Source organism: Diadema setosum, chromosome 17 (genome assembly GCF_964275005.1).
Source record: "Diadema setosum chromosome 17, eeDiaSeto1, whole genome shotgun sequence".
Lineage (NCBI taxonomy): Eukaryota > Metazoa > Echinodermata > Echinoidea > Diadematoida > Diadematidae > Diadema > Diadema setosum.
In genome coordinates this window covers 28276883-28421061 of record NC_092701.1, presented here as the reverse complement: position 1 = coordinate 28421061, position 144179 = coordinate 28276883, and the positions used below count along the sequence as shown (strand labels likewise).

General features: G+C 39.8%; 7 protein-coding genes across 9 annotated transcripts in view; 4 read left to right on the top strand and 3 right to left on the bottom strand.

Annotated features, from left to right (window-relative positions):
* Positions 1–51953: 51953 nt before the first annotated feature.
* LOC140240413 (outer dynein arm-docking complex subunit 3-like) lies at positions 51954–63179 on the bottom strand. Its single transcript, XM_072320179.1, has 11 exons — positions 62925–63179; positions 61248–61447; positions 60138–60317; positions 59263–59490; positions 58697–58819; positions 57565–57708; positions 56713–56873; positions 55809–55965; positions 54753–54908; positions 53758–53842; positions 51954–52665 (listed from the first exon to the last, which is right to left on the bottom strand). Exons 1-11 carry the CDS (start codon positions 63004–63006, stop codon positions 52538–52540), a joined length of 1644 nt encoding a protein of 547 aa, XP_072176280.1. The 5' UTR covers positions 63007–63179; the 3' UTR covers positions 51954–52537.
* Positions 63180–65770: 2591 nt separating this feature from the next.
* Positions 65771–79083, top strand: LOC140240382 (uncharacterized). The gene is made up of 7 exons (XM_072320152.1): positions 65771–66113; positions 70542–70638; positions 74290–74496; positions 75428–75489; positions 76503–76680; positions 77207–77360; positions 78249–79083. Exons 1-7 carry the CDS (start codon positions 65886–65888, stop codon positions 78478–78480), a joined length of 1158 nt encoding a protein of 385 aa, XP_072176253.1. The 5' UTR covers positions 65771–65885; the 3' UTR covers positions 78481–79083.
* On the bottom strand, positions 74082–86888 carry LOC140240383 (DNA repair protein SWI5 homolog). The gene is made up of 6 exons (XM_072320153.1): positions 86536–86888; positions 85952–86018; positions 84473–84591; positions 83525–83619; positions 82508–82602; positions 74082–74490 (listed from the first exon to the last, which is right to left on the bottom strand). The coding sequence occupies exons 1-5, from the start codon at positions 86880–86882 to the stop codon at positions 82538–82540; spliced, it is 693 nt and encodes a 230-aa protein (XP_072176254.1). The 5' UTR covers positions 86883–86888; the 3' UTR covers positions 74082–74490; positions 82508–82537.
* Positions 86889–92536: 5648 nt separating this feature from the next.
* Positions 92537–94129, top strand: LOC140240575 (N-acetyllactosaminide beta-1,6-N-acetylglucosaminyl-transferase-like). The gene has a single exon (XM_072320336.1). The coding sequence runs from the start codon at positions 92537–92539 to the stop codon at positions 94127–94129; it is 1593 nt and encodes a 530-aa protein (XP_072176437.1).
* Positions 94130–97939: 3810 nt separating this feature from the next.
* Positions 97940–103578, top strand: LOC140240714 (uncharacterized). The gene is made up of 2 exons (XM_072320478.1): positions 97940–98046; positions 100369–103578. The coding sequence occupies exons 1-2, from the start codon at positions 97942–97944 to the stop codon at positions 102367–102369; spliced, it is 2106 nt and encodes a 701-aa protein (XP_072176579.1). The 5' UTR covers positions 97940–97941; the 3' UTR covers positions 102370–103578.
* Positions 103579–114834: 11256 nt separating this feature from the next.
* Positions 114835–121155, top strand: LOC140240884 (N-glycosylase/DNA lyase-like). Its single transcript, XM_072320662.1, has 6 exons — positions 114835–114917; positions 115676–116237; positions 116937–117176; positions 118479–118673; positions 119533–119610; positions 120875–121155. The coding sequence occupies exons 1-6, from the start codon at positions 114835–114837 to the stop codon at positions 120941–120943; spliced, it is 1227 nt and encodes a 408-aa protein (XP_072176763.1). The 3' UTR covers positions 120944–121155.
* Positions 121156–132730: 11575 nt separating this feature from the next.
* The window catches only part of LOC140240691 (carbohydrate sulfotransferase 1-like), a 25155-nt gene continuing 13706 nt past the window's right edge, over positions 132731–144179 (bottom strand). For all 3 annotated transcript variants that reach the window (XM_072320445.1, XM_072320446.1, XM_072320447.1), the window contains exon 2: positions 132731–135978. In XM_072320445.1, the coding sequence (XP_072176546.1) occupies positions 132936–134597 (1662 nt within the window). In that variant the 5' untranslated portion in view covers positions 134598–135978 and the 3' untranslated portion in view covers positions 132731–132935. The remainder of the gene's footprint in view (positions 135979–144179) is intronic.

Here is a 144179-nt window from a genome sequence, read left to right as displayed (position 1 = left end):
GCTGTGATCGGTGTCTGTCGCCTCTGTCGCTCTTACTCCGTTTCTGCAGGAAAAAATATAATCTGACCTAGATATGGACTCATTTTGTCGATGCAGTAGAACAAGCAGTAGGGCGGAACAACAGAGAGAAAAAGCATAGAGGAAAAAGAAAGAGAGAGAAAGAATGAGAGATAGCTAACCACAGTGTGTGTGCGTGTGTGCGTGTGCGTGCGTGTGTGTTTGTGTGTGTGTGTGTGTGTGAAAGAGAAATAGAAAGAAATAGCTGAAGTGTTTGTGTTTTGTGTGTGTGTGTGTGTATGTGAGAGAGAAAGAGAAAGAGAGAAATATCCATAGAGGGAGTGAGAGATAAATATATAGAGGGAAAGAGAGAGAGAGATAGGGAGATATAGGAGAGAGATATATAGGGAGAGATATAGGGAGAGATGAAGTAAAAAGAGCAGTGATATCGCAGGTCTGGAGGGGCAGTGAGAAACGAAAGAACAGGTACATCAAATCGATGTCTCTGGGTATCTATTTCCTACCAAATTTTTTTCTGACATCTTCGGGGTATGACGTTTGATACCCCGCCTGTTCTCGGCTTTGAATGAAGTTGGAAGAGAAAGAGGGGTGGGGTGGGGGTGTGGGGTGGGTGAGTAAGAAGCAGTAGGGCGTGGCGGCAACTTACTTTGATTTGCTGAAAAGGTATGGTTAACAAAACGAGAGAGGGATAAATGGGGGGGGGAGATGGAGAGACAATAGGAAGACATATATGTCACAATTTGAGATGATTTGACTTGATTTGAGATGATACGGACTTCTCTTGTGGGGGATAAACGGGATGGGGAAATTATGAACGCTTATTTTCATGTTGTGCAGATGAGCGACGTGTGGTCCTTATTCATCATACATTGCAGGAGATCTCTGGGAATCGAAAGAAAGTGATGGTAGATCGTTACCTTCAACCTAGGAATGAACTGAGTTACCTAATTTCATTAAAGTATCAGATTGCGTGGCGTGGTGCCATTACAAATGATTTTTTATTTATTTTTCTCTTTTTTCAGCAAAAGCAATTTCGGTTTGTCTTCGGGATATGAAAAAAAAACTATGGAAGGCAAAACGCGATAGTAATGCTTTCCATTAATAACAATGGGGATATAAAAATACAAAACTAAAATATGAATAGCAACACGGTTGATTTCAAGGCATCCTAGTAAACAGCGAGCAATATGATAACATAAATTATCCCTTACTATATTAACATGGAACCCCATGATTTATGCCAAAGCAAAAGAGAAAAAAAAAAACATACTGCGAAAGCATTAACCTAATTGATTAGATCATTCAAAAAAGAGAAAACAGCGGAAAAAATATGGATGGTCGTCTCCAGAGCTTTCAGGAGAATGATGATAAGGGGCTATTAACCCATCGAAGCCTGGGAAGATTTTGCTGCACAAATTACAATCTCTTCCTCATCAAATTGGCAACACTGAATTTTACTGCGCATCTGAATTCAATATGCAACGGTATCTGGAATAGGATTAGATGAAATAGACTCAAATTGAATGTTGCACACAATCAGAAAAAACACAGAAGTTGCCAATTTGAGTGTTAGATAGGATCTTTTAAATGTAGATTTTAAGAGACTTTCAAACAAAGACTGCGACGGAAACAAAATAATTCGAATAATTCAACTGAAATGTATTACTATACTTGAGGAAACGATATTAATGAATAGAAGAAAAAAAATAATGATAAAAATATCGGCATTAGACAATGTCACAATAATGTGATATCTGGGATTTTATGGGTTAAATCATGAATCTGAGTATCTTTACTCTCATCCGTTATTAGCGGGTAATGAGCAGTCCAACGATGGAAATGTGGAAAATGGAATATTTAATGTGCTCATTATCATCCACGTCCTTGAAGGGTTATGAGTGTGTGCAAAATTCGTTTCCATGTTGATGTCAGCCGAGGGAAAACAAAAAAACTGTGTGTGTGTAGAGAGAGAGAGAGAGAGAGACGGCGATAAAATGATGAGAAAAGAGAGAGGGATAAGGGAGAGAATAAGAGAAGGAGAGAGAGAGAGAAGGAGAAAAGAGACTGCTAGGATGTGTTGTTTGCATGTTTAGGAAGGGTTGGAAAGGTTAGCAAAATCAAACAGAGATGATTGTATAGATGTGTTAGAAAAACACAAACAGATTCTGCAAGTACATAATATACAGGAGTTGGTGTATATTCTATGAGCTAACTTCATCTGCTAAATTTACGATGATAGTAATGATAATAATGATAATAGTAATAGTAGTAGTAGTTGGAGTAGTAGTAGTAGTAGTAGTAGTAGTAGTAGTAGTAGTAGTAGTAGTAGTAGTAGTGATAATAATAATAATAATGATAATAATAAAAATAATAACAATAATAATAACAATGAAAGCACTTATATAGCGCTTGATACTGAAATTTCTAAACGCATTTATACAGAAAATATATCAAATTAGATACAACATGTTGCAATAGATATCATACTAGCATGATTGGGCGCACGCTAGTCTTATTTGACTCTCTGTTATGTGGACAGATGAAGGCGAAAAGGTGGAAGGACTTTTTGCAAGCACAAGAAGAAAGAAAAACGAAATCCTGGATGTTCCATAGCATCTTCGCCTTCTCGGCATTAAGGGAGACAGGCTAGGCCGAGAACTAATTGGGTAGCACTCCCATAGGCTATCAACGTGCGACACCGCCGCTCCATTATGTCTGTTTCGTAATGCGATATCCCGCTAAACCAAATCTTTAATGAAATTCCCCCTTTTCACCGTAATCCAACCCGACGAAGCAATAATAAAACGACCATTCCATTTCCGGATGTCTTTCGAAAATTGCCAGCATTTATGAAAAAGAAAGAAGTTTTTTTCCCCCTGTCTGTGGAAAGATTAAAAAGAGAGGGAATTATATGGCGAAAGGAGAAGGGGAAAAAGAGAATTTTTTTTAATAATGGACCCTGTCGTGAATGGTCCCCCAAAAGAGAGCGATGTGGAAGAAATAACATTTTCTTAATTTTCACGTGGAAGCGCCTACGTGTGGACATGCCGAGTTGTGTGCCGAGAGGAGAGTAGATAGTGGACGGGACAGAGACGGGGCGAGGTGGGGTGGGGTGGGGGTGCAGTCCATCTTAGTGAAAGTCTGTGAAAATATTACTCCTCGAAAGTGAGAACAGTGGAAATTGATAGGGTGACGTATTTACGAGATACACGGACGGATATTATGAAATGAGTGAGGTTTGAGGGAGGGGGTGGGGTGGGGTTGGGGGTGGTGAGAGAGGATGGGATCGGGGGAACAGGACGCTGAAAAGCAGAGAGGCAATCCGATGACAAGTTTGAAATATTATCCCTCTGTATCGTGTATCATTGCGATGAGAAATTAATTGCTGCGCGTGGGACAATGCGTTATGGACACGTAATGAAAATTTTTCACGCATCTGAGCTGCAGAGAGGGAGAGAGAGATAAGAAAATGAGAGGGATAGAGAGAGAGAGAGAGATAGAGGAGAGAGAAAGGGAGGGAGGGGAGAGGGATAGAGATTTGCAGGGGAAAGAGATGGGAATTAAAAATTCAGGGAATGGTTCTAAATGGGAATGTGTTCAATTGTTGGTGAGTTTGGACGCAATTACGGTAATGTTAGTATTGATTGGCGCTTAGCAATAATTGCATCTTTTCGTTTTTGTGATTGGCAAAGCAGAGCAATGAGTTTTTCCCTTCCATAAAGGTATTACAGTAAAATATATATTTGATTGATTGAAAATAAAAAAAGGGGGGACCTCGTCTTTGCAATTTGTGAGCTCATCTGGAAAAGAGCAATCTTTTCATTCAGTCGAGCAATTATTGCGTTTGCTGTGCGTCCCAGCCATGGCTGCTTCGTCAATTAAGGATTAATTTCCAATAAGGGTTATTTTTCAGAATATGAAAGAACCTGCCTTGTCCGTGCGTTGTAGAAAACGATAATGACTCGCACATTGATTTTTGTTTTACGACCTTCAACTCTTCAAACATTATTATATCCAAGTGTGTTACTCTCCCATCCCCCACTCCCCCCCCCCCCCACACACACACAAGCAACACAACACAAACGCAGATACTCAGTGATGGATAGCTGAAGGAAATGGGAGTGACGGTCAAACAAGAATCTGTTCATTTAGATGTTTAACAGGGAAATTCCGAATTCATCCTGTTATACTCCATACATTTTAGTTTGATACCCTACGCCATCAACTCTAGTTCATTAATAACTCATTCAAAATATTTTTCCATCACATTTTGAATAAGATTATAAAATTTTAAATAGATGTTGATGTATCAATTTTTATTCCAACTGCACTTTTGTCCACTTTATGCTTGACTATCTGTCTAACTGTATACCATAACGCAATAACGCTTTTAGAGTTTCCTTTCCTTTTTGTGCTCCAGAGAAAAATGCAAAAAGAACAACGAACAAAACAAAACAAAAAAATGGATAAAACAAACGATTGAAACATTTTTGTCATTGCTAGGAACTCATCCCCTTGTTTGGAATCTCACTGATATTTGTTCGGGATGTGAAATTTATATGCACTCGCATATAAAGTGCTCGTCTACAAATTCAGGTACTACCGGTCATCCATGTTCTACAAATGTGCTTCATGGCGTCGTTCATCATCACCATTCACTTTTGCAGGTTAGATATATCAATATCGCCTACCGGTAGAGTACGCGCTTGATCTTCAAAATCTTTGCGAATTCATAATGCAGGGACCAGTATTTTTATTTTCTATCTTTTATTTTAGTGTAACAATAGGTGTCTGACTAATAGAAATTCTTTTCAAAGCACAAATATTTGGCCAGTCATAACAGCAAATCCATTTGAATGCAGTGACATTGTTAAGATCACGTAGTTTGTTTGTTCAATAAAGGCAAATGTACCAGCGTGAGTATGAAATATTCAAACAGAGCACCTGAAAAAAAAAAAAAATACAGAGAAAAAAACCAGTGCGCTCTGAACTGGGACAGGTGAGTGTATTTTCTGTATTTTGCAGTTGAGTAATATAGCAGGCGAATATTTTGCTGGCACTGGATATGAATAAATAGCAATGTGCTTTAAGTTTGTATCATTGTTTGTTAACATGGTAAGTTGTGTACGGACTGAGGACAGATTTAGATGTAATATATCATGCATTATTCTTTAATTTAATGCAGGAATTAAGGGAATACGAGGATGTGGTAGTAGAACTCTTGATTCTATTCGATTTAATGGAAACTAATCAGTGGTTTGTAACGAATATGGGGGATATTCTAAACGATTTCAGAAATTGAACTGAATTTTGTAAAATGTAACATTTAAGAATTGAAGAGTATTAATATGATGATGATCGGCATAATTACATCTTCTTATGTATGAGAAATCCATCAGTTCTTTTCCAATAACAGAAAAAGAAAATTGTGGCAAATATTTGAAAAACAAGAAAATTTATGGGTAATGTCACACATCTGGAAAGAACTGGTTTGTATAAATCGAAATTTAGTGGTATCCAGCTTTATGAATAATGTCTTCGACCAACTACATTAAATTAAAACACACACACACACACACCACCCACACATACCACACACACACACACAACACACACACACACACACACATATACACAAGACACACACGGAGTTAATCCAACGCCTTTCAATGTTTAAAATCAACTCTGGTCTACTCCCACTTCGTCTAATGGCAATTTAGTCTCAACCCACATGGTCTAATCCTGTTTCGTCTACAACAAGTTCGTCTAATGACCATTAGTCAAATTGTCACTAAGCCTCATTACCAGTCAGTCTACTTCCAGATGGGATATGTCCACTTCGTCTAATACCCACAGTTTATTAGACAAAATGGGAAAAGTTTCAGGGAGATAAAACTGCAATTAGACCATCTGGTCATTAGACGAAACGATAAGTAGACAAAGTGGGCATTAGACTAAGTGAGAAGTAGACAAAACGGGCACTTGGCGAAATTGATCTAAGTAGACCAAGTGAGTTTAGCCGTAGTGTTGTTAGACAAACTGGGAAGTAGACCATCTTATACAGTAGTAGACCAAGTGGCAATAACCAACTCAGGTGCTGGCTTGATAATTCTTTTCTGAGCAATCATATTCTACAAATTTGCTTCATTCTCAAACATGTCACGTTTTGTCAACAGCAGTGTTATGGAGATAGTTGTGCAATATGCGACCAAACGATTCATCACCGCATTGTTCAGTGTTGTTACGTCATAGAGATGTAGGTCTTCTTCAGTCTCAGAGGCAAAAGTTAGTAATATTCAGTGTAATCAACGGGTTTGAGTGGTATGAATACTGGAAACAGGGGCACTCTCTGAAAACAAATTTTATCGTATGCCTGAAAGAATCACTGTCTTGAAATGTCATGGTTACTCCACAAAATGGACGTACCTTTTCTTATGTTGAGCTCTTGAGTAAAAAGTGTAGGTGGATTCCTTCCAAGAGATTGTAGTAAATAAAAAGTACTGAAATTCTGAAGGTAGGAGTTCGTTATGAAGTTATTTACTATCGCGGCCTCTTTGCCCTTAAGGATACTTAAGTCCATAGATCATAGAGAAATGGCTTCATAGTGTCTTTATATGTTTTCTTACAAACGTTGATTGATTGAGGCCAACTTAGGCCATTTTATTCGGCAAAATAAAACACTAAAAACATATAATGGTGGTGTTGTACGACATCATTCTCAAAAAAAAAAACAAACAAAAAAAAAAAACAACCGAGAATTCATCCTTGATGGCGGCTAGTCTTCTGTCAAAGCGAAACCTATCATTTATTGCACTGTCTCTCATTCATTCACAAGACCCAGACCCAGCCACGGTCTTGCTTCCAAAACTAAACATGCTAAACGGGTCTGACGTCCGCCATCGAAAAGTAAGTCCGCAAAACTAACCCTCTTTTGTATTCTGTAATGACAAACACTTTTGACGAGAGCACATTCATGGTAATTATTTCAGAGTGTGGGCGTGTGAATTATCAAATTTGCCAAAATTAGATCCATCGATCCTATATCGAGCATAATCATGTCTATTCCAACATGTTGTTTTCACTTTATTAATGAAAGTAAACACGTCACGAGGGGGGAAAAAGTGCATCGTCCCGAGCCATTGTTTGGCGTAAAACGGTACAGAGTGAGTAGAGTTTGGGACTATTAATCAAACATAATGGAGCGACGTGATAATTGGCCGGTTTATTACAGGAATGACAGGCGTGGTAGGAGAGAGAGAGCAGATGCCGGTAAAGAGAGGCATGACAATAACTGACGCTCGCTTCTCCATCGAAAAGTTGTGTCCCCTTCCCCACTCTCATTATCTCTCTCACCAGCTGTGGAAATTGTATGCAAATAGTGACAGAGACCAAAACGGCGAAGGCAAAAGAAGACGAACAACGGGTGCAGACACGCATAAAAAAAAAAAAAAAAAAAAAAAAAAAAAATCCCGATATTGGGCAAGAAAAGCGCCAAACATTATAGATATGATATCCCATGTATGAATGAGCGACAAATTGAATTAAGAAAAAGATGACAAATATTTAGATTTATGACTAGCAGATTGGGTAGTCAGAGACAGCTGTTTTCCCGCCGTTTCTCTCAGTAGATCTAATGAAAACTGCGTCCCCTAATTTGAGAAAGCTGATAATTTAATCGTTTTCTTCGGCTTTCTTCCACTTCGTGCCATCATTCGCGGTAATTAGAGAAAATTGTGGCAAACTGCACTACTTCTCTTTTTTTTTTTGCAGGACCTTGGTATGAAGCCATACAATATATCTTAAATTAGATGGTGCTAAATTAAAGCGTAAATTTCAGTCGTCCCTGTCCTTTCGAAACAAATCTTCTTTTTTTCAGATTTTATGCTTTCGATACTTTTAAAAGCGCGGGAAGTGGTAGGTGGACATTTCGTAAAAGTACGGGTCAGCGAAGTGACGACCACGTATTCAACCGTGCCCTGCCTACACTGTTGTGTTCCATTTCATCTTAATGCCCTTCAACGTTGCTTCACTTCGTTCGTTCGACGGATACAAATGAAGAGCTTGCTTCCAAAAGACGCTAAATTCATAATTTTTCAGTGGAATTAGGGCCTTATGGAAGCAAGCTCTTCAGATACATTATAATACAAGTAACAGAAATACAAATGCAAATACAAATATAAATACAAATACAAAGTTAATAACAATACAAACATTATTACAATTACAAACACCTACACAAAAAAAAAAACAAATACTCAATATAAATATAAATGCAAATGCAAATACAAATACAAACAAACGAACATACAAATCACAACACACACACACACACACACACACACACACGCGCGCGCGCGCGCGCACACAAGTACCATAGCACAGAGAGCCCAAACACGATTTTTTTTTTTTTTTTTTTTGTCATAGGCTTGACAGAGTAGACTGCGCTATCAAAGTTGGCGCGCCGGAAGCGGCTGGCGGGAATCGTCGATACTATCACGTGACTACAGGCCTTTGTTCGTCGTCGGTATCAGGTCGAGAGCGCATCACCACTTCAATCGGTGCACAGAATTCTGACTGTATCGATCCCCAGGTGACTAAATATACCATGAACTTTGCTGTGATCAAGATAAGGTCTACAGAAAAGATTTTTAAAGATATTTTCTCGGCAAAACTAAGTACACACGTATGTTTGTAAGAGATTTTCTTGTTTAATGTAGGTTTTGTTATTTGTTGTCGTTTGTTCTTGAACTGTCGATAAAAAAAATCCGATTTTTAAAGGAGGGTTTTTCTGGCTCTTCTGTCCTGATGGTGTTTCCTCCCTGTAGTAGGGGACAGGTGGTATGCGTCCTCAGAACAAAGCTTGGCACCCCAGGCGGACCAAACCGGTCCCATGACATTTGCTCCTGCGACGATTGCTCCCACGAAATATCTACATTCTAGACCAAATACAAATTCTGCCCACAAACATGACCCTAACCCTAATCCTAATCCTCACATCATACTAAAACTAAAACTCTATCACAACCCTAACCCTTATCCCTAAGTCCTTGGAGAAAATAAGACCGGAGCAATTGTAGCAGGAGCAAATGTCGTGTCGCCGGACAGACCATGCCAAATTGGTCTGTCTGCATGGCAAAGAGACCAGGCGAAAAGGAGCACTGGGTCCCCAACGTTCGGGACCTTGGCGGTGATGCTTGGCTCAGTCGGTGGTGCGTCTGCCTCCAGATCCAAAGGACCAGGTTTCGATTCCCTAGTCAAACTAAGCAATGTTATGTGAAATCATACCGTCCCCTCTGAGTGGGAAGCAAAACACTCTGTCCCTCGGATAGCACATAAAATTGAGGTTTCGTGTGTAAGAGAGTCACAACTCATGCCACATAAGAGATCTCGTTTCATTCATTCATCGCAATGAGCAGGGTGCATCATCCTGTGAAGTTGACATCCTGGATCCCATGGAAGACCAGCTAATGCTGCTGAATGAATGGACCATCTTCTCAGATGAAAAAATGAATCAAACAAACAAAATATTTGGTGTCAGCAGTCTACATGAGGATACCTTACGCTTAGGCTAGAGACTGTAGCTTCATTTCTTAGGAAGACGACGGCGCTTTTCGTCTTCCCGTAGGCGAATGACGTCAAGCGATGAACTGCGGGTAAGCCATATGTGAGCACAGTTGATTCCCCCTTCCATTGGCAACAATTAATCAACATCTCTGAGACATGGAACGTCGGGACCATGTGCCTTACTCATTCGATCATCTAAGGAAAGAGAAAGAGAGGCTAGTCATGACACATATGGCGAAGAGACCCTTACGAGCCAGGGTTCCATGACATTTGCTCCTGCGACAATACTTGCTCCAATGAAATATCTGCACGCTATAGGCCAATCATAAATTCTACCCACAAACATAACCCAAACCCTGATCCTAATCCTCACATCAAACTAAACCTAAAACCCTATCACAACCCTAACTCTAAGTCCTCGGAGAATATAAGACAGGAGCAATTGTCGCAGGAGCAAGTATCGTGTCACCAGTGCCAACCATGCAGTGCCACGCATTAAGAGCATACGTCAGGTATCACCTGGAATAAAGGTACTTACTGTATACTAACTTACATTATTATCCTGTACACATTGCCTCACGATCCTAATGGCCCGGGTTCGAACCCGAGTCTGGACTGGGCAATGTTGTGTGTAGTCATACCGTCCCCTCTATAGCAAGAGGCAAAACACTCTGTCCCTCAGATAGGACATAAAATGGAGGTCCCGTGTATGAGAGAGTCACAACTCATGCACGTAAAAGATCCCGCTTCATTCATTCATCGCAAAGAGCAGGGTGTTTAACCCGGTGAAGTGGACCCACCTCACATCCAACTGGACCCCATGGAAGACCAGCTTAACATAGCTGAATATGGGCTATCCAGCCATCTTCACAGATGGGGAAATGAACAAACAATGTGCTTAGTGAGAGATGGTTTTGGCAAGTCCTGTTAATATCACTGTTGTGTCCATACTACTGAGTATTCGAGTTTGCGTGTTGGTTTTTGTTTGTTTGTTTTGCAGACAACAACATGGGACAAAAGTCTCTGTAGATCTCCAGATGATGGTCTTTTATACCCACGGTGAAGACGACTCGTCCTTATTTTCATTGAGGCAGTTCTCTGGTTTGTTGCCATCTCCAGGTACTAGTAGATGGAAAATGCTTGGACTGTCAGGCAAGTTTTCTCGGTCACGTGGGTTATGATGCAGTCTAGTCACATGGAAAAGACACCCCGATACAACTTCTTGAGTCAAAACAGAGAGGGCTCACCTCCCTGATCAAAACACTTCCCAACTTACTGTTGTACGTCTCGGCTGAACCCCTGTTCTATACATGTCTTCACCCTGTGTGCATGTATGTCTTTTACCTTACAGTGGACATACGGCTGCCTCGGATGTGCGAATTGTTTTTTTCTTCTTTTTTTTCACCTTAGTTTTCCGGTAATGAATATAATTATTTTTCTTTCCATCCCCTCTTTCTCTCTCTCTCTCTCTCTCTCTTTCCCTATAGATCACGTGACGCTGTGTTCAATTTTCAATAATTTCTTTGTTCTCTTCAGTGATGAGTTGAGGGCATCCACCGGGCATGAGGAAATGGGTGAATGTTTCTGTACGTGTCACTTAACAATTTGAAATGCCCAGTCACACAAAAACATGATCTGGCTGCATGTATTGCAAAATACTCCTGTCTTTAATGATCATCACAGCTACAACGCATCCGTCGTAAACAAACAAGGAATGAAAGACAAGTCAAGATATGAAAAAATCCTAAGTTTATATCAAAGTTCTCTTGTTTCAAGGTATTCTAATCTGTTTTGAAGGATCGTATTCTTTGCTATTTCTCAATTCAACATGATTAAAAAGTAATAGGATATGCCCACAGCAAGAGGACGTCTGTTTAATTTAAATTTAAAACACTTTAATGTATGGGGGGACATTCAATTCAATCTTTATTTCCGATTCAATATAGATATAAAAATACATGTGAATATGAGCAAATTGTACAAAGTGTAGTTTAAAAACAATGGAAACATCAACAAAACAAGGTGAGATTATGAAAAAGACAAAAAAAAAATGGGAAAACGGATAGCACAGGTACATAAGAACCGAAACTCATTATCATTGCATGTGTGGTTGATCGGAAAATGGTATGCGCGTAGAAAGCCAGAATTGGCTTCTTATGTTGCCTATAATCCTCGTTATGATCATAATAAAAATAATTCCAAAAAACAACAACAATATGTACTAAATTAATAATAACAAAAAAATTCTTTGAACACAATATTATAAATATAAAAACACCAGGATAAAAACATGATATAATTTACACTGAGACCTAAAAAAACATGCACTTCTGCATGCTGTAACCGACATAGTGGACTGTAAAGAAACACGCAGTGTGCTTGTTAAGAGTAATCAGACACAAAACAATAATTACACAACACACACACACACACACACACACACACGCACACACACAAACAAACACACACACACACAGACAAATAGAAATGCCGTCTATGCAGCAAGACAGGAGATAAAGATATAAAAAATATTTCACAATGCAGGAGTACAGTTCATCAAATGGGTGGAATTCAAGGATTGAGTCATTGATATGAGATATTCATACAATGATATTTGAAAACATAATTATTATGATATTTATATATAATATGAGGAATGATGTGAGAAGGATATAATTATGAAAAATGTGAAATCATCTGATCCTGATATCATCTACCGACATAGTTGGGGTCATCTTTACTGTATTTATTTATTTATTTATTTATTTATTTATTTATTTATTTATTTATTTATTTATTTATTTATTTGATATCTATCTATCTATCTATCTATCTATCTATTTATTTATCTATTTTTCATTCATTCATTATTCCATTTTTCCATTTCCACCTGAAACATCTAAATATCTTTACAGAAGTTAAATGCATACATTACATCACAATGTATAATAAAAGGTATGTTTAAGTTTGCAAAATATAAAAGGTAAACAGAAATGCTGAAAATGGAGAGGAATGCTTAAAGGCAATAATAGATGCAGGTTGCATTTCCCCCGCACATAATACAACACATCACATATCTTATATTGTTAGACATAAAAAACGCGGAATTATGAGAAAAAAAAAATAAGACACTCAGACGTTGCATAGTTTAGGAAGAATACTATCACATGAACTGAAGATAAATATTACAGTTTTCAACGCTATAATATCATGGATAAGTAAAATTACCACTCTAGCCCCCTTAAAACAAAGTAAGGTTGACTATTGGACAAGTGTAATGAAATGACACGTATCTTTGATTTTGGACCCATTTGATTGTTTTTCATACAAGCTCACACAAGATTCTGTAGGGATGAATATTGTGCAAAGTCCCAATTGGTTTTAGAAAATTTAATATCCTCCCAGCCCCACCCTTTATATCGTCACTCGTTCTGATTTTGCCCAACCATGACGGTGATTATCGTGGAAGAGTGGAGTGAAACAATCAGATATAGCCTTCTGGCCCTGGGCCCTGCCAATTAACTTTCAATGATCCCGTTGCTTAACGCCCTGTCAATATTAGCTGAGGCCGGTGTGTGTATGTGTGTGCACCGAGATGCGGTGTGGGTTCTGAGGATAATATAGCGCGAATCGGCGTCAGTCAGAATATAGGCGAGTGATAAAGCTCAATGTTTTCATCCCTGATTTAGTTAGGTAATACCGGTGATGACATATCGTTAACAATCTCATCTCAGATCTCATCTATTCTGCTCGTTCTCATTTCATCCCCCTATATGGCCACTCGACTTTCCCTCTCTCTCCCCTCTTTCTGAATTTTCAGACTTCGAAACACGGAAACTGATGGAAATAAACTTGATAAAACAGCGTAAGAAAAATGTCATCCCATAAACCGATTTGGCTAATGAAGATACATTTTTAGGGTCCATCCGTCTACCGATCTAATGGCCGGCTTCCAGCTTGTATCATTACTATCAGTCTTCAAATCGGTGTAATTGCGAGGCGAAACTGGTAGACCAAACAACAATATCGAGCTAATTAAGTCGATGGGGACGAGATATTTCATAACCTTTTCTTGCAACAATCGGCATCGCTCAGATTACCTTCTCTCTCTCCCTCCCTCTCTCTCTCTATGTTTAACCTTCTCTCTCCCTCCAATTCCTATATAATTAAATCCCCAGTGACTGATCGATTTATTAACCTTGGATCGAACGATACCAATTATGAAAATGTTCATTACGAATATTGGGTTTATCAGATTGTGCAAAAAAGGGAGCTCCGGGGAATCTCTTGCCAGCAATACCGTGAGAGCTGTGGTCGCAGCCGCAACAGTATATCCAAACGCTGATCCCTTCGTAGACTTTCTTGCAGTTAATGGGTGCGGCTGTCGCATTTATTCGTCGCTTATCACAAAAAAATCTTTGACATATATGTCATTTGTATGTTACTTCTATACATCACACAGTATGCGGGTATGATTAATATTGGTTTAAATATGTTTGGCCATTGACGACGCACTATTAATGTCAATCACTCGGTGGCGATTGTGTTACACATGAAGCACTGCATGTGATGAAAACAATCATCCGCGCCTTCTTCATCATCATCATTATCATTATCATCGTCATTTTCATCCTTTCCTCCAGGCCCACTCGTCCTCTTCATCTTCCTCCAACTCCTCCTAATCATCATCTCTTGATTCTTTCCCCTCCTGGTCTACTCCTCCTCTTTAACTCCTACCGAACTCCTCGTCATCACTTTGTTTTCTTATGTCTTCGTCCTTGATCTTATTTTTCTGATTCCTGTACATCATCATAATCATTATCATCTTCATCGTCGTCATCATCGTCATCATCATCATCATCATCATCATCATCGTCATCATCGTCATCATTATCATCATCATCATGATCATCATCATCATCATATACTCTTCTGCATGTACGCCTACTTCTACCAGTTAAGATATTGGTTCCCATTTTCTTCAAATCTCATTACTACACTATGCTGTCAACATTGCTATAATGATAACAATAATTGTTATTATAGCACTGTTAAGGGGCAGTGACTTGGCTAAGTCGGTAACACGTCTGCCTCCAGATCCAAAAGACCGGGATTCGATTCCCGAGTCTAACTGAGTAATGCTGTGTGTAATCATACCGCCCCCTATATTACTAAGAGGCAAACGCCTCGAATAGGACAGACATAATCAAAGTCCTGTGTAAGAAAGAGTCACAACTCATCCCACTTCATCTCATTCATCGCAAAGAGCAGGGTGTTTAACCCGGTGAAGTGGTCCCACCTCATATCCAACTGGACCTTATGGAAGACCAGCTAATACAGGTGAATATATGGGCTATCCAGCCATCTTCTCAGATGAAGACAGAATGAAATAAACATACTGTTAATCTGCCGGCAGCATGTGGTTTATTTATACTCCCAATCTGTGTTTAAGAATTAGCTATATCCCCGAGTATTTTTGTATTTTCTTTTTGTATTCCATATTTTGGTCCCGAGTTGTATCCGTGTTCCTTATCTTGATCTTTACACTCGATTTCAATACTGGGACTTACGCCCAACAAGCTTGCTTTTAAGTAGGTTCCATCGTATTTCTTTAGCATTTATACTTACATTCAAACTCTCATAGACTGATCACCATGCTCTACATGTTTGCAATATTGTTTTGTGCATCCTATCCGAGTATTATGTATCATTCTATTTGTTGTTTTTTGTGCTTTTCATTGAGAAATATGAATATCAGATTGATATGAAATGAAATGAAATTCTAGCCCTGAACTGTGTTGAAGACGGGGAAAACATAATGTATACACATTAAGAAGAACAAGGACACTTCGTCTGCGAAATTTGACGAACGGTCCAACTGCATACAACACCAGTTGGTATTTGAGCTATACTTCTATCAATCAACTCTGTGATGTTCGGTACTCAGTTATCTTACCCCTTTCATCTGGTATACCCTGCATCATTTCCTTTTATAGATCAACGAATCTGATTATCATGATTTCAGGATTATTATAATTTTCTTCTAAGCCTATATTCGGACATGTCACCAAAATAACTCTTTTTTAACACATCTTTCAAGATACAATGAGTTAGTACCTAAAGTATATTGATTCAAACTCATCCGTCAAAAGGACTTTGTGGGTGGACGGTATAAATCAAGTCTTGTATGTCAAACCATGCGTTTCTAGATGTTATACACATGTTAATTAATATCTTATGACGACAGAGATTATACTAATACTTAATTTATCAGAGTGGTATTATGCAGTCCACTAGTGGTACACACACCAATCATGCAATGATTGCATAGTGGTAAACGATTGTTCACGCAGTATCCGCGATTCGCGTCATGATCGCTGATTCGTATCGGAAGGATTAGATCGGGCATTTAACAAACTGCGAATCAACCCTCTGCCGCTGAAGGGTGCTTCAAAATGGCGAACGATGATTATCAAATTACAAATGTGTGTGTATTGATGTGAGCGTTTATGCCTGTCCTGCTCTCCTTCTCTCTCTCTCTTTCTCTCTGGCTTTAATTGCTACATTTCAGACCTTTCTAGTAGGCCTATGCATGTAAGAATAAACTCCAAGGTGACTCAAATTCAATGAACAGGGCCCCGTTTTATCAAAAGATAAAATCGATTTTAAGTTTCCTTAACACACAGGCTGTCATAGACTTACAGTTGAAATCAACTATATAATCAATCTTAACTCTTCATAAAACAGGGCCCAGGACTGGTTAAAAATCAATCGAGGAGAAAGTGAAACTTTAAATTTTCCACGCCTAAAAATCAGCATATCTTGCGAAGACTTTAGCAATTTGAGCATAGTACGCTGCACAACACTTAGCATTTAACGTAAATTGGGCAATGTAAAATTCTGTGTATGGCTTTTTTGCTTGTGAGGCTACTGCCTGCAAGGAGGATGACGATTTTGATGTTAATGATAATAGCAATGTCAATGTTTTTGATCATGACGATGAAAATGGTAGTAGTAGAGTTGTAAGAGTAGTAGAATATAGTGATGATAATGATATCTATGATTATCAATATGATTATTATCATGATGAGGATTATTATTATTATTATTATTATTATTATTATTATTATTATTATTATTATTATTATTATTGTTTTTTTATTCTTATTATTATTTTTTTTTATTCTTATTATTCTTATTATTATTATCATCATCATCATCATCATTATCACTATAACAACAGTCACTGTATTTATTGTACATGTACTGTTCGACGATATTCCGCCGTCAGTGCTTGTTTGGCGCGAGAGAGGGCGTACTTTTCCTTTCCACTGGGAAGTATCACTGATATCTTCGTTAACTCTTAGATCATTGAGAAGTCCTCTAGCACCGTCTGTGGCTGCCATCTCAGTGTCGGCGTCGACGTCGATGCAGGCCTCGTTGAGAATCAATCCGTACACGACCTCAGTTCGATTCGTATCTAAAAAGCTTTCATCCTTTCTCCAGTTGAAATGGAAATTTCTAGTCCGCGGCTCGACATACATCAGACTAAACTAAAGAAATTAATGTGCCGTCAAGATTCCATACAAAATTGTGACAAATTGAAATCGGTCGAACATATTTTGTATAAATTAGCGCGGTAATTGGTACGATTCAAGGCTAATAGCCTATCAATCTATGCGTAGGTCTAATAATTCCAGATATGGAGGCTTAATTCCAGTGTCGCGAGATGATTAAGCGCATTATTTTGCTTAAAATATCTCGTATGTCTTTATCCCCCTCCTCCTTGTTTTTCTACCTTCAAATTTGTTTTGCGCATCATCCCTCGCGAAATTGATGCGACGTCTTCAAGGATGCGAGCCAATCAAGCGGCCGTGCCTCCCCGCCAGGAATCAAAGTGGATGTTGCGCACCGCAGACGGGGTGGACCAGCGGGACTTAATGGGCCGGGTAATGAGGCAATCTATACGGCGCGAAGCGAATGCCTCGTGACAACCTCTTTCCCAGAGTTCCGTTGGATATAGCGCGCGTCCGTGATAGTCTTCCTCCTCTTCGAGATAGTAGATCAATGTCGACATCTTCGAATGATGCAAGACGACAAGACCACGTGAAAACAGACAGTGATTGGCCCCCAATTTTTTAACATCCAGTCTAATCTTAAAATGGGATGATTGTCACAATCGTTTGGAGGAACCTCTCTTCAAAAGCTCTACTTAAAAGTGTCCACAGTTCCTCACTTTCGTCCTGTATTGACTCAGTTTGCCTAATTCCAATTTCATGTTGATCGTCAATACTCTCCTTATGCAACTTATCAATACTATTCCTTGGCAGTGCTGTGTTAGTGTGCTAGTGTTAAAGTCGAGTTTTGTATGCCATCTTTAATCTGTTGTCAATTTCTGCAGTTTAATCGTAATGATCCCCTCCCTCACCTCTCTCTCTCCTCCCTTCCTCCGTCTCCCTCTCACAGAGAGAGGAGGGGGGGGGGGAAGGGAGGATTCATCGATATATTCATCGATATAACTGTGTATGTTTTTCTGTCACATTCGATCGTGACGACTTCAATTTTTCTGATGAATTTTTATCCATACTCGATATAGGACTGATGAATTAGAAGTTTTTATTGCAACTGAATGAAAGATGTCCCTTCTTCGACGTACATGAACACCGATCAGGTGTTTTAGAGGTAGACATGATAAAAATTAAGGGGCAACATACTCGAGTTGGACTCGAACCAACGACCTCCTGATTGCTAGACAAGCATCGTATCGATTTGACTCGCGAGCTTCCGCCCAATAGCAAGCGATGATTCGAATCACGTTTAGCAACGGCTTTACTATAACGTGTTATTTATTCAAATTAATGATTCTTGTGTCGAGTTGTTCTTATAATAACTGAACAGTGGATATGACGCATATAACACTAAAAGCACAACGCATGACAATGCACTTTGCAAACAGTGAAACAAGTTACAAGCAGGGAATACCACTTATACCGCGAGCAAGATTACACAACAAAATGTAAACCGTCTAAAGGTACGTCATCTTCAATTTACTATGGAAGTGGGATATACAGTTTTAATGAAGATTCATAGAACTTACAAACTTTTGTGGGAGAGACCTACTGAGAAGTTAAAAGCTTCTTTAGAATACAATGTAAGTTCTTCAGGAGAGAGTCATTGGGAAAAAAAGAAACGTAGGAAGGTAAAACTGAGGCGTCGAACAGTTTAGAAGTATGTCTATTATAAAGTAAACACAAGTACATAATATAAATTATATATAATTTATATTATGTGTATACACATACATATACCTTGCAGGACACACATCATTTAGACGTCATTGAAACACATTTTGATTTATCCACACACACAAAAAAAAAAGACCCACGCACACGAATAACACCTTCCTCTTCCCACCTCAACTAGTCAACTTGCCCGCGCTTGTGCACATGCTCATTTACTGTCTCATCAAAACACTGCTGCTCTGTCTTACGCGCATGTACTTGTTGGGGGTGTGAAGAAGAATAAAGAAAGGAGCCCTGTCTAGAACGGCCCACGTAGCGGGAAATGACATGTAGCTCATGTTCATAAATAGGACCGATACTGAAATTTTAGTTTTAATGTCTGCGTGAATGGTCTGTCTTTGTGTTCCTAGACACAAGACAACAACGACAAAAATGATAAATCGTGCTGTACAAGTTCCCGCATGAACTTGCAACAATGCTGGGCTGCATCGGAATGACATATTCTTGGACTGGCTGAAAGCACTTAAACGCTGTTGACCTTGCATTAGCCGGGTCACGTGGGGATAGTTTTAGCCAATCAACGTTTGTGATTGTTCCATTAGAAAGGATTAGCCGCCGATCGGAACTTGGCGATGTGAACTATTCTCGCACGTTCGCCAAATCAACGTCATATGTCCGCGGTGTTATTGCTCCTGAAATCGAGTTTTTTGCCCTGTATAGGCGATGAAACTGTATTTCCACGTAACTGTGAAAGTGTTGTAAGGAATACTCGGTGAGCGTAAGTGTTGAATATGAGCATTTTTCCTCCAGTTCGTCACTAGATAATAAGATTGTGGCAAAGTTGGGCGGATGTCGCATATACATGAAAAGTGAAAACGGAAAAAAGGCCATTATGATGTATGCATTGATCTCCAGAGAATGAACGACATAACAATTTCATTCATGTACGATGCATGCCTTAGAAATGACAAGAAAACACCCCTAGAAATATTAAGCTTAAAAGCCATCGTGAATACGTTGAGTTGTCATACGATTATGAACTCTGGCTATCGAAAACTGGACACTGATTTCCACACTATTATGACATGGAAGACTGGAGAAAGTTAGTTTATAGTAAACCTGCAATGATAGTACAACAGAAAGGTTTTCATTCCATCACATCTCACATCTCGTGCCGCTGAAACTGGTCTTGGCCAATATATCGTCTGCAATCATAATAAAATACCTGCAATATCGTAAAATAGACATAATAATATAGCAATCAACCTTTCCTTTCATCTGACAATCAACGCTGATAAAAAAAACCCCAAAATGAATAGATGAACCTCCTAAAGCTCATCGCCACGAGAGAGCCATTTCATACATTAATGATAAACGTGGAATGGAACGGGCCAGTATTTACGACCATCCAGAAATTCACCTGCGTCACAATTATACAAAATTAGGATTAGGCCAATCTATCATTGTGGGGCGAAAAGTTTGCGTCGAGCTAAGTGCCTGGCTTCTGATCTGAAGATTTTGTTGGGAGAGGGGCTAGAATGGAAAAATCCAGGCATCCACCTGCCTCGTTTGGTTAGAGAATTTCAGTTCATGACTTATAATAGTTCTATCAATGATTGACGAACTGTAATTATTCTGTCAGCGTAAAGAAAACACAAAAAAAGTGCGCTCGATGCAGGATTAGAAACCAAACCGAGATACTCGTGTGGAGTTTTGTTATATCTAGCTGCATCCTCAAACATGACGATAGAAGAAGAGAGATAGAGAGTGAGAGAGGGGAAAAAATAACCGCTCTTCAGAAAACACCTGCTGTGGTACGCTAAGAAGAAAGCGAGGGGAAACGATCCTCAATTATCGACTTAAATATTTTATTTCGCAGCTTCACTGGACTTAAAAGAATCGGCTCCGAGCAATATCCGGCGCAAAAGTGGCAATAACTTATCCACACACCGAAATCTGCAGTCAGCCGAGTATAATGGGAGACATCAACTCGCGCAAGGCAAGACAAATGCGAGTGGAAAATCTGAACCAGACGTAAGCGTTTCCTTTTCTCTGTTTTTATTTCGTCGGATCATATTTTCCCTCTTCGTTTAAATGAGATTGGAAAAGCCTCTGACTCCCAAGCGCAGACGAGCTGATATTCTTCAATCACAATAATATAATCCCGAGGATCAGATGACTACCCTTCATTGCACCTGCCGACCGAACCAAATTGCAACAAATATAGGAAATAGGTAGACAAAAATGAATATAGTATATGTTTCTATATCTTCATCTATATGTCTATCCATTATATATATATATATATATATATATATATATATATATATATATATATATATATATATATATATATGTATACATATATATATATATATATATATATGTATATATATATATATATATAATATATATATATATATATATATATATATATAGTGTGTGTGTGTGTGTGTGTTTGTGTGTGTGTATAGAGAGAAAGGAAAAGAGAAAGAGAAGAAAACAAACAGTTAAGATGTCATTTGCAAGAATGCATTCACAGACACACGGGCGCACACGCACACACGCGTATAAACATGAGTGCAGTAGTCCTATGCAAATATGAATATACATTCGTTCGTTCGTATCTATTTTGCTCCTCTAAGCAAACAAAATAAATTACGTGGGTGTAGCAAATTTAAACAAAACATAGCCAAATGACAAAGAAGCAACACAAAAGTGCCGTTTATACTACATGTATAACAAAATCATTGTAAAACATTATATGGTTACAGAAAAGGCAGTGCATTTGATTCAACAAGGAAGCAAGAGACCGTCAGCAACAAACATGGCTTGACTGGGCTGATGGCCTCATTGGGAATATAGCTCAGGTTTCCATCTCACGAAAAGTGTTTTTTTTTTAATTGCAATAGTATGTTTTAGAGGGGATAAAGATGTGATATATATATATATATATATATATATATATATATATATATATATATATATATATATATATATATATGTATATAATTATATATAAAGATTGATACATTTTTCCTTAAAAGACACGTACGTGTACGTATAGAGATGAATATATAGTATATAAACAGAGATATCTTATAGGTAAGTTAACGACCGTAGGGTCATCTTCACCGAACACGTTTGAATTGCAGACAGGAAACATGCTCTGTCGTTTACAGTCATGTTTGCACTGTTTCATTATTTTCTTAGATATAGTATGTCCTCTTTGCTATTTATTTGATGTGCATCTTTCAGAAATATCATGTTGGAGAACGTCGTGTGCGTAGTGGTGTGCGTTTCTGTAGAGAATCTCTGATCATTACAGAGTGAGAGAAATTTTTGTTGACCAAGCTAAGGCACACGAATGAATGACACATCTTTAGTGGGAAGCTTCAGTTCATATTATCGAGTGGGTCATCGATGAGTGAAACTGATACTATCTGCCTCGTCAAAGCCCCACCTTGGAAGAATGACATCATTGGTGCTTGATTATCTCAAACATATAGTGGTACTTTAATCCCCTACGAAATAATAACAACAACAATCATTTAGAATATTCTACAGAAATGTTATGTCAGATGCGTTGAGTTGTTTAGTATGGATTTTTCTAAATCGATTACATATTTCTTACACGGCTGGATGCGATTTCACTGGAATCAATTTAACTTCGGTGTAGGGCGCAGAATAGGGAGTGCGTCTGACTGTTAGGGCCTTTTCTATCATGAGGCATGAAAGTTTGAGAGCAGAACTTAAAGACAACAATAGTGAGAAAGATAGTTGGATAGTTGAATATCCTCTCTCTTGCTTTCTCTCTCTTTCCATGAGTTTAAATATTTGAATAGAGAACATAAAGAATCAACCTTAGACGAATGAGGTCCTCTTCCCATCGCAGTCGAGAGGGACTACTCAGGCGTCGCAAGGCAAAAACCACGTTGGTTTGAAAGTGAGCCTGGCTTGACAAATACGATGCAATAATTTCTTTCAAGAAAGCGATATGTAGGCCTATGATTCCACTCTGACCGTGATCAATGTGGTAAACCTGAATATAATATCATATGATACGATATGATACGATATAACCTAATATAACCTAATATGATACGATATAACCTAATGTATTATGACAATAAATTTTATATCATAATGTAACACAATATGATAATTATGATATGATATGATATGATATAATATGATAAAATATGATACAGTATAATTAAATATAATACAATATGATACAATATAATATAATATGATATAATATAATATAATATAGTATAACATAATATAATATTATGACATGATATATTGTGATATAAAATAAAGATATGATATATGAATGACGTAATGTAACATCATTAGATATCAAATACCACGTCATATCATATCATATCAAATCATATCACAGACCTACTTAGTCCAATGGTCTTCAAGCATCACACGTCTCATTTTCTCCTCATTCTCTAATCCTTTATATCTCTCTTTATCTCGGACTCTCAGTCTCCCTCCCTCTGTCTCTCATAATTCCTGCCAGATTCTTTAATTTGTTTGTCTCATCCATCAATGGTTGAGGCAGCACCTGGTCCGACAGGCGCGCTATTATGATCTCTCTGCATAACTGACGGTAATTGAGCAGCCATTATGAGCATCGTAAAATCTTCTTGTGCCATCCGTCAGCGGGGAGAAAATTATATTAAAACAGATTCGTCTCTTCTATTTCCACCCTGGTTTCTCTGCTCCACCCCCTCCCTCGCTGCCAACCTACTTAAGCAGGATGAACAGGGGAAAAAAAAAGAAGAAGCAAAAATATATAAGCAAGTCTTTATACAATTATAGCCTGACGAATATATCATTCGCCCATGCAATATACTATAACCATGGTAACGCCGTAAGAAAACATTTCGTAATACTATGTGTGGTATTAAAACTGTACCGATGGCCTACATAGTGCAAAATAGAGCAAAATTTCTGATTATTAGATAAGAAAACTAGATTTGCATACTAAAAATGTTATTTCTCCATTCATTTCACTCATGAAGTAGCCCTACATATGCAACTGAAATTATTAAATAATCATAATAAGAAAGAAGCATGGCCTGTAGCCGATACAAGACTACTGAAAATAATATACAATGATGATAAAAAGACATTACTTTGAGCAAACTAATAAGATGTCTCCCCTCTAGGGGAAACGTTGTGAATGTGACATGTCTTCTTGATATGCAATAAGGCAATATTCTGACCAAATTATGGAGATGGCGGGGGAAAATTAATTAACCCGACTCGACTTGTTCCTGACGCGCCGGAACGCCGAAACGATACCAATGGATCACGTCGGCATGGTTGACGCGGTCTCAAGTGATACAATCTGGTTCAAGGTCAAAATTTGGCGTTGTCGTTGACAGAGAAAGAGAGAGAGAAAAAAGCTGTTTAAATTTACATATATATTTATATGTAATATACAATTATATGAAAATGATATAGTGGTATATACATATATTATATCATATTACATGTATATTATATTATATTATATTATATTATATTATATTATATTATATTATATTATATTATACTATATTATATTATCTTTATATGTACTACTATATCATTTTTACGCACTTACACACACACATGAAATAATAAAATATCATGATTTTATATAATTGGTGTGCACGCGCGTGGGTGATTTGTACAAGAGGCGAGTATAGTGTGTGCCGCATTCATTCTACGACTTCTTATTCTTTGCCTGTTGTATTAAATCTATACCCATGGTGAATCAACGAGTATAAGATAAATGGCAAGTTGTAGAAGAAGAAAAATAACCTTTTAGCATCACACCGTCTAACATGATTATTCAAGACATCAATTTAAATCCAGGCATTTTTGTTGCAGTTACTGCTCATCGTTCGCTTTTCAAAGAAGTGGGAGCCGACGTTCGAATGAGAGCACTCCGCCTAAAATTTGTAATACCTCTTAATATTTTGATATCAGATATGCATGCAAGGGATGAATCCAACATCTTGCATTTCAGCAGCTCGTTGTTGGGGAGAATGCTTTTCTTTTTTTAAGGTATATTCAACACACAAACACACACACAGACACACAAACAACGACCAAGACTTAAGATACTACTCCTCAGGCTCTTCGAACGTTATGCGTTTCCTGCGCTGCAAACACTGTAAACGAGTTTATACCGCATGAATCACATCAATAATAAAATTCATTAATGCATTTTTATGCGTCTATTCAATTTCATATACGCAGAAGCTCAGGCAAACGCATAAACATATACACATATTCTCTGCTTCTCTCTCCCCCCCCCCCCTCCATCTTTATGCGCGCGGGAGTAATGACTGAAAGCTGAAAGACAAAAGCAAAACGAGAGAGGAGGAAATAAGAAAGACCCAGAGTCAAATGGAGACTAGAAGAAGGGCACAAGACGCTTTGGTTGTCACCCTAATTAAGACATATTGAATGATTGCGGATGAGAGGAACTAGCGAACATACGCCGTGTCACATCCATTTATTTAAATGGACAATTTGCGGCCATTCATCGTAATTCGATTACACTGCCCAATATTGTGCGCGCTATTAACCTGATGAAATTGGCTGTATAAAGTAATTGCATTTTATGTTCAGTTTGAAATTGAATTACGTTCATTACCACGGGCTTGATTTAGAGGGGCTTTCTATCTCCTGGCATCCTCTCCCTCCCTTTCTCCCCTCCCCTCCCCTCCCCATCCCCTTCCTCTCTTTCTCGCTTTCTAACTGGGGCTTTCTTTCACCCCTCCCCTCCCCCTCCCTTTTTCCTCTTCTCTTTCTCGTCGTTTCAATTTGCCTCTTCATTTCTCAGTTTGTCATCTCTGCCTTTTTTACCATCATAATTTTATGCATTTCTCTTCAGATTTTGTCACTGGGTTAACTGGTAGAGTCATTTCCCCCCTCTCTTCCCCTCCCTAGTTTTTTTTTTTTTTTTCTCTCTCTCAATCTCTTTCCATCTATCCATCTATCTCTCTCTTTTGTTTATATCCCTCTCGCTCTCTCTTCTTTGCTCTCTTGATCCGAATTCGTCTCATCTTTTTTTTTTTTTGTCTTTCATTCGCCTGTTTTACCCCCTCCCCATCCTAACGCCCCACATACTCACTGCCAGTGTGTAAATCCCGTTGGTTAAGCAATGTCCGGTGTTACACTCTTAACCCACTGTATGCTACATTAATTTCCCTGCCCATATTGGTATACGATGTGGGAAATTCGTGCGTATTTGACTCAATGGCACAGAAATGGTTAAATGGCTGTGTATTCAAGTTGACCAACTTGACCATCCATTATGTTGCAACAGAGTCGATGCTTAGAGAAGCTTGGTCAACTCGCTTCTCTCCAAAGAAGTAGACCTAGGCCCTGTTTAATAAAGCTGTTCGTAAAGTTACGAATAACTTACGAGCGACTGGTGATCAGTTCTTGTCCTGAATTATGGAAATTCTGATAAGTATAGCACATCAGAACTGATCACCAGTCACTCGTAAGTTGTTCGTAGCTTTACGAACATCTTTATGAAACAGGGCTCTAGTTCTTATCTTTCCTACCTTGTCATGCTTCACAATTTCGTTAACTTGCGCTAATCTGCGTACCACTTCATTTCCGACATCCTTAATCTTAAGTTTCTCAAAACATATTGCCCTTCGCCAAATAGGATCTGCCCCTTCCTCTCCTCTCTCCATCTCTCTCTCTCTCTCTCTCTCCCTCCCTCTGTCTGTCTGTCTGTCTGTCTGTTGTTCCCTCTCTCCCTATATTCCACATTATTCCCGTTCCTCATCAAAGCATTTCATTCAAGAAATTTGTGCTTCATTTCATTTTATTTCCAGCGTTTCTCATTTTTCTCTTTCTATTCTCCATTTATCTCTATTCATCTATCTATCTGTCTATCTATCTATCTATCTATCTATCTACTATATTTCTCTCTCTTTCCATTAGAATGCATTGCCATATTAACTATTAACTCTTTGTGCAGGACGTAATTGGGACGGTTGATAATCAATATCAATTTTCAAGTCTGGGAGAGATGGAAACGCGCACGGGATCGAAAGGCAGGGTTTCACGAGGAGGCGTTTGTCTCAATTAGCTCTCAACATACATTTGGCTTCTCTCGTCCCCCCAAAGCACTACTAGCCCAGCCTTTCATTCAGACTTTTTTTTTTTCATATGGGCCAACTGCAGATGGAGGAAGACAATGTCGAACCGTGACGTAGATGGCAGGATGCCCATGTCACACTTTTGAAGCAATGAAGATAAGGGAGCTAGAATAGATGTGTTGCATGCATTACGAATGTAAATAATGAATTCGGTTTGTATGTATGTATTCAAATGAAAATTTAAAGGCATTATTTACCATTTGTAGATGAAACAAAAACCCAGCTTTTGTGCTTCAAAAGAGTTCTAAAATGTGAGTTAGGGATAGAAACAACCATTGTAAAATTTTAATCATTATAATCAATGTTAAGTATTGTTAGATATGCAAAATGTGAACAATAGTTGCAATGAAATTGTTTTTATATAGACTAAACCGTCTACAGCTATGGTTTAGTAAGAAAAATAGTGATATCTCCTTACATTTTAGATTTTTGTGAAGTTTTTATTCTGATAGGATGTTTTGTGATATAACTGACCTACACATACATGTACGCATCAAATGTGATAACATTTTTGACATCAGTGCTCCCAGTGATAAACAATACCTTTAAAATATGAAATGAGATGAGATGATCTTATTATTATTATTATGATGATGATGATGATGATGATGATGATGATGATGATGATGATAGATTTATATATCATATGTTTGTATCGTTTCATCAATATCACTCTTTGAACAAGAATTATTGCGTTGATACTGCGGAAGATGATTATATCACCGTTGTCATTTGTAATGCAGTGATATTATTGATATTTGATTTATTGATTCATATTTGACAGTTTGTGTGTGATATGGTATAATATATGTATTTTGTGTTGTGGCAATGTTAACTTCAACCGTTATTTTGTATCTCATGTACGTGTTTTAATCTGCTATTCGTTTTGAATGAAACGGTAATCCTGTTTTTTTTTTTGTTTATATTATGTTCTACTCACATTGCCTTGAACTTGAATAAAGTCAAGATTAAACAACTTTTTTTTATAGTTTTCATAAATGTTCATCAACGCAAAAGCGAGCTTGCATGAAAACGATGCCAATTAATTATATGGAACAATGCTAAAAATTCATCGGGGTAGCAAGAAGCTAGTACATCATTACTGTAATTCAATCAGCGTTACTGGGTCCCCGTTTTCGCAAAAATTTTGGAGTGACAGCGTGTATTGCCAATGATTCAGGACAGATTAATGACGGCGGATATAATGTGATGATTGTGATGAAAGCTGACTTCATAATTTTCCCCGCAAAAAACAAAAACAAAAACAAAACACAACACAGTAACACTAAAACAACTGATGTGATGCAAACGGGAACGCCTGACTCACGACAAATTAATGTGTTCATGAGAATAACGTAGGGGTCTATACTTGATAGCTTTCTGAACGGAGAAGCAGTCATTGTGTAATTTCACAACGTTTCGGGTGATCGTAAACGTCTTCAGAATTCAGTTTGTCTCACGGTCCTCTCGATTTATTGCAAGCAGGTTCTGCGTGGTGGAAAATTATTTCTGAGCTCTTCTAACAACTACAATTAGCCTTTAATCTACAAAATGTATTTGTGTGTATTATTTTGTATTCAGTTTGTAATTATGTATTATCATTATCACTTACCTGTACTGTTGTACTTAACTTTTGTATTGTTCTTGAGCAGGGTCCCTTTGTAAATCAGCTCTTTAACTGAACGGGCTACCCTTTGAAAATAAAACGGAATGAATGAATACATGAATATTAAAGTAAATAAGCAGATATAGTAATAGATACAAATGTAGATAGATAGATAGATAGATAGATAGATAGATAGATAGACAGACAGATAGATAGATAGATAGATAGATAGATAGATAGATAGACAGATAGATAGATAGATAAAAGATACATTGATAAATAAATAATTAAACAAATACTATTAAACCTTTACAGGGGATTAGTGGTCGCTATCACCCAGGTGGTAACAATGATCAGATGATAGTGACTAAATATGTCAGAAATAGAAGTTATGACATCGAAATCATTAAAAGACAATGATTGAACACACACCCCCCCCCCCCGAAAATTCGTAAGATTTCGAAGACAGAGAAATCCTGTCTCCGTGTCCGTAGGAAAAATAAGCATTTTCTAGTTGATCCTGTACGTGCTATATGAGTCCACATTGTACACACTGTTCAAAGTTCCTGGGAGAGAAAGGGTTAAAATGCTTATAACAACTACAAACGAATATATTGGCATTTGTCGAATTTATATAAATGGACGTTTTAAGCCAAAAGAGGAGATAAACTGTCAGACTGGACAAAGTCTTTAATCTAAGGGGGGGGGGGGAATTGGATGCAGCAATTTCCAAAAATACCCGGACTGAAATAACATTACTGAGGCAAAAGTGTTACGGTACCTAAAATGGTTTGAGAGGTTTTATATTCCATTCTTTTCTTAGCACAGTAACTATATAGCAGACGCGATGAAACGGATACTACACCTTCCGGCTGGATAGCGCTTTAGCACGATAATTTATCCATTTTTTTTTTTTTAAGTAAAGATCGATTACAAACAGAATATAAACTTTTTCAATAATTAAAGGAATAAAGATTGCCATGCTTTGCTCTGTGGTTTGATGATAGTTTCACGAAAGAAAAAGTCAAGGTGTTACAGATAAGGTATAAGGTATGGTGAAGCTCAGAATTAAAAGAAAACTCAAATTTTACCCCTCCCCTTTTACCTTTCCTCTTTATTTAAATTGATTCAAATCCACTCAAATTTTGATACTCAAAATTGGTACGAAATATATCTTTTGAAGAGGACACATTTCAATTCCACAGATGCGTATTCCTGCGTTGGTTTTTGTTATTTACCCTCTACAAATGTTATTTTCATGATCTTCTCCAAAAATTTTGGAGGAAGAGTTTATTTGTGACTTTATATGGGTAATCATTCAACGCATTTATTCGAGAGTTTATCTCAAAATAATTTTCGTCACCTTCTATATCTATGATACGGCATTGACGATGATATCAGAGTCGTTGATTATGTTTTCAATGAATAATAAATATTTTCCATGATTTTGGCTTCCTTTAGTAAAAATAAAAACCAAACACCAAACAAGTCAAACTCAATCTTATATATAATCTAGAGAATGGAATATATATATATATATATATATATATATATATATATATATATATATATATATATATATATAGGTCTAGCTATGTCTAGCTAGGTCTATTTAGGTCTAGCTATGGATATTCTGTGTAAGAAAAGGAATATCGTTCCTCAGAATTGCTTGAAAATTGATGTCGTAACATAACTTGTCTACATTGGAGTACACGGTTGCTTCGGCTGAAATTGTTTTAGACAAAAAAAAACCCAACAACAACAGCAAAAAGTAATTCAAATTTTCAATCCTTATTTTTAACGCGGAAGAACGGCCACTTCTCCTTGTGTGAAGAGACTGCGCAAGTATATTAGTATCTGAATATATTCAATTTGAATTATTGATGCCTCCGGCGAATTGGATTAAAAAGAAAACTGCAAAAGATATAAAACATGATTTTGTGACAAACCTTTCTAGCTTTATGCATAAAAACGGTCAATTTGTTTTGATTACACATTCGAGTAGGAAGTGGGGAGTTAATACTCTTTTGTGTCTTTTTTTCTTGCGTGGTTCAATTGTTGATTCATTGAACTTCGTTTCTCTATCAAATTCTTTTTCGTTGCCTCCCGAGTGTTAAAGTAAACCAAAACCCAATAAAAATTGTGATTGAGTAAAAGTAGCATTCCTTGTAGCATATATCATTTGAAGTTTGAGGAAAATCGGACAGTCGATCCAAAGTTATACATTTTTAAAGCTTCAGTGCAGTCACTGCTGGATAAAGAGACTACTACAGTTCATGACGTCATCGTGGACAACAAAATCAAGAAAATATATGGAGAATTCCACAAAATTTAGTTTTTCATGGAAAGTACGCATTCCATCGACATGCTACTGATACATGTTAAGGGTAATATCATTCCATCTGCATTCTGAAAGAGGTAAGCAAAATGGTCTTTCATAACGCTAGAAAAGTGAAAACACGTTGAACTTCCTATATATTTTCAATACATATTGTTGTCCACAATGACGTCATGACCTAGTAGTATTCTCCTGCATGGTCTGGCGATGACGGCGCGGAAACTCTAAAAATTCATAACTCAATTCAATTCAATTTTTATTTTCCATTCATGGGTTGGAACACTCGTCAGCCAAAGGCTGGTTTTCAGAGGGGTGCACACATAATACGGGTCAAAAATACAAACATTATACATACAGTATTACAAATGTATATATAACATATGCAAAACGCAGAAAAAAATGTTTAAGCACCATGACAAGCTTGTTTTATAGACACAAAGAAAAAGAAGGGGAAAGAGCCTTAGATTACGATTATGAAGAGAAAACAAGGGCAAGTGAGAATGAATTTCAAATATGGAAGAGAATCGGCATTGCTGATTTATTTTGACTGTGGGTTGATGAGTGAAAAAAAAAAATGGTTAGTATACACTATCCGGTTACGCATCATACATTCAACATTATTTTATAAAATATCATTCATGTAGTTGTTTTTTTTAATGTATCAAGGGAAATATCAAAAGAAACATGTCGAACTACATCGTTCCATAGAGAAGCACCTTTATATACACAAACATCTTTTACCATAATCTGTTTTAGGGCGCATAATGTTTAATTGCATGTCGCCCGATCTTGTGACGTGGCATAATGTGATTGACGTATACAGTAAAGAGATCATTCAAATAATATGGCGGGGCAGTATGAACACATCGATACATAACTTGAGCTAAATGCTTTGATCGGCGAATTTGCAGTCGATCTAATTTCAATGAGGAGTACAATAATCTACTTGGGAATAACTGGTTCACTTTTAACACTGCCCTCAAAGATCGGTTTTTTGTAGAGATTGCAACTTATCTAAATTTGTTTTGTTGGTGTTTCCCACACCACAGAACAATAATCAAAATAAGCTTGAATAACAGATTTGTAGAATAATGCAGCTGTTCTCTGAGTAATAAAATATCGTATTATTCTTAATAAATACAAATATTTCACTACTTACGATTTCAGATATTCAATGTGTCTATTTCATGATAAGTTCTCATCAATATAAATTCCCAAATATTTACAAACCATTACTTTTTTAATAGGTGTGTAATAAAAATCACCATTTCACACTTTATATCATTCCATTTCTTCAATCATTGTTTACAGCCAATTAACATATTTTCACACTTTGTAACATTTACAACCAACTTACTAACGTTCACCCATTTTGATATAATCTTCAAATCATAATTCATCTTGTCATATATTACTTTTGGGCCCTCATTTGAATAAAACGAACACGTATCATCTGCATATAAACTTTTGAAAGGAATGTCCAATTTTCCTAAAACTTTCACCGACGAGTTCAACTAACGTTGCTGCTTTCACTCAATACACATTTATATTTGAGTTTTGGTTTCCTTCAAGCAAAAAGCGTTCAAGCTTGTCGTGACATGCCCCACTTTAATCAGCGTGCGTAGGCAACAGACAGATTATACAAAGGTAAGAATAAGCAGATCAAGCATCTTCTTGGGTGATATATTATGTTCGTGTTTCTTATATCTTCTACAGATGAGCCCTAGATACATCTCGGTTGGATTTATTAATAATCTCTTTAAAATGATTCTTAATTCTCTAACTTTTTTTTCTCCCCTGAAATCTGTATTCACTCTATTTCATCTAAATGCTAAGTAGAGTGGGAGTCATCAGGCTGTTATTGTATGAACCCGATGTGATAAATCTTTAAAGTCACGCATTTCCATAATCATAGCAATGGCAACCGAAGAGGAATATGAGTATCAGCATCGAAAAAAAAAATTCAACATGATACAGTCTTACCAGGTAACAAGGCTCATATTGGTTGATGTGATTTGAAACGTTGCTTGTTATTCCTTTTTTCTTTTATGATCAAATCAAAACTGCTCACTAAAGTTTCGAAGTATGGGTTTACGGTGTACCAGAGAAATACCTATTTTCTTTTTTTTTGTGTGTTTTTATTTCAAATACAACAACAGATGAACAAAACAGCCTCTTTAGGTCTCTGTAGATGATAATCTAGATCTATAGATCTTGAAGATCAACTGCAGTTATGATTTGGGAAGTATACATGAATCATGGGGGGGGGGTTGTGGTTCTTCTTCCAAAATGAATTACTGATTTGCGCGTTCTCGATATATTTGGCGTTGGTCATGGTGCGAGTTTTGTGATTTTTGAAAAATTTAATGTGTAGCTCACTCTATAATGATTTATGTTGTTGTACTTTCTTATTATCTATCGAAGTCGGTGGTTGTTGTTTTTTTTTTATATCTTTGAATATTTAGATAACCCACACAGATGATATACAAACGCATTTGGTAAACATCTTGTACAAGCGTGATGATGACGAACAAAAGAAGAAATCCAGTAAACTTAAAAGTTTTAATCATATCGCTCGCCATTTAGGATAGCTTGGAATCTGGCGACGCCGATCTGTAAACTATTGAGCAAAGTTTAGTTTTGTTTGCATTACTTTCTCAGATGAATGTGGCACACGTCACGCTATGTGACACACTGAGATATCATAAGTAATCGTTTGGTAATCTTCAATTAAAGATTGGCGTGTTTTTTTTTAATACATCATGACGGAGAGTCATAGGATATTTTGATGTGTTGATGTGTGTGTGTGTGTGTGTGTGCCTTGAAGTAATAGGTGACAGCCGGACATGCCTGCGGATCATCCTCGCACACTTCGTTCGGGTTTCTGGAGCTTTCCACCGGATAAACGTGCGACGACCTACCAGCATCCATGTGCGTGTGTCGACCAGACGTGTGGCAGCCTTTGGACTGAAATATGTTTTATTTAAAATATAGAGCGTGAAAATGGTTCTGGAAAGGCCTTCATGCAGTCTTCATGGACCCAGTTGTATCTCCTGTCGACGGCCAATATGCCTGTCCGAGATTTCGATCCAAGTAGGCCGACCTTATACTCCATTCTCCAAAGAATGAGAAAATCAGAATATACAGTCCTCATCACAACTTGCAGGCCTGGTGCTACCGATAAAACAACAACATCAACAACACCACCACCAACAACAACAACAACAACAACAGAAGATATGAGACATTGAATTTTCCTATGAGTTAGATTTAGAAAATAAGATACGAACACACAAATTAGCGAGTAATAAAACACAATTTAGAAAATGAGATACGAACACACAAAATAGAGTAATAAAACACGATTTTCCGACTCGTCTTTCCAGCCTTAAACATGACAATAGTTCATTCTTATCGATTGCATATTCGTGCAGGAAGTTGGCCGGGGTAGATACACGTTCGTTCTCCACAGTCTTTAATTAAAAACAATTAAAAAAAACAATAAAAGAAATAGAGTACTCGTCAGTAGGCTACATGCTGATCTTGTGCTTCCGGGGAAAATTCAAAAACACAAAGGAAACCATGTCAACACAAGTAATCAACAATGTCTGACTTTGGAATATTATAGATTGTCCACGACTGTTTCTTGCTACTTTCATCTTTGCCCTTTTCTTGAAAACACTCATCAGCTGAGAGAAGATAATATACAGGAAAACAATATCAGCAATCAGTCAGACTGGTACAGGAGTGATGAGATTCCACACAACATTTCAGAATTCCTAAATCTTACAAGTTGATAACGTCAAGAGGAAATCAACAACCAACAGAAAGTCACGATCTCCTCGGAGGAGAAACCCTAAACAAGTTCTCTTCTCACAAACATGTCGGGATGCACTGGTGGGTTGTTTGTGTGGACCAAAGGGTGCTCCTCTTGGTTCCCTAGATGTAAATTCTCTGAGACTACCAGTTAGCCTATATTCTTTTTTGTTTCCTTAATGTGCAGTATAACGCTTCTTCACGTAAGCTCCTGGGTAGATTCCGTTCAATACGACATGCAAAAAAAAAAAAAAAAAAGTTCGACACCCACAAATCATACAGCCCATCAGTCATACAGCCCATGAGTCCGACACTCGGCAAACAAAGCCCACGAGTTCGACGCTAAGCAAACAAGGCTCACGAGACCGACACATACAGAGAAGAAATGTCGAACTGGTGGGTCGTTTTACCTTGGTGTCAAGCTCGTGGGCCTTTTGTGCTTTGTCGAACCCAGTGGCCTTGTTAGTCTGGTGTCAGACTGATGATTCTTAAATTGCATAGTGTCGAACCCCGTGGGCCTTGTTAGCCTAGTGTCAGACTGATGGTCCGTATTTGCGTCTAACTTATGGGCTGTGCGATTGGTGGGTTGTTTGAATCATAGACCTTTATTCAGTGTCGAACTCGTGGGCCGTATAGTATGACTCGTGAGTGTCGGTCTCGTGGGATAACCCCGATCTCGTCCGATCTACCTCTCGGCGTCCGACAGTCCGAGATTGCGAGAAGGCGATTTGTCGTCTTCTCGAAAATTTGAAAAAGGCGAGGAGTGATATCTCCTCTTCTCGCCTTTTCGGGTCCGAGAAGGCAATAAGGCAAGTTTTGAGTTCCGTCTTGGTCACGTTCCGAAGGCGCCCTGTTAGATCTTATCTTCTCGATTTTTGGGGTCCGAGATCATAAAAAAAAATGAGATTGCATAGTCATATCTCCCATTTTGGCCTCCTTGGACCAGAGAAGTCAAGTGTAGACAGATTCTCATATCGCACCTTCCGACCTCCTCGGAAGCTATATAGAAGTTCTCACCTGAAACTCCATAGTTGTTGGCCACTTCTGATTGTCATTGAATCTGATTTTATTTCGCGAGCATTAAACAAAGAATGAAATTTGCATTGCATATTATTAGGGATGTCCTAACCTTTGAAATTACAGGGACGTGTATCCGAACTGTTGATCACAACAGTCTACAAACAAAAACCAATAACATTTCATTACAAGTTGGTCCAGGTGATGTGATTGTTTTGTATTTGCAATCAGGTAAATTCATTTTTCAATATTTGTTCAATTTAATTGGAATTTGGATTTAACTCTATTCTATTTTCCACCAAGAATATCGTATAGAAGTGCCACTCATGTTCTGAGGGATACACAGGCGAAATCTACTAGCTTTTCCAAAGTTCCTGGGAGTTGTATAAACTCAAGTAATGAAAAAAAAAATCAATAACAAAGAAATCTTACGAGTTTTTTTTTTTTTTTCTAGGTTAAGATCGCTAAGTCACGTAGTCTATCACTACCACAACCTGGGATATCAAATGGCACTCCTGACGTCAATATGTATGCTCGTTCCCCAATTTATAAGAATGTACCAATCTACCATTTACGTGTTTCCTTTAATAAAGACAAATTACTGTATTCTTTGTCCATGCAACAGTGTTCACAAAGTAAAGTAAGATTCAATGGTTTGGACGTAAACAATAACCAAAAACGCTTGAAGACGATTATCAATGAAATACTCCCATGTATGATACACAGTCATGAAAGTGAACGACACGTCCCAGAACACGGTATCAACCGTCGTTCCGTTTCGATTGTTATGTCACGAAATGGAGCGTACTAAATTTGAATAAATGAAATATTGCGCTCGCATCATTCGGACAGGAAGAAGTTCATAGAATGCCGCCAAAATCAGCAAAGCGGGAACGGATTCTGTTGCCAATTTGACAAACATGAAGGATGGCCATCTGCTAAGCTCTGTGTCTTCATTTGAAAGTTGTTTACGCGTCTGCGTCAATCTTCGCAGCTCTGTTAGCTCCGTGCAGATTAAAATAGAGAAACTTCATTGCCCCCCCCCCCTCCTCCTCCTGAAATCTGAAGTGGCCAATTAAGGTGGTCTTGAGATGAATGAGATGAATCGTTCTATCTCTCAAAGGGAGACATATACGTGTTTTCTAGAGAATAGGGACTCATTTTTGTTGTTGCTGTTGTTGTTGTGGACTGATAACTTTCTTTTGCTTACTTCCTTGTTACTACTGACAACCAACTTACATTTGTCTTCGATGGTATGACTTCCATTTCGCCGATTACATGCAAAGAAGTCTTATTAAATGCGGAAATCGTACTGCCAAAGTCATTGGAAGTGTATTTGTGGAAACAATTATACTTATAAGGTTTGTTTTTGTCCGTTATTTCTTACTGATGAAGGGTAAAAGGTTTGTTTTTCTCCTTCTTCTTATCAAAATTGCAATAATAGCCATCTTCATCGCTGAAGTTGACGTCTTATCAGAAATAAAGATTAATATCTTTTTTTTTTCTTTGCCAGATTATAATTACAATATGACGTCGCCTTTGCTCTTACTTCCTCTCACAGATCCTCGCTCTCTCTCACACTGTCTATCTATATATCTATCTCTCCCACACAAGCACTCTCTTCCTCTCTGTATTTGTCCATCTGTCTCTCTATCTATCTATCCTCTCTCTATTAATATCTTTCTGTCACACACATTCTGTCCATCTAACATCGCTCTAGTACACACACAAATACACACACACACACTGCATCTGTTAATCCCCTCTATATTATCATAAATCCTATCTCTCTCTCTCTCTCTCACACACACACACACACACACTCTCTCTCTCTCTGTGTATCTATCTACTTATATATCATTCTCTCTCTAATCCTATTTTTTTCCTCTCTCTCTCTTTGCATCGATCTCTCCGAGTCAGTGTTTCTATTACACTAAGCGTTGCTAAGAAGCTGAGGAGACACCGTTTATTCACCAACCCTGCCATCTATCTTCATGTAATCACCTTTGTGAAATATCATTCATTCACTCATTCATTCATTCATTCATTCATTCATTCATTCATTCATTCATTCATTTTTCCATTTCCAGTAGAAACTAATATGCTACCTGCCGGGATTGGTGAAAATTAGTCATGGAGTCTTCGAGAAGAAGCTAACACTTTGTTATCATTAATTTGTTTTCAAAACGCACAACGCACGACGCACGACGGACGCCAGACGATATGATCGCAATTGCTCATTGATAGTGAGCTTTTGGCTCAGGTGAGCTAATAAAAATTAGAATGGTGTATACACCATGAAATTCAAAGAAAACACACGCACACACACACATAACACAAAAGCACAGCAATGTTCATGCAAGCACCAAAATTGAGCGTTAGATTAGCAACGGCGTCTTTTCTCCTTTTTTGTGACTTTTTTATTTTTTGCATGAAATGATTACGCTGCACAAGTTCTATACAGAAAATAAGAAATAATGACAAACAAACCACAATTAAATTTATAGTAAACGCAAGACATTAATTTTGCGTGCACTTACTTATGACTGGTAAACATACACTAGGACGTTATATCTTATGAGGAAGTGATAATGACTTTATGTGAAAATGATAATTTGCCGCGCTGTTAATGATCATAGTCACTCGCTGAATGAAAACTTAAACCGAGACCTGGGAAGAAGGCGACAGAGCGCTGCAGAGACACGCAGGCGAAAATATAGCGGCAAACATCCCGGGAATTACAAGCGAATTGCGCCATCGTGTCCTGAAGGTATCAGACAGACAGTCAACGACTTAAGTACTGAGAGATAGAGAGAGAGAGAGAGAGAGAGGGGGGTGGAGATAAGAAGATGGGCTGATGAAGTTTACAACTGTGTATTCAGAGGTTACGGGTAGCCGAAAATTGGGCAGGTGAACAATTTACGTCAACTCCACTCGGACTCTTCGAGTGGTCGCCTGTCCAATTACCGCAACCAATCGACGAGGAGGCGAGTCGTGAGAATGCGCGACAAGCGGGCTCGTTACTTTATTTCACGCGCTCCTTCACCCGAAATAGAGCGCGGTATATTATTAAAGGCGCGCTGGTCTCGCTTCCGAGCGCCAGTATGCCGTTTTTCCCTTCACTAAAAAAACTGCTGTCCCGCAACAAACCAATGCCACTTTAAAATATATAAAAATGCAGCGCAAGTTCTTCACTCTCGTCTTTGACTAATTCGTCATAATAAAATCGAAATGTACAGAGGGCGCCCTTCCCTTCAATAAGCAGATTAATCAAAATGCCTTGTTAAGTAGTAGACGCTGTCTCCTATTTTTGTCAGTTTTTTTTTTTTCTCCGAAAGCGCGGAAAGAGACTAGCTAAAGGAGGCAGGCAGTGCCAATCTTTCTCTTTCCAATTAAGCCGAGGTTTTGATACGCCTCTATTTCCTTCATGCGCCGTGCCATTAATTTGAGACCATCTGAAAGAAAGGCAGAAGAAAATGTGTGATGGACGGACAGCAAGACGTGCCGACCTTCTTCGGCCCGTGCAGGGCGAAATTAAGCGGAACGTTTCGGGCTCCGCCGGGTGTCACTCTCTCACCATATTACACCGGCAAATGAAGCGCGCCGCCTATACGTAGAGCATCAGCGATGTATTAAAGGCGCAGTGTCGTCCTCTTATAGTAGACACGATTTTGTGACAAATTTCGGAGTGATAATTTAATGACTTTCTCGTTCCTTCCAAAGGAAGATGACAATGTGGAGGCGGGGGGGGGGGGGGAGGTGAAGACAGCTTATATGAACGAGTATTCTGACACCGTTTTGTCATCATGATGAGATAATTATCATCACACCTCTTTTTTGTCGTCGAATATCTTCCTTTCCTTCGTCTTCGCCGCTGTTGTCGTAGTTGTAGCAGGGTTGCTCAACTGCAGTGATTTTCATCGTCATTGTTACCATCATTACAGTACTTATATCTGTATCTATGAAACGTTACGTATTAAGACCTGTACATGGAATAGGTTATCGTAGAGAGAAATAGACACTTCATTACTTTTTTTTTTTAATTCAATTCACTTATTTTCATTCTTTTTTTTCCAACAAAAGATAACACAGAATATATCAGGAATGTTATCATAGACATACATTCGACTGTGCAAAGGATAAATGATAGATAACAAATAAATACATACATGCATATCGGCAAAATACAAAGTTATGTTGGTAAATTGAGAGGTCCATTGCACTGCAGCGAACATTGTATGGATTTGACCATCACGCCCCCCCCCCCCACACACACACACACCTCATTGTCGACAACAGGACCCATTGGTGTCTGTCATAATCATTATTTCGGTAAGTCTTTCATGATACAACGAATTAGATATTCACTTAAATCACTTTTGAGAATTTATATGACCCCGCAGTGTTAAAGGGGATCTTTAGTCTATCAAGGACAACAACTTTAATAAGTTTCAGAATCACATTAGGAATTGTATCAAATAATAAGACTTCCTAAAGGAGATGTAACACCAAGCAGGGAGGTGAGACAAACCCACCTCCCTGCACCAAGCTATGGTTGGCAACAACAACAAGAACAAGAAACAGAAGAAAGCAATATCTAAAATCCTTACAGAAACAAATCAACCAAAAAGCATAACACAACAAAAGAAAGAACGATTGCAAAACAAACAGCAAAAACGATTTCATCTTCTGGTGCTTACGGTTTCAGCACAGGCGGGTCGATGGAAGTGACGGCAACTGACTTATAAGATTTGAAATGATAAAAGTGCGTGATAATAATAACAATGATGGAGACCCAAAAGTTATTAATATATCAATTTATAACTCCCACAGGGACAGCAGCGTGAAGTGGTTACGCCAAGGTAATTGACCTCACGCGGATCTGAGGGGGGATCAAAAAGTTCTGAAAGAATCTACAATCCGGCACGAACATGAAACTCGCAGAGCAGGAAACGGCCCAAAACAAAGAAACCCATTACCTCCCTCCCGTCGCGATTGTATCATCTGTAAGGAGGTAAAAAACATGATCTAATCTCGACAGAAATGCGCATCGCATCGCACGTTCCCTTGTAACAAAACAAGCGGGAGAAATTAAAGGTGCATTACCACTTCTGCGCTTGTGAAATGTCCCTTCCCTCCACTGTTCGCCTGCTCAATGGACCTACTACATCTCTCTAACGGTTCATTTGCCCCATTTAATGAATGCAGAAATATAAGTACATTGATTGTAAATCAGTGAAGTTTATGGAAAAACAGACGGTCAGTTCAAAAGTTGTGAATTTTCAAAGTTTCGGCGAATCCATAACATATTGTGTCGTCATCACTGGATGAGAAGACTGCAACAACTTGTGATGTTGCAACGATAAAGAGAGAGAATTCGATAGATTCCATTTTTTTTTCTAGCTTAGGGGGAATGATATCTACCCTGAACATAATTCGTCGGCTGAGAATCATAAGGGCGTTATAGTTGCCACTAAAGCCATAGTGTTCGAGGCACCTTAATGCCCTTCTCATTCTCATTCTCAGCCGACGATACAAAAAGTCGAAGGATATACTTTACATGAAAAGTGAAGTTTTGAAGAAATTTCGTTATGTCTGTAACATATACGTTGCGTTTCTAGAATACGTTTTAATTACTACTGATCGTTGATTATGTCAACCCTGAGAGAACCCCAACTTCCAATGGCAGTGTAATCTTCACAAAGTTACTATTGCCCATCTACATGATAGTATTACATAACCCCTCTCACAGATCAACAACAACTGTCATTGATGTTGTATAATATAAGCAAGTCGCCTGTGGTGATAACAGAGTTGAGCTAGAAAAAAAAAATAGAAGGAAAATGCTGTCAATAAAAGCAAAGTATAACAGCTAGATAGCTCCCTCTATGTCCGAGAAAGAAGCAGGTTGGCACAAAAAGTGTCGTCAGACCGGGGAGACGGGCGAAGTTTTCCACCAGACTCCGCATCAGTTTTTGAAAGATGTTTAAAGATGCTTCGAAGAAGATAACATTACGAAGACAATTATTTATGGTTGATGATCCAATGTGAACAATGAGTTATTCCAAACATATATACTATGTACGTTTCACTGATTGGCAAGATAATGGTAATGACAAAATGTATTGTTATCAATATCTTCGCCGTCACCTGTTTGTTTGTTTTTCTTTATGTGTGTGTGCGTGAGAGAAAGCTTGTGTGGATGGATAAGAAAATCCATCCATTTTCCATTTCATTTTTTAACCGTTCATGTGATTCGTATCTTTATTTGCATGTCTATGGTATGTATTATGTTGTTTGTATTACTACCTCTTTTACCATGGAAGCTGAAAATAAATTAAACTCTATCAAATTCAGTTCAATATCTGGTAGTTATGATGGCGCCTTTTCGCCTGATGTGAGGATTAAAAAAGAATCAGGTGAACCAGGAGTCAATTTCTTTACGAGTTCCGTGTATTCAGAGGAAAATCTCGAGATGCCATACGATACCACCATTCTACAACATTGCAAATCATGAAGGCGGTCCTATGTATATTCCATATCACGCATTTCATATCACTCATTGATCCGCAAAGTATGCGCTTGAGCGGCAAGTGTATGGCACGTATTAATGCAACTCTTTGTCATCTCAAGTTAATGATTACAAACAGAGTGATATCTAACTTGAAGTCGTTGTTTCATTCATTTCATGTTATTTATTTCCACATTAAAAACGAAAATCATTATAGTTTGAAGTCATAATGTAATCATATTCATTGTGGGGGACCAATAAAAGTACATTAGGCTTGATGGGAAAAGGGTCCAAAGAAGTAACTGCAAGTCTTTCACAACTTAAAAATAAGGGTACGTAAAACGCATGCAGTACAAATGTTACACACAGATTAAGGCTGTAGAAAAGGCACAGGGGGAAGTACGAGAAGAACATACAAAACTGAGTTGCTGTTTTCAGAACGTACGTCTGAAGTTATTTCTGCACTGCTGCAATGACTTGGAGTTTTTCAGTTCATTTAGTAAGTGAACATTCCATAAGATAAGACCTTGATAGAAAATTGTTGATTTTAACTAATGTGTCTCCAGAAGAAATGAAATAAAATGGAGATTATTTATCTATGTGGTTTTTGACAGTGGATGTAAGTAACTTGTGACGCTGGTGAAAAGTACAAGTCCGAAGTCGTGCTTTAACCGCGATTTGTAAGGTGTATACCTAACAGGACGCCGTCGGCGGCCTGGGTCTCCGTGATGTGGAGTGCGAAGCGCCGTAATTGCTAATTCTACTATCACTGCTGCATTAATAACAATTGGCCCTTCGGTTTCGGCAGCTGACGCGCTCAGGTTAATGGAAATCGAATCCCTCCCTGTAGAGACACCAAATGAACGCAGATTTCATAGAGCGCGGGAAAAAAAAGAAAAGAAACGGAGTCAGAGACCGAGAAAGGGAGATAGAAAGAGAGGGAAAATCACACACACGATTGATCCCACTATTATGCGTTTGCGGGTAATTCTCACTCCGAATCACGCCCCGTGTTCAGCTCTAATCAAAATGTTGAGACAGCAGAATGTTTTTTCCCCAAGTAATTGAGAGGACGGAACGGCGTGATAGAAACAGCGAGAGAGAAATGATACTCGGGTCAAAGGTCAGTGCTCACGCCTCTACACCTGTCTTGAATAAAATTAGTGTATGAGGTTGAACATTCGCACAATCTTAAAGCTAAACTGCACGGCTACGAGGTTTTGATGTGAGTACAAACATACTCATCAGGGAGGTGTGAGTACATCATCCTGCATACATTATGTATGCATGTACCACACACAAACGATAATGCATATAATGCAATAATGGGATACATCGAATATAGCAGAAGTATTCTACTTTACAGACCCTCGTTCTCCTTTATCAAATCCCAAAACTTAAAATGCAAATTCTACAGCAGTTTTTTTTTTTTTTTTTTTTAGGTTTTCGTTAATACGAGGAAAGTTGATAAAAACAAAATACAAATTTCAATCCTTCGAATGAATTATACCGTGTGTGTGTGTGTGTTTGTGTGTGTTTGCTTGTGAGCATTTGTGTGTTGCGATAACCAATTAAAAAACACTTTCAGGATAAGAGGTTTGCACTCGGTAAATCATTGACCAAAATGATTTCTATGATTTATTGAAAAATCGAAAGGAGATTTGGGCTTTGCTAAAATCATCTCAAATGATTTCCATGATGTAGTTGCCATCAACATCATTTTTTTGTGAGAGTACGTTCATTTTGATATTCCATAATATCTCCTTTTTGCAATATTTTAGTAGACCTCTAGCAGTCTGTTTATTTTGATTATTCTGTATCTCCTAAAGAAAATTTTGAAAACGGTGGCAGACGCGTATCAAATACTTCATTCGTGATCAAGCCAACTGAAACTTCAAAACACCCGTGTTTTCTGTTTCTTTTTTATTTCTATAAAATAATAATGGTGATATCACGTGATCTGACACCAACAAATGACTCGGTATGGTTGTCATAACTATTTAAAACATTATATCATATTTACCGGTGACATGATTTTCCAACTCAAATTGACATACGGCGTGATTGAGTATTGGATCATTGAAATTGGTCAAACAATAACAGACAACGTTTATATCAACGAGAATCTAAGGTTTATGTCCTATCAGCTGCCTGAAGCAACTGTTTAAACAGTGAAGTATGTATTCGGGCATTCAAATCTTAAATACATGTATATGAAATGTGCTTCGAAAGATCACCCCCCCCCCCCCACCCCCCCCCCCCAAAAAAAAAAAAAAAAATATATATATATATATATATACATACATATATGACAAAAAAGTAAAAAGTATCTCTTTTTTTTTCTGGTTGAACTCTCTTAAAGGCCCGGTCCCACTGCACTTACGGATGCAAAGAGGATGTAAAGCGTACAAAAAATCTTGCCATCCGTTGGAAAACGCTACGAATCCGCTGTGTACCCATCGCATACGTGTTTCATCCGCTCTATCCATCGAGCATCCGTCCACTGTGATTTCATCCGCGCAAAAAGTTTTAAGCTGCTTAAAACTTTTAGAACGGATGAACTTTCCGCTGTGTACGATGTAAATCCGCGACATACGAACAACAAACGTTGTATGTCCGTGCGGCATCCCTTAAACGTCCGCTGCATCCTCTCTACATCCTCTGGGCATCCTCGCAACTCACATCCGCTGCAGCCAAAAACGGAAAGAGGGAGGAAAGATATGGTACGTAGAACGTCTTTACATCGTTAATAGCACGTTAATAGAAAGGATGTAAGCGTATGCATCTCGTATATAAAGCATTTCGAAAGCATCCCCCTGCATCCGCTCTGCATCCGCTCTGCATCCACTCTGCATCCGCTTTTTCTGCTATGCGTCCGTTTCGCAATTATCTCCGGTAACCCCTTCGGAGCTGTCATCCCCTTCCATCCGCTTTCATCCGCTAGGCTTCCGATGAACATCCGTTTAACATCCCCGCTACATACTACCCACGTCCGTTCTATTTCCGTTCTGTTACCGCCAATTTTCGCCAATTTTGTCAATTTCTGGAGCGGATGAAAGCGGATGAAGCCATCCCCGAAATTTTGCTCGTCCACTGTGTCCTTTCTGCATACGCTTTGTGTCCGTCGGCCAGTGGGACCGGGCCTTTACCTTTAATCACACCTACGTTCGTGTCCCACTCATCCAGTCCCCACGGCCAAGTCTGCGCGATGTCCATTCGCTGAATGAACCGAACCGACAGCTAAGTCAGAGGTAGACCTACCTTGCCTTTTTATTTTCCCTTCTTTTTCATCTTACTCAAAAAGGTGCCTAGATCTTTATCTCTCGTGATCTTGATGGAGCGCATTTCAAACCGGGAGCAGGTGATCGCTTTCGCGCGATTAAGCGGGACGCTTCGAGGGCCAATTGCAAACTGCAGAGCGCAAGTAAACGCCGTGCCGATTCCGCGCCATTAGCTCAACAACTACAGCTTTCGCTGCCAAAGCTTCATTAATTCGCGGACACTGTTTCCACGGGACTCCCGGCGCAAAACACTCCGGAAAAAAAGTCCGTCCGCATGACGTGTGTTCACGCGATTACTTTTCAAGCACTGTTAGCTTCTTCAATTTGTCCTCGTTCACACCCTTCCTTGCATGGATTTAATGGGCAACTCATATGAGAGCGTTCACTGTGGTCAAGTTGTCCTGTCCCTTATAAAGTGATGACGATTTTGGGCAGTCGACTGCAATGATGTTAATAATACGCAGTCCTTCGCTCCTGTCATTTAAAAATTTTTCTGAACACTGACTGATAAACACCTTCGGAAGTTACTATCGCTCCGGCAGAGACTCGTAATTTGCGCTAATAGTTGTGCCGACAACACATCGGCCACTGTTTCTTTAGTCAGCGAAGATGGTAAATATTATCCGTCTCCGACAGCTGCTTCGCACGACAGACTTCATGGACATTGATAATGAGACACTCTTTTTGACTTGAACAAAAAAAAAACACAAACAAACAACGAATCAAAATGTCGTATTTGCAAACTTATTCTAGAGAAAAGCCAGCAACATAAAGCATTTGTGTGATCATAGACCTACAACGAGTAAAAAGATGTTTAAAGACTGTCACCAAAGATAACCACCAGCAAATCTGAATTCACAAACCTAGAATACTCGGACAGAGATGAGCTTCGCATGATACCAAAAAAAAAAAAAAAAATGATCACACAACAGGTTAAGCGCCGTTTTTTGACAATTTAAAATAAGTCCATCATCAGATAGAGGAAAATAAAACCTTTCCAGTGATACCTCACCTGTTTCAAAACAAGGAATATTTTGAAGTTATGCTTGAATATCCACACGTTTCTATCGTTTTCTCCCTTTTTTTTTTAAAGAAGTTTTAATCGCAAATACCTCGTAATATATACTTTACTCTATTTTTTTTTTTTTTGGAAGAATTCATATTCATGGATTGTTGTGTTTTTGTGACTTTCGAGCTACGAAATATCAGACTGATTTCAATTTGCAAGTGTTAATTGTTTCTTAATAAAGACTGTTTTGCAAACTGCCTTGCCCAGTTCAGCTAAGGCTTACCCTTTCCCAATATCACTCCATACAAAATAGCTTGCTTATTTTCCCTTGATCTCATTCTGTTATTCTTTATCGCAAGAGACGAGAGGGTGTGGGTAGGGGTATCTCCCTGCCACATGAGGGAGCTCTTGCATTTTATAAGTGAAATCAAACATTCTTGGTGCACATCTTTGTAAATTTTCCAGTCGGAAAAAGTCACATATATAAACATTCAGAGAAAATACGAACGGCTATAGTGGCATCTGTCACCCCTTGATCCGCGCGTGCGTCTTTACTGTGTACTAAGTCTAATGGAGGTGGACTGAAGGGAAAGAATGTTTTTTGGTGGAATATTTGAGGAAAAAAAAAACACAATCAAGCCACATTTAATTACGTTTTGAACAGGCTAATAGATACAAAATGCATCACAAACACTATGCAGGAATTGAAGATTTAGCCGTCATTTCGAATATTTTTTATTCTCAAAACTCTAAAAGATACAAGAGATGAATCATTCAAATTCGGATGCAGCATTCTTGAAATAGGGTTAAACTATTTTTTCAGTATTTGTTTGTTTGTTTGTTTTTAACTTTGATATTTTTGGCGGCCATTGCGATAGCCAACTTGAATATTTGTCTCTCAAAATCCTCACGGATGCAAGAGTTGCAAATTTCGGATTCTGATTCAGTAAAACCATTACAATCAATTACAACTTTTTCATCATTTATTGGGAAATTTACGGGATTTTCAGTGTTTGGCAGCTATCTTGAATGTCTCAAGAGTCATTTTTTTTCCTTCATTTATCGGGAAATTTAAGGGAATTTCAGTCTTGAATATTTCAAGAGTTGCATCATACAGATTCGGATTCAGTCCAGCACATTTTGGTGGACGGCAAAATAAAGTTAGGCTGGAAATCTGGCTTGGCATCCAGACTATAATGAAGTCTCACGGATGCAAGAGTTGCAAATTTCGGATTCTGATTCAGTAAAACCATTACAATCAATTACAACTTTTTCATCATTTATTGGGAAATTTACGGGATTTTCAGTGTTTGGCAGCTATCTTGAATATCTCAAGAGTCATTTTTTTTCCCTTCATTTATCGGGAAAGTTAAGGGAATTTCAGTCTTGAATATTTCAAGAGTTGCATCATACAGATTCGGATTCAGTCCACCACATTTTGGTGGACGACAAAATAAAGTTAGGCTGGAAATCTGGCTTGGCATCCAGACTATAATGAGGTGTTCTGCTGACATGGTGATTTTGGTGTATAGATAGCGGAATGCATAACACTGTTGGGAAATAATGCTCATTGAGTTTAATTATTGAGGTGGAAAAGAATGTAGAATGAATGTAAAATATTGAAAGTAAAGTATTGCGTGTCTGCTGTGTTGGGGCAGTTTCGCTGTTGGCTTTGTTCAGTGTGGTGCACGGTGGTGATGGTGTGTAGTTTGTTCCTGTGATGGGTGTGGTTGAAGTTGCGTGATGCACGTCCACTCATGGCGACTACCAGGGGGAATTCCGCCCGACCATCCGGGGGTTGCATCTCTTTTATTGACTTCTGGGTGTTCTGCATGAATGATCCCGAGTAGCGTAGTCTTTTCTTGCCAGTCGCTTTCTCTAAAATCTACAGGAGAGCGTCCATAACGGCACAACCACATCGTGTTGGGTGATGTGAAAAAAGACTTGCGCGTGGAGACCAAACCCTTTCTTGGAATCAAGTGCCTGCAATGTGGCCACAAAATAAGGAATTAACCCCCTCGAAACCACAATACCACAGATCCAGTTATTGTGTATACAACAGGTTGTGAATAATGATGGCAGTTTCAATACACCTCTTGATAGACCCGTAGCCGTCGCTGAAAAAGAACTTTGACACCGCCTATAATTCCAGTATGGTCGAGGATTGAAGTTCAATAGACTTGAGTGGACAATGGATAGCGCCAGCCGAGATTTCTATACGGAATTAAGGCGTAAGAATACCATGGGTTTAAACCCCTCTGTGCCACTGAGTCAAATGCGCACAAATTTTACACACAATATTCTATAGAGAGGAAATAAACGTGGCATACAAAGGGTTAATAGTGTCATGGAGCCAGGAAGGTGAGATGAACACCTCCCTTATAGTGTCGAGGGTTTCTGTCCGCATTCAAGGCAAGACAGGCATATACTGTAGATGCAAAGTATAAGAATGAACGAGTCACGCCCCGACTCATAAACTAAATGTATACAAAGCGAGGCTAAAATTACCTCGCTCTTAAATTCATTACTTGAAGTTTCAGATCGGGGTTTTTCTTTTAATAGTGGTTTGGCATTTATTATGTAGGCATGTTTTATCATTCAGTTGGACATGAATGTGAAGTGATACGAACATGGGTCCCATATTTTCGTTGTCGGCCTGGGTTGGTTCTGAGGATAGTGGAAGCAGTGGTTGTGGTAGTGATAGGTAGGCACGATCTACCGTCCTAGTTGGCCAAGCAGAATGTACTCCAGGTAAACAAAGCCAAGGAAATGCACACATATGATTTCAGATTTTGGCGGCCATTTTGGGGGCCATTTTGGCGTTCATTATGGTAGCAATTCAAAACATTCAAGTCCGAGTGCAAACGTTCCATCGGCCAGATTCGGATTCAGCACCCGAAATATATAGGTAAAATTCGAAATAGGGGTATTATCATCGTTTATCTTATTGAATTTTTCAATATCCATAAGAAAATATGAATTTGAGTGACATGAACGCGAGACACTATCGGCGGCTAATGGCGCTAACGAAAGACGGTGTCATGATATTAGTGTATGATCGTGGTCAGTAGAGGGAGACATTTCGAATGCGGCTCTGCGTCTCCTGGAATTCTTACCTCGAGATTTACGCCGTGACTAGGACAATACATACTAGTACCTCAACCGTCATCGAGTGATAGTTTACATCATAACTTATTGTCCAAAACAGGTATGACAGGATGCCTACAATCGGTCACAATTGGCTCCTTTTATGTATCCATTTCCATTCAAACGTGCTCAAACACCAAGACTAAGAATAGTGATTTCAATACTGCTGGCTAATTAAAAAGAAGCAAAAACAGACAAACAAAAGAAATGTCACTTCGTCAATCTGCATTACACCCTAAAGAAATTATAAACTTCAGGAGACTTCATTGTAAATATGTGTAACACCAACATGCAGTTATCATGAGTACTAAGAATAAGCCAATATCTCTCTTGAATGGTGATGTTATCATGTGCTTACATGTGCTCTCATAGAGTTCACAGAGTTGAGTGTGTGTGTGTGTGTGAGTGTGTGTGTGTGTGTGTGTGTGCGTGTGGGGGGGGGTCATCATGAGGAGATGCAACACATTTTCACTTGTGTTTGCCTTCATGTAAATCATGACAAATAATGTACACTATCTCATTATAAAGAGAAGAATTCAAGCATTATTTCTAAAAGAGGTGTGTCAATTTGATAAAAATGAAACAGAGCGAATCAGTCAGATACCTTCAATCAACATTTAAGGACAATGGTTTGACTTATCTCAGGACTCGACATTAGCAATAGCCTGGGGCTAAAAAAAACCCCAAAAGAACAAAAAAAAAAAAAAAAAAAAAAAAAAAAAAAAAAAAACCCTTATGTCAGGCCACCAAACTTCCATCAAGATGATCTTTTAGAGGCCCAATCAAGTAACTAGGATTAAAAATTTATTGTTATTCCCACTACATTTTTCTTTTTCTCTTTTTTTTTTCTTTTTTTTTTGGGGGGGGGGGGGCACCATAATTTCAAACTTAAGGATTTTAATGGGCCACCAGGGAGAAATAAGTTAGTGTCGAGCCCTGCTTATCTATTGAAGAAAATCAAGCATCGTTTCAAATCAAGGCATCCATTATCTCCAACATCAACATCTCATACAAGGCGATTAACAAAATGAAGACACAGTACCAAAACTAGTCAATTAAGCTTCAATTATATATTTCTCTCAAATACATTCCACCTTTCCATATCAGAGTCTGCACTTAAGCTTGCAAAACAAAACCTGACTGAACAATTCCTTGAAATGTAATATTTATACATCAACTAACTGTCACAATATCAATGGTGTTTTCTCTCACTAAAGCAAACGCCCTGTACACACACGTATGCTCATTTAACTCTTATATTACATGTACATCATATATCAATGAATCCATTCAAATTTGGGAAATCAAGTATGGCTTTTTACATATAAAAAAAAGAGGATATCAAATAGAAACTAAATCTTTGTCATGATGCATAGTTCTTACAAAATGGTCTGCAAGGAATTGTGTACATCTGGTTGACATAGATATCAAAGTCAATGTAAAGGTTTTGATTTTAATAAAATCCACTTGGAAAATCAGAATGAAAGTCACATGATTGAACATGTATAATTATTGAGTCAAATCATAAAATTGGCAGCATGCCAACGAGTACAATAGAACATGAATGAAATGGAAGTAATGGTTAAAGAAATGCTTCGATAAAGAATGTGACATCTCTGATAGTAGCCCATTCATTCTTGAGCAAGAATCTTTTTTGTCCAAGGCGACACAAATGGTACCATACCTCATACATCAGATAAAAAAAGATCTTCCTGTTTTGAAATGAGAGATCGACAATGTCTCCTTTTTTAAGTAAAAAAATTAAGAAAAACATAGAAAGTGATAATACATGATCAGTCTTGATTTTCATGTACAAACTGATGTAATAAATAGCATTACAGACAGCTTACTTCAAATGATTCAGTTGGAAGTAGGGGATATCAGGGAATATTTCTGAAACCAAGAAAACCAGGACAATGTTCATCTCGCTTATGAGGTAACACAAACCTTTCATAAACTATTCATGTTGTTTGGTGTGACTTTTTACTGATATGGGTGTTATCACTGTAGGTGCATACAACAGTGATTTCGATGAAAGGTGTTTTTCTTTTCTTTTCTGAAATGGACGGACAGAAGCAGTTCATTTAGCAGTGAATACATATCATAAAGATATAAAAACTTTACACAACCTGTAAATGATATACATTAAATACAATTGGGTGAAGCTCCTCTCTCTCTCTCTCTCTCTCTCTCTCTCTCTCTCTCTCTCTCTCTCTCTCACACACACAAACAAATACTATACTCTTGTGGAGAATATTTACAAGGGTATAAAACACTCTGAACTAATCCTTACATGATATGCTCTCAAATGCATGTCACAAATCATAATTCAAATGTGTGATTTCACGAACCAAATTCCACACCACCAAACACATTTCATATTTCGGGGCAGCATCCTTACCCGAACAGATGTAACAAAAGTTAGGAGGAACCAAAAAGTTTGCACCCATAGTTGGTACAGAAAATTGCCTGTAGGCTCAGTGGTATATCCTAGGGATTTGAGCAACATACATGGCCTAAAACTGCATAGGGCAACGAGCCAAGCATTGCATCTCGTATGTGCTACTGCCAGCTGATTTCAATTTCTTATGGCAGCCAGGTTAGAAGCAAAGAAATGGTGGTAGGTAGAAATGGGGAGCTGTGATAATGTGCTTGAATAGCAGCACTCATACAAGAGACAAGCCATGCACAGATATATCTATGATGGCGGTTAAGAACTTTACAGAGACCGGCACAAATCTTTTCGCTAGGTGACCCGATGGCTAATGTGAGTCCGTCTCCTCTGCCTCCTCCTCCTTACTTGGTCCCCTTCTTCTTGCGGGCTCGAACCTTGTGCTTCTTGGTCTTGGAGTCGACCAGCATCTGGGCCTGCTTCTTGAGGGTGTTCCTTGTCACGATGTCCTCATCATCACCGCTATCCTCATCTGGAAAAAAGATGGGACAAAAGATGGCATACATCACAATAGCTTGTTCACATTTTTTTTCATGTTAAAAGTACCTGTTCCGTGACACCTACCTAAATGCACCCAGGTGCTTATCCTACATACACCAGGTAAAATGTAAGAACACTGAAAGGTTGATTAGCTTTCAAGATTTCAGGGTTAAAAGAAATCATATATTGTCAAAATCACTTTATGACTTATATTCTACAGCAGTGTAGAGAGTTATATAAATCCCACTGGCAGACAATGGCTACAACATTCAATAACCTCTCTTTTAAATGCTTGGGCTAGCAGGCCAATAGACAGTGTAAATCAACATGATGGCTTGATTGATTGGGCATAATCAGGATGCAAGCATGTTGAGCAAAACAAGCTCATCTTTTTGTGGATTCCTTTCTTCACATCAGTGGATTGTATTCCTTCAAACTGAAATTCTGATCTCTCACTGAGACAAATTTCTGCCAATTATGGTACATTATGCATGCTTCTATTGCATTCTAGAAATATTGACTGCAAAATCCTCTCTCTTATGTAATAAGTAATACTTGTTGTAAAGACGAAGACGAAGCCTATAAAATCGATCTAAAGCACACCTAGGCAGATGTTCAGAGCTAGGATGAAGTTCAAGGAGGAAATTAGATTCTTTCATAGGCCCTCAAGCAGTCAATAGCACCAACAGTTGTAAGCAAAGAGCTAGTGAGTTGAAGTAGACCAAAAGACTAATTCATGCACCACTTCCACTGAATAATTCAGTCAATTCGTCCCATGAAATTATTTGATTTCCTCATTGGCTATTAATGCAAAACCTGTATACTGAGCTTTTTCAGAGGCTCTCTCTTCATTGGTTGGGATTTTTGCTACCAAACCCCCAAAGTAAAATTCAGTAATCCAAAGACATAAGTGTAATGAAATTATGATGATTCTCCTAAAGCCCTGTCAATGGGTCCAGGCTCTTGGTGGTGGCATTAACTAGTCTTCCCTACCAACCATCTGATTGCTTCTCTTGCAATCACTACAGCAGAAGGGACTTTGACAGAGACTAGGCGGAAAAGTCTGAGGGAGGTCCACACTCACCATCATACACTGTGTCCCTCTGTGTGGTTGGCAACTTGATGCGTGTGTTGTGGGACGGGAGGGAGCCCTCGATGCCAGCGTGGAACTGCAGGAGTAGGGAGGGGAGAGATAAGAGAGATATGAAAATGGTCATTTGTGCCACAAGGGCTGCTACCACCTGAAATCATTGCAAAATGATGTAAGCTACTATTATCAATATTTGAAGACACTTCAGGCTTCAAAGCTTGAGACAGACTTGGAATGTCGAGTTGTTATTGCTGTTGCAGCTGCTACAGCATGTGGACACCACTAAAAGAACTTGTTCATGTCTGAATGGACACTCACTAGGCTCTTTCTGACAGACTAAGAAAAGAAGATACAATGAATGGTTTCAGGTTCACTTGGAAACAAAATTAGCCTTGCAAACTTTGCAATATTGTATCTTTGTTTTCTGAAGAAACATAATAAAAAATCAAAGTGCTATACAAATGACCACGAGTGTGTAATAGTGGTCCCAATAATCTTCTGAAACAGATGGTACCATTGTTGAAGATACACTTCTGATGAAAATTCTCACATCCTGGCAAGATTGATCACCAACCTATTGCAGTATGCAGACTGAAGAGCTTTAGACAAGTGCCTCTGTGTTATCTTCTGTTTTATTTTTTTTTACTTTTTATCAGCAGTCAGGAGAAAAGTACTGATCTCTACATTGGAAGCATCTGGATATCTCATAGGCCAATAATTTGAAGCCACCGCGCCGCCATTTTGTCACACACATCACCCATACACTTTTATATGAAGCTTGTGACATCACATGATCCTTTAGACAGTCTCTGCTGGAAAATGTGTGCAAGTTCCTACAGAGTGTGCCCGGTAACATGGAAGCATGGCGGCTTCACTTGTTTGTATAGCGTGAATGGACCAATGAGATATCAAGATACGTCCCACACAGAGAGATCGATAGGAAAACTGGATGGTTCTGAAACTATCCCATCATGCATCATGAGCCTCACCTCTTCCTCCTCCATCTGCCTCAGCGTGTCGTTGATGTCATGGCCGTCCAGCTCCTCCATGAGTTTCAGGAGCTTCTCCTCGCAGGTGGCTAGGAGGTCCAGGACGTACTCGTCAGCCTCCACCGACAGCTGGGCCTGGGGTACATGACCCTTGTTCTGTGCGTAGGGGGTGGCAAAGGGATAGTCATAACCTTCAAACATCTGGGCAAAACGAAAAGCGTCATTTGTTGCTACATATTTTGTGGAGCTGTGATGACAAAATTTTTTCCATCTCTTTGATATCTGCAGAGACTCCCTGAGTGTTGCTTATTTCTTGCCATTCAATCAGACTTGCACCTCCAAATTTGCAACACAAATGTGCATTTGTATCAAGGGGGGGGGGGGTGGTGATCTTTGTGTTTTAGTTTATGGAGGGAACGGAAGCATTCTTCTATCTTCAATATTTCTACCTTACACATGGGGGACGCATCTTTTCTAAAAAGATTCCTCAAATGTAGCTCCTACCTATGCCCAGACAGTGTAGTCCAGTGTTGTGTTGATAAAGTCTGAGCAAATCTATCAAAGAAACTTTATCATAACTGAGAACCTGGTAAGAAAATTGCTCTTTGTACTTCATTTCACAAAGTCTGATCTAGACAGACTACTGGTAACAAAAACTGTACTCTGAAACTTCGGCCAGAGCAAGGCTCCAAAGGTGTTGACATTATCAGCATTTACGGCATCACTCTAAACCTCCAACAGCACTCAGCACTGTGAAGTGAGGACTATATTGCTCCGTGGTGATTCTTTGACCCGTAGTCATAAAGGTTGTTTACATCATAGCCATGGTCTAAATTTAGTCCATGGACTAAAACAAGCATGAAATTGGCATATATTACACACTTGGGTATCAACGCGCGGGTCATATTATTGGATGTCTTGTTGGTGTATGTGATCCATCATATACATTTACAATGAATATCAAATTTACAATTACAGAAGAAATTTGCATAAACCCTGGACTAAATCTAAAATACCATCATGAATGTGGGCCTTTGAGTCTTGACACCAACTCACCGCCTTGATGTGCTGAAGCTTGTCTGCCAGGTGGGCCACGCCCGCCTTGACCTGGACCAGGATCTTGCTGCACTTGTCCAGCTTGCTGGAGCACTCTTCCTGCCTCTCCTCCTCCTTCTTCAGGTGGGACTCAAACTCCTCCAGCATCCTCTGGCCGCTGTTGGGTGGAGCGGGCAAGAAGTCTTATTAGGAGTCAAGGACTCTTGCTAAACTCATGTATTCTACACTTTATCAAGTGCATCATGGACTACTATGTCATTATCTATTGATATTTTCATCCATAGACCATGGCCTTTCCTTAAAATATTGCATAAGCTGTATGCTTAGTATGTAGCGAGTCTAATTTTTTTTTTCAAATTGGGACTTCCCGAGAGTTTAGCAATTGTTTAAATCCGCGATCGTGGAATACATTTAAAAATGGAGAAATGTCTGTACGCGTGTTCGTCACATTCATGTCGGGGTTGGAGTAAATATTCTTGCGTGTTGTTAAAACTCAAGAGTAGCATCTGACTCATAAAATTTGCAAAAATAAAAACTTAGCAATATATATGCCGTACAAAGTAGTTTTAAAATGAAGCATGCTTGTTATAATATGAGGGAAAATGTATTGTTGTTTCTGCCTATATTAATAATGTCATAAAGTATGTAGATTTCGATAAATACATGCATGGCAGATGTTCAATGTTTCCTTGTGAATACACTATAATTGGTCTTCATACTGAGAGTGATACAATAAGAATTCCACTGAAAACAGCTGTATGGGGCATACTGCATATTATTATTAGGGAAATCCTGAAAATTGCTCGTTTGAGATATCATGATTCTTTCAAGTTTTTCGAATCTGGTGTTAGTTTGGCGTTAAATAGTTTGTTTTGTTAGATCTGATTACTTCCACACGCCGTACCTGGACAGTTTGGCCTCTCCGGAGTATTTCATCTCCTCAAAGTCTTTCTGGAGTCTCGCCTTCTCCTCCTTCAGCCTCACCACCTGCTTCTCGTTGGCATCCTTCAGCTCTATCAGGTGCTGGTAGGTGGAGTTCTGGTTCTCAAACCGATTCACCACTTCCTGCAATGTCAGGGGGGAAGGTGACACAGTGTCAAGAACATGACAAAAATCTACTTTGGATAACGACTGTCACACTTGAAAGCACAGAGCTGTTTAATTCTTTTCTGCTACATGCTTTAAACCTCTGAAATTCACTTTGGAAGTCTTGTCCTTTGCTCACACTATACATTCACAATTTTCTTTTTTTCTTTTTAATTTCATTCAAGTAATTAGAAACAATTTACACAACAATATGGAAGTTAATGCTCTCCGGATTATTTCTGTTTTTGCATCTACACATCTATTCATCTATTTATTTATTCATTCAATTCAATTCAGATTATTTCTCTTTGTATTCATTCATCTATGTATCCTTCTGTTTATTCCTTCATTCATTATCTACTTGTGTAATCATTTGGTTATTCATTCATCAAAACCTACTATATACATAGTATTGATGTGTGTGAAACAATACCGAAGTTATAAAGCTCTAAAAATAATTCTAGTTCATGTGTCTATACATCTATTCATCTATTTATTTAATCATTCAGTTTAATTCAGATTATTTCTCTATGTATTCATTCATCTATGTATCCTTCCGTTTATTCCTTCATTCATTATCTTTTGTGTAATCATATGGTTATTAATTCATCAAAACCTGATTATGTAGTATTGATGTGTGTGAAATCTACAGGAAGTGCATGAAACTTACAGCAAGGTCAGAGACGCCTGTAGCCTCCTTCATGGCCTGGAAGGCCTCCTCAAATGTCCCGATCTTCTTCTCCTCCTCCTCGCCGGTGATGAGCTGCTTCTGTTCTGGTGTGAGCTCGTCGTGCTGAATGGATGCTCTCTGCAACTGTGGGGCGAGGGAGGGGGTTGGGAATGAGAAAGATAAAGATAAGTTAGTGTCTTAGAGAAACTGGTCGTTTATTTCCCCCAAAGTAAACAATCCACATAGGAACAGACATGCATGAAGTCACAAACCCGAAGATGACACAACTTTCAGGAGCATTTTTAGTTTGATGTGGGAAGCAATGCCACTGCATCAATGGCATAGGTCAAAGGTCCTGTTTACCTTTGGGAACAGTGATTTAAAAAATTTTCAAGATATGACATTTAATGCATATGTGTAGGTCTGTTGTACCACAAAACATCCTATCATACAAAATTTTCGCAATAAAGCCTAAAATGTAAGGAGATATCTGTATATTTCTCAGCAAACCGTAACTGTAGATGGTTTAGTCTGGAAACATTTTTATTATAACTATTGTTTACATTTCGTATATTTTAACAATACTTAACATCAATTTTACGGATTCAAATCTTTACAGTGGTTGTTTGTATCCCCAACTCACATTTTAGAACTATTTTATAGCACTAATGCTGGGTTTTTGTTTCATCTGCACATGGTGAATTATGCCTTTAGGTGGAATTAGTGAGGAAAAGCTCCTCAGTACGGTGTTATGATTGCTGTTACCATCCTTGTCACTTTACCATCACAACAAAATTGTCTAATCTGTATACAAATGACACATACTGACAATAAATTCATTCATCATGATTGAAATTTGCATAGGAACATTGTCACTGATTTATTACTATTTTTCTTTTTCCTGTCAAGGACATACTGTAAAACCAGAAACACTCCCGACATGAAAGTTTCAAAAACTGGAACCAACAGCCTTTTTTCGTGGCATGAACCTTTCGCGAATTGCCACTGGCATTCAATGCACTGTGTAGACAAACACTTTCATGAATCTTAACTTCTTGTGAACTTCATGAAAGTTTCACTCAAGCGAAAAATTCTGGTTTTAAATCAAAGGGGTAACTATCATCTGACTTACCCTCCTCTCAACGCGCTCTGCGTGTGCCTTCTTCTCCTCGGCCTGTTTCTTCAGGACTGCAAGCGCCTCCTCCCGTTCCCGCCTCTCGCGGTAAACTGTTTCCTCATGCTTGCCAAGCTCAGCCTGCAAATCAAGGAGAATGAGATACAGCGTGTATACTCCATATTCACGATGCCAAAAGTTTACACGACATCAAAAGGAACTCTACAAAGACTAGGGGTTTTAATAACACTGACACATTATATAAAATACACTCTGCATTTTTCTGACAGCAGACTGCTCTTTTAAGAGGCATCAATAAAAACAGAAACAATGCTATCAGAATCCATGCTCACAATTTTGGAAATACTAAGCATTACCAATATTTGTAACTCCCGTAGACGACCATTGTAAATAACCTACCAACATTCAAATGGTAGGAGACTGCTAAACCTTTGTTTGATTTCCATTCAAGATTGTGGAGATTTGCTGCTATCTTTTATACTGGGTGTAGAGCATCTAAATGTAACAAAGAACTTCACCAGCTTTTGCTGCTAAAGATGTGGTATAATAAATTTTGCCCTGACCTTGGCTACATCACGCGCAATCTGTGCATCACGGTCCATGGCCTTCATCTCCGTCAGTTCTTCCTTGAGGCGGGCGATCTCGTTCTCTTCTCCGTCCAGGTCATTGCCGAAGGTCAGGCTGTCGCGGATCATCTGCTCCTTGATCTGTAGGTAGGTGCGGTTGATGTGCTCTGCCTCATGCAGCTTCAGGTTGGCCTTGTCAAGGCGATTCTCCAGTGACCTCAACGTCTACATTCAACAGCAAACAAGAGTTTCTAATCATTGTTCGCTGTTTCCATCTTTGATTACATCTCTGTGTGTATAAGTTTCTTCCCAACATACCTTTACTGAGCATGGCTTTAATGGGCAGTATCACATGTACATTGTATGGAGGTGTTAATGGTTAAATAAACCCCATATAATAATTCAATGCAGCAAAAATAGACCATGTCATTTTGTCTATGACACAACAAAATGTCCGAAGAATATAACTCTGGTGAGCAACCATGCAAAACAAGATGACAAACAATTCACTCAGACATCTTTGCAGGTGACTCACAGATGTCACATTTATCAAAGGATCTCTCTAATAACTGCATTCTGTTCCCAGGCTACTATCTATGTACATCCACATAGCAAAATGCTACAACAATGAGAGTACAGAACACGGTGACAAATAAGTCTGAAAATACAACTCCGCATCAGCCCATAATTTTTCAATATTAGCTATTCTTACCAATGAAACTCACAGATACTTTGCATTCTATCAAAAGCTAATTTTATGGTGATCAGCTTCACACGACAGTCCCTCTACTGCCATGAGATGTGACAGCAGCCCAATACTATACAAATGTTGGTCACAGATTTTGAGCTGTGTGAATATAACTCTCTCTCACCATAGCATCCTGAGAGGTACCAGCTGTGGTGGCCTGAGCGTCCGAGGCGTCTTTGTGCATCTGGTCCAACTGGACCTCCAGTTCATTCAGATTCTTCTCCCGCCTCTGGGTCTGGGCCGTCTCGGCGTTCAGACGCTTCTTGGCCTCGCACAGCTTCTGGTCCATGATGACGATGGCCTCCTACATGAAAGCAACAACACGACAGGGCTCAATTACTATTGCATAAAGATCTGAAATGCAGAGCAATGGATTGCACAGCGATATCCACTCAATGATGTTTGAAATGATACCAGGATGACTGTATATTATGTATATATTGCTAATTGTATCCAAATGATTGATGAACAAGATTATACGGCTTTAGCACCAATGGCACCTTCTCTAACATTATGCATCCTTCACTCTTCACTCAAAAGGCATCTTTCTGCATTCACAGACAAAAAAAAAAAAAAGATTACAGAAAAAAAATATCTAAAAGGAGGCAATACATCAAAACACACATCGTGTGATTACTAGATGAGAAAGCACTATCCTGATTATTTCCTTACATTTCTGTTCGTACTGAGTAGCCTTATTGGCAAGGCATTCCCTTTTAATGGTGAAAACTTGAAAACACAAGTTCTCATCTTTTTAAATGAAGATACAACTACTTTGCCTTCCCAATTGAACATTCTTACAGCCACACACTATGTAGTTGGGGAATCATGTACACTACTCAAACCATAACATATGTGTGATTAGCATTTCTTGGAAAGGATATCCCAAATATCTCTCAGTGCAAACAGCTCATATACCTTTAACCCTTCTAGAACTGATAAGATTAGATCAGAGAAGTGCATGATGTACATGTAGCTCACATATCACAGATTTTTTTTTAATCATCCAGATAACAAATCTTTCAGTTTTAACTGAAAATATTTAATATGATGGTATGTGCACACTATGTGTTTAGAGTCTTCTAACCTCCTTTTAAATGTAAATAAAGGTACAATCCAAGTTTGCACTCTTCTCTCACTGTATACCATATGCACTTTGCATTATGCTGTATGCTTTAAGTACACAGTGAATAAGGCTACTCACACAAGCACGCAGTTTATATAATACACATACCTTCCCAGATTTGCCACGCAGAGATGCCCGCTCGACCTCCCTCTTCTTGAAGGCAATGTCCAGCACTCTGTCATCACCAGCTTTGCTGGCCGCCAGCCGCTTGTGCAGGGTCTTGTTGTCACTGCGCAGCTTGCGGATGGCCTCCAGGTTCTGCTTGATGGTCCACTGGGAACTCTCATAGTAGGCTTTGCGATCTCCATCTGAGCACAGACATGAATACATACACCAGAGAAACTAGTAAACAACTGCATCAAGTCATTGGTTCAATCCAGTGATTCACAGTGGCACTCACAATGGCATCTCATCAAACTCAACACAAGAATCATTAATATGAAAACCTATGTAAATAGAATACTGATTAGGCCTACGAGCAGACCAATTCAGAGTTTACAATAAAGTTACAGAACCCTGTGCGTGGCAGCCAGAGAGGGTTAGACTCCACAGTGGAGTCTGGACTCATGACTACGTTACGACTTCTAGTGTGTTGACATTATGTTAATGATTTAGACTTCTTGGTTCTAACTTCTACTAGGTGGGCACATCATACATCTTGTATTGTTAAGTGGGATCTAGAATCTAGCATACGGCCAGTATTAACATAGTGTCAAATGTTTGAGCTACAAACAGTACAAGTAGTATGGTAGCCCTACTACATATCGACCACCCTTCTTGAAACCGACCGCGTATAATTCGCGCACTGAACACTTAGTACGCACTTCTCTGCGCGCAAAGCACATAAAAATGGATAGGCTTTGAATGTAGATTAGGATGGTGTGGGAAAACACGATAATTCACTGTTCATTAATGGTTTTAATCAAGGACAAAATTTCGAATGAATATTTTCACCGAATCGTAATGACAGCACAATGTAATGTCTATGGAAGTTTCTAAAAGGCTTCTAAAAAGCTTCGTACAACACGGTGTTCAATACAACTCGGTTTACGTGCATTGTCAATGCAAAATCAGCGGTCGATCCTAAAAACGCGATTTACCGCGGGGAGCTGAAACGAGGCTACGCAAGTTCGTCGGCGATATTTTTGCACTGAAACTTCGAATCGAAAAGGGAACAACGGCATTTGATAGAGCTGGATTTTCTCAATCACGTAGGTTAAGTTTTTTACGTGAATTTCAGTGTTAAATATTCTTATCAAGCAAATAAACATTAGGCGGTCGATTAGTAATAGTAGTAGGTCCAACCCTACAAATAGTACAATGCCAGAGGGTAGCAAAATCTGGGAGCAATGGTGTACTCCTGCAGAATGAGAAATGAAGTCTCTGAATAGTGAAGCTACATCTGAAAGTGAAATGAAAGAGATTAATTCATCTTGTATGATGCCACCATGACGTACAATGTACATGTAACGGTTAGGCTTCACACACACTCCATCTTGCCTTGCCCCTGCCTTGTTGACGCACTACGACGTAAACACACACTTTCCTTTATTTTATACTTAACACTGTTAGTGTTAATAACAGATGAAAAGGAAACAGAGGCCCATCCATGCCCATGCAACCCCTCCTCTTATTTTAATTTATTGTGGAGCTCCGTAGTCCTGGCACACAAAACGCACGAAAACAATCCACTGCACTACCATCACCTCTTAAATCATTCTCACTCGGTAACAAACGATCTGTCTCGACAAACTTAACGTGAATAATGCCCCACTTGACACTTACCCAATAGTGAGATTTTGCGTTGTAGTTCGCTTATTTGCTCCGTAATAGGAGTATTGCTATTCGTCTTGCCGACGCCCGGCATCCTGGACTATTCTTTCCTGCCAAACTAATATCAATTTGACGAAGTACCGATGAAAATGTAACAAAATATACGGTCCACTGTGATCATCCCCGATCCAATTCTCACCCAGTCCCACAATCAATCGGTGACAGTGTGTTTTGGATGTAGAGTCTACGTTGTCAATACAACTCGTTCAGTAAATGAACGCAGATATAGCGGCCATATGACACACGGTTCCCGTGCGACGGTACGCATCCCGCACAATCGTCCGCAAGCACAGGCTACGCGGTGTTTACCGTACGTTTCCCGTAGCAACTGACGATAATTTCGATGAGCGCCAGCTACGTCCGTAAGACATGCGAGTTCAGTACCCAACACTCGGAAACTCGATAAGTCGGCGATCGTCACAGCATTCTTCGCTCTCCTGGCCCAATCAAACTCATCACAGCCACCAACATGTCAACGAAAGCGGTTTTGCCCCTATTCTTCCTCTTTTTTCTTTTTTCTTTCCATCGAGACAGAAAATATATCATGCATCGATTAAAGGGACTGTACAGTACTGGTTGAGGTGGGGATTCATATGTTTTGAGCATTCCTAAGTGAGATAATGAAAAGCCTCTTATGAAATAATTATGAAAAAGCATGCAATTTTAAGAAGGATTAAACGTTTATTTGATGAAAATTGGTTTTCAAATGGCTGAGATATCCAAAAAAGTGCTAATAATAAAAGGCGACATGCCACAACTTTATTAGGATCGCTTTGTTTCACCTTGTTTTTGGATATCTCGGCCATTTCAAAACCGATTTTCATCGAATAAACTTTTGATACCCCTTAGAACTGCATGCTCTTTGACATCTCATAGAGTGGTTTCTGAATATCTCGCAAAACGTTAAAAGCTAAATCCTCACCTCGACCAGAACTGTACACACCCTTTAAACTTCAGACAACTCATTCTATGAAGTATTATATCCCCTATCGAGGACAGCAATATGAAATAAACTTGCGACTTTCAACTGTGACGTACTCGCTGTAGTCGTGTTATTTTAGATAACATTTATTTGCCTAGAGAAAGCTACACTGTTTCCCTAACTACATTAAAACCAAAGGATTAAAAAAATATAATATATTTTTCTGTCACGAATAATTTCTCACAGAGAACGAAGAATATCCTGATATCACGTTGGGTCCAGGACAATTACCCCCTGCATGGGCAATTACACCGGACCCTTCCCCTGACCCGAACTCCAATCCTAATCCTGAACCTAATCCTAACCCTAACCCAAACTCTAACCCTAACCCTAACCCTAATCTTTACCCTAACCTGGGGTAATTGACCTGATTATATTACATTATTGTCCTTTTATCATTACTCACCGAAAATGGCACATTATTTTACCGCAAATGATGCTCCAGATATTATTGCTTGCTTGGAGTATTTTTCTCTAAGGTTGCTGCCATCCGGCTAATTACCAGTTATATCAGAAAAAAATAGCCTTCTTACTCTGGTAGTGAATACAAAATGCTTAAAAGAAGTTAGTTGATGAAAGTTCAAGCAATTCTTTCCCTTTCGTGTGTTCCTGTCTGCCTCGTGCATGGTTTTGCGGTGTTGATAGCTGGTTGAACATTAATTTGTTTTTAACAAGCATTTAGACATCCCCGCACACTTTACGTCGATTATTATTCAGATTCCTGTTTTTATTTTATGAGTTTTTATTTTTATTTTTATATTTTTGGCAAAATGAAAGGATAAAATATTTAGAGACTTCACTGAGCATAATATATACTATATATAGCGCGTTTGCGTTTGCGAGTTGTCGTGACTATCCGGTTATTGTCGCTCTTATTGTTATTGTTGTCCCAAATCGTCTGTTGAATAATTTATTATAATAGATACATGAAAAAAAAAGGAGAAGCACGACATCAGGAAACGTCAACATGGCACGTTTTACATAGAAGAGATAATTAAGAATCCGGTGAGAGACGGTCCAGATGTTGGGAGTCGAATAAAGAGTAATCTTACTATGTACGGAAAATAGACACCGGCTCTTCACTAAATCAAAATTTTAAGCAATTAGCTTGTCAGTAATTTCCCTCCTCCAAAAAACAACAATTATACAACAATTATATTTCTCGTTGCTTAAATTAGATAAAGCTTACGGTGTCCACTGTTTTATTTATGCACATTTTGAATCATTTAATCCTATACAACTGCGTCACATGGGCCTCCGAAAGGGGGAGGGGAGAGGTGGGGGTTCGCTGGGGAAAGTCCCCCTCCCCCCCCCCCCACCACCACCACCAACAACAACAACACACACACATACGCACATACGTTAGACTATAAAAAGGAATCACTTATAATAATCAAGGCGATGATACGCATTTTAATTCAAGAATTTCAAGAAATTACTGTTGTTGACATGACAGGAAATAATGTTCATTAATTAAAACGACTTTGTAAGACTATGGTAATGAAAGCTCAATACAGACAAGAACACCCCTTTGCTATTTATTGTCATAACTGGTTGTTAAATCATTATAATATGGGTAATCAGTAAAAAAAAAAAAAAAAAAATCTACCATCTAATCGCGAAGTTTTATCGTTGAGGTCACTACATCCAAAATGGCACTGCAAAATGTAAAGACACTACGCGGGCTGCCACAATGCGCGTACATCTGTTAAGCGTCATTACTCCCATTGTTTACGTTATGCGCTTCAATGTGCTCGCTTGGACACACACGCACACACAGAGAAACGTCATCGTATAACTTGCACATCACAGCAAACATTCACAAGGGAGTAATTCAAGGAGAGACACGAATCAAACAGGGAGAGGGAACGAAAAACAAACCCAATACACTCGGAATCTCATTTTTAGAATCAACAATTATTCATAATAGAATGGCAACATGCGCAGCTACTGTAGCCATGGATCCTAAGAACGTGGCAAAGGAAATTAAGGAGCTCCACGAGCAAAGCGGAGAGATTTTTCCGAACGATCGCGCGTCAGGCTTTGACCGCTTCGGCAGCCTGTACGCCCGGGACTTCTCCCTGGACGCTATCCGACCAAAGGTCGGGGAAAATTTCCTGGTGCGGGAATCCGTCAGGAACAACCCTCATCCATCGGTGGTAAGTTTGTTTGTTTATTTTGTTCAGTTTATGCCAAGTATTCTGCTTCACAGGGAAACGAATTTCGAAACGAATCATAAACAAGCTTCCCCTATTATAGTTAGTAGTATACTCCTGGTCGAACCTGTTACCGAAAGGAAACGTGTATATAATCGTATGGGAAATACAGATTATCAGCATGTTCAAAATATTCAAAAAAGTTTACAGATAAGCACAGAATTTCGTGTGTGTGTGTGGGTATGTGTATATGTTACAATTTTAATGATATCACGTCAATGCATAAGTTTTCAGTCATTGTAAGAATTGCACCAAGAAGCGACCTTTAACGTGGTGGCACAGCTTAAAATAAGGAGTTAGCCTATTCCTGACTTTTACTGCTCAAACTTGGCAAATTAAAAAAAAAAAAAAAAAAAAAAAAAAACCAAACCAAAAACAAAGCTCATGACAGTTCACATTAACAAACAAGTGGACAAGCCCAAACATTGATGCGCAACGCGTTTGCAGTGTGTTTGTGTGTGTGTGTGTGGGGGGGGGGAGGGGGACGTAATCGTCAGTATTTTATAGTCCGCTGTAAATGGTACATGTAACATGAACGTGACTTAGCGAGTTACTGGATTGGAAAGCGCTGTTCAGGACATATCGATTGGTGTAAGCAACGAACAAGAAATCAATACGAGACATTGTTTTTGTTGTCTTTACAGTGAGGAATGATACACAAGAACTTGAGAATAACAAACTAATGGAATCAATTACATACAAGGACAGTAATGTATATTGATCGTGAAAGACATCGGACTGAACTGCCCAGAGAATGTTCTTAGCCTCTTGGAAATGCAGCCTCTTGAAATGTCTTTTATACTTGACAACCTCTGAAAACAAAAGAAGAATGGGGAATCGATAAACGAAAGAATGAGCGTACTGATATCTTGGACGATAAAAATTGTTTACGGAAACTATTCTAGTAAGGGTGCATCCTTGGACAAGAAAATGCACATGACAAAAAAAAAAATATTGTGTTTGTCATCTTACGGCGGGGTTAGATTGATGCCTAAGAACTTGAGAACAACAACAACAACAACAACAACGAAGATATTGAGGTCACTTACACGGACAGTCTGACATACCGAGAGAAAAAAAACATCTGATTGAGCACCGCGGGGTAATGTTTGGAACTTTCGAATTGATTTGATTTGATTTTTCCATAATAATCATAAATGGTATACATACATTATATACAACATGAAAAAATCAAACAAAATAAAAAACTTAAACACAAATATTTGAACAATACATATTTATTCTTCTTGAATTGGCAAAAATTATACAATAAAATGATTATTGAAGGAAACCTAGCTTGTGACGTAAAGATCACCAAAGTGTGCGAAATGTAGAAATTATAAATCACTTCGATATTTAACTCAGTTTCAGTTTCAGTTTATTTCATTTAATTACGGCAATTTGCTCCAACAAAGCTGTTTCAGTTGCCAGCGGTCACACTGCCAAAAGCTCGAGAAGTTTGGTGGGCGTGAGGGAAATATCCCCGTTTATAGTTAGAGTGGAAAGTTTCGCGAGAAGTTTTGCGGGAGGTTTCGAAGGAAGTTTGCGGTCACACTGGCAAAACTTGGAGATCTTAAAGATCGCGATCTTAAAATTTTCGATCTTTTGCCAATTTGACCGCGCCTATTGCATCACTTCATCAAATGAGATACATGAATTACTGCAAAAACGATTCTGTAGGGAAATATTTTGGTCATGAGGTCAAAGTTCAAGTGAAAAATTAAAATGTCACAATTAGCAGTCACTGACTATTTGAAGAATTGTAGGACACAAGGTCAAAGGGCAAGGGTCAAATGTCAAACGAAAATATTCAAATTGCCAGATAATTGCTCTCTTACACAATTTGGCCGTCCATCCAAATGAAAACTAGTAAAAGAAAGTAAACATTCAACACATTATTATGTGACAATATCTCGTTTCAGGTGTTTTTTTTTTTTTTTTGCCGATTATTGAAACTGTCATTTCACATTGTTAAGACATACTCTAGACCTATTGGGAAAGCCACGCGATCTGGCGGAGGCATACCAGTCGCCATATAGATAGCGACATTTCCAGTTCATTTTATTTCTATGAGTTTGTTGTTGTTATTACTCATTAACTTATACGAGACTGGATGATGTTTCATAACGCAGCATAACGGTCTGGCGAATGTTTGTTTGTTTGTTTGTTGTTTTGGGTTTTTTGGGTGAGTTTCGTTTGATTGCTTGGATGGTGTTTGGTTTTTGAGGTTTTTTTTCTGCTTGGAACAATGCAATAGATCTAAAAAGGGAGAAGTCTTTGATTGCGTTTGGGCATTTTTACAGACATAGGATTAATTTGCAAATCTAGTTGCTAAGACTTTCGGGTGATAATTAATGATAATGACAAGGGAAAATTCAGTAGATGACTTTTGCGTCCAAAGGATGCGGCTACGCGAGGATAGCAAGTAGGCCTACCATCGATCACCTGTGACCAGGATGTCACCTTACAGGTTGTCGGAGAGAAAATCATGCCGGCAGAGAGTAAAAGACTTTATTGACAAATTCCGTCGCAAAATAGGAGCTCTTTCTTGGCACAATATGTTGTTGTCCTACAGCTAATCGGGCCATTGTCATTGAACCGGGGTCGCCGAAGTGACTTCCTTTGTCCCGGACCCACGCTTCCCGCACTCAATAACATCTGCAGAGACTTAGCAGACGATACAATACATACCCGCGCCCCGGTGGGCTTGCCGCTGCCTAGCAACGTCGGCTGAGCGGACACGCTCGGCTTCATGGTGGTGTATTGTGCCGTGTGTCTAAACACATGCAAGCACCGGTTCACCTGTTGGGACAACTTCTGCGCGTGAATCGTAAAGTTTGTTTCGCTGATAAAATTCCATTTCCCGTCGCGGGAAGACGTTGGAATCTGACAGTTCTGGTGGTCGAAATGTAGAAAGCAACATCATGGCGGCCACTTCTACGGTTTGTATCAATGTTGGTAAAAATTATTATCCGCTATCATCGCCGAGATTTGTTTTTTGACGTGAACTCGAGGCCTCGAACTCATTCAGGCCACATTGACATGCCTACAATGTGTTGTTATCGCGCGTTCTTGTGCCACTCTCACTAGGTAACGCTGTGTTTCTGAGTACCAGGCCTGCACCTAACTTAAACTAGCAACCAAAAAATTTAATGCCGTCGAAATATTTTGTACCCCTTCTCGTATGTTTACAATTCAAGTTCCTCGTTGCATAAATAATAATGATAAGTCATTGTCAGTAACATAGTACATGCATGCATGTTTTTCCGTTGCAATGCTCAGCTCGAGGGCTGAAGAAGCAGTTGAGTTTCAATGATAGAAAGAAAAAACAAATCTTTGTTGACATCAAACGTGTGTGGCTTGTCATTTTACCCTGATATACACGTACATATATCTCCATCTTTTCCTTGTTCCTGTCATAACGAACATGCAATTAAGTGATAAATTTCCCGAATGAATGAAGGTATAATAATTATAACACAAACACTATGTGAAATCCTTTCATGCGATCATGATTTAAGGTTCACATCACGCGTGTAATTTGTATTCCCAATATCTTCCTCAACATTTCCATCCCCCTCCTGTCTCCGTCTCGTTAAATATTGTCTGTTTACCAGAGGAATGTTCCAAGAAAAACGTTGTGACTTTGGCATTGTAACATTCAGAAAAAAAAAAATATGTATTATGATCATGGGAGTGCCTGTTTGATCTTTCTCATTTTAAACAGGAGAGGGGCAAATAGAGAAGAATGTCATATTGTACATGTATACATATACTGCGTTTATAAAATTTGTAAAACAGATCTGTGTGTTGGGTTTCATGTGCGAACAAGGTCTGGGAATTCGAAATGGTAACTGGTCATAATATTGATATAGCAAGATATAGCACTCTTTGTTTCATTCTTTGAAAAAAAAAATGAAATGATAAAATCAACATTTTGAATATCACTCCAACCTTTTAAATGTTGAATTCAACACTGAAACTTTTAAAATTTAATACTCTAAAATAATGTCTAACTACAATTTCACATTTCAGAAATGGTAAATCAACCATTCTGACTGTTAAACTTAACATTATTTTACAAAAAGTTTGGAGGAGTGATAACATTTAAAATGTTGATTTACCATTTCAGTTTAGAGTGTTGTTGCTTTATTTTTTTTTTTTTTTTTTTTCATGACACCATACTGGTTCATGATTCAATGCATCACTAATCCCTTACTTGGAATCGTAAAAAAAAAAAAAAAAAAAAAAAAAAAAACCGCGGCATTTTCTATGAAAACCTCCTATTCATCTTTGAGGCAGTATCTGCGCAGGTGTATTTCATGTTCATACATACATGTACATGTACATGTTCATACATATACATTTCAGATGTTCATGAACTGGAAGGTTCCAACGCGTCTGTACAACAAGGATCCTACACACAATGCCACCAAACCCAAGGCACACAAGACCGGCTACAGCGAATGTAAGTAATAAATCCTGAACTTTATTACCTTTGGTTTTAAGCATTGGTATGTAAACAATGTATGAAATGGGATTTGTTTACTTCTCAAAGTACTTTGGACTAACAGCCTTGTGTATAAATTATATACCTGGTAGTTAAACACTGCCTTTTCTAGAACCTTGGTTTTCATCCCATGATGCATCCGATACCATCCCATTTAATAAAGTCCTTGCCACATACAAATTTGGACCAAACGGGCAGTACAATTTTTATAAAAAATAACATTTAAATAACACAGTTTTTTGGGGGCGTCAAAGTTCATATTTTGCCTAGGTAGCGTCATCAACTCGTATCATTACTTTCTGCACAAGCACGAAAATAAAATCAATACTGCAGAAAATACAAACGACTCCCTCTTAAAGTTATCATCGCTTGTTTATCATAACACAGGACACATTTTTTTTTTCTCAAATTTCATTTTAAAAAGGAGTGAATTTAATACAGAATTGTGCATAGATCAACATGAAACTGGTGAGGCCATGATAGACCATAACCATAGGCCTATCCAATTTGCATGAATGGCTGCCCATGATATCATTTTTTTTTTAATATGTATGTGAATTTTATCATTTCTAATTTTATGTGCTATTTCTCAAAACTTCTACTTTTCTTGAATTAACTCTTTATCTATTCAAGTAAACTTAGAATATGATGTGGACTTGCACTTTATCTTGTCAACCAAGGAACACACTTCTTAGAAGTGTAACGTTTAACAAAACAATAACTACCCAAAAGCACACTCCTGCGCAAAAGCTGTAACACCTAAATGCAGTATTCACTTTTCATCCCCATCCCGAAAACGACAAAGAAAACACAAAACACACACACACACACACACACACAAACAACACAAAAACAGCAAGAAAACAAAACAAAACAAGGGGAATAATAGCTATTAAACCAGCATTGTGCTATGTTTGATACATAGGTGTCAATAATAATCCACTGCCCGAATTTGAATGAAGCACATGACAGATTATTTTATGTATAAAGTTTTATCATGTTTGAAATACATTTCTTGCGAAATGATCATGGGCAGTTTCATTTAAACTCTATGAATAAAATTTACCCACTGGAAAAATCATACACTGTTAATCAAAGAAATGCCAGTTACATGTTCCTCCTTTATTCAACAGAAAAATCCATGAATGACATATATGGAAACAAGTACAGTTATAGAAATTCAGACAAATCTAAATCAATTCATTGCATTACCATGCACTCTCTATCCTGAGCTTAGTTTCTTATACTAATAAAAAAATGAAGGAATTTACATCCCTTTTCTGGCTAGTCCTTTTTTCACATGAAAATCAAACAATCACTACAGCATAAATTCATCAAATTATTCTGCAAGTGTATCTCTTCAAGGTTTTTCTTGAACCATCTTTTACAGAACTGATGACATAAATTTTATCACAAATCTGTGGTGTGTGTGACAGCATTGGGTGTGAAGTGTAACATTGCAGTAAAACTGGAAAGATTGTGGTGATGGGTTTTGGGGGAGCTCATCACATAATTTCATGTCACTATTGACAGGGAACATCTAAAGTAAAATAATCAATAGTTGGTATCCTACAACACTAAAAACATTGGCTTTTTCATGTCTTTTTCTTTCCAATGAGATTATTTTCATCAAATTAGACTCAATTTAGCTTGAAATGACTTGTGTACTTATGAGCTTGGATGTAACCATAGAGATGATGCATTTAACTTCTGGTATTGAAATACAATGTACAATGTACATAGTTTTTAAGCAGTAGTATAAGATGATACTGTGGGCACAAGTAAATCAGAATTAATTAACTTTTCAACTTTTCTATCGACACATGCTCTTCTAAGCTATACTAGTTGCATCTTGCACAGAATTATCAAAAGTAGCATACAGGGCTATACAAACCCAGTCTCCACTCATTGAGGAATTATGGGGAAAGTAAATGTCTGGGGTCAGATTAAATCTATATTTGGGGTCGTAATCCTACAGGTATAGTCACTGGGTTTGATGGCAGTTTGGATGAAATTGAATGTGTAGCATCTTAATTTTTATCAAGACACAATGTTCTCACAGTGGTGATGAATGCTGGAGGCAGACTTTGTATAGTGGTAACATTGCTTTTTGGTGAAGTTGGGAAATTCTATACCTACTATGAAATTACCAGAGTCTTGCTCAAGTCACATGGGATTTCTACATGTTTTTAATCTTCTTAATTGACATCCCATTTACAATCTATGTTCTATTTGGGTGACGTTATCTACACATACAACTTAACTATGAAGAATACCCAGTAAGTAATGCAGTAACAATTCACAATCTCATTCTGTGGTTTTTTTTCCCCCTAATACTTGAATTCACTTACTTCCCATTCACAGTGCACCGGTATATTCTATTTGGGTGACTTTATTTGCAACCTAACTATACAGAATATCTAGTAGGTTGGCCTGTAACAATTCATATTCTCATTGTATTATGTTTCAAATACTGGCTGATTCCAGCTTGAATCCAAATGAAGAGTGCCTTTTGCTGGATTTCATAATCAATTTTCTTGGAATCACTGCAATGATTTTGCTGTCTTGATAATCTTTTACAAAGGAGTTGCAAAAACACTGTTCAATATATGTACAATTCTACAAGATTTACTTACTAGATACAATGATGCAATGAGAGTTGTTTCCATCACTGTTCCTCACAATGAAACTTTCAGTCTCTCTTATATAGAGTCAATGCATTAACCCATTGAGGATGAGCTGACTTTGCTATAACATGCATTTCCCATCTAGACACCTGCCTGACTTTACTCATGACTAGTCTTCAATGGATTAAAGGGGATGGCTAGTAACCGATCAGTGGGAATGCTGAGGGATGATTGTTCCAATCCTTGTGGGATTATTTAAGAGTACATTATATATCTACTGTTGGGTGAAAATTATTTGCTTCAGAACGGTCTCATATTCAAGTAATGTGCAGATTAATGCCCTGTCACTGACCAGGGACGCTTACCTGGAAACATTAAACTGCACATTACTTGAATATGAGACCATTCTGAAGCAAATAATTTTCACACAAGAATAGATACTCTTAAATGAATCCCACAAGGATTGGAACAATCATCCTCCAGCATTCCCACTGATTCCCACTGATCAGTTACTAGCCATCCCCTTTAAGATCGCCACAAGTTGTTTTGTAGAAAAGCATTTTAACATTCCTAATGTGTGACAACAAAAGGGACAAACCCAATAATACAAAAAGCATTTTTTTTTTAAATATACAAAACACTGTTTTTTTTTTTTATATACAAAACATTGTTTTCAAAGTACCCACATAACTGGTCAAAAGTAGTAATGAAGGATGACAAGTAGAACATTACATGACTAGAATCAATCCATGTGATGCAATCAACTTTGGTTGTTCAAAGTCATTTGTGAAAATAATTATGTGCAACTGTTACTTGCTTTTCACACATTATGAGTGTAAAATTATGTCTTCATAAGTCCTTTTCATGTCCTCTGGAAATAGTTAAGAAAGAAACAAGAACATGTCTTCATGTAAGTCCTCTGAAGTGCACTGAAAATGGTAAATGAAGTTAAAACAATTTCTGTCCGGTGCCCCAACCACAGTTACTGACCATGAGAAGGTGGCCAAGATGGCGGAGAAGATCCCTCCGGCCTACCTGACCCGGAAGACGCATGGGGCCACGACCACCACCCACTTCACCCCGAAGCAGGGCATGCTGAGGCAGCTCCGTGAGCATGAGCTGGACGAGGAGATCATGCGAGAGATGTACTCTCGGGAGAAGAGAGGGAAGCCAAATACATCTCCTGGAGGTATTATAATCAAAACGAGAGTGATGATGTTAATACAGTATGTTCTGTTACAACGAACACAGCAATAGTAAAATTTCATTGTCGTTATAACAGAGTAAAAATTCAAGTCCCAAAATTATCATTGATATCATCTCCACGCACTGTATTTGTTCGGCTATAATGTAGAACAAAATTTTCATTTATTTTAACAAAAGAAAAATTGCCAGTCCCAAGGACTATTATAACAATTATAACAATTATGCAATTGGTTCCACAGGACTTTACATTGTACGCTGGCAGAAAAACTAATCAGATAAATAAATCTTACATTCATCACCAGTTTCATTTGAATACTACATTTGTATATCAAGAAGATATCTTGGGGAAAGCAGTGGATGTGACCATGGTACATGCACTTCCATTATACACATCTCCATTCCTCAAGCATTTGTTATGACAGATCATATCAGGGAGAAAATGGGTACCATGCACATAAATGTACACACCAGTATTAACCGAAACCATTATACAAATGCGTCAGGAGACAGGATCATAGTTTTTGTTTTTGTTTTTTGTGTTTGTTTGTTTGTTGCTTGGTTTTTTTTTTTGGGGGGGGGGGCAACATGATAACTGTTGATGCAGAAACTTATGGAAGTATTATTCTCTCATTTCTGTTCATGCTTCATAATTATAATTTTCATTTTTAACAATGGCTCAAGAAAAAAAAAGAGGAAAAAAAATCAGTGATGTGATCCATGAATTACATGTGAAGATGTAAAGTCTTTATTCAGATTCTTGACTAAAATGCCATGGTAATGCTCACAGGTGGCTGTGAAATTTACCCCATTGTTTGCGATTAGTACCAATAGGTGCCTACCCTTTTGCTTCTCATGTCTTCGGATTATGCGAAGTACTATCAAAGATCTTATTCCCGTCTTTTTCTTCCCTACAGTGACTCGGTTTCCTGCTATGCCACTCCTGTCAGCCAAGTTGAACGCTAAACCTAAAAGTGACGTAAGTACATGTACACAATCAGCTGTGCTTGTTATCTAACTGGCACCTATATCACAGTACCCTACTGTGGTATGTTGTCCACTGCGCAGAAGGGCCTCATCATGAAATTTCACCCCCAAATCAAATTTTTGTTCATGACATCACTTGACAGAGTTTTGAAAGCTCTGTCATATGATACTATCATAGATTTTTTGTTTTGTTTGTTTTTGTTTTTGTTTGTTTTGTTTTTTTAGCCTACAAAACTGAAGGCCTTTCTGCCAGGCAGGCGACAGTAGATTGATTTTTTTAAATACTTTTTTTATAAGTAATAGAGGGAGCAACAGCACATGACATTTTAACGTTTTGATCTATGTCTCTGATTTTTCAGTTTTCTTACAAGGCAACATAATACATGTATCAGCATGGAGTTTCTCTTTAAGTCTTTAGGCTTGGTCCTACTGTTAATTTTGATACCCAATTAGCTGTTGTCACTACAACATATTCGTCAAACATGCTCAGATTCACATATTCGTTACTACTAGCAATAGATCCATGTGCCAAAATAAAACTATTCCATATAGGGATACCTCTTATAAAGAACAGAGATATAGACAACAAAATCAAAATATATATGGGCCGTGACGCGAGAAAAGGGCCCTTAGCGCAGCTGCACGCAAACGCCAGAAAACGGCGCAGAAGTTTGACAAAGCGATGCGCACAAAAAAGATCAACTAGCTATAAAATGCGCGCACATGCATAGACACATCAAAAATTGACAGGATTGAACAAAACATGCTTTTTTGAATGTCATAAAGGGGTCATTTAGGATTGGAATTTCAGAAAAAGGTTTACATATCTAAATACATCAGAGTTCCTTGTACAATGTGGAGGTGAAAACTCATTTTTGGTATTTAATGCCCTAAGGGCCCTTTTCTCGCGCCACGGCCCATACGTTTATCATAATGTGTACAACTCCTGCCATTTGATAACACATAGTGTTACTCGTTTTCTTGTTCTTTCTTGCATTGTTGCAGCGGCCTATAGATGCCGGTGTCATGCCGATCCCAAACAGGGCGCTGACCATGTCGGGGAGGATCCGCCAAGACATCACCCAGGGAGACAAGAACTACATCAACAGTGCCTTCAACAAACCCACAGAGGGTGAAACGGTCAAAGTGGTCAACAACTGGCTGGAGACAGCCAGCCCAAGAGGTGTGAATACAGATATAACTATACTTTCCTCTGTTCGACGTGATATTCATAAATCCTTTTCAAACAAGGTCACTAGACCTACTGAGCTGTGCACTTCATTTACAATGACATTTGTTCTAAAGTTATAATCATACTTTTCTTTTGTATCAGAAAGTTACTTGCCAAGTCAGTAGCTCAGATATGTACTTTTATCTTTTCTAGAGCATAAAACTGTGATGTGTTTTAAGCTCTGCATGCACGCTTGTTGGTCAGAGAGGTACATGTACATGTACATACTTGTATTGAATCATTGACATCTATGGCTCAGAACAGTGTATAAGGAATCAAGCCGAGCTACTACATCCATAGAAATGCCAACCCAGACCTCCATTTACTCTCAATCAGATTCTTGACTTATACTGTGCAAATAACTTTTGCCTGTAAAAATTCAATCATATTCTCCACAAAGCTGAGTTGACAAGGCTGCTGAGCTGAAGCTGTGTGCCGATTTGTTAGTTTGTTTTCTTTTTCTCTCCCTTTTCTACAGACCGAGAGCTGGCTGTGGAGTTCTTCAGCTCTCTTGCTGGCAAGAAGCTGATGGGAGGTCAGAATGAGGTCAACCAACCCAGGGCCAAGGGGAGTGGAGTGTGTAAGGTCTGCGATGCTACTCACTTGAAGGAGGTTCTCAATGCCCTCAAAACGTGAGTGTGTACAGAGTGCCTTATGGTGAAGCAGAAATCAACATTAAAAGCAAAGATGTTCGGCAATCTGAAATGTCAAGACCACTTGCACAAGATCAAACAAATCTTTTCCATTTGACTGACAGTTAATACAATGCACTCCCATCATAACGAACATGGTTATGACAAAATTCTGGTTATACATCGAAGTAAAGTTCCAGGCTAAAACATCATCAGCTCTATATTTTTTTACTGTTTATTTGTTCAGTTATTAAAAAACAAACAAACAAACAAAACAAAACAAAAGAAAACTGCCAGTCCCAAGGACCTCATTATAATAGGAATCGACTGTACACAATCCTTCATGTTTCTGCCCGTTCCATTACAATATGGCTCTGAAGAGTAACAACTCTTGAGTACTGTAATGAAAATGTCAGTCTTTTGTTATAAACTGCTTTGGGCTGGAACCAACTGAGGGTATGGTGTGCAACAATACTGTTCACAGACTGGACCAGGTGAAGTTGCTTTGAACCAGGTTTCCATGGTGATGAATGGCTATGACATCACACTTTGGTATTCCATATTCGTGAATGTCTTATGTCGTGATCTCTTTGCACAGACTGTCCAAAGATGATGTATGACAGAACAGCACTATCTGAAGTAATACGAAGGTTATCTTTAAGTGATATAAAGGTTATTTCTAATACCAGCACATCACGTACCCCAAATTTTGTTGAATCAGAAAATAATGTCTTTACAGTCACACATGCATAGTCAGCAATTAGGGTGTTGGGATGTCACCAAATAAAATTCAGAACATTTTCACCTCTACCAACAAAAGGTAGGCTCTGACTTGGCCACATTAAAATCGGATACCCAGTACAAATTGCATATTTCTTTTCTCTGCAGAGGAAAGCCCATACATCAGAGGGAAGCGCGGAATCTGCGACCGGGCGAGTCCAACCGTCGCCGACTCCGCCTCCTGTCTCCATTCACGCGGCAACACAAGGAAGAGATGCAGACCTGGCACCACCTTCCAACCTTCAGACACACCGGTCCCGTTTCTAACACCATTGCCCTATTCACCAGACCTCATCGACCTGCTCAACGCCATTTCACGATACATCCAGAATGGGAATAAGCCCAAAACTCTCACTTTTTTTCTTCTGTGTACATAGTATAATTAGTATAAACATCTCATTTTTAAACTTATTCATGGTGCATTGAAAGACATTACTTAATATATCAAGAGACATGATTTATCTTTCACCATGACTATCTCACACACACACTCACACACACATACACACAAAGAAATCCTTTTTAGTAGTGTTCTATCATGAATTTCAAATACTACATCCACAGAACTTATATCTGTTGCTACATTGTTGCTGTGCACATATCAGCTTTAATACCTGTGAACTCTTGTGTGAAGAAAGCATGTAAAATATTGTTGTTTTTTCAAATCTATGTAGTTGCCTTGAAATTATATAAACTGCAAATGAAACCTACGCTATAACCTTAGAATGTGCAGTTTGCCTTTTCAACTTGAGCACATGATATCTCTGCAATATGTAGCATTAAAGTTAAACTTTTCGTCTTTCGAAACTGTCAGTGTGTTGCATGTGTTTGCGTGAGTAATGCTGTAAAAACTGAATTGAATCTACACTGGAAACTAATATTATAAAAGGTACAGGGGTAACATTCATATCAAAACTACATCTTAAAACATTTATGATATCATTAAACTAGGCATGGATGTGAATGACCTTCAAAATCAATACTGAAAATCTGAAATCATGGTTTGATGTACTGTTATGTGCATGCCAATCTTTTCTTTGTGCCACTAAAAACAAAACAATAAATTATAAAGTGCAGTTACTCAGAGAGTAAATAAAAGTGCATTCAAATTCATTTGACCAGCATAGTGGTTAACATACAAATATTCTATACTTTTTTTTCAGATACAGAGTGTATGTCATTCCTTTCTTACATAGACAATTGGTAAATTGTCTTCTTCTTGAGAATTACTTCATATTGTGAATATTTTATGAGTCTCTCAGAAATTCCAATCATATAAGTAACTAGAACAATATGCTGTCCACTAGGGAGAGGAGAGAACACACTGGTGCAGGTTTGATATCAAAGCATTCCCAGCTCCATGGTGGAAAGTAATATAAATCAAAACAATTATTAAAACAATCATTAAACATGGCAAAGTCCATCTACTGTGACCGAGTTTGGGCAAAGTTTTTCTTCAGTTTGTGGTTCTTTTTACCACATCCGAGTGCGTCCATGCAGTACATAATAGTTCATGGTATTCCATACACATTGAGATAGCGATGAGACCCTTGACACCATAAAGTTATTGAAATAATTTGCAAAAAATTTGCAAACTATTTTTTTTTTTTGAGAAAGTGACAGGCCTTTTTTTTTTTTTACTTTTAATCTTGAACTACACGTCAAGGAAATTTCAAAATCTGATGGTAGATTTAGATTAGAAGTTTTTTTTTTGTTTTTGTTTTTGTTTTTTTGTTTTTTTTTTTAAAGGAACCATGTTACTATGTGATTTTGAATTGACTTACTGCATTTCAATGTCTAATCTCCCATTTGCTTTGCTGTGTATAAATCTCATGATCACTTTTCTCAATATTGTGTTTACCTCTTAAGTGGATTTCTTATTTCTGATAGGTTCAAGGACTTAAAATGGAGAATATCATTAATACCGATGGAAAGCTTAAAGGGATGGTACAGGTTTGGTTGAGATGGGGCTTCAGGTTTCCAACATATTTTGATGATTTTTTCATCTTCCTAATAAAAGGTGGGACCCACCTTTTATTAGGATCACTTTGTTTTGCTTTGTTTTTGGATATCTCAGCCATTTCAAATAAACTTTCAATTTTGCTAGAATTGTATGCTCTTTAACATTTCATACGATATCTAGTTATCTTGCAAAAAGTTAAAAGTTGAACCCTCACCTCAACCAATACAATCTCTTTAAGAATGAAAAAAAAAATGACCAAATTAGAAAATTGATGTTTGGCCAATATATCAGTTTTTCTCTGTGACAAGTCACAAATGGCGCAAGAGCAGTGATATTTAGAAAGCACTGCCACAATTTTTTCTCCTTCTTAAGGAATGCCTTTAGAGGGAAATAGAGTCAAAGCAGAATAGTGATTCGAATGGCAATGATGATAATCTAAGCAAAACATAGTTATTCACTACAGGTATTCAAGTGGTCACAATGGTCTTAATGTGAAAGTGACACCTATAATATGGTATTGTATGTGGACATTTAGATGGTCATGCTTGTCTTATTGTTATTTTGATATTTCTTGCATTGAATGCAATCACTTATTGTGTACTCAAAGAGGAGTTGGACATTGCTTCTTTCTACCACTCTGCCCTTTGAAAATCACAAAATCTTGTGATTTTTTTTTTTTTTGACTTGTGTGTTGCTTCATTTATTATTTTTTTTTTTCACAGTATGAAGAGAATCAATTGGGATCTTCTACAGGAGGACTCGCATTATTTAGCAAAGTCCTCAGAACTGGCAGTTTTCTTTCATCACATCAAAATCTTTATATTGTAGCCAACCAATGACGTTATATATAAACAGATATATTGTATAAATGATATCTTGGAACTCAATTTTCCCTTCATTGTCACAAGAGTTTTGGTATATATGTATTCATTATAACAGGAGTACACTGCACAGCCCTTTCCTAAAAAATGACATCCTTTTCACTGGACAAGCACACTATGACCACGAATTTAAGATGATAGTTGCACTACATCTGTCACAGAAATTCAACTCATTCCTGTTTGAACCCCACGCAAATGGAGGCTGATAATTTTTAAAAAGTGTGCTGTATGTGTAGAAGGCAATTTCGCTGCTGATTCATTCTAAAAACTCTATGTTCTTGTGATGATTTTAAGGTGTGATATGGCTGACTTGCCTCAAAAGATTGAATATCCCTCATCAGTCTTCCATGATAAAAAAAAATTCCTGGAAGAAATATGAGCATTGCTCTGAACATGGAATACTGAGAAAATAGAAATTAAAATACAAGCAAAAGTTCTTATCTACTATACTGCAATGGATGCCAGTGGCAATTCACGAAAATTTCATGCCACGAAGATTTCGTGATTTACAGTATCTGGATACTGCAAGGGCATAAATGCCAATATCTTGAAGTGGTACATTCTGTATACAAATCAAATACTTTCACGTACAAGATGAAGAATGAAATGACAATGCAAGTTACTAAGAAAAATTTGTAAAATTCTACAAAACAAAATATTGATGTAGTCATCATTAGATACATCTGACAATTAATAAATTAACCAAGAGGCTGATTAAACTATTTCTCATTATCTAGCTTGTTCGTATGTGTGTGTTTGCTTGCTTGTTTGTTTGTTTTTCCAGTTGGGTGACAAAGTTGACCATGGATTTTTCTATACTTTTTACAAGTATGTATTTTCAATGAGTATTGTGTCAAATTAAAAAATCTACATATTTCATTGTTGATCAGACTTTTTCATCACACAACATCATGCTGATAAGGCTATCTTTGCATAGTGTGTATTGACAGTATTACCGAAGCCACAAATGTTTAAAATTTGCGAATAACATATGCAAATTGGTAATCTTATTGGGTCTTTGAGTTTAATGCCTCTATTTAAGAAGACTTCAAGCTCAAATGTGAGCATGTATCATAAGTATAAATATGTATGTGCATGGATATACACATATAATGTGGACCTCTGCCTCCAGGTTTTTTGTTTTTGTTTTTGTTTTGTTTTTTGTCAGAAGCAAGTATCATGGAATTGTAGGTTTTCATTTTCTCAACACATGATGTATGTCGGTGTTCACGCAGGCAAACTTCACCTCTAAACACAAAGAAGTCCCTAAGCATAGGGGTGATAAAGACTTTAACCCGTTGAGGAGGACTCCCGAGTATATTCGGGCAAATGTCTATGGGAAATGAGTGTTGTAGCAAAATCAGCCCATCCTCCATCCTCAATGGGTTAACATCAAGTTGAAATCAAAAGGAATGTTTGGTGTTCAAAAGTTAGTAACCCGCATCTGAAGAAGAACCCCACAAAAACAACAAATGAAACTTAAAAAGTTCCCTCTATGTAATTGGGTGATACTAAAGACTCACTTGTATCAAGCATTTCCACAGCCATCTTAATCAGTCCCCGTCATGTATTCCCATCTCCTCGTGAAGTTGTCGCGCTGTCACTCCTTCTAAGGAAGCTGCAACAGAGAAAAAGATGTGACAACTTAATCAAGTGCCTTGCACAAGAAGATATGACTGCACAGAGAAGTTATGTCATTCCGGAAAATTGTATGTTTTGACCACGACTTACAGGTGTGGGCATCATAACTTTAAAGTACACTTGACATCAAATTGCCTTTAAAGTGAAAAATCCAACACATGAAGTAAAATTTCCTGTGAATCAGGACATAACATAAGAAAGTTATGAAATCTCGAAAAGTGATATTTGTCGCAATCAGATGTGTAAACGAACTGAATGAGGTAATGATGTCATCACCACACAACTACCCAATCGGCTTTTACATAAAGACCTCTCTATAATTCATCATGTTTAAGTATTACAATTCACAGTAATATAATGAAAGGGATGCATGTACTATTTTCTATTTCATTTCGAAAGAGGAATTTTAGTGAAAATCTGTGTGCCAGTCATTAGGAAACATGTAAAACGCTGACATAATCACCTCATCTAATGTGTGTACAACTGTAACAACAACAACTACAAACAAAGGGGGCATACAAAAGAGCATAACCCCTACCATCTGCTTCACAATCAAAATGGCTCAAGTTTGATTTCCATTGAGCCTAGCTGAGTAATGTTATGTGTAATCATGCTGTCCCCTCTAGTAGGAGGCAAAATACTCTGTCCTTTGGATTGGAGCCTAAATAGAGGTCCTGCGTGTGATGGAATCACAACTCACACACGTAAAAGATCCAAGCTTTATGCATTCATCCCAAAGAGCAGGGTGCTAAACTGGTGACATGGTCCACCCACATACATCCACACCAGAAAACGGGTGAATGATACTGATCCCTCAAGGATCACCCCAGGCGACTAGCGCTAGTCAGCAAATGGTATCAACCAGACACACTGTGCCATGTGAAAATGAGGATTGTTACCTATCCTCCCAAGCAGCATCTGTGCCATGTCTTTCAGTTCGTTGTACTCGTGCATCTTCTTGATGTGAAGCTGGAGTTCTTCCTCCTTGCAACCCCTATGTTCAAACAATCCAATCAGTAAACTCCATTACCATAAATTACATTTACGGTTATCAATGACACGTAAGGATTATTCACTTCATTGCATTCATTTCACTCAACTCTTATATGTGGAGGATCCCTTAGAAATCATTTTGACATCAAACCCTACATTTACTGCTCCGTGAACTAATAAAAGCCCTTGCAGCTACAACAGTGTACTTAAATACTGAAAGCTATGTCCATTCTATATGTTTTAATGGGACTGCACCATAAACTAGATTTAATCAAGAAAAGTTCTTTAACCCGTTGAGGATGAGTCACGAGTATACTCGGGCAGGGGTCTATAGGAAATACGTGTGTTGTAGCAAAATCAGCCTGTCCTCAACGGGTTAAAGATATGAATTTAACTTGGCACGTCTAAAGATTGCATTCTCATTTCCAGAGGAATCAAATCACACACCAGATTGAGTATACATACATACATTGTATTTGGTTACTTTTGAAAACATTAACAACAGATATATTATTGCAATAGTACCCCATGTTATGTTTCTTTTCTTAATTTTTTATCTTTTGTGGTACATGTATCACATAGTATTTGCTCAGTCAAATGAGGTTTGCCGTATTCCTCATAAAGGCAAATTTAAGTGCTTGCTTTATCTTTAAAATCCTTACCTCTTACTTAGCAATTCATACATCAAACTTATGAATTGATTCTCTGAAAATCAGTTATGTACTTTGAAGATATAATTTCTGTTTACACAACAGTCAAGACAATTACACACACTGCCCTCTTTCATTTTTATTTCTTGTTTATTTTGCTCCCTTTGTTCCCTATTATTGAGATTTCCCCAACAGCATACTAACTCATTCTTCAGGCTTGTGATTTCTTCATCCAGCTCTGATAATCTGGCTTGCAGTGTCTCATTGTCTTTCTGGATGCTCGCTGGAGTCTCCTCTGCCTGTTTTTCCTCAGATTTCCGTAACTGATTAAACATAAAAATAAGATTAAAAGGAGAAAGAGGAAGGAGAATAAAACATGAATACAATCTTCTTGTCAGTGTTTCAGCACAGGAGTGAATGCAAAATAAAAACTCCCATTAGTCATCTCTATACACTCTATTTTGCTGTTTTGTAGTGTACCGTCCTTCACACAGTCTGCAAAGACAAACAGGCTTTTATAACATACATTGCACATGACAAAAGACGGTTTTCACATGCAAAGAAACACACATAATTGTGAGCAGAAATGCGATGCAAAATTGATGGAGTTAATCACACAAATACCACAATCACTCCAGCACCACTCGATGTGAAGTTGGAAGGAAACAAATTGAACTGCATAGATACAAACATATTCTGTTTCTCTAATTAAGATTCCCTTCTCTGTGGCACTGTGAAACATTGCCAATAGAACCAATCAATTTTGTGGTGAAAAGTCTCCAGCTTGCAGGACTTTGTAAAACAGGCAAGATCCTCTTTGCAGGAAACTGCCGAAAGCTCTGGCACATACAGCATACATGTACACACCAGCAAATCCAGAAACAAAGTCTAACATACGTAGGGATGTTAAAGGAGACTTCCGGATGATTTTCAAATTTTTACATTTGAACATTCTATAAATTAGTTATACTGGGTACAGAGTTTGAGGATTTATAATGATTGGGATGAAAAATAAGAATGTTTTCGAAGTTTATAACAAATTGCAATGAACAAGGATGATGACATGGCAGCCTCACCATAAGAATGCATGAGATGTGGCTCAAGGAAGCAGCACAAAAGAAGAAGGCATGCATAGATTACACACAGGTGAGCTTGCAAGCATGCGGTATTGTAATGGAATGACACTGCTACATTTCTGAGATATGTGAGGCTCCTATGTCATCATCTTTGTTCAGTGTAAACCTGTTTAAGGTTTTTGAAAGTACTGTTTCTCTGCTCAAGAACCACAATAAATTCTACAAATCTATACATGAAGCTGTTGATTTATGTACTACATGATGTGAAATTATGAAAATCGTCCGGAATGCCCCTTTAATATTCAATCCTCATTTCATGTAATGAGGCAGCAATCAAACACTATAACCTTTGATTTCACTTACACATTGTACTACCAAATAATTTGGAGGAGGATGCAAATTGAATTTTTTGACAAATTTTGTGTTTAGATTATGTTTTTTTTTATACTTCTGACAAACATCACCAGTTGAAAGAAATATGGCGATTCAGTCATCTTGTTTATCTTTCACCCTGGAAGGGGAACAGATGTCTCTATACATAGTAATACGGATGTAGATTGTCTTCAGTCAATAAGGACTATTATCAAGCTGCTTAACTTGCACTTACTGGTGATTTGAAATCTCCGAACCTTTTTCTTGCCGAGACTGAGCGGAACTTTCTCTGCTGGCCCAATCTGGGAAATTTTGGAGAGGAAAGAAGACATTTCAGGAATTACTACACTCGTGTTTATACATTATATGTTGTACTCAGGGCTCTAAAGAATACAACAATTGCATGTAACTTGTTAATGTCAATGGTAGAGACCAGCAAAATACTGCACTGTTTTCGTCTGTGTATTTTGTTCGTAGTGCGAAACTCAGGGCTGCCAACTCTCACGCACTGAGCGTGAGACTCGCACATTTTGGTCCTTTCTCATGCTAAAACTTTATTTCATTTGCATGCATTTCTATTGATCTCACTCATTTAGACTCCTAAATTATAGCACCCCTATGGGAGTCTCACTCTCAACTTGTTTCCAGTGTTGGCAGCCCTGGAAACTGTACTGGCGCCATGTGGGAGGCGAGTCTCACCTCCCTGCAGCTGATACCGAGTAGGACCTATTCAATCAGGCATACACATCAGCAAGAAGATCAGGGCAGGGGCCCAGTAAGGTGCCGGTGGTGGCGATACAAGTTATTTAATTTCTTTACCTTACAGTAGGAGTAGAGTTGCTTGCAACTGACACCGAACAAGATTTATCAGTGACAGTAGAAACAGAGCACCGCTTGTTAACAGGGGTTGAGTTTGGTCCCGTTTCATTTATTGTTGGCGATATCTCCGACAGAAGTCTTGAGCCCGCGCCCGAGCTCGTGCATTCTCCTTCTATCGGAGTCGTGCGTGCTCGATCCCCGGAGTTTCGGCCAGAAGGAGGAGTAGCGAAGGGGGGAATCCAGCCAGTATTTTGACCTCCCAACGAACGTCCCAAACGGCGTCGTTTCACAACTCGGATGTGGCTGTCTGACAAATGTTTGGTAGTGCCACTTTGAGCCGACTCCATACCTGCGTTAGCGTACCCGCTTTTTTTTTTTTTTACTGCATTGTGATGCAAAGAAATTATAAAAGGTCACGAGTCAAACTGACAACCAAATTCTCGCGGTATTCGACAAGGCAGCCTTGCATAATAATGTATGCATCAAACATCTATAATAAAAGTGAGGCCGGGCAATCCTAAAACGCCCTCAATAGGGCAGTGTCATACATAACACTTCGGGACAGTGCATGATGCACGTACTGCACGAAGAGCTTTTCATGAGTGTAGTCCTCCTACAGTGAGAAAATTCTTTTTTGATGCGCAAAAAGGACTACAGAATTCATTTAAAAAATAATAGCACTAAAGTATTATGACATGTATGCAATAGTATCTTTATTCATCGATGACGGCATCGAAACTTTAAAAATTCATTAAAGTGTTTGTCCGATTTTCCTCAAACTGCCACTGATGTGTTCTAAATAATTGCTGCTTTCACTGGTTTTGATCCACATTTAGGCTTTGAGTGTCAGTATGGATTTTTGTTTTCAGTTGCCAGTACTTTCCAAGACAGTAAGGTAACCAATATGCCTGTACAAAACATTTAGATTGGTAATGAAAAGTAAACTCGATCAGACTTCATTCTTTTGTTGTTGTTTTTAATTAATACAAAAACAAACGGCAAAGTCTAAATTGTAGTTCGATCGCTAAGCTGCACATGCAACCTTTAGACTTTCTTCTCTCCCCCCCCCCATAAACCCATCATACAATGGTGATTATTAAGTCTTTTCTTTTTTATGCCTCCGACGATATTTTAGAGGAGGCATAAAAAAGAAAAGATTAATCACCACTTGTATAAGAGCTAATAAGCTGTAACCTATTTTGAGGAATCCCTCTACAAAATATACAAGTCGTCATACGACTGGCCCATGGAGAAATAATGCTTTCTTCAAGTTAAAATTTGAGGGAGTACAATCATTCGTTTCGGCGGAGAGTCGTGAAAATGCGCAGTTTTCTTCTACATTACCAGCGATAACACACAGTCTTCTTTCGAGGACACACTTGCTACAATTGAAGTTGATAAGGAAATTGAATTTACATAATAGTTATGAAGAGTTTTATCGCAACACGAGCTAAATCCATTTTTGTTTAGTTTAGATTTTGTGAGGTATTACTGAAAAGGTTTAATTTTGCTCTATCGGATGATGGACTTTCTTTGAAATGTTTAAACTGGCGCTTAGCCTATCTTTGCAATAAAAATTTTCGTCTGGAGAGGAGTGTACAATGACGATAGAAAAAAAAATAAGGATGTATAGTTGTTGTCCTTTAATACTCGTAACCCCAACAATAATTGCCAACCTAGGCCCTATCAGTATTCTACCCACAACATTTACCTCCAGAGATCGAGATCACGATTATGTTTTGAAATTGAATAACACTAATTGTCTTTCATCTCCGTAAATAATCATTGATTACAAAAACTAGTGTTTTAGCGGAAGACATGATTAAAAAACAACAACAGGAGCATATGTTCTCAGGTTGGATTAAAACTAGAGATCACCGAGCAGTAGTTGGATCCACTAAACTGCCATTGGTTCGAATCAAAGACGCTCTTTACTATCTTTGGTTCGAATCCAACCCGAGTATTATGTTTATGCCCATAAAAGAATCATGATTTCTGGTTGGATTTGAACCAACGGTGGTGTGGTGGATACGACACGACGCCTGTTCGGTAATCACCAGTTAATCACTATAGGAGATCGTTGGTTTGAATCCAACCCGTGAGCACGTATACTCACGATTGTTTGTTTGTTTATTTGTTTGTTTGTTTGTTTTTTTATAAAATGGCTCAGGCTGCTAAAACTCTAATAATCGGTGCTTATCTATGGAGACGAAAGACAATTCGTCATTTAATTACAATTATCGTGGTCTCTCTAGAGGGAAGTGCTGCGGCGAAAAAAAAATATTTGTATATATACAAGTGTAATATATATATATATATATATATATATATATATATATATATATATATATATATAATATGTTGGCATTGAGGCCAGCATCGTTCTAATCGGTGTTTGTTTGTTTGTTTGTTTGTTTTTTTAAGTCGATGAAGGCCAATTTGTCAATCAGCAATGCAATGAAAAAAAAGTCGATGCAAGTATCCATTAATTTGAATAGACCAAGAATATGTCCTTGTTTTGTTCTCATTATTATGTACAATCATTACCATCGCTACACCCCAAAGGTCCAGCGCTGGGATTCATTAGCATCAGAGAATATTTGAAAAACTTTCACCCAATGCACTGGGGGTGGTGTACAGGTATGATACTATTGATACTGAATAATGTTGGCTTCAATGTGAATGCTCCAATCCGATTTGTGGTACATTGTACTACACTGACGGCGAATGCTTGACCAATGACGAACACTGCAGCTTCTCAGCGGCCTCGCATTAGATCCAAGCACCGATGTGAATACGGTGTAATAAGGTTTTATTGACACACCCGAAGACGATCAACACAGCTTATCAGCATGACAATAGACACTCGAAGAAGTGTTTCTTACGTAAATAAGTGTCTCTCCCAGCTCCCCTTCAACCATTCGAGAGCACGTCAAACACCGTAGCACGGATTCGAAAGGGAAGTTCGGCGCACGAGCGCAGAAATGTTGCTATCGTCCGACAAACAGGAAAATGTTCTGTAAGTACCCGACGTGTATAACGAGCATACATAGTCCGAGGTGGCGTGGAACTCATCAATTTCCTGTCAGGCACGTCATTCGCTAGCACTTCGTGATCCACATTGAGACTTGACAACTCGAACTCTTGAAACGAAAACTGACTGAAGGAGTAGGGGAAGACACGTTTATCGACTCTGTAGGCCCTACTGAAGACAACGTACGCTCACACTATCGCAAGTTGACCAAAGTAATGCACCCGTGACTGAGCCTGTTACTGTTAGGATGCACGACATAAACTGATTCATCTTGTGCACTCGGCTGAGTATTGAGGTAAGTTAGTAGACAATATACTGTATTATTGATTAAACTAATGGATCACCTTGGTAATTCGTGTAAGGCTTTTATTGTGAGTGTACATTGTATATAAGTCTCACGGGCCCGAGATACACTGTCTGCATATACTAATATATACCCTGCCATTCTCGATCTCCTCTTTCTCACAATGCAATCTCCAATCATTATGTAATTTTTGATATACAGAATAATCATATCGTACAGATATGCAAAGAATATGCACCCTATGATAACCGAAACCCGATGTGTGCATACCAATATATTCCTGTACGCCCGGACTCTTTATACGGGAATGTTTTTGGCGTTGAAGGAGATGGACACTGTATAGGCCCTTCCAAACATCTAGAAGAGTTATTTCAAAAGTTAGGTGAAAACTATACATATGTATTTAACTGGCATGGTACCCCTTTTAGCTATAGTCGACCAAACTCGTATAATTCTAAACGACTTCGAATGAGACTGTCGCCCCAGCTCCACGATGACGCACAGTCATAGTCTTATTAATGCAATCATCATGATATTCGATCTCCGCTGCAGTTGTGTGTATGTTTACATAATCACCCATCACAGTCATACACACACACACACACACACACACACACACACACACACAAGTGATAAAATCGACTATAACGAGAATTAAAATTTAATGCGCCATGTTTGTTTTCCTGGTCAGAGACAAGTATTATGGAAATTTAAAAAAAAAAAATCCACATACTCTATAGCATTTGAGTTTTTGTCATGGAAAAGGCTTAAGATCTACGTGCTGTACCAGACTTGTGTTCACTACAAAGTTTAGGTATATATGAGGAGAATTAAATGAAATATATATATATATATATATATATATATATATATATATATATAATAAGATGTGTCATATATACTATATAATGTATAATATATAATATATACTGATTATATAGCATGTAAATGTTCACTTTATCGTTCCTAGCTGTAATAATAAACATAACTGTATACACGTCATGTGAGGGCAATTCGAGAGCAATACAGTATTTTAACTGAATATTATGTCATCTCAAGACAATACAAAAGAGAGAAATTAGTAAATACAATATAACATCATAATAATTTTCTCTTACAAGTACATCAGCCACACGAAGGATACCGATCCATTCCATGGAGCAGATACGAGAAAAAACATTCGAGGGTTGTTGTTGTTGTTGTTTTAAAAACCCCAACATTTTAGCTGGCCCAATCAAAATAATTTTCCGCACACTCACGTTCTACCTTTGTTTATGCATAGGAATCAGCACTCATTGCTCTTAGTATAGAAATAAAGATCACATGGTGTCGTCCTTCTTTACTGGACGACACCACGACTATAGCACTATAGTTACAGTACATGTGTCTATTTTAAGTAATGGGTTCATAACCCATTGTATCTGCTCATAGTGCATTTGATATTCTATAGGACATACTGAAGTCATGTGATGTCGTTTATTCTTTCTGGGATTTTTTTTTTTTTCTCGAAACAGTTCTACTGTGATATCACGAGCTGTTGTAGCCTTCGTATCCATTGATTACAGCATGCATTTGTTTGAACCAGTACTTTCAAACATTCATAACTCGTTAATGGTTCTAGTTTCCTAAAACTTCTGTGGCGTTTCCAATTGTCTCTCCGTTCACTGATCCATATTGATATGATTATATAAATATGAGAAATTATAAACAAGTGTGTGTAATATCCACACACACCCACTCACACAATCGAGGTAAATTACATGTATACCCTTTATGCAAATGATAGGAAAATGATTTTTGCTTTGATATTTGAAAAAAAAAGGATCATTTTGGAATTAATGTTGAGAGGCACACCCTCCCTCTCTTATTGCATTAAGAATCTATGAAACATTTTTTTTTTTTAATCAGCTTTCAAAGCGTAAATCAATGAAAATCTGCCGATATACCGGTGACCAAATTCGCTGATATAACCTTGAATCGATAAAACATTGTTTTCATGTGTGAAGGTCTTGTGATGGACATAAATACTTCAAATCCTCCATTTATTCCAACAGGTATCACCGGGTACTCAAGATGGCGGGGCAGTAGTATGACTCCCAAGCACTCATGTCGAAGTATCATTGAAAGGTCATTCCTACACAAGCCCAACACACACGCATACGCACACATCACTCTGGATGACAGCGTTGTCGAGTATGAGAGAAGGCTATAAGCTTTTTACTGCTTTGCAGCTTTACTGTCGCTTCTGTATCGCCTCCGGGAATGTTCTCCATCATGCACAACATCCATGGAGATTTCAGATAACGGTCGAGAACAAGTTACATTGCAGCTTCCTGAGGCAAAGATATTCATCGACCGCCCCCGGCTGAAAATATCCGCAACTATCTCGCTCTATGTATGGCTTTGGACAAAACAAAAACAGAATTGCGTTTAGAATTGCTATCGGATGATGTGGAGAGGAAGCATTCGTGTCATGTTTTCGTCGATGAGCCTCGTTGATAAGCGTGGATTTAGATTTCATCATAATCGCTTCCATTTGCCTTCCTCGTCGAGTAAGACGGATGTCATAGTTGCCCCAGTCGTAGGGTGTTTTAGAAATTGTCACGCAAGCATTATTGCACACATGCATTAACATACTTAAATTGGTAGAACAACTATTCAAGATGGCACAATCTTCTTTCATGCGGAAAATCCTTACAGTGTGTGTCTTCTTCGGAGTCGGGCAACTCTTAATACTCTTGTATGGGACCAGACCGAAGATGGGGAATGTCTGGGAGTCTAACCGAACGGATAAGGAAATGCAGAGGTCGCACTCCGACTCGCGGAAGTACACATCCGTCGGATCATCCACACAGGAAAGGGACCAATTAGAGAAGTCCCAACTGGGGGAGCCCGCGCCGCAATTAGTTGACAGGAACGGCATCCCAAATCTCTATGGCAACTCAACTCTGAAGTCAAGGGACAGTAAGGTCGCGCTTACTAGTCGCGAAGTAAAACCTGCTCTTTCTGTGAGTCTTAATTCCGTGTCGCACGAGGCCCGGCAAGCAGCAGTGACGGAGACGTTTCGATTTGACGGAACATGGAACTCCTCCTTTGTTTCTCCTAAATATCACAAACATTACGACGTTAATTGCTCTGCAATCGTACATGGAGATCGCCGTGCTGTCGAGGTTGCCAATCGTCTGATGAAAAAATCGGCGGGAGATTTACCTGTCCCGTCCGATGATGCCGTAAGAAATTGGACCAAAGACTGCGGGGTCTTTCGCCGTGAAAGGAGGTATCCCTCTCAGCCACAATCAATGTTAGAGGAGGAATATCCGGTAGCTTACATCATTGTGACGCATAAAGACAGCGCACAGGTGGAACGTCTACTTCGCGCCATCTATCAACCCCAAAATGTGTACTGTATTCATCCAGATGCAAAGTCCTCAGCGACATTTCGCTCCGCCATAGACGGTATTGCGTCGTGCTTCGAAAACGTGTTCATCGCGTCGCAGGTCGAGGACGTCCAGTACGCGGGATTCACGCGTCTCCAAGCCGACATCAACTGCATGGCAGATCTCTTGCGCCACCCCGTACCGTGGCGTTACGTTTTAAACCTGTGCGGCCAGGACTTCCCGTTGAAGACAAACCTCGAAATCGTGCGCCAGCTCAAGGTTTACGCGGGGAAAAATGACATCTCAGGCGTTATCCCTCCGCCATACATCAAAGGCCGGACGCGGGCACACCATAAGATTATTAACGGCAAGGTCACAGCCACTCGCATTCGTAAATCGCCCCCTCCTTACAACCTCACTATCCACTTTGGAAACGCCTACTACGCTGCCGCTCGCCCCTTCGTCGACTACGTGATCAATAACGCAGTCGCCATTGATCTCTTAGAATGGTCCACTGATACCTTCAGCCCCGACGAACATTACTGGGGGACCCTGAACCGGGCGCCTGGGGTACCCGGTGGTTACGCCCACCCTACGTGGGATTCGAACGTTCGTTTCATGAAGTGGGGCGACATCAAGCGGCATCCCCCTTGTCAAGGAAAGTACGTGCGCGCCCTCTGCGTCTTTGGGGTGGGATACCTCAGTTACATGACAAAAGTGCCGCACCTCTTTGCCAACAAGTTTTACTATTCCTTCGATCCCGTCGTTCTGCAGTGCATCGAGGATTTGCTAGACTTTAGGACTGCTCGTCCAGACGTTATTGATGATTTTGTGCCCCAGTTTCCAGTTGTTGATATGGTTTGGCAGCTGAATGATTAAAAACAGCCTGATAAAATGGTATATTGTCGACTCTGTATTGAAAATAATATGACAGTACAGTGTGCTTCTCGAAAGACATAGTGGCAGAGTGAAAGAGAGAGGGGAGGCGGTGCAAGGACGTCGGGACTGGGTAATGATGAAGATAAAGAGAGAGGAGGGGGGGGGACCTAACAGGCGTTTAATTGTTTGATCTCCGACCTTCTCCGTTATTGATGTGAGGGATCCACGATAGCTGTTAAAGCCTTGTCAATGGTGACGATAATCTCATTAAAAAGTATGAGAATTCATTATTTTCATTTTATAGCACATTGACAGAACAGCTGACTTATCTCTTTGGTGGTGGAAATTACACCTTTAACCTGCAAGATAGTATCACTAAACAGTCAAAGGAATGTGTACTTTGATAAAAGTGAAATTTTGTCGTTGCCTTACATACTGTAATGACAACACACATTTTAAAGTAGGCTTCTTATCCAGCAACGACGGAACATGATTTAACCCTTATATTAAAATTTCACAACTTGTGAAAGGATTGTTTGATTTTCCTCAAACTTCACTAACGTGTACGTGTACTATACATTGTGCTAGAATATACCTACCTTCACTGAATCAACATGGCTATTTGAGGTAAATTCTCCTTAAACAGTGATCGAGATCCTCGAGAACAGACTCGATGTTTGCCCAAAGTGCAAACAGGTAGCCTGATATTGGCCAGTGTAGGACTATATTCATCCTTTGGCAACAGAACACCGCACCCCTGCTTTATTTTTTTTTCTTCCTCTTCCACCTGTTTCACTCCTAAACGTTAAATATTAAATAATTGATGTGTGTGTGTGTTTGTGTGTGTGTGTGTGCATGTATGCATGTAATACGTATAAATATTGTATGCGCGTCTCTCCCCCCCCCCCCCCCACCCCCCTCCTCATCCATATCATCATCGGGAAGGACCATCATGCCTGGCCTACTGAAGGCCACTCAATGGCCAAGAATGCTAACGTGCGCGTATTAAAAACAAAACAGAAACAAAAACAAAAACAAAACAAACAGATTAATATCAAAGTGCACTGAACAGTGACCTCAACTATATCCTTTGATTATAATTCGTCAACAATGCAACATCGTTATGTAAACAAAATCAATCCACGTTAACCATGCATCATTATCCCTATGTAGTTAAAAAAAAAAAAGAAAAAAGAAATCGGTCCCAAACCCCATCCTCTCTGTGGCCCTCTAATGAGGATAATTGACATGAAATGTTGACCCCTTTCCCAAAATAAGGGCAATGCTGCCCCCTCCTCCCATAGCACACACATTATTTTCGGATTAACCACCACCAACGAGACTTATTTCATTTTCAGAATAACGAACGTTTTTAGCTTTCATATTAGTGAACTTGATGTCATTTTCAGATCGACGAAACTTATTGCATTTTTTGGAATAACCAGCAGATTACTAATATCATTGGATTAACGGACCCTGACTCATTTTTGTTTAACGGACCTGATTAACGAATCCTATTTGTTTTTTGTTTTTTTTTGTTTTTTTTTTCAACGAAATAATGACGGAACCAACTAAATTGTGAAGCTTCGTATTTCACAAACTTCACAAACTAAATGCAACAAATATTTGGATAATTTGGCCCCATTTCCTTTTTGGATTAACCCTCGGGTACAGGAAGTTTGTGTGTTCAAAACAATCAAAACATTCAAGAAATTAGAATTATTTTTATTCACACACTGTACACTGTATATTCGAAGTATTCCTGTTACACTGAGAGAAAGTATTATATTGCAGAAGTATTTGTGTGGGTTTTTTTTTTTTCAAACATCTCAAATTCTTTGAAAGTGGAAATAACTATGTCCGTATTCCTAACGCTTATCTGACGACAAAGAACTGAACAAAACAAATTCCTTAAAACAAAATTCAATGCACACATTATCTCAGGGCTCTGGAGCAATGCAATTTTGAAAATTAAAGAATGGAGCAAGAAATGTGTATATAATTTTGTTGGAGTGAAATTGGACCACACGTTTCTATACTGTACTAGTATACCTGCTCTGGAGGTCAAGAACCCAAAATGCCTCACAAAATATGGACAGCATTTGGCTGCTAACAAGAGGGAATACAATACTTGCCCAGATAAGATTTGCACTCTATTTGTATAATTTTGGCTGTTTAAACTAGAACTGAAATTATTGATGTAACTGTATAGATCATGGGTGTTCACACTTTTCTCTATTAATATCAAAACTTAAAATATCTTACACTTTTCCTGAAATTTTACTCATTTGTGGAAAAATACTCTAAATTCTTAAAGCATAATCAAAATGCGATTTGAGGTATGGCACCACTCTTTGCTATCCTCAAAATGCCCCAGAATGTGCAGAATTTAGCCGTACAAGAGAGAACAGGATTTCATTTGCACAGACAACCAAAAAGTTTGCTGGTTTCACTCCCAATTTCTCTTAGACAGGGCCAAATCAAGTTAAGAGGTGAAGTCATATGAAACCGAAACGTTTTAATTACGACTGTTACCACACTGCAATAATTTTCGAAAAACCTCATAGCATTATTTTAAAGCATGTGATAACATTATGTCTGGGGTATTCACGTGAACAACCATCGTAACTTTTGGTGCGCAGACATGCATCCAGTACGTTTCATCCATGTAGAATACAATGTCTTGGGAAATGGTTGTCAAGTTTATTACTCTGTTTTGTACATAATGTATTCATAGGCCAGGAATAGTGGATATTCGATCCCTGGACATTTTCATTCTGATAAAAGGTTGAATATAGCTCTCTTTAGCTCTATAAGCGGGAGTGCAATCGAACGTCATGCAGTATGCTGAAATTAATACTATCACATTCTTCTTCTCCCATTTTTGTTCTCATTTTTTTTTTGGGGGGGGGGGTGGAGGATGCAGATGGAATGCACCCCATTCCCCGGAGCTCTTTATGAAGCTCTACTGCAACAATGTAGGAGTTAGATATTTTCTTATTTTAATGACATATTATTATCTCGTTTTAATGAGATAAACATTATACGTACATTGGAAATCATATCTCCGAAGTGGGCTTAAAAATATATCTTATGAAAATTAGATATGTAATTTTAATGAGACAATTATTTCATTAGAATTTAATATGATATCATTTTTAATGAGATATTATGTTATCTTAATGATATATTATGCTATCTTAATGAGATATTATCTCGTTTTAATGATATATTATCTTGTTTTAATGAGATAATTATCATTTCGTTTAAATGATATGAAAATATTTTTCACATGTCCCTTCCCGAGCCCTAGGCCCACCAGCGAGTGGATAATGTGGCCCAATGGCGTCGATGGCCAATCATCAAAGAGGTTCTAAAACCTCTTTGCCAATCATAGTGAAGCGCGCGTATGTCGTACGCACGCTGATATATACATTGTACTGCTGACGTGACTACTGTACACCACGTATAACTAGTTTGCAGGCACAAACCCTTGTTGGTCGTATAGGAGTCTGCATGCGCCAAGACTAATACACGCACCACTACACTGCAGCCTCTCCGGAGAAGCTTCAACACAGGGCCTATGGGACAGTGCCAAAGTGGTGCATGGAGTAGTCTTGGCGCAGACTCCTTTACGACCAACAAGGGTTTGTGCCTGCAAACTAACGTATAACTCGCAGTCGCACTGTCGGTACTGTGTACCAAAGAGTATAGAGCGCACGCAGCGCACTGCGTGCGCTTCTATGCTCTTTGCTGTGTACTATATTGTATAAACACGGAAACTGCGTCATTACATTCGAAATACGGAGACAATGGCCGATACTCAGGGAGACGTAATTGTGATAAGCGATGAGAGTGAAGAAGAATCTGACAAACCCAATGTTAGGGAAAGGCCGGATAAAGCCTTGTTTAACGAGGTAAGAATGAATAAGTAATGCCATATTCCTTCCAGTATCACTTTTTTACGCGTAAGTAGTAGTAGGGTAGTTTTCCTTGTACCACAACATGATTGCAAGATAACACAGAATTAGGTAGATAGGACTGAAGCATGATGCATGAATGAAGAATCAACTAACAGAATCTATCGCAGCTCGCTAGTACTAACGCTGTAACTATTAGTAGTAGTACTTCCTTGCCTTGGTCCTCCGCAATTAAAGCAAGGAGGTACTAGGCTCGCCTAGTACCTCCTTGATTAAAGCGGTCTGTACAAACGTGTAATATTGTGACGTTACAAGCCGGCATTCAGAGACAGCTGTGTAGATTTTTTCTATTTTGTTTCGTTTTTTTTTACGTGTGATTTTTACACCATGTTCAAGTTGATTTCACTGCGCTGCGCTTCTCCACAGTAGACTTCTCTAGACATAGTAGTACAAGAGTAGTGTAACTTGGGCCGCGTTCATGCGAATTTCGTAGCCAGAATCACAAACATGAATCATGATTCAAAACGGCGTTTCAAATCACGGTCTCAGCGGAAGAGCGTTCATGCGGGCTTTCGCAACGCTGATTCTGGCTCTGCTCATCCTTTGCCACTGCGCAGCGCACTGCGCAGTTTGACCTTGTCTCTGCAACTCGAGCCAGACCTCCTTATGCCAACTGCAGCTGATCAGTTAGTATAGGCCTTTACGTTTTTATTTCGGTGAATACTTTCCAGTAAGCTGTGGCATTCACGCTCTGCCCACAGAGCGAGGAATAATCTTAATTCTTCGTCTCTCCAATTGTTTCCCTTGGTAGACACAGCGCTGCAGCTATTACTATTATCAACTCAATCGGAGAGTAATTACATGTATTATTATATTAAACAGCTAGATACCAGCATAGAATCGGTGTATGGCGTTGATGTAAACAAACAAGTGCAAGTATGGTACCGAAACACACGATTTATAAGACGCACACAAGCGCGCGAACAGAACAAGAAGCTGTGGGATACCCAATAAGAAACACGCATGCGCACAGCGCACAATGATGTCATAGAATCATGATTGAAATCACGGTTGCGTTCATGCGGTTTCTGCGATCGTGATTCTGGCAGAATCATGATTCAAAACGCCCTTTTTTCCGCGATTCAGATCGGCATTTTGAAACGCGTTTAAATGGAAAAATCGCACGAACGCAACGCAACTAAACACGTTTAGCGACTAAACGTGTTTAGAAACGCAATTCTAGTTTCGCATGAACGCAGCCTTATAGACGGTCGACGGTCTAACGGTTAGTCATCAACCAACCGCAAAAAAAAAAAAAAAAGCAGTGCAGCCATCTATCTGTTTAACTTAACTGTATAGATGATCTACACAGCATGGCGTCTGGTCCGTCGGGCTACTGATGTGTTTTTAACGTCTATATTCACAATCATTGTTTTTATGTTAGGAAATCAGTGTTACGAGAAAACCGCCTTAAAAAAAAAAAGAAAAGTTTTCTTTCTGACACAATCGTGATCAAGGGGAGCCGAGGTATTCCAGTTACAGTTTTCACCTCTTGCGTCAGAAAACTTTGAAAGCAGATTTCTCGAAACACGGTCACTGATTTTCTAGACCACTCATCTTGGTCTCATAAAATCATCAATATATCCGTAACTGAGTACTTTTATGGGTCATGTAGGTATGAAATTAAAGTGGAAGAGTACCTTAAGGGAATATTAAATGTCGTGTCATTTTTAGAAAATCTTCCTCCCTTGACTTTTGGATCACTTTTGTTGAACGGGTCACATTTCTCCCCAGTACATGGATGCAAAGTGTCCTGTGAACATACAGTACTGTATTTCATTTACAAATGTATATAACTTGTAATTGCATTTCCTTTTGAAAATGATATTCAGTGTATCAAATAAAGATAAAAATCATCAATCAGTGTATCACAGTGTACAAACTATCACAGTGTACTATCTTCACACATTGTGCATCTTGTACATGTTCTAGTATGACATCATGAACTATTGTATGTACAATAGCTTTTTTGTCCAGTGATGGTGGCACATAGATTTAACCAAAAGTTTATCAATTCATAACTTCCAAGATAAACTTCACAGATGTACGTGTACATGTATTCTACTAATATTACTGCATCCACCGAGTCCCTTTTTGAACATACATGTGCATCTTTTATCTCTTGTGTATACAGGTATCTTTTATTGCTTTGCCATTCTATTTATATAACAATGGTTGACAAACTTGTTAGAATTCTTGGTATCTTTTGATGATGAATGACATTTTACTCTTTCTTATACTCATTTATGCTGTCTACAGTATGTGGTCTGTTGCCATGAGCTGATGAGTAGGATCAGAGATGAAGAGAAGGTCCACAAGATTGAGAAGCATCTCCTCAAGGTTTACAAGGCTGCTCGGCCAGATTATACATCTTCGGAAGAGTTCCGTAACACCTTGAGGCAACAACTTGTGGAGCTGAGGGAGCCCGGTGCGAAGGACATGAAGGTCTTTGCTTGCATCCGCGCTGTCATCACTCACCTGAAAGGGGCAGCAGCCTTACTGGACAGGGGAAGCAGCAACGGCAAGGTTGAAGGTAATACCAGTGAGCTGGAGAAAACAAAGAAGTCTACGGATAATGGAGAACCCATTTCAGCTGTGAATGCTGTCAATGACAGTGGTCATGAGAATGATGCAAAAGCTACCAATACTTCATACCCAAGTGAACATGAAAGTAGAGAACCTCAAGACAGTGGAGCTGGAGGAGGAGAATCTTCATCGGCGAAAGAGAGAAATCATAAAATCAGACGCCTTGAAAAGCTGATGGGGAGGCTGCATAAAGAGATTCGTAGGTACAGTGAGAAAGAACTGAGTTTCGATGATATGCTGGAAGAGCAGTCACCTCACATAACTGAGCACAAGCTGCGGAAGAGATTTGTGGAGACCTGGCAGAAATGGTGCAAGATGAAAGGTTACGAAGCCAGAACAGGCCGTCCTATGGAAAGGAAGCTGAAATTTCAAGGAACACGCTACCCTGAGATCAACAGCAAAGTGCAACGTTTGATCAGAGAAAAAGGCTTTCCAGATTTTCATGATATTCACCATCTTGTCAAGAAAGTAGACTCGAAGAATGGTCTTGGAATTGCAGACATCCACAGTCTGTCACGAGAAATTTTCGAGGACATAGGCCAGCAGTTCCGCAGACGCCGATGTGATGAATTCATATCCAACCCCGGATACGGCCCTTGGGCAGGCATTCCAGAAGATCCAGCAGAGACAAGTCCTGAATTGAAGAGGCAGCTGGAAGATAATGCCACACTTGGCAAGAAAAGGATGGATGCTGTGTTTGAGACTTTTACCAAGGTGCAGAACTCTAATATTGAATTGGGTGTGGATATGGAAGTGGATGAGAACCAGGAATCAAGTAGCGATGATGATGATGATGATGATGTGCTGGAAGCAAAAGAGGGAGATAAAGTTGATGAAGACACAACAGTTAATGAAAGTGATAGATGCAAAGATGTTCCTGAAGTTATCTCCCTAGTAGAGACGGCTGCAAAGGTTGACGATGCTCAGAAAAAGCATAAACACGACGACCTTGCTGCTGCAAGTAGCTCTGCCAAGGAAATCAAATTGGATCGTGATGGAGTGGTGAATCACAAACATGCCCATAGTATAGCAGAAACAACTTTGTCAAATGGGGAACCATGTTCCGCTGGCAAGACAAAAGCTAGTGTGTGTGAACCACAGGGTTTTTCTTCAAGGACTAGGGACACGCAAGAAGAAGGACCTTCAGTGTCCCATGGTAGTACTGTGGGCAGTGACTCAAAAGGAAGCAGCATTTGTGGAAGTGATAATCAAAGGAGGGTGCCGCTCTTGCCATCTGCGCTGCTTAAAGAGAGAGAAAGCGTCAGCAAAACACAATCTGCAGACACTTTTGCACGGGACAGTACCAAACCCCCTGCTGGGCACATGAATGGATTCATGTCTGGTACAAAGCCAGTTGGAAACAGCAGACCAGTGCCCCATGTATATGTCAAGAAATTAGCTTCTGCATCGGGTGAAGCAGGCAGTGCTGTCAGCAAGTCAAAGGAATGTGGATCAGCTCAAGCCGGTGCCAGCCATCAGACCCCTCAGGGAAGGGGGCGTGCCCTTGGAGTCACGCCAGCTCAAAGAATCAACACTGTTCCCTTGATGACAGGCACACCAATTCATGGAAGGGGGACATTGCACCCAGCACAGATTGTTAGAAGACAGACAAATGGTGTGAAGTCCATGCCCACCGCTGATGACGGAGACGATGAGGTCATCATTCTCGATTGACCAGTCCTGTTCGATTCAGTACTCTATCCAAAAATCACACTGTGTGTCAAAGAGCTCTTCTGTGAGACCTGAATTGCATTGTGCCTTCCACAACAGGTTCTTGTCATAAAATTGGGCAAATGCTCATTACCGTTTGTTTGTGCAGTTGCTGTCCAAGAATACTTTTACTTGAGCCTGTTTCACACCTGTGATATTGACATTTCTGGGAGGAGCAGGCAATTTAATGATTACTGTATTTTGTTGAGTCACTTCTGAAAAAGAAAACAAAAAAGGGAAGGAACATTTTTGTATGTGTGTGTGTGTGTGTGTGTGAGTGCGAATGTGTGTTATTTTTGATATGTCCAAATCAGTTGAAGAATCCAGAATATTGCTCAGGGCAATTTACATGTGTGCATCAAGGTTCTGCATTTGGTTCCTGTTTTACATGTATCAAAAGATATAATTGATTATAAATTTCCTTAATACACAGGTTGCCATAGACTTATCATAGAAATCAACTGTATAATCAACTATAACTCTTCATAAAAGAGGGCACTGGTCTTCTGTTTGTTTTGTTTTGTTTTGTTTTTTCCTGCACACATGTTCAATGTACAATTTTTAGTGTGTAATTATGTGTGTATTGGTTTTGAAAGATTTGGTGCTGGTGTAATTTTTGGTTGGGACGGGCATTAAGATTCTATTTTTTTTTCTTTTTTTTAGATGATTAGAAACTACTTATACAAAATATAATAGAGCATACAATTCTACGATGAAAATGGGTCTTGAAGTGGCTAACATATACAATGTATAAAAAAAAACCTAAGCAGTCCTAATGAAAGGTGCATCCCTCCGTTTATTAGATTAACTTTGTTTTACTTTGTTTTTGGATATCTCAGCCATTTCAAAACCAATTTTCATCAAATAGGTTTTGAATTCCACTTAGAATTGTGTGGTGTTCCATATTTCATAACTGGTTTCTAATTATCTAACAAAAGTTAAAATGTGAATCCCCATCCCAACCCAACTACACCATCCCTATAACCCTATGTTTTACTTTGTTGTAGCCAAGGCTGTTTTGAAGATCTCAGCCAGTGAATGACTGTTAGCAACATAGCTTGCTGTGCTTGTGTCCTCTCATTTTTACAAGAATAAAAAGCCAGTTCTGTTTTAATCTTGTTATTTGTAATCTAATCAATTATGTAAATAAATGTATTCAACTTTTTTTCTGAATTCTGAATTTTGCATATTCTTACTACCAACATCAGGGCAGAACTTTCTTTGCTACTCATAAGTTTTAACGAAGAGTGATGTTCATTGTATGTTTTGACAAGATATACATGGTTGTAAATTGAAGGTGGGAAATGATTACGTTTACAAGAGACAAAGGAATTTAGCAACAAGAAAGTTGAATGTTTCTTGTCTCTTTGTTTCCCAATTCTTGTGTAACCCTTTGTTTTTAAATCTTATGTTTTTCATTATTTCATTATCTAGAATAGTTTAAAATATCGAAAAGGGATGTCTTCTGAGGAAAAGCAAAAAAAAAAAAAATTATTCTGACAACACTGATTAAACCCAAAGATTGTATGTAACCAAAAACATTGGAAACCAACATATTTTGTAACATTGGTCACAAGTATGTGCTATATCTTTGCAAACGTACAAGATATGAAACGCAAAATCTCAGCTTGAGATCTCTCCATTAGAAAAAAAAATGATTGCAAAAAAGTTGGGTTGCCCCTTTTTTTTCAATCTTGATATTATATCTCTTTGTATGAAAGACAGAAAAATGTCAGAGATAATCAGTAAAATTTTGAGAAAAAACAGACCCCTTAAAAAAACAAAAGAAGGTGTGAACCGTAACATTTGAGAAAAGTACCTTGAAAGACAAATTGGCTACTCTGTGTGATCTGGTTCCATGACATATTTGCTCCTGCACACAATTGCTCCTGTGGAATACACCTGTATCTGCATGTTAACACCAAGCATGAACTCTACCCACAAACATAACCCTACTACCCCTTTTCCTAATACATCAACTTAAACCTAAAACCCTATCACAACCCCTACCCTAAGTCCTTTGAGAAAGTATCAAAGACAGGAGCGAACATGTTTTTGTGAAATCAAGGTGTTGATCAGCTCTCCATTCGTTTTATGAATACATAAAAGTTAACCTATTTTTAATTTTCTCCTAAGAAAAAGAATATTTTCAGCCCTGCTCTCGGTATTAAAGGACAAGTTCACCTTCATAAACATAAGGATTGAGAGAATGCAGCAATATTAGTAGAACACATCAGTAAAAGTTTGAGGAAATTGGACAATCGATGCAAAAGTTATGAATTTTTAAAATTTTTGTGTTGGAACCGCTGGATGAGGAGACTACTAAGGCTCGTGATGTCATATGAGTACAACAGTATAAAGAAAATGTAAAGAAAATTCAACATATTTTCACTTTTTTCGCATAATAAAAGAGCACTTGACTTGCTTCTTTCTAAAGGCAATGGGAATAATATTACCCACAACATACATGTATGTCAGTAATGAGTCAAGGGAATGTGTACTTTTTTCAAAAGATGAAATTTTGTGAAATTCTCTGTATATTTTCCTTATATTGTTGTACGCATGTGACATCATACACTGCAGTAGTCTTCTCATCTACCGGTGACAGCACAAAAACTTCAAAAATTCATAACTTTTGAACGGATTGTCCGATTTTCCTCAAACTTTCAATGATGTGTTCTGCTAATATTGCTACATTCTCTCAATCCTTATGTTAATGAGGGTGAACTTGTCCTTTAAGCCTACGATACGGGTAATACTGTAAAAGTGGAAATTTTCGCGGTGTTGAAATTTTCGCGCATTTCGCGCAACCAGAAACTAGCGCGAAAATAAAAACACGCGAATATTTTTGCTTGCCATATGTGCCTGTGCGTGATGTCTTGATTCCGCGGATTTAAAAGCATGCGAAATTCTTCCGACCCGGCCAAGCACGAAAAATTAGTCACACGAAAATATCCACTTTTACAGTATTCAGCACAAGCTGGGGTAATCTCGGAAAAAGCCTACTCTGAACCATTTTCCAACGGTAAGTACAATTTCAAAATCTTTGATATTTGATTTATTTCATTATTTCTTTCTCATACAAGGTATATTCACCTCGCGTTTGAAATTACTTTGCCATCTTATAAAAGGAATAACGCATTTTCCCGTCGCTGTTCAGCGATATGCAGTGCACTCGAGGTTTCTTCTTCGCATGCACACTCCACACTCGCCTCCGGCTCGTGTGGAGTGCGCATGCTCAGAAGAAGCCTCTCGTGCACTGCATACTCGCTAAACAACTCCGCGGAATGTGTTATTCCTATACTGAATTACTCTTCCCTCCATCAGATATGTGCAGCAATATGTCTAAAAGTCATACACACAAAGAAAGCCTTATTTTTCAGTCAGTGTCATTACCATGGAAACTGTTCAAAACAATCTCACACAACCCAAATACATTGTATTATGTGAACACAACGATTACTAACCATGCTCGTATACCCAATTACAATCCACTACTAATACCCGAAATGTTGCTTGAAACCGAGTGCAATGGTCTTATGTGTGGAACCAGCAATCAGCACTCATCTTTAACAAAATACTGCTGTAACATCATCGCTTTGAAACACTACAGTGCAATGATGTACACTGTATACAGAGCATGGAATTAATCATCAGCTAACTGATACAGAATTTTGAAAATATTTGAGAGGAAAACAAGTCTCGACTTTTTTTTTGTCTGTATTTCAATCTTAATTTTCAATTGCGACATTCCAGTAACCTGTTCACTGAAGCTGTACACAATGATTTGCGAAAATACATGTATTGCAGCAATACATTACCTTTGTGTTTTCTTTGTAAGTTATTCTCTTTCATAGGTCTATGGGAGAGGTAGAAGGGAGAAGCTCTCTCAACTGCTATGTTCACCTGTAGCTAACACATGAATAAGAATCAAAGCCTCCTGCCCAAGTTTCAAGCATCACACAAGTCCTGATACAATGTACATACAATGTATGCTGTTCAATGAGCATACAAGTAACTACATGTACAGGACATTTTTACCCTTGCCTGCATCTGAACATCAACTGCTCTGGGATATATGCATGGTAAACTTGGAAACTGTGTAATTATGGTGGCATACAGTACAAGGTACTTTCCATGGTATGCCTGGAAAAGGTCCAGCGCACTGCCAATGAAACAGAATAATTACGGTATGCTCCTAAACCACCTTGGGAGCTACTGTGTCACTGTCACTGGGTGATGTTCATTACTCTGAAGGATCATTAATTTGAAGGTTCATTATTCTAAAGGCTTGCTAATCCAAAATGAAATAAGGTTTATTCGGAAGGTTCATTGGTCTGAAAATAACGCGAGGTTTGTTAGTCCAAGCCTTCAGAATTAAGAAACCTTTGGGATGACTAGCCTTTTTCATTTTTGCACTTAAATGAACCATCAGGACAAAAAACCCAATTTCATTTTCAGACTATCAAACCTTTGGAATGATGAACCTTTGGAATAACGAACTGTGACCAAGTTACTAGCACAATGTACGATAACTTGCACAAGGAGCAGTATTTTGTTATTTGGTTTTGACTACATGTACTTTGGAAAGGCCCTAACTGCACACTGTCTTTCTTCTCTTAAATCAATGATGGTGCCAACATTACACATGCAATGTACCACAGCACTGCATTAAAAAGAAAAGGTTACAATGCAATGTTCATTTGAAATAACGTTTGTGATACAGTAGTCTCTTCACAAACATTCTATTAAAAGATTGATATGAATAATTGTTCCCTAAGGATGTGTTATGATTGAGTAGCCTCTTCACCATGGGAGTTCAAATTCATAGGGGCATTCCTGTCGACATAAACGTTGTAGCAGGACTTATAAACATTTCTAATGAATGTAACAAATGTTGGCACCTCTTTATATTTACTTGGGTATTCTATGGATGATGGTAGCTAAAAAAAAAAAAAATAAATGAAAAAATTGAACATTTTATAGAAGATAAAAGGGATATTGCGGATCACAATATTATGTTGCTTTGTATGAAGACAGATACAGCTGTAAGACTGAGAAATAAATACATGAAAATTTTGAAGAAAAAAAACAGACACTTAAAAAGTTAAAGATCATATGAAAAAAAAAAAAAAACTTTGGAGAGTATGACAAAGGGACAAATCTGTGATCTACAGTATAGGTGTAAAGCAGCTCTCCATTGATTTGTACACAAAAATTTCACTTACTTGTACAGTACATAATATTTTCACTTTACTCAAGTATTTGGGCATAGACAGAACTAATCTGCTGACGAGGATGTGAAAACTTGTACTGTAAAAGTGGATATTTTCGCGCGACCAATTTTTCGCGCTAGGCCGGGTCAGAAGAGTTTCGCGTGTTTTTAATTCCGCGGAATCAAGACATGAAATGATGGATGTCTCTTTGGAACCTTCGTTGATTTTAATTTTGATATATGAATGTTGGCAGTTCTGCCTGTCGCAAGTAATCATGATTGATGTATATCGAAGGCCTGCCAAATTTTGTTTCTTGGTGTGGAAAGTGTATGGGACAATAGAAAACATATCCCCAATTATCATACTGTATGTGCAAGAATGCAAGTACACCTCTTACAGGACTGCTGATATAATTTATGAATTGTCATCTAAAAAATGCCAGCCTTTGATCGGTGTGTACAACAGCTGTAATTGCAAGTTGCAATTACCCCGGTACACTGTATGTTATTATGTTGGATGTATGAGACAAATAACAGCAGATTTAAAGTGTTGCTTTTGGGGGGAGGAGGGGAGGAAAGGTAAAAATATGAATTACAGTTGAACCTCTATTATCCGGCCTCCCTTTATCCGGATCTCTCTATTATCCGGACGCAATCTCGCCGTGATTTTTTAAATCTTTTTTTAATAATTATGGGAGGAAAGAGGGATTCCCAACGGATACATACTGTTACTGTGTGTAACAATGAAAAGGTTGCAGTATACACATTACTACATGTGGTACTACAATGGGCTACATCAGTACATGTGTATGTATATGTAGACTCTACATGTATAAAGCATTGAGTCTCCCGTATCCGGCCAAATCCCTTATCCGGACGAGCCCCGGTCCCGACTTGTCCGGATACGAGAGGTTCAACTGTACATTGTACAAATGTGTTGTATGTACACTGTTACAAACACACATGTGTATACTCACTGCAGTCACATGGTTACTACATCCTAAGTCTCCCTGATTCCTGTAGAAGTCTAGGGGGATGGGAGAGAGGGGAATAGGTGATAGATATTGGTTGTTATATATTTATTTGTTTATTCCCTGGCAGCAGAATATAAGGGCCCTCCCCCCCCCCCCCCAAAAAAAAAAAAAAAATAAATAATAATAATAATAATAATAATAATCATAATGATTACAATTATAATGATAAACACTCACACAAACAAATGCACATAGTTGCAGGATTATATCTCCATGATTACTCCTCGGAGTCTTGCTGATTTTGATGTTTGAATGTTTCCAGCACTGCATTTATAGTTCAAACACAAGAATTCTCATTTCTTTCTGAACCATCAGGTACTGTTTGTACTCTTTACTTCGAGATGCTGCAATAATTGTTGTATTTGCATCCATTGGTTAAGAAGGATCACTGAGTTAGTCACAAGTTAGTCACATGTTCATGATGTAAACTAACAAGTTTGCATGCTTGGGACATGTTTAACATCTATTTCCAAGAACAAGACTGCAGAATATTTTTGAGATGTTTGCACTGAAAATCTATATGTTCTCAATTGAATGAAAACATTGTACAGATAATTTAGATATTGTTTTTTTTTTAATGCTGTGTGTGTGTTTTGTATTTTTTTGTTTGTCTGTTTGCTTGCTTGTTTTTTTTTGAAGGGGAGGGGTGAGAGTTAATGCTGTAGTAGTGTCATTATAGATTTGTAGTTAATAGTATCAAGGATCCTGGTTTATAGTTCATGTTTTATAGTGTAAAGTTCATTGTACAATTTATGCATGCAAGTTGTTTTACTGCGTTCTGTGCAACTCGATTTGAAATCAGCTTTACCGAGCTCTCAGTGAAGAGATGTACATCTATTATGTTCCCCAATGTATTTTGTTAATATGCTCCCTTTTACCATACCTTTGATGAATTCATTAACACGTGTACAGTATCATAATTTTTGTATATGTGTGGCCTGTTTATTTTCTTCTTTGTAGTAGATACATTGTAGCTGTTTTGATGCAGTGGGAATGTTTGGGCTATGTATGTGTGTTCATACAAAACATTTTGTGTATGCATTCTGATTGCACATTGTTTACTTATGACACTGATTTAGGCAAATATGACATCTTTACCATTCATCTCGAGAGACGATGGTGAAGCATTGGGCAAGAAGTTTGCATTGCGTTGAGTGGCTGAATAGTCCTGCTCTTAACCCATTGAGGACGAGTCCCGAGTATACTCTGGCAGATGTCTATGGGAAATGCATGTTGTAGCAAAATCAGCCCGTCTTTGGCCGGTTAAATGACAATGTGTGGAGCACATGCAAGTCCGTTGGGGCTGAGGTTGAGGCTGTCATATTCACACACTTCATGTGCATAATCATACAAGTCATTTCTTCAGTCTGCAGTTTTTGAGCGAGATACACTATGCAAATTCACATTGATTGTAGACTTAATAAATCCAACTGATTTGTAATTTTTCGAAGCAAAAAAACAAACAAACAAAAAACAAGAAGAAAGAAATATGTGAAGGAAAACTGGCTGTACTTTCTCTGTTACTAAGCATGCAAGTTCAGTGCTGTATCAGGGAGGTGGCACCTCCCTGGCTGTATACTGGTGTGTATCTCAAAGCATTTGCAAATGATTTAAAACTTGGGCAATTGTAGGACCATACACTAATACCCTCGTAAATTGTGAGCATAAATGTTTGTGTGCATGTGGGGTGTCTTTTATGGATGATATATATTTTTTTTTAATCCCTTAGATAAATCTGTCATTCCACACCAAAAAACAAAACAAAACAAAACAATACAAAAACCTGCACAAAATGGCATGCCCAAGATTTAAGGCTTTTTGCTTTTGCAGTACTTGTGTGTGTATGTGTGTGTGGGTGTGTGTGTGTGTGGGGGGGGGGTTAACATTGAATCGTTTATTGCAGAATTTAGCTGTCTGTGTGTATTTGCTTTAATGAAGAGCTACAATTAAAGGGTAGTGACAGTGATTGATACAAAACGGGATTGACATTTACTTTTAATATTTGTGTAGGCCTACTAGATGTATGTGGAAACTCAGAACGAGAGTGGTGCTGGTTGGTAATTTAGTGATTTTTGGATATCTTTCATGGCACTTACCTTAAGAATTGTGACATTGGGTTTTATTGAGGTACTAGTTTATTCAAGAGGAGTACAAATGGCAACAGTGGGTGATATTGTGGAAATGATGAGTGTTTTCTTCTTTTATTAATGGACAAAGAATTCATGAACAATCACAGAATCAACCTGAGAGAGAGAAAAAAAAAATCAAAATCTACATGATTATATAAATAATTATACACAATCATACAGAGCAACAGTGGACATTGCACACTGAACACCCGAGCTAGTTGATACTTCAAATCCAAACTGCTGTACTAATACCTCTTTCTTTCACAGTGCAAGTATTTGAAGAACCATCATTTTTGACCACTCCAATAACCCTATCCTTTCCCTAAAGTCACAACCCTTCAATTGATTTGACTTTATCACTTGAACTCCTCCCTCTTTCCTCATCCTTTGTTTCTTTCCCTTTCAGAGTCAGAATACCCCACACCTGCTTTTTCTACTCCCTCCTTTTCTGATTCTCCCCATATACTGTATCTCTTCTCGTGATTGATTTCCTCCTCGGACCTTTGTTCTCCGATGTCCTGGCTTTCCTACCCTCCATCATCTCCTTCCTCTCCTCCATTACCACCTCTTTCCTCTCCTCCATCCCCACCTCCATCCTCTCCTCTATCATCACCTTCTTCCTCTCCTCTATCACCATCTACTTCCTCTCCTCCATCACCACCTCCTCCTCCTCCATCACCACCTCCTCCTCCTCCATCACCACCTACTTCCTCTCCTCCATCACTACCTCCTTCCTCTCCTCCATCACCTCCTCCTTCCTCTCCTCTATCACCATCTACTTCCTCTCCTCCATCACCACCTCCTCCTCCTCCATCACCACCTCCTCCTCCTCCATCACCACCTCCTTCCTCTCCTCTATCACCACCTCCTTCCTCTCCTCCATCCCCACCTCCATCCTCTCCTCCATCACCACCTCCTTTCACTCCTCCATCACCACCTCCTCCTCCTCCATCACCACATCCTTCTTCTCCTCCATCACCACCTCCTTCCTCTCCTCCATCACCACCTCCTTTCACTCCTCCATCACCACCTCCTTCCTCTCCTCCATCACCACCTCCTTTCACTCCTCCATCACCACCTCCTCTCCTCCATCACCACCTCCTTCCTCTCCTCCATCCCCACCTCCTTCCTCTCCTCCATCCCCACCTCCATCCTCTCCTCTATCATCACCTTCTTCCTCTCCTCCATTTCCACCTTCCTCTCCTCCATCACCACCTCCTTTCTCTCCTCCATCACCACCTCCTTCCTCTCCTCTATCATCACCTTCCTCTCCATCCCCACCTCCTTTCACTCCTCCATTACCACTTCCTTCCTCTTCTCCATCACCACCTCCATCCTCTCCTCTATCATCACCTTCTTCCTCTCCTCCATCACCACCTCCTTTCTCTCCTCTATCACCACTTCTTTCCCCCCTCTATCACCACCTCCTTTCTCTCCTCCATCCCCACCTCCATCCTCTCCTCCATCACCACCTCCTTTCACTCCTCCATCACCACCTCCTCCTCCTCCATCACCACATCCTTCTTCTCCTCCATCACCACCTCCTTCCTCTCCTCCATCACCACCTCCTTTCACTCCTCCATCACCACCTCCTTCCTCTCCTCCATCACCACCTCCTTTCACTCCTCCATCACCACCTCCTCTCCTCCATCACCACCTCCTTCCTCTCCTCCATCCCCACCTCCTTCCTCTCCTCCATCCCCACCTCCATCCTCTCCTCTATCATCACCTTCTTCCTCTCCTCCATTTCCACCTTCCTCTCCTCCATCACCACCTCCTTTCTCTCCTCCATCACCACCTCCTTCCTCTCCTCTATCATCACCTTCCTCTCCATCCCCACCTCCTTTCACTCCTCCATTACCACTTCCTTCCTCTTCTCCATCACCACCTCCATCCTCTCCTCTATCATCACCTTCTTCCTCTCCTCCATCACCACCTCCTTTCTCTCCTCTATCACCACTTCTTTCCCCCCTCTATCACCACCTCCTTTCTCTCCTCCATCACCATCTACTTCCTCTCCTCCATCACTACCTCCTTCCTCTCCTCCATCACCTCCTCCTCCCTCTCCTCTATCACCACCTCCTTCCTCTCCTCCATCACCACCTCCTTTCACTCCTCCATCACCACCTCCTTCCTCTCCTCCATCACCACCTCCTTTCACTCCTCCATCACCACCTCCTCCTCCTCCATCACCACCTTCTTCATCTCCTCCATCACCACCTCCTTCCTCTCCTCCATCACCACCTCCTTTCACTCCTCCATCACCACCTCCTTCCTCTCCTCCATCACCACCTCCTTTCACTCCTCCATCACCACCTCCTCTCCTCCATCACCACCTCCTTCCTCTCCTCCATCCCCACCTCCTTCCTCTCCTCCATCCCCACCTCCATCCTCTCCTCTATCATCACCTTCTTCCTCTCCTCCATTTCCACCTTCCTCTCCTCCATCACCACCTCCTTTCTCTCCTCCATCACCACCTCCTTCCTCTCCTCTATCATCACCTTCCTCTCCATCCCCACCTCCTTTCACTCCTCCATTACCACTTCCTTCCTCTTCTCCATCACCACCTCCATCCTCTCCTCTATCATCACCTTCTTCCTCTCCTCCATCACCACCTCCTTTCTCTCCTCTATCACCACTTCTTTCCCCCCTCTATCACCACCTCCTTTCTCTCCTCCATCCCCACCTCCATCCTCTCCTCCATCACCACCTCCTTTCACTCCTCCATCACCACCTCCTCCTCCTCCATCACCACATCCTTCTTCTCCTCCATCACCACCTCCTTCCTCTCCTCCATCACCACCTCCTTTCACTCCTCCATCACCACCTCCTTCCTCTCCTCCATCACCACCTCCTTTCACTCCTCCATCACCACCTCCTCTCCTCCATCACCACCTCCTTCCTCTCCTCCATCCCCACCTCCTTCCTCTCCTCCATCCCCACCTCCATCCTCTCCTCTATCATCACCTTCTTCCTCTCCTCCATTTCCACCTTCCTCTCCTCCATCACCACCTCCTTTCTCTCCTCCATCACCACCTCCTTCCTCTCCTCTATCATCACCTTCCTCTCCATCCCCACCTCCTTTCACTCCTCCATTACCACTTCCTTCCTCTTCTCCATCACCACCTCCATCCTCTCCTCTATCATCACCTTCTTCCTCTCCTCCATCACCACCTCCTTTCTCTCCTCTATCACCACTTCTTTCCCCCCTCTATCACCACCTCCTTTCTCTCCTCCATCACCATCTACTTCCTCTCCTCCATCACTACCTCCTTCCTCTCCTCCATCACCTCCTCCTCCCTCTCCTCTATCACCACCTCCTTCCTCTCCTCCATCACCACCTCCTTTCACTCCTCCATCACCACCTCCTTCCTCTCCTCCATCACCACCTCCTTTCACTCCTCCATCACCACCTCCTCCTCCTCCATCACCACCTTCTTCATCTCCTCCATCACCACCTCCTTCCTCTCCTCCATCACCACCTCCTTTCACTCCTCCATCACCACCTCCTCTCCTCCATCACCACCTCCTTCCTCTCCTCTATCATCACCTTCTTCCTCTCCTCCATTTCCACCTTCCTCTCCTCCATCACCTCCTCCTCCCTCTCCTCTATCACCACCTCCTTCCTCTCCTCCATCACCACCTCCTTTCACTCCTCCATCACCACCTCCTCCTCCATCACCACCTCCTTTTTCTCCTCCATCACCACCTCCTTTCACTCCTCCATCACCACCTCCTCCTCCTCCATCACCACCTCCTTTCACTCCTCCATCACCACCTCCTCTCCTCCATCACCACCTCATTCCTCTCCTCCATCACCACCTCATTCCTCTCCTCCATCACTACTTCCTTCCTCTCCTCCATCACCACCTCCTTTCTCTCCTCCGATCTGAGGTAAGAAGAGTAACAGCGCCATCTACAGATGGATATCGTACACCGCGCGCCGCACTTATGTACAGCTGTAATCATTTCATTGATCACTTTTACGATACTACAGACAGATATTTCGACATTTTATCGAAGTAACTGTTGCGGCAGGCACGGAAGAATTATGGGCAAACCATGGCGGTCTATTCCTTGTGGGATATCAGAATTACGACTGGACATCACTCTTGCTTGCGGCCAGAGTTTTAGGTAAGAGTTACAACCCATCGTCCCGTTACACACACATCGGACGGCGGGGTAACAGCGAGTTCGTGCCGTTGGGTTCGGCGAGCTAGCGGCTAGCGCTACGTAGTCGCCCACACACCCGCCGCCGCGGGCGCGTCGGGAAGCTGAGGTTGACTCTTGCCACACACACACTAGTAATATGGGCCTCGTTTGAATAGAATGGGGACGCTAGTATACCGGTAGTAGAAAGAGGATACTGTTCTGCTCTATATCAAGCTCTCTTTAGGGCAATCCTGGGTTTTTTAGGATGTTTATAAAACCCAGGATTGGCCCCGTTTTTAGTGCTATTAAAAGGGCCTGTACAGACAGTACTGGTTGAGGTGGGGATTCATGTTTTGAACATTCATGATATATTTCTCCAGATATCTGTATAATGTACACTGTGTCACTGACAGTCTGAAATATTTGCTTGTTTAAGTTCAGAATGTATGTCAGAACCTCCTTAGTTACCACATTTATAAATTGGTGTTGAATTGGCAATATATTTCCAAAAAATAAAGTTCCATATCTTTGTTCAAATTTGCATTTCGTTTTTAGTTGCAACCACAACCTAAATACATTTCTCCATACATTTACATGTATGCAGTGAAATTCAGGGAAGCCACATTACTGATGAGAAGATGATGATTTCTGCAATAAATTCCTCCACTATGTGATGGATTGAATTAGTGGCACAGCAGACCATCGTCCAAAAGTTTTCTTTGCTATATTTGTTCCACCAGGTGGAAGGAGATCCAACCAGGGACGTGGAGGAGTGTGCTTTCTGGCTGTATATGGACGTTGAAGCAGACCGACACTCACATACTCTACCAGGTACATGATCCGAGAGAAGACTCCAAGAGTCCAAGATGCATGGGAGGCAGCGGCAGCGGCAGCGGTCACCCAGCTACAGAGCAAACCGATGTCCAGTCCAGGAGCAAGAAGCGTAGTAGCGGCGATGAACCGGCGAGAAGCAAGAAGCAACGGAGGACGGAGTTACCCACCGTGGCGAGTGAAAGTCCTCGGGTCTCTGCCTCCCAGGACATCCGCGAGCACCCGCATGGAGACCGTCACCACGACATCCTTCATGATTACTTCCAGCTGGACGTGAGGCTGGCGGGGCTCTATGAGCAGTGGAAGGGGGCGGACGAGAACTTCTCCAAGGTCTCCGCGTCGTTTCCCGGCGTTCGCATCTTGCGGCAGAATCCCGTGGAGAACCTTGTCTCCTTTATATGCTCCTCCAACAACAACATCTCCAGGATCACGGGAATGGTAGAGAAGCTCTGTCAGCACTATGGGACCGAGGTGAGTGGCCACTGGACAATGGTCAGGACAAACACACCTGTGCCCATTACTGGTGCGTAGGTAGACTCACAAACTTGTACGTGAAGAAAGTTGTGACAAAACCAAGTAAAGCAAGAAAAACCAGCGTCTCTGTCTTGCATGACACATGCATCTCATCATTTGAGAAGATCAATACAATATCCCTCCTAACTTTTTATCCATTGTGAGACCATGTTATACCACATTTGCAACTGGCATGTGGAAGGGGAGGAAGGCCTCGAGCCTCCTTGGTTAAGTTTGCGTTTTCTTCCCCTGGCAACCAGCGGTATGCACCTATAATCGCCACAATCTTTATGTTACGTATAATAATTTTCTGTTGTACTTTATGTTGAAATGCCAAGTAAATAATAAAGATGATAATGAAAATGTGGTCACAGACTATAACAATTGGCACAAACCGCTCTCTTTATTCATGTTGCTCTGATAATAGTGTGCCATGATGATGTAATGATGGGCACCAGGTCACAAAATTATTATTTATGGATTCTAGAGGGAGTGATGTTATTGTGTGGTTGGCCATTCATTATGTTTCACTGCAAACACCTGTAACTTTATTCTTTATATCCTAATACAGTAATTTGCATACTCACTGCAAATTGGTATAAAGAGTAACATAACATCGGTTTGATATCATTGTCTGTATTCCTGCTTTTTCCAAAGATAGGAGTTCTGGATGGCGTCGCGTGGCACGCCTTCCCCACCCTCACCGTCCTCGGCGGCAGAGGCGTGGAAGAGAGGCTGAGGAAGCTGGGGTTTGGCTACCGGGCAAAGTTCATCAACCAGACAGCCAAGAAGATCACCAGTGAGTTGGGCGGTGAGGAATGGTTGTGGAAACTGAGGAGTTTGCCTTACAGTGAGGTTCACTCACAGCTGCTCCAGCTCCCAGGAGTCGGTGCCAAGGTGTGTATGAAAATTGTCATTTTTGAAAAAATCTTGGTGCAGTTCAGAAGCCATTCAATTATTTACATCAATATCTTGCCATACAAATTTATATTCACCACTCAATTTATCAAGTTAATTAATGTTTGGTCATTCGATAGTTGTGTTCAGTAGTTTTTTCCTAGACAACAACTACGTACACTATTTCATTATCTGTTATATTTGTATGAACTGTACCACCTCAAGTTCAGCTGGACTGTATTTGATATTTCATATGATTATTCCATGATAAATTATGCCATGTAGTAAAGACCAAGCAAATGATATCGGGTTAGTCTCGGGAGCATCATGTAATTTCTATTTTTTTGTTCTGCTCTAAACTTCTTTTCATAAACCTGGTACAGGTGAACTGTTGTTCAGTTGCATTGTATTGCTGTAATCCAAAATAAACCGGCTGAATACTGCCATGTTAACCATGTCTGTGTTTAGCATTTGTGAATTACCATTGGGTTTTCACTGTCTGTGAATGCTGTGATGTGGTGTTCAAGAAAGAAATTGTACCAGGAGTCAAAGAAGGATTCATTGCAAACCTAGAGATCCAAATAAGATGTTGGAAATTTGAAGAGAACGAAAATAGCATCTTGACAATAAAAAGAAACAAGAAATTTAGCTTCCCTCCCTCCCCCATAAAAAACACCCCCCCCCCAAAAAAAAAAAAGTTTAGACACCATATGTACCAATGTGTTAATCTAAAAGAACATGGAGGCATGCATTCAATGTCAAGAAATTTGTAGTGTGATGGATGGTATGAGGCAAAAGCTTGTGGGGGTAGAGGTTGTTGGTTGTCACTTGCAAACTTCTGTTAGGAGTAGTAGGTATATTTTAGGTTTACAGATAGTCCTTGAAACAAATCATTCATATCCAAAATGGGTCATTACGTGTCATTTAGTAGCATATAATTTGCTTTGTTTTCTCGTATTGCAATGAAAAAGAGAATGTCAAGAACATTGTGAATACTCCGAAATAAGAAAAAAAATATGCTAATAGAATTAAAGAGCAATTTATCCCTGTTTCAAGAAAAAAACAAACAAACAAACAATCAGATAAACCCAGAGATTGTTTATTTTGTTTGTTACCTGGTAGGGGAAATGTGAACATGTCGTGGCAATGTACATGTAACTGATGTTTGATACAGGTACTGATCGACATATTTTCCTGAATATAATATATGACTGTGACTTTCTTCATGTTGCTTGAATTCAACCCCAGCTCATGTTTGAAAGGTATGTCATCATCACTCTCTCCCTTCTTTCTATTATCCAGGTTGCCGACTGTGTGTGCCTCATGTCTCTAGACAAACGAGAAGCGATTCCCGTCGACACTCACGTCTGGCAGATAGCTGCGCGGGACTACATGACCTCCCTTCAGAAGACTAAGTCCCTGACAGACCGGACCTACCGCGAAATCGGCGACTTCTTTCGGGAGCTGTTTGGCGAATACGCAGGATGGGCTCACTCGGTCAGTTTCTTGTTTCTGTGCAGACAACAGGCTTATGCAGTTGATAAATTGCCATTTGGTTTAAGTACCACTTTGTCTGATGCCCATTTGGTCTAACACCCGCATGGTCTAGTTGTGTTTGGTCTAAAACCAGTGCGTTCTTCTAATGACTAATGGTCTAGTTGCCACTTGGCCTAATTACCATTTTGTCTTGTCACCAGTTAGGCCATGCCCATATTGTCTAATATCCAACTGATCCATTACCACACAGTCTAGGTTATAGTAAACGAGGTGGCAGTTAGACCACTTGGTCATCCAACAAAATGACAATTAGCCAAGTGATTATTAGACCAAATGGCTTGTAGAGCAAAATAAATGGGTTTCCCCATTGGTGCCTCATTGCATGATCTGCTTGGTGTACGGTCAATAGTTATATACAATATTATTATATCATATTATGATACATTGTTTTCTGTATGTAGACATGGTAGAAACCAGAGTTGGTGTCCATTTTAAGCTGAGATATGATCGTACGTGTGTGACAGATTCGGCGCACTTAAGACAATTGTGAAGTGTGGCAGGAGAAATCTCAGACAGGGTCATTGTTGAAGATCAAATTTTGGCATTCATTTGCCGGAGTTACAAGTGAAAATAATATGATTTTCACAAATTCCCTCATGGAGAAATCAACCTATGTTCATACAAAACGCTAAGTGGAAATACGGGAAATTAGCAAATTCAAGGTTACTGTCAGTTCCGGTACTTCTCAAGTGTGCTTTGATTCTGTGATTTGTAAATGTGGTGGAGGATGTTTTGACATCATGTTCATATGATTTTTATATGGTTTTTTTTTTCTCTTGTTTTTATGTTTGTAATGCAGGTTTTATTTAGTGCTGACTTGAAGAAATTCCAAGATAAATCAAACACTCCTGAAAAGAATAAAGATAATGGAGCAAAGGTAAGTGGGTATGTAGAATATTGCATTTATTATTACCTGTATGATGATGTTATGGGTGTAGTTTTAAAGTGATGTAGATAGTGCACAAGATGTGTTGGATCAAAAAAAAAAGAACAAAATATCAAGAGCTATGACGTATGATGTCGTTGCAATTTGAATATTAGAACTGTTTCACCTTGCTTTTTGTTAAGTTGTGAGATGCATACAAAAATCGTGAAATACTAATACAGTATTCATCGCATAATCGGGACAGGTTGGGAGTAGCAAACACGGCCCCTTTAAGCGAGGTGCCCGATTTCGTGATGATCGCGATGAATGGCATACAACATGTACATGTAGTGCACACACACACACACATGCATACTGACGTACTGTACATGTACATGAATACACAACCACGCTCTACCCCTCGGCGCGACCCTCTAGCTCTCCCTACACATGGCTTTGCTTATATGTAGGGGAGAAGAATGTTCGCGAAAGCATGTGTTTCGCAATGGCATGGATACTTATACACGGCGCTTTTGTGGCTATGCATATACGTGTACTGGATGGACGGAGGTCAAAACACACCAGTCCGAAGCTTGCTTTGTAAGTTTGATGTAAACGACAACTGATAGGGAATCTTTGAAATATTGTTGTGGTATTTTGGTAGATTTTTTGTGTAAAATATCAAGAAAATCAAAGATCGCTTGAAGAAAAATTGTCCCGTTTATCAGAGGTCCCCGCCTGATTATCCAGTGAAAATAACATGCATTGGAAATGTTTCTGGGAAGCGTATGTCATTTAAGCGAGGTTCCCGATTATCAGATGCCCGATTATGCGATGAATACTGTACTATGTTGCTTGTAAAGGTTATTATGTATTATGGATGACATGGCACTATAAGCTGGTTGGCAAAATGTCATGCAAATTATAAATACATGTATTCTACCCCAAGGACCTTGTCACAAGCTGCTAGATCCATCTATGTTAAGTAGATCTACATCTTTGTCTCTTTGTGTGTGTGTGTGTGTCGTTGGAAAGTAATTTGCATACATTAGCTGTTGCGGTGATTGTCAGTCGTCAGACAGGCTTTGTGGGCTTTGGGGAATAATGCTTGTGTAGAAGATACACATATCTGAATATATTTACCGATCACTGATTATCTCCCCCAATTTTTTTTTTCCAACCATTTGTTGCCTTCATCCATTGTAGTCTCCCCTTCTGTTGTTGTGTGATGTCACATTCAGGCTCTCCTCTGTCTCTCTGTTTCTTCCAACTGCAGGAGAAGAAACCTCTCAAGAATAAACGGAGCAGGAAGACGGTGAAAATGTCAGAGGTTGTAGCCAGATGATGCTCCAGGAATCCAAACAGCTTCTCTATCAATTACATCGCTTCTAATTTGGTTGCTGTATAGGGTTTGATGGGTGAAAGCTAGCAAAGCGGCATGATGTACATGCAGCACATGTAGTGAAATGTCATGTTACAAGAAGGCAAGCTTGGCATGCCTTGCAGCAAAACATGCACAGTATAAAGTACATTCGGGAAAATCAGGACTAACACCAAGAGGCTGCCTTCTACCCTATTTCAGAATTTTTGGAGGCTTTGAAACTAACCCTATTTGGGACCCTATTTAAGGATTGTTATAAAAAGATTTGAAAACTCCCCCTATTTAAAGACACTTTGGGGGAAAATACAAAAAGAACCCCTACTGTATTTCAATGATTTTTCAGGATTTTTTTTTCTCGAACTGAGCCCCTGAAATATATTCCTTTTCCTGCAAAAGCAGGAACATGCGTGTGGTACTGGTGACCTCCTGAGTGTGGGGGAGGAGCGGCAAATCCCCAGATTTTTGCTGGAGGCTGCCTGAAAGGGAAATTTCTCTCTCTGTCCTGAAGATAAGATACAAAAGTCTCCACGATTTCTTGTTGGAATCTCCCTGACATTGATGTGGTAATGTTGGAAGCCTTTGCAATAATTAGGGAGCTTTAGATTTGCAACGCGGACGTTTGAGACGACGATTGCGTTGGCTGTTCTCCTCTCTCCCTGCGTTTTATTCCAAAGTATTGTAGCTCTAAATTACGGGAGAACATGACCTATTAAAAGTAAAATTGCGCCCCCAAGTAAGTACATATGCGAAAATATGCAGATTAGTTTCATTTTTAATTGACATTTTTTACCTCACATAGCCTGTATCCAATATGAAGGGAAGGAAAACTGTGCATTTTATGTTTGTATGTGTGTGAGGATGAAGTCGGACTCTAAGACTCAGTGAGAGAATGAAGGAGGCATGACTGCTTTGCTCTGGAGTCAAAACGCAAGTGTGCTTTATTCATTGTTCTCCAGTATATCAATCCAACACATGTACATTTGATTTATCACTGTACACTATATTTACAAAACATGACCCGGTGACTTTCCGGTGTTGTTTACAATATATTGCTGATATGGTGTGATGAGGTGATGATGAATGACGGGTAGAGCGGAAAGGAAGTAGGAACAGAAAGTAGCTGTCGGTGTATCAAAGATCATGATGAGAGAAAGAAACCAGAGAACGATAAGAACTTGACAGTGGAAGGGTGGCGGTGAGATGGCTGACTATGGAATGAATGAAACATGCTATTTACTGCTACACCATAGATAGTCACAATATGTCTCGTGCAGACACAATATCCCTTCCCTTCTTGGAAAAGAAACACATCACTAATGTTGTCTGTGAGTGAAAGGATAGCCAAGAGTTAAGGAAGAGCAATAGACATAGGAATATACGGAATACAGTTACGAGTGATTTTCAAGCAAAATACGGTCATGATAAACTGGAACAAATTATGTTTTGCATGTCAAACTTCAGTGGAATATGAATCCATGCACTGTTGTGTTATGTACTTGCATGTAACGATATTTAACATATCAACTCGTGAAGGTAGAAATGAATACATTAAAATGTACTGTATGATCTCGACATGTGTACTCTGCAAGCTTGAATTTTGGTTTACCAACAAAGTTGTATCGCAAACATGAATATACATCGTATTTTAACCATAGAAACAGGAGATAGGTTATAGAGAGTAAAAGGAAGATAGAAGTAAGGCAAATCTGATGTCTGTTATTCAACATGAATACAAATATGACACATTTGTGAACACTTCTGATAATACGACAATACACGAATGAAATGTCATACTAGCAATGTAATGTGAATTTCATTACAAGTATATAAACAGGGTTCATAATGAGTTGTCTCAACTTAGTCTGCGAATACACATCTTATAAACATGGATAAACATGGTAAAGGGTTACATTTCGATCACACATGATTGAACAGTCAGACTTCTTTTGGAATCCTCTTCTTCCTTTTTTTTTTTGAGTTCTCTGTTGAAAAGAGTCGGGCATTCATATATTTACAGTTATTTAGTTATTTACAGTTCGTGTGGCACTGATAGTTTTCCGCTGAGTGTTCCTTTATTTTTTTTTTTCAGTCTACTTTACAGTTAACGAGTCAGGAATTCACTATAGTTCACATGAGTGTTCACATGATAACACCTGACCTGAAATATGTAAGTTTGTCTGGTGGTCGCGATTGTCTGTGCGATCGTCGAAGCTCTACTCCGTTCTGCTGCGGAGCGGTATGACGATCACGCTGCGTGTCATCGTGAAGGTCGAAGTCGGTGTGGTCGTCGCGTTCTCGCGAATCTGGCTTTTGTGGAGCGGGGATTTGGCGTATTTGCGACATGTATCTCATCGCTGTCTCGTTTCCCCTGCGAAGTTATACGCTTCCACCTTTTCTCGCAATAACTACCCACGGTTTGGGGTCGAATCGCGAGGAGAATTTGTCTCGCTTTCTCTGCGTGATGATAACATGATCCCCCGGGTTGACATTCCGTGGTCGCGAGCGTTTCTTGTTGTCGTGATACGCCTTCATGTTCGCTTTGTATCGCTGATCGTGTCGTCTCGCACTGGCGTACGCTCTGCGAGTTGGCGTTGGCGTTGACGGCAACTTCGTGCGAAGCTCTCGATTGTATAGGAGCTTTGCCGGTGTCGCCAGTGTTGCCGGATGAGGCGTCGAGCGATAGATGAGCAGAAAAGCTAGCATAGCTCGATGCCAATCACGGTTGCTATTTCTCGCTGTTCTTATCGCTTTCATGAGAGTAGCGTTGAATCTCTCAACTTCCGCGTTTGCTTGTGGATGGTAGGTTGTGACGCGGCGGTGTTCGACAGCGATCGCTTTCATGTATTCCGCGAACTCCTGCGAAATAAACTGCGGTCCGTTGTCCGTCACGATTTCGTCTGGAAATCCATGCTGCGCGAAGATTTTATCTAGCCGCGACGTGATTACTTGCGATGTCGTTGATCTGAGGATTTCAACTTCTGGCCACCGCGTAGCTGCATCTACGATGACTAGAAGCGTTTCTCCAGTCGGTAGAGGTCCACACAAGTCGATGTGGAGTCTGCTCCACGGAGCGCGAGGCATGGGCGATGGCTGGAGAGGCACAGAGGGAGGAGCTGGCATCTCAGCTTGGCAGGCTGAGCAGTTTCGAACTAGTGTCTCTGCATCGACATCGATTCTCGGCCACCAAACTTTTGTGCGTAGGGCCTGCTTCAGTCTCACAATGCCCTGATGCGGCTTGTGTGCGATGTCGAGCGTTTGCTTTCGCAGCACAGTAGGGATGACGATGCGAGTTCCGCGAAGAAGAAGACCATTCTTCGTCGATAGCTCGTCGCGAACTCGTTGATACGCGGATAATCGCGGGTTGTCGGGCCACTTGCCTGTATTCACCGCATCGATCACCTGTTGGATTTCGGAGTCGGCTAGGGAGGCTGCGGTGATTTGTTGTCGCGAAAGTGCTCGTGGTATTGCGTGCGTCAGAATTGCGTCAATGTACTCTTCTGCGATATTTCGATCGCGATGAGGTTGATCAATCGGTAGACGTGACAAAACATCAGCTGGATTTGTCTTCCCTGGCATATGCCTAATCGTGAAGCGATATTGCTGTAGGCGTAGGGCCCATCGTTCAATGCGTGCGTGTGGTCGACCATGCGGTCCGTAGATGTATAGGAGCGGCTTGTGGTCGGTGTGGAGAACAAACTCAGTTCCGTACAAGTAGAGATGAAATCTCTCACAACCCCACACGACAGCTAACGCTTCTCGTTCGATTTGCGAATACCGACGTTCCACATCAGAGAGCGTGCGACTAGCATACGCGACTGGGCGTGCTTTCCCGTTGATCGTCTGCGTGAGAACAGCACCAAGACCGACGGGGCTGGCATCGACTCGTAGCTCGGTCGGTGCTCCCGTGACGAAATGTGCCATGACTTCCTCGCTCGTCAGGGCATGTCGAAGTCGGTCGAATGATTGCTGCTGCTCAGAACCCCAAATCCATGGGTGGTCCGCGCGAGTGAGTCGGCGAAGGGGCTCGGCAATGGTGGCAAGATTTGGGATCAGTCGCGCACAATAATTCACTAATCCCAAGAACGAGCGAACTTCTGAGGAGTTTGTCGGCTGTCGAGCTTCTTTGATGGCCGCTATTCGAGCGTCATCGGCTGCGATGCCGTCTCTCGAAATCACGAAGCCGAAGAATTTGATTTTCGGCACCCGGAAGATGCACTTCTCCGGATTCACGGTGAGGTGACGGTCGCTGAGTCGTCTCAGCACGGCGTGGAGGCGGGCATCGTGCTCGGCGATGTCCCTCCCGAACACCACGATGTCGTCCGAGATGTTCTTTACGCCTTCCAGTCCTTGCAATGCGGTCTGTATGGCATACTGATATGCCTCGCTTGCAGATGACAATCCGAAAATCAGTCTCTTAGAACGCATCACACCACGATGTGTCACGAATGTCGTTATATCTCGTGAGGTCTCTTCGAGTTCAATTTGGTGGTATCCCCACTTTAGATCCAGCTTAGAGAATACCGCGGCACCGTTGAGTGCGGTAAGGGTCTCGTCTAGGGTGGGGATCGGGTGGCGCTCTCTTTTCACCGCTAGATTGGCTTTTCGCATATCTACACAGACTCGTATGTCCCCATTTGGCTTTGGAACTACCACAAGCGGGCTCGCCCACGATGTCGGGCCTGACACAGGCTCGATGATGTCCATGTCGATTAGCTCTTGAAGTTTTTTGTCCACCTTTTCACGGAGGTGAAACGGTATCCGACGGGCTGGCTGAGCAATAGGGGCTATGTCCGGATCAACATGTACACGCACCTTGTATTCGGTGAGCTTGCCGAAACCGGCAAAAACTTCTGGATATTGACGCTGGAGGTCATCGACGTGGTGGCTGGCAAGATGAGCGTCAATGTGAACGGCGCTGGCGTTGTGATTTGTCTCTCGTACACTCTCGTCTGCGACTCGAATAAGCTGTAGCGCTGCGGCTGTGTCTCGCCCAAGAAGACATCCACTGCTTCCGTGCACGACAACGAATCGTGCTGTCGTGGAAAGTTGAATCGAGCACGAAGTCCTAGCGCTGAATTCTCCAATCACTGGCAATGGGGTTGTAGCACCGTACGGAAACAGGCGAATATGAGTGGGGTCAACCGCAGATCACTCGTTGATGCGCGGCCTCTCATCCACTCATATGTGCGGGCGTCTATTATATTTACCGACGCTCCGGTGTCGACCAGCATGTCGATTTCGATGTCCGCTATTTTGACGCGGGTCTTGTTTCGCGACTGCCCAATGGTGAAGAGACGGTGGGTGTCCGTGGCAGGCGTTTCACCAGTCTCACTGCCGTTGTCGTGGTGGCTGGCGATCTCGTCGTCGAATGGCTGGAAATTACTGAGTTCTTCAGCCAGTGAATTCACGCCTTTCGAGCTGCTGCTGCGACAAACTCGAGAATAGTGTCCGATTTTATGACACTTTCTGCACTGCTGTCCTCTAGCTTGGCACTGTTGATCTGGAGGTTGATGTCCGTTGATTCCACAGTTAGAACACGGTCCAAAGTTAGATTGGCGCGAGTGCTGTGGCGCGTATAATCCTCTTCCTCCTCCTTTGCGGTGTCGACCGCGATTTGAGAACCGCCGACCACGCCTGTCATTAGGCGCTCGATAGCTCTGTCTAGCAGTCACTTCGTCTACGTGTTCAGTGGAGGGGGTCGAGTCCTTCATCTCCATCGCCGAGGCTTGGCGATCGGCTGCTTCCGCAGCACGAGCGATAGAGAGAAGACCAGTCAGCTTAAGGTCCGGCTCTCTCAGCAGTCGACGGCGTAGCGACTTGGAGTTGCATTTGTCAATGAACTGATCTCGAATGTGGTCGTCCTCGGCACCGAATTCACACGTGGAGGAGAGCGTCTTAAGCCTCATGTAGTACTCATCAACAGACTCGCTGTCACGTTGCTCACATTGGCGGAATGAGTGTCTCTCGAATGCAACGTTTTTCTTTGGCACAAAATAGCCTGTCAAGGCTGACATAGCAGAGTTGTAAGATGTTCCCCCATTCAGCGTGGCAAAAAGCTGCTGCACATCTGGTCCGACGCAGTGAAGAAGAATTGCCCGTTTTGCTGCATCTTCTGTGACTCCCGTAGCGGCAATGTAGTACTCGAATGCCATCTTCCACTTCGACCAAGCATGCGATGCTCTGGCCGAAATATCGAAGGGAGCAGGCGGAGTAAGCATCCTCGTCGCCATTTTTATGTTTGTATGTGTGTGAGGATGAAGTCGGACTCTAAGACTCAGTGAGAGAATGAAGGAGGCATGACTGCTTTGCTCTGGAGTCAAAACGCAAGTGTGCTTTATTCATTGTTCTCCAGTATATCAATCCAACACATGTACATTTGATGTATCACTGTACACTATACATGTATTTACAAAACATGACCCGGTGACTTTCCGGTGTTGTTTACAATATATTGCTGATATGGTGTGATGAGGTGATGATGAATGACGGGGAGAGCGGAAAGGAAGTAGGAACAGAAAGTAGCTGTCGGTGTATCAAAGATCATGATGAGAGAAAGAAACCAGAGAACGATAAGAACTTGACAGTGGAAGGGTGGCGGTGAGATGGCTGACTATGGAATGAATGAAACATGCTATTTACTGCTACACCATAGATAGTCACAATATGTCTCGTGCAGACACAATAGTGCATTCATTGCCTCTAAAAGTGCAACAGGCAACGACGAGGTGAGTGTGCAATCTTATCACTACAATCGCAGTGGATTTTTCACCTCAAGGGGGGGGGGGTGGTAAGCACGTGCGGAAAGCTCAAGGCTCTTGCAAAATGGATGCACATTGTACTGCAGGGATATGGGCAAAAGCCTGCAAAGTTAATGGTTCTGTGAGTGTAGCACTTAAGGCAGCACATTATGGGCATGACAATATTCTTGCTCATCTGAAGCTGAGCGATAGTGAGAGTGAGGCCATTGCAGAGGAAATCAGCATAGATCAGATACATGACGACGTTGATGTTACAGAAGTTCTCTTTCTGATAGTCTTGAAAGGCACCACCTGGGGACTAGGCAGGATGTTAATCAATTGAGGACAGGCTGATTGGGCTGTAATACACATTTTCCACAGACACCTGCCCTATACCTGGGTTTAGTCTTCAACGGGTTAAGAACATAGAACACTCGCTTGGACTATAAGGAATCAGATGGCACAGAGATGATGCAACTAGTGTTGGCATGTGGACTGAGGTTGGGATAGATAGAAATACATTGTAGCAATCCTGTCCTCTTGTACAAGGAGCAGTGGGCACCTTTCTCAGATAGTCTATAGATGACCTGTTACAGGATGGTTTTGTGTTAGGCCTAATGACGCCGTTACAGAGGGATATGCTGAAAGCTTGTGGGAATAACATAGTGTGTATGGACGCGACTCTTGGTACAAATGGGTATGACTTCTCACTTGTTACTGTTACGGTTGTTTATGGGTTTGATGAGGGCTTACTGAAATCCTTGCATCTGATTGGCTGAGAGCAAATTTGCCTGACAAGTTTGTAGGACCAAATGCTTCATGAAATGCCCCTGGTGTATCGGCAGCAGGCAGCCTCTCCCCTATTTTTACTTGATGGTCGTGAATTGAACGGACGCAAAAGTAGCCCAGAACTCGTAGTGAAAACTGGGACAACGCGACTCTGAACGTCCACGTCGCGAAAATCTGAAGCTCCCAAATTATAGCCTAGGACACATCTTGGATCTTTGTCATGTAGGCCTACTGACAAATGATATACATGTACTCATTGCAGTATTTGAGACTTTATCAGCTTTATCTGGACACAATTCTGTCATTCATGGCATTCTTCATATCACAGTTGAGTAGACTTAGTTTGGCTAACATGGGACAACTTTTTGGTTTATAGATAAATCGAGCTGTGGAGTGGACTGGTCCTGCTTAATCCTTTATGTGCGTTGAGTGCAGATTGGCACAGAAATCCACATAGCATTGTACACTCTGTCCAAAGTTCATAGCACAGAAAGGGTTACGGTAAACCTTTCTCAGTATTTGCATGACATAAAAAAGTGATCATTTTTTGTTCATTTAGAAAGACCTGATCAGCAAGTCTTACTTTATTTCCTGTAATGGAGAAGACCTAGAAAACATATACAGTGGACTCCCGTTATAACGAAGTCCTCGGGACCGGCAGTTTTCTTTCGTTATAACCGAATGAATAAACAATAAAAATACATAGAGTTGATAATGTTGCGGCCCTAAACTTTATTTCGTTGTAACCGGAATTTCGTTATAACCGTGTTCGTTATAACGGGAGTGCACTGTATGTGAATTGATAAATGTCTGAGGCCAATGGGCTAGGTGCCTTGAAGTACATGTACAATCATTCTAGATTCTTTTTCATCTGACTGGAGCATTAATTGCCTAAATATTTTGTGCTTATCTAAATGAGATACTACCAAGAATTTTCCCTTTTTTTTTGTTGAGAAACTCTCATGACCCAATAGGATGATGGTATGATAATGATTTTAATATCCAGAATGCATGTAGTGAAGAATGATACTAGCCATTTGGTGTTAAGTCTCTGTTTCCTCCTCCTCCTCCTCCTCCCCCCCCCCCTTTTTCTCCTCTACAAATGTCAAATTGCCGTAGAACCATGTTCTTCTGTAATAAACATGAATGCCTTGGAAAATATCCGGATGTTTAAAGTCTTTTTTTTGTTCACATGTAATTTGCTGGTCGTACTCGTATATGAGTTAGGTCTGCCACAGACCGAATCACTCCTTTTATAGTTGTTATGAACCCATGTGCAGGCGACTCCTGTTATTCGTTTGTTTTGTCGAAACTTCGTTGTAGCTGAACTTCGAAAAATAAATTATAAACATGTGCAGATGATAGTTTTGGGACCTGAATTGTAATGTCGTTGTAACGAGAATTTCGTTAAAACGGAAGTGCACTATAAAGATGTATTTTACCCGCCAAAAGAATGAAGGAGGGATATTAGTCGAGTGAGAAGTGATTCTCAGTTAAGGTAGATGTGCGTGATTTGTAGATTTTATAATTATATTCATTTTTATTTCTTCTGCTTCAGGAGAGGAATTCCGAAGAAATACAAAAGATATTCAGATACCACTCCATGAAATGTTAAAGAGCACACAATTCTAAGGGTAATAAAGAGTTTATTTGATGAAAATCGGTTTTGAAATGACCGAGATATCTAAAAACAAGAAATCTAGAAAAGTTGTGGCCTGTCAATTTTATTAGGATTTTTTTTTTTTTTTTTGATATCTCGGTCATTTCAAGGCCAATTTTTATCAAATAAACATCCATATTACATAAGAGGTTTTTCACTATTTCACACACACACGGCACACACGCACATACACACACACACACACAATTATAAACATGAATCCTCACCTCAACCAGTACTGTACAGTCAGGCTGACGTGTTCGTTGCGAGTGAAATACAATGAAATGCGTCTGGCAAAGAATATTGTTTATGGAAATAAAGAAAATATAAGGGAATGAATTTGTGAAGTCGCTTTCAAAAGAACTCGAATAATATGTCTGTTTGGTCTTCTAGCCGTATAGAAGTGCTCCACTTTAACTGTCTCGAGAATTGTTTATGCAGTCTGTCTGAACGGAAATTGACTCTCTGTATTTCTAAACGTTAATTTTTCTTGGCAATCGCTCATAGCCCTAACTGAATGGAAATTCAAATATCTTTGACTTCTTTTTAAAAGGGAAATTTTCCTTGGCAACCGTTCATAACGTAATTAACAAGCACAATGCATGCATCACCAGTGTCCTGATAAAACACACACTCACAACGTCATGAACGAATTTCCCCTTGGTACATGCTTATGTAATGTGAAGGTGATACACTGTACATGATACAGGAAATGCAGTCACCTCGATCACACGCATCTTACACGTGGACAGTGAAATTCGAACTCTCACTCTCAACGTAATTTGCATGACGACAGCACACCATCAAGAGGAGCACATCTTGCACAGTGAAACTTCCAACATACATCCGACGAGACCGTTTACATCGTTATTTCTCGACTGACGATTAATTTCTACTACGCCTGAATTTCATTAACTGACAAAAGAAAAAAAATATCAAAATGCATATTCAGCATCACACATTCACACTTCTATGCACGTAATACACGCAGTGAAGCTTTCTTGTGGACTGAAATTTTCTCTGTGTTTTAATTTCGTTTCTTTTTTTTCTTTAATGCTGATTTGATTAAGGCAATACCAGCCACGCCATTGTGAGAGTGTGTGCTATACATTCGACGAAGTGAATTGACACACACGACATAAAGACTGGTTTGACAAAAGTGATTCATAGTACTGTACATGTGGAATACTCGTTGAAAATGAAAAGATTGAGCGAGCGCGTCAGTAGAGCGGGAAAAAATACAATAACCGAAGATTAAAGGGATAGTATGATATTGGCTGGGACGAGGATTCAGATTTTTTACTTTTTGCAAGATAGTTAGAAACCACTCTATGAAATGTTAAAGAGCATACAATTCTAAGAGAAATTCAAAATTTATTCGATGAAAAGTGTTTTTTAAATGGCTGAGATATCCAAAAGCAAAGGACATGTAAAACAAAGCAATCCCAATAAAAGATTGGTCTCACCTTTTATCAGGATAGCTTTGTTTTGGATATCTCAGCCATTTCAAAGCCATTTTTCATCACATAAACTTTGAATGCCTCTTAAAATTATATTCTCTTACATACTAGTATTTCATAAGAGGTTTCTCATAATCTCAAAAATATCATGACAACGTTGAAAACCTAAAGCCCCATCTCAACCAAAACGAGACCATCCCTTCAAAGTTGATGTTTACTGAATGAAATCAGTAATAACCAAACAAATTTACTGAAAGCTGTCCAGATATAATCTCGAATGATTACTTCGCGCCATAATGGCTGAAAATTGTGCACGGTTTGTAACCTGAATCTCCACTTTATTCTCGATCAGTTCTTTAGGCAAAATTAGGAGGAAATTGCAAAATGTAATCATGACCATGCAAGCTTCAAATAGATACACAATATATGTGTCTCTTCCTTTTTGAGACAATAAGTCTACGCGTAACCATGTGCGTATATGTAACGTGTGTTTATATGTCATATTACATTCCTTTTGTCAACGTCCTTCATTGCAACAGCAGCTGTAAGGCTACCATAAGTTTGGCTGAACTTTTCTTTCACTATCACAAAATCATGTGACATGCACAAATGCGTAAGTGAAAGTACTTGTAGCTTTTTATGATTACATGTATAGCGCCATGTATTCGCTTACCCACATATTCCAACATGAAAGTGTAGAGCACATCGATATGGCGTCTTTGACAGTATGTGGTGATCATCTAGCACGCCTCCGGAAAATTACATGTACTCTCAATATGCCATGCAAAACACAATGCCGCCACTTTTACGCAAAATGAGTTGTCTTTACTGGACGTCTCGGGACAGCAACTTTATATTTCACATTTTTGTTTTTCGTTCTTCGACACCGACTTGGCTACCTATTTCCATTCATGGGGAAACATACACTGTACTGTATGAACAAGAAGGGATGATACTAAGGTGTACTTAATAACCCTAACATTCACCTGACAAAAATTCGGTATCTATATTTACTTTATTGGATTTTGTTAGGTAGTACAATTCAAAAGATAGTACATTATTGTTAAGTACGAATATATAAAAAGGTAGAAGGTGATAGTAAAAGAAGGTAATAAATAGAATATTCCACTTTTCCCCATTACCAGTAGTATTGGAAACCATCGAATAAGTCAAACGTGAGTATAACTGATTATTTTGGTTACAAACATTACTGTAAGCACGTTCGAAACGTACATCAGTTACCCTAGTCTGGGAAAGGAACAATTGAATAATAGGTGGGGAGTATCTAACTACAGGCAATGAAGCTATCGTCATAATTCTCTCGGAATATCATCAGGAAGCGGAAGGAGAAGGGACTTTGAAAGGTCAGATAGACGGAGCTTGCCGGAGGTTCGTTTGTAGCCAAGTTTTTCCATGATATCGCCACACTCCCTCTCAACTTGAGTTGCCTCATGTGACGTCATCTCGCTCCTCCACTTGAAGACTACTTCCGAAGAGTTCCGATGCAGTCCGTACAGTTTATCTTTAGGCTTCGAGGCACTTTGGGTATTTTTTGACAGCCATTCCCGCACGCTGCTCGGCAAATCCATCCTCAGGAAACGGTATATGTCTTCGGTAGCACGAATCGGTTCGTTCGCAAACTCTTCGTAGCGAACCAGCTTGTAGCGGCCTCGTAGCCACTCGGGCTTGCTCTGGGCAACTTTGACGGTTGATCTCAGCCAGTTGCAGTAGGCGGGGATGGTGTTTAAAAACGGAAAGACATCAGCACTGTTAAGAATCCCTGTCTGTTCCAAACGTGACCGAGGCTGGTAGTACGGTCTGGTGTGAAGTGAGGTAGATCTAGGAAAATATGGGTTCTGCCGCAAGGGATAGGTTGGTGACCCGCGTCTCGGTGGGTAGCGCGGTCTGCGCGCGGTCAGTCGCCACTTCAAGGAGTTGCCTTCCTTGGCGTACACTTCGCGCCTGGAGTTGGCCGTTCCTCGAGGATCCCTCAGAAGATGAAGAATCCTCACGTCTACCGAATCATCTTTTATGATTGGGAGCAGCGTGTCAAAATCGGCTCGAATCGTTTTCACCCCTCGATACTTCACGAACTCAGAACAGCGGTCGTAAAGCATTTTTGGCGTAGCGTACCTACAGCGATTCGTCGCTGCACATACCGGCTGAATGAGGCGACTGTGCCATCCGCCGCCGGTTGGCCAATGGACAATACTGGAGATAAAATTTGACGGGAATTCACATCTGCTTATATTTTGCAAGAGCTTGGCGGATGCCGAATGGAACTGCGATCGTGGGATGGCGCCGTTCTTGCTCCATTCACATACCGCGTGAAGGGGCTCGTACAAAAACCCAATGTTTTCGTTTTGGTTGAAGATTTCCCCAATCAGACTAGACCCCGTGCGCATACGCCCAAGAAGTACTATAAATATCGGCTTTTCTGAAGTTAGCTGCATTCGTTCTTTTGGAGTCACCACACCACGATCCCCTGTCTCTCTCCTATCAAACGCTTCTGAATCGCGTAGCCCAACCGAGTCCATGATCTCGTTCAACGCGCTGGAACTTGCGTGAAATAACCAATTTTCACTGGAATGTGTTGAAAAATGTGAGTCATCGATCCCCTCGGTTACGTCTGTAGCTTCCTTGAGAAGAGACGAAAACGGGTCACGGGCCAAAGACGCTCGGTGCTTGGGTATGAGCCGAAGGCGCGTCGTCTTCGATGCCTGCAGTGCGCGTCGACTGTGACCCATTTTTGCCATGCTGGTAGTTAGAAGTCTTGCGAGGGACCCGGAAGCTGTTCTGTTTGACGCGGAGTCGTAATCACGTACTCTGGTTTCAACATCGCTAACGTACAGCGTACCATCGCCTACTGTTCGCAACATGTTCCCGTAGGCGAGCAGCGACACGACCACCGTGAGGAAGAGCGCTACGAGAGACTTCATCCACCTTGTCCGTATCCATCCTTTCTGCGCCATGGTAGAAACTGTTCAAGACGCTTTATTACACACTAACTTGATGTGTCCGCAGTAGCTCTGTACCACGACGATAGAAATTCAGCGGTGATTCATTGTCATCTGGAGGCTTTTCTTGAGAGGATGACGCGAGGGGTGGGGCCTTGCCAGATTCTAGCAACATGCATGCAAATCCGAACACAAAATCTCCGAAAAGAAATTGGATGAAATGTCGATGATTCGCCAAGCACCTCGAACTGTAATTAAAGTGTTGACTGCGAGTGAGGGACAGAACTGATGAAACACGATGCTTAAAATCTTGGAAGCGATGGAATATCAGTATGATCAAATCTCTCATTTGGCACATCCCTACCAGAAAGTGACGCTGTTAACATTATTTTCCCCGGGGGTAGCTTCCCTAAAGAATGCTTAAACAGGACCGAACAACATGCTTTCACTCGAAATGATGGGTAGAAATCGAACTGGCACAAAAGTGAGGGGTGAATGCAGCCGAAACAATAACTGGTATCATCACTTGCCGACTCGTCATAACATTTCATCCAATAATCAGCACTTCACAACGCGCACGGGAATGTTTTGACATGATAATTCCTCTGCCTGGAAATGACAAATTGTGAAATATCCGCTTAAAGTAACGACAGCAGACAGAGGAAATTGGCACCCAATGTTGTTGTGATCGCAGTTGAACGCAATGTCATTTTTCTCATTGAGGTTTCTGTCAACCGTCGTTGCTTCGGGGCCATTTATCACTGGCATCTGAAAGAAGGAATACTTCAGTTAATCTTCCGGCGGGGACACAGCTTGCTGATTTCCTTGTACTTGCATGCTCTACACCTGTCAAGACATTTTTTTCTTAATATTCAGTCACGGATTTCGAACATGTCTACAGTTCTTGTCATAGAACTATGCCTTCAATGAGCGCTATGGAACTTTGCTATTGCACACAGCAAATTAGAAGAATATGGATTGGTTGTTTTTCCGACAGAACGTGAAAGTCAACGTTTTGATGTCTGGAACATAACGGACATGTAACTTTGCCCGCGAGCTCAGAGCAATTGCAGAGTACTTTCTCCTCACTTATCCCCACTCGCGGATAAAAACGCGAAACGACGTAATAGACGTGTAGGCGCAACCGTTACTGCTTCTCGTAGATTCTCTCCTTTTCTAATTAATATCCCGGAAACGTAGACAAAATGCCATAAAATACGACGTCCTAGGGGCTCTCATGTCGCCTGCGTTGTTGTGAGTCTAATCGCTTTCCGTCGCTGTCCAAGAACTTTCATTTCGTTAATTCCACGGCGGCGGCGGAGGCGGCGGCGGGTGAATTAGGTCAGTACGAAGGAGCACTGCTTCGCGGTGAATGTCCAGAGTCGGAGAGGGAAACCTGCGCATGGAAATAAAAAAAAAACACAGCCAACAGACCGGTCGTTAATATCTATAAAAGGGGATGAGCAATGCCGAAACACGACTAGTCATGAATCATAAAAGATTGCAAGGAATCCACAATAACAGCGACACTGCACATTATAAAATCTTGTCTCGTATGCATGGATTATACGTATCCAGTCACAGAAAGTCATGTTTTCTTTTCGTCCGACATTCATGTGTGATAGTTTTGATTTTGTTACTTGCACAGCACATGCTATACTGTGTATGCCGCAATAGTCTCATTTCAACTTCCTCTTCTGAGAGGATTGCAGATTTTGTGTAGTTAAAGTTATAATATTATACATGAGATCGGAAGGATTTTGAAAGCCCAATTTGGACCGGTCATTTGATGGGCAAAAAGTGGTTCACTTGAGAAGCTCAACCAATATAATGGTATGTCCACCTCCTCATAAGGACTTGCCCGATTGACTGAGATGGGGCTCTCTCCCTCTCCATTTCCTGTTTTGCCTGTACATCTAGTACTGCGGGGGGGGGGGGGGGAAGAGAGAACGAACGACGCACATTCTACGCCTTTTTTTTTTTCGTCTGCCCTGATTGGATCCACCCAAAATTAAAATCAACCAAACAAAAAAATAAATAAATCTGTCAAGATTCAATTCCACCATGCACACATTGATCATCCCAGATGATCTGGATTTTTTTTTTCTTTCGGGGGATGGGAAGGGGTGTAGGACGTAATTATAGTGTAATTTCGAATGATGATGGTAGATTAATAGTAGGGATGGCTGGAGTGGAGTGTGTTCCCCGGATCGAACCTTAGGACGTTTTGTACCGACGGAGTGGACAAATCGATGAGGAGTGTTGTAAATTGAAGACATCCATCGTCGCAACTAATTTTGTATATAGTCTGATAAAAACATCACTTGTTCCGTGAAATCATGTGAAACTTTTAACATCCCGCACCGTCTAACATCTCTTACTATAATAGATATAATTTTCTTTCAATGAAACTCCCACCATTCCGGTAACGTGATCGCACACTACACTGCAGTGTATATGAAATTTAGAAATTTGATACAAATTAGCCCTTTCATCATTCGTGCCATGGTCTCTTCATGCACGCTGGGTTACTATTTTCCTGGACAGGGCAAATAATCAATGGTGCTAATCCCATACCACGATATAGGTGGTGCAACACAGTCATGATGGCTATATGTAAGTCAGCGAGGTCACAACAGACGCGTTACGTTCGGGGATACATTATTTTGATTTATGCACAACAGCAAGCCACACAGTGGCGTAACTACGGGGGGGGGGCATGGGGGCACGTGCCCCCCCCCCCCAATCCGCTGGTTAAAAAAAAAAAAGAAAAAGAAAAAGAAAAGAAAACAAACTACCAAAATGGTAATTCAAGGGTTAGTAAACTGATTTTGAAATCGACATGAAAGGATGATCGAGAAAAAAGATATTTTTTCTAAGATTTCTTTTAACCATAACTAAAGAGGTATTATAGTGAAACATTGTAAAAAAAAAGCCCGGAGACGACAAAAGATTGTGATTTAGCGTGATTCCTGGTTGGCATTTTGAGTATAAGCAGGATGTGCGCAGTGTACTCGGAACATCGGAATGGCAAAAAGAGTCGCTGCAATGTTACGCAATGTGATGTTTGATAGGTTGTGCGCATTTGCTATCAAAGCTTGATCATTGATTTTGCAGTGTTGCTTTACATACTAGTCTATATCAAAATGCCTTGCATTGCCAATAATAAGACTTGACCTTGGCTATTTCCTAACTTTTCCATCTATATGAAACACACACACTCACAAACGCAAACAAATTAGGGGATGCTCTATATAAAGTGCAGATTTTTGACATCCTTCTCCCGCTTGGTCACTTCGACGCCCCCTCGCTGGTCATACTCCCCCAATCATGAACATAAACCAACACCCTTGACTACCAGTGGCGGATCTAGGGGGCGCACCGGGCGTCTCTCTCCAAAGCGAAAAAAAAAAAAAAAAATACATGTAGCTACAAACGACAGTTTTTGGATGTAAAATGTCAAAATTTTCAAGCTCGCTCGCTTCGCTCGCTCGCATTTAATCGTTATGCCATTCTCCTGATGTTACTGCCAGCAATTGCCAGCAGTTGCGCCCGGTGCGCCCCTTCTCCTTAATTTCCAAAGCGAAAAAATATAACTACAAACGGCAGTTTGGGGACTGTAAAATATCAAAATCTTCAAGCTCGCTCGCTTCGCCCGCTCGCATTTAATCGTTATGCAATTCTGCTGATGTTGCTGTCAGTAATTGCCAGCAGTTGCGCCCGGTGCACCCCCTCCCCTTAATTTCCAAAGCGAAAAAATATAGCTACAAACGGCATTTTTGGGACTGTAAAATGTCAAAAATTTCAAGCTCACCCGCTTCGGTCGCTCGCATTCAACCGTTATATGCCATTCTCCTGATGTTACTGCCAGTAATTGCCATGCAATTGAGCCCGGTGCGCCCCCCCCCCCCCCGAATTTCCAAAGCGAAAAAATATAGATACAAACGGCAGTTTTGGGACTGTAGCGTAAAATGTCAAAATTTTCAAGCTCGCTCGCTTCGCTCGCTCGCATTTAATCATTATGCAATTCTCCTGATGTTGCTGTCAGTAATTGCCAGCAGTTGCGCCCGGTGCGCCCCCTCCCCGTAATTTCCAAAGCAAAAATATATACCTACAAACGGCAGTTTGGGGATTGTAAAATGTCAAAATTTTCAAGCTCGTTCGCTTCGCTCGCTCGCATTTAATCGTTATGCAATTCTCCTGATGTTGCTGTCAGTACTAGTAATTGCCAGCAGTTGCGCCCGTTGCGCCCCCTCCCAATAATTTCCAAAGCGAAAATATATACCTGCTAACGGCAGTTTGGGGATTGTAAAATGACAAAATTTTCAAGCTCGCTCGCTTCGCTCGCTCGCATTTAATCGTTATGCCATTCATGTTACTGCCAGGAACTGCCAGCAGTTGCGCCCGGTGCAACGCCCTTAATTTCCAAAGCAAATATATTATTACATATAGCTACAAACGGCAGTTTGGGGACTGTAAAATGTCAAAAATTTCAAGCTCGCTCGCATTTAATTATACCGTTATGCAATTCTGATGTTGCTGCCATGAGGTGCCCCCCAATGTCTTGACCCACGGTACGCCACTGAAGCCACAAGACGGATATGGATGACGGAAGCTATGGACTACATGGTATCAAACGTAAATTATAATATGTATATCACGGAGGAAGTGTGTGTCTGTCAGTCACACGCGATTTAGCATTGGAAAAGCATTTATTGTATATTCATTATACGGATGTTAAAAGATGAGAAAGTGATCGAACTGCACATATTTACAATTAATATGGGTATACAATGTAGCATTTACGCCCTGAGCAATATGCAAGTAATAATTCAACTGTGAAATCGACAGCATGTCAGTCATGAAAAAACGAGTTCAGATTCTGGACTGATTTATGATTATTTATATATAACAACAGGACAATGCACTTCGTGTGTGAAAGGGGGGATGTCATCCCGATAGTCTGCATCACGTGATTCTTGGGATTGCGCAATAACATCGCTTGCAGAGACTGTGTGAAGTGCGTGTTGCGCTATTTTATACGATCACAGTAGTCCAGGGTATACTGGATGAAGTCTTATATGGGGGGGGGGGGGTATCTCACCGAGCGACAAATGTTTGCGAAAGTAGCAGGTTTTTAGCGAATTTCAGGTTTCAGGTTCCGGCTTCGTAAACAATTTGCGATCTATTTCGTAAATGGGGTATCTCACTGAGCGGCAAATGCTTGCGAACGTAGCGAATTTGGGATTTCGATTGGGTTCGTGAAAGGTTGCAAAAGGTTCATTAAAGGTTGATTCGCCCAACAATTTTCCATGTAGCAATCAGTTTTTCTTGTCGCAAATAAACAGTTAAAATGAAACTCGCAAAAACTTTTTTTTATTGGCACAATCAGTTTTCCTTGTCGCAAAGAAATTCTGAACATGTTAAAAACTTCTTTACAAAAATGAAAATTGTTTGCGACTTTGCTCGCAACTGTTCACGAACTAATTTGTTGCTGTATATACGAACCCTGACAAAACTTTTTTCCCCCTAAAACTCGCTACGCTCGCAAACCTTCACCGCTCAGTGAGATCCCTTTTCCAGAATCTGAAATTAGAAACCGGAGTTCGAAACTCGTCAGATGGGAACAACATCCTTGGTTGAGATTTTTCACCCATATCATGCCGTCCCTCATTATCCATTATTAATGTAAATATCTACTGGATAATTCGCTGCACACTCGGTGGAGAGTCGTTAGGTATAATATTTTATTTATCACAAGGCCCCTCTGCAGGTTAGTAGGCCTACTGGAACGAGGGATGTGGTGCGTCTCCCTTGGACCATAGAGCTACGATGCTATAACCGAAAAGGATTTTTATACTGTTATAATATACTTAATGTAGCCAAACTATATACTGTTCTAAATAGTCTGCATGGGGGCTCAAGAAAGAGGCGAGTTAATCGCTAAATATGCCCCAATACCCTTTCTTTACCCTTTCCATTGCACGGGACATCCCATCCGTCTGTCCGTTCTACATCCAGAGCGTGACTGATTGAATAAGCAGAGCACCAGATGAGATAATCACCCTATGGCTGCTTGATGACGAGCAGTTAGTCAAACTATCTCATGAAGATGGCATATCGGTGACGTCAGACAATGAACACTATACTCCATCTCCGTCTTCCTTTAATCGTGCGTAAACTAAAGTCATCACAAACATCGTTACCTTATCTTGTTTTAAATCGATTTCACTCAGATAGTTTCTGTGTGCAAGACAGGCGTAGTTGCCTCTACATGATAGCGATTTAAGAAGCGAGTTCCTCTTCAAGTAATACAATACACTTTACAAAAACGAATTATGACAAAGCGCTGTAATAACATCTGAAAAAACCCCACAAAATTACTTTCGTTTTAAAAAAAAGAGATATATCGCGAATATTTACCTCCTACTTGTCAACTGGAACAAATTTTGCCCTCCCCTTTAACACCCGACAGAAAATCGTTGGTGTATACTTAGTAACCTACAGTCCTGCCCACATAATCATTACATACACCCGAGCGCACATACATTAATTCTACTCTATTGCATTACAGACGCCCATAATCATACACACAAATTCATGCGCTCCAGCGCACATACACCCACCCACACACACACACACACACACACAAAAGAACTTCAGAAGCGACAACTCACACCGGGCACCCACACGAATGTTCTAGACCCCGTTTACAGTGCGAGGCCGGGCTCGGCCGCGGCTCGGCCGCGGCCGAAACCGGCCTCAATTGCGCGGCCGAGCCTCGCAATTTTGTCCGTTTACACTGCTGGGCTCGGCCGCGCTTTCGATTCAAACCTTTCATTATTTGGTCGTAGTGGCGCTCTGCTTGTAAACTAACGCAATTTGGTATTGTCTGGTTTTCAGACCCTTTGCCAACTGAATTCCGTGGCGACGAAGTCGCCGTTCGGGCAAAGGCCTTTGCCGAAGGAAAAAATCCTTTGCAGGACAAAACCACCTTAAACTATACTAGTTTTCGACGTTGAGGGGGTTAATATCCTGAACAGCGAAAGATACAGGCAGAGGGTTTGGAAGCCAGACTAAAACTGGCCGCGCAATTGGCCGCGCATTTGGCCCAGTTTCCGTTTACACCAAGAAAAGGCCGGGCTCGGCCGCGGCTCGGCCGCGGCCGAGACCACCTCCAGAGCGAGGCCAAATGCGAGGCCAATTTTGGCCTCGCATTTGGCCTTTTGCGCGTTTACACTGAAGCGGGGCTGGACTCGGCCGCGGCCGAGCCGCGGCCGAGCCTCGCACTGTAAACGGGGTCTTATTCAGCAGGACAAGCGAGCGGGACTTAAGTGGATTTTGTTAACGGTCAATAACCCTGCCGACAAATGCACTTTAATCACATAAATACAACTTGAACACGGAGTGAATCTTCACCTTTATAGATCCGTTTAATGAACGAAGGATTTTGTCTAGTAGAGCCTAGGGTTTGAATATTGACACTACATGATTTTTTTTTTGTCAATGTTTCTATCAATAAGGTCTGTTCTCTGATGTGACAGTATATTCCACGAAAAACTGTTATGAAACTTTGATGACACAGTATGAAAAAGGGTGCTTTCAAGGGGCATACATGGCAGCACTTGAGAAGAAAATAAAGAGTCCATCAATTCAAGAGAGCAGAAATAAAATTTTGCATGGGCATTTGTAGAAATGTTACCTATACGTTCAATAATTTGCTTTGAATTATGATTTGCAACAAAATCGAAGGAGTCGTCTACGTTTTGATCGTGCATGTACTGCATATTCAAACAATTAAACTCATGCAAACTATAATGCAACTCATTGAAACAATCGCATGCACTGTGCCATCTATGTGCGTCATAACTCTTTAGTGCTTTGTGGTGGTTTTTTTTTTTGGGGGGGGAGGAGGGGTGGTTGTGTTTAGTTTTGATATCTATTTTTGTTCTTTTGCGTGGGAGCGTTGTCGCAGAGAATAAAATGATAAAGGGAAGCACCGTGTGAAATCAATCATGAATATTCCCCGTCATTCCCCCCCCCCCCCCCCCCCCGGGATGGATGGTGCACATAAATCTGATTAGAACGGATCTCAAGCGGCTCCATCTAATCCAATGCTGACTAGGAAATCAATAGCATTCCAACAATATGGGCCGCGATAAACATACTGCAAATATTCAATGGACGGGCTCACGCCGACTACATAATCTACGATAATAAACACCCCAGTGCATTTTAGTCCACCTCCGCTGTAATAGTGAACTCCTCGGCCAGCGAACCGTCATCAACAATCTATAAAGCGGGGTTCCCACTATCACGATTGGCGCCACGATTCAAATCGTGGTCTTAATCGTGAAGCAATCGTGGTGATCTTATCAGATTGTATTAGATTGTATCAGATCTTGAGGTCAATCGTGGCAATCGCGTTAATCGTAGAAAATTTTTGGACGGTTCAAAAATTTTCTACGATTAACACGATTAATTTTTGATCATGATCACCGCATCAGATTGTCTTGGATCGTATAAAAACGCAGCAAATCTTATCTAATCGTTCTTCTTAATCGTGTTGATCGGGATCGACTTTTCACTTTCCTTCTGCTTATTTTGCACATTTGCCCTTATTTTACTCGCAAATCGTATATATTTTGTATTCCGCGAGGTTGAATAAGGGAGGGGGGGGGGGGCACAATGAAATATAAAATAACACCACTGAAACATCCATCAGAAGCAGAATGTTTCACATACCCCACAAGGTAACTTTTGTGACTTTTGAAAATTGACCATTGTTGTGGATGTTAGGTCACTCGTGCATGACTATAGAGATCACTGTCATTATTTTTCACATAGAAGTTAGTCAATAAGTGTAGCAATACCCCTGCGAAATAATGTTACTTAAGACTTTTTCTTGTTGATAAAAAATGACATTACACGTGTATTTTAGGGGTTACCTTTCTGTTGTGTGTGTATGTCGGTTTTGTTAAACACTGTTAAATAAAGCAATAAATCAAGCCAAACCAACCAAACTTTCAGTACCCCATGAGATAACGACATTTTGAAATAAAAATGCATAATAATTATGATACATACTATGCGAATATTAAATCAAACACACAAGTAATGCTATCAGTTCGCCCAACTTTGTTATATTGAGCATATAAGACATGTTAGCATTCAAAAAGATCCCATCCTCTGTTTTAGCTTCAATTTCATCATATTTTCTTCATGTATTTCAAAGGAAGGTGAAAACATTTGTCTTGATTTTTTTTTTCTGGGGAAGATGGGGCAATGATCTGATCTTGTGTATTCGTTTTTGGTTTTTTTTGTTTGTTTGTTTTTTTTTTTTTTTGGGGGGGGGAGTGTGAGCACGTCTATTCAATAATCTTTCTTTTCTTTAGGTTAAATTAGAGGAGAGACTATCTGAGGTTGTGGCTGGCATAGGTGATACTTTCTATCTAATGATAACGTAATCGTCATTTGCAATACCGCGAAGGTCACATTCTCATCATCCTCAACCTGTCAACTCTTGCCATCATCAGTGGTTGTGGATAGTAGGCCTAATCACTCTGCAGAATTTGAGGAAAGAATGAAATCCATCGT

What these genes read in the sequence shown, in the direction of transcription:
- LOC140240575 (XM_072320336.1), top strand. Translation starts at nt 92,537, where the DNA reads ATGGCACAATCTTCTTTCATGCGGAAAATCCTTACAGTGTGTGTCTTC.
- LOC140240413 (XM_072320179.1), bottom strand. Translation starts at nt 63,006, where the DNA reads ATGCCGGGCGTCGGCAAGACGAATAGCAATACTCCTATTACGGAGCAA. An exon ending in TTGCGCGTGATGTAGCCAAG is followed by an intron (nt 58,820 to 59,262) that starts GTCAGGGCAAAA and finishes CTTGATTTGCAG; the next exon opens with GCTGAGCTTGGCAAGCATGA. An exon ending in CAGGCGTCTCTGACCTTGCT is followed by an intron (nt 56,874 to 57,564) that starts GTAAGTTTCATG and finishes CTGACATTGCAG; the next exon opens with GAAGTGGTGAATCGGTTTGA.
- LOC140240383 (XM_072320153.1), bottom strand. Translation starts at nt 86,882, where the DNA reads ATGGAGTCGGCTCAAAGTGGCACTACCAAACATTTGTCAGACAGCCAC. An exon ending in TCGGAGATTTCAAATCACCA is followed by an intron (nt 84,592 to 85,951) that starts GTAAGTGCAAGT and finishes ATGTTTAATCAG; the next exon opens with TTACGGAAATCTGAGGAAAA. An exon ending in ATCACAAGCCTGAAGAATGA is followed by an intron (nt 83,620 to 84,472) that starts GTTAGTATGCTG and finishes GTTTGAACATAG; the next exon opens with GGGTTGCAAGGAGGAAGAAC.
- LOC140240714 (XM_072320478.1), top strand. Translation starts at nt 97,942, where the DNA reads ATGGCCGATACTCAGGGAGACGTAATTGTGATAAGCGATGAGAGTGAA. An exon ending in ATAAAGCCTTGTTTAACGAG is followed by an intron (nt 98,047 to 100,368) that starts GTAAGAATGAAT and finishes TGCTGTCTACAG; the next exon opens with TATGTGGTCTGTTGCCATGA.
- LOC140240884 (XM_072320662.1), top strand. Translation starts at nt 114,835, where the DNA reads ATGGGCAAACCATGGCGGTCTATTCCTTGTGGGATATCAGAATTACGA. An exon ending in TCCCAGGAGTCGGTGCCAAG is followed by an intron (nt 117,177 to 118,478) that starts GTGTGTATGAAA and finishes TCTATTATCCAG; the next exon opens with GTTGCCGACTGTGTGTGCCT. An exon ending in ATAAAGATAATGGAGCAAAG is followed by an intron (nt 119,611 to 120,874) that starts GTAAGTGGGTAT and finishes TTCCAACTGCAG; the next exon opens with GAGAAGAAACCTCTCAAGAA.
- LOC140240382 (XM_072320152.1), top strand. Translation starts at nt 65,886, where the DNA reads ATGGCAACATGCGCAGCTACTGTAGCCATGGATCCTAAGAACGTGGCA. An exon ending in ACAACCCTCATCCATCGGTG is followed by an intron (nt 66,114 to 70,541) that starts GTAAGTTTGTTT and finishes TATACATTTCAG; the next exon opens with ATGTTCATGAACTGGAAGGT. An exon ending in GTTCTCAATGCCCTCAAAAC is followed by an intron (nt 77,361 to 78,248) that starts GTGAGTGTGTAC and finishes TTTTCTCTGCAG; the next exon opens with AGGAAAGCCCATACATCAGA.